The 144,179-nt window shown below is 43.7% G+C and overlaps 1 protein-coding gene across 1 annotated transcript; it reads right to left on the bottom strand.

Annotated features, from left to right (window-relative positions):
• Nucleotides 1-29,557: 29,557 nt before the first annotated feature.
• On the bottom strand, nucleotides 29,558-138,452 carry bcat1 (branched chain amino-acid transaminase 1, cytosolic). The gene is made up of 11 exons (XM_073066067.1): nucleotides 138,301-138,452; nucleotides 112,309-112,365; nucleotides 103,271-103,468; nucleotides 83,828-83,938; nucleotides 79,963-80,082; nucleotides 79,693-79,856; nucleotides 72,152-72,294; nucleotides 50,248-50,333; nucleotides 49,636-49,776; nucleotides 45,450-45,524; nucleotides 29,558-32,391 (listed from the first exon to the last, which is right to left on the bottom strand). The coding sequence occupies exons 1-11, from the start codon at nucleotides 138,304-138,306 to the stop codon at nucleotides 32,350-32,352; spliced, it is 1,143 nt and encodes a 380-aa protein (XP_072922168.1). The 5' UTR covers nucleotides 138,307-138,452; the 3' UTR covers nucleotides 29,558-32,349.
• Nucleotides 138,453-144,179: the final 5,727 nt, after the last annotated feature.

Genomic DNA, 144,179 nt, shown 5'->3' with positions numbered 1-144,179 from the left:
AGGTCAGATTTGGAGTATTGTGTGCAGTTCTGGTCACTTACCTACAGAAAAGATATTATTAAGCTTGAAAGAGTTCAAAGAAAGGTTACAAGGATGTTGCCGGGCTTGAGGATCTGAGTTATAGAGAAAGGTTGAATGGGTTAGGACTTTGATCCCTGGAGCTCAGGAGAATGAGGAGAGATCTTGTAGAGGTATGCAAGACTATGAGGGGTATTGATAGGATGATACATGCAGGCTTTCCCTCCACAGGTTAGGTGAGAATAGAACCAATGATCTTAGGTTTAGTGCAAAGGTGAAATATTTAAGGGTAATCTGTGGGGGAAGTTCTTCACTCAGAGGTGGTTCAAGTGTGGAACAAGTTGCTGGATTAAGTGGTAAATGCAGGTTTAATTGTAATATTTAAGAGGTTTGGATAGGTACATGAATGGAAGGGATATGTCTGGTAGATGGAACTAGGCAAACCAGGCTGGCACAAACTAGATGGGCCAAAGGTCCTGTTACTGTGCTGTGGTGCTCTACGACTCTATGACTCTATGCACACATACTATTTCATGAAAATACGCACTGGCTTCATAAACTACATATTATGAATCTACAATTAAATGTACATCAGATTCATGAGCTATATATGCAAATGGACAGTACTTAGAATAGATATATATATGTGAATGTACATTTAGATGTACAATGGCTGGTAGTTTAGACAAGTAAATATACATCAGTTAGAATTCACTATCAAAATAGATCACAGAATCTGTCCCTCCTACTTTCATTCACTGTCTTTGAATACCATCTGTCGAATATTGAATGACCCCTAAATAACACTGGCAAGTACTTGACAGAAAGGCTGAAGATGAGATAATGATATTGCCTTTAAGAATCTAAACGGTGTTGTCAGCAACTTAATTAATTTGAGTCAGTATGTCTGACAAATACCCCTTGGGCTTTTTAGTGCCATCTCCTACTGTTAAAGTCCACTTGAGAGAGAGAGAGAGAAAAAATAAGGCTATATCACATCAGTTCATTAACTTTTAAATGTAGTCCTCTTCCCATTTCTGTGTGAGTACAATGAGAAAACACTATGTGGTGCATTTAAAAGGGCAGCTCTTTCAGCAATAAACAAAATCTGCATGTGAAGCTTTGCACCACATGGAGGCATTGAATTCTGTGGAACTTAGAAAAATATGCAAATATGGAACAACAGCAACATTATTCTGTGAAAGTGATTTTTTTTTGCGGGGAGGGGGCAGTACAATTGAACAGAAAATAATAGATCTGCCGTCCGTGGTCAGATACAGAGTGAATATAGCTGTTCAGAAGCAGCATTTTGAATGTAAATTTTGCTTCAGCGTAATTTTACTATCAAGGTTTAAAATAAATTTATTATTAAAGTATATATATATATATATATATATATATATATATATATATATATATCTCCCCATATACTACTTTAAAAAGCATTTTCTTGCAGGCATCTACCGGAAAATAAAGACATACAATAGAATTTATGGAAAACTGTCAATAACAAATGCATATAAATCACAATGACTGTGACCTATCATCAGAAGAGCAAGAATATTTCGATCTTCTATGCGGTCTCATGGTATCACTGAGACTGGTCATTGTTAGCTATCAGTGTTTTCCAAATGTTTTGATGCCTGATGTTATGTGCAAGTTGCAAAGCAAACATTTAGAGTTTCTTTCCTGCAAAGCAGTTCCCTCTTTAAAAGTCTCTGCCTGCACCTCATTGAGGGGAATGTAGGGAGAATAAAATGGAATCAGCATAGGATTAGTTGAACTCGTGTTTGAAGGTTAGTGAGGGCTTGATGGGCTGAAGGGCCTGTTTCTATGTTACTTGGTGCTTTGGTTCCATCTTCCTGAAATTTCACCTGTTTGACAAGCTTCCCGTTGTGGCTTTGTGCCAATAGTTTATTGTTAATGTTAATTCAAAGCTTCTTGAGACATTAAAAGGACCCTGGAAATGCACATCATCAATGCTGTTTGGTTGGAAATAAATGTCACTTTATGAGTTTCCTAGATGGCGATATCTCTAACACAGGTAATATGGAAATGAATGTCACAATCCACCTAATGTGAAACACTACATTTGGGGACGATTAAGATAAAATACAGTGTTATATATAATGCTTTTCCATCAGCAGTGACCTTAAATAGCCTTCCTATAAACAGTCTCCTCGGAGTAATTGGAATAATGAACCTTCACCATATTCACGTGGAATGTACAGAAAGATCTCAGCTTTAATCAAAAGGAATGGTGCCTCTTAAAGGGAAACTAGTCCCAAGTGGCAATGTCAGTACTTCCATTAAATGCTTACTGCTCATACACCACATGTGTTGTACTGTTCACTGTTGTTCTTCTTACTGTTTGGTCTTTTTCAATTATTCTTGTGACCAAATTGCACATGTCTAACTGCTTTATCCCTCCTTGGCCACCAGGACAGTTTGCAAAGTAATGCTATAACCTCCAGGACCAAGACTAGCTATGTAACGTCCAACTCAAAAGCAATTATCTAATAATGTGCATGATGTATTAAAAGCTGGATTGACACAGAATGCAGTTTAAATTGATATCATTTTAGGCTGTCTTTTTGTTTTGCAAGATAGAGATGGCATGATTATGAAATTGGCTAAAACAGTTAACCTAATCATAGCTGCAAAAGGTCATCAAGAAAGTTGGGGAAGGAAGCTAGCTTGCCATGATTAAAAGACTGACTTTACAAGTTAAATTTAATTTATCTGTAAATTGGTAACCTTCACAAGAATGTGACAAGATGATTATGTTGCAGCGATGTTTCCTCTGATTTCCTTTGAGCCTACGGTAAGCCAGGTATCTTTGCTGCATAGACAATTTACGTACTTAAAAATACTCATTTCTGCTGGAGCCTGTTTAATACTATGCATCTGAGCTGACAGCTGTTATATAGTAATTTTATTCCTCAATATTCTCAGTACAGTATGTCTGCAGGTGCAACATAAAACAAATGTTGTAACATCATGATTGCTTCGAAGACAAGTAAAGACCTGACTTTTCTATGGCACCTTTTGATAAGTCCAAAATTCCTGACAATGACAAGTACAAACTTGTAATGTTAAGAAAATCAGTAGCCAATATGGACACATGCCTCAACAATTTTACCAGATAATGTCAGTGGTAGTGGCGGGAGGTGGACATTGACCATGATCCCTACATATCAGATCTCTGTTGTTCTTCCTGCTCTACTGCCTTGAGATCTGTGAAGCCTTCTTAAGATGGCAGACAGCACCACACTGCAATGTCAGAAAAGCAGCACAACGTTCTCTCAGCTGCAGGTTCCTGGTCCAAATCCTGACTTTGAATGCTCTCTGTATGGAGTTTGCACATCTTCCCCGTGACTGCATAGGTTCCCTCAAAATCATTGCAGAAGATTAGTTGGTCATCATAAATCACCCCTTTGTGTAGGCTAAAGATAAAAAAGGAGAATCAGAGGGCAGTTGATGGGCATGGAGTGAAGGGGGATTAGATGTGACTTGATACAAGATGATAAGAGGAAAAGATTGTAGACCGAGTAGATCAGCAGAGAGCTTTTCCTTGCGTGGAAATGGCTAACACAAGGAGATATAATTTAAGGTGAAAGGAGGAAAGTATCAGGGTGATGTCAGAGGTAAGCTTTTTACACAGAGAGTGGTGACTGTGTGAAAAACCCTGCCGGGATGGTGGTAAAGGCAGATACATTAGGGTCATTTAAGAAACTCACGGATAGACAAATGGATGGCTATATAGAAGGGAACTTAGAATAGGTTAAAAGATTGGCACAACATCATGGGCTGAAGGACTTGTACCGTGCTGTAATTGTCTATGTTCTATGTGTAAGGGAGAATAAGTTGCAGAGTGCGGGGAAATAATGAGGTGGTGAGTGGAACAAATGTGAACGCCCTTCTGGCTGCTAGCACGAAGCTGATGCGCCAAATGGATGCTTTCTGGTGTTACGTATTCAGGCAACAATAAATATATATGAGTTAGGCAAGGGTTTTTATAACAAATAACACGTTTATTAAACACTGAAAACAAACCCCCCAAAAGTAAACAAACTCTAACGTAACCCGAAAACAGCTGCTGTGCGACAGCTTAAACAGTTCTTAAAGCGATGTTGAAAAAAAACAGTTCTTTAAAGCGGTATGCCAAAAGTTCAAAAGCTCACAGTCCATTTTAAAAGGAGAGACTTTTTAAGGCGATTCAAATTCTCTTCCACATCGTTGTCCTTCGATCCCCGGCGTCGAACTTTTCCCATGAATACTTTTATGAAATGTAACGGTTTAAAGGCACTGACCTTTCCTTCCACACTATTCTCAAATCCTTTCTGGTCATCCCAGGGATTAACAGCAAGAATAGTCAATGGAATCCTTCCGAATGAGGATCAAATAAGGTCGAAACCAATCCACCGTCGAAAATCGATTCTCCTCGATCTTTATCTTCCAAATTCTTATCTTCACTCTCCATCAGCAAAGAAACTGCTGGCAATGACCTTTTAAACTTTAGGCATTAGATAAAACTTCATTTTTCAACTAAACTGCGTCATCACATTAAATCACGCAGTGACATGAAGTCATCTTGGCAAATCCTGCCACGAACTGCCCCACCTGACAGGGTGGGTCTTCCTTTTATACCCTGTAAAAAAAACCTGTCACATGACCTCTACTGGCGGGAAAATGACGTCACTCCACCATCACAAGACCATTACCTCAAGTCCAGTATAACTTCAACCCCAGTCACGTGACAAGGGTACCACTGTCACGTGTCACGGGTACGTAACACTGGTCATTGTAATATAGCACCTAAAGAGTACAGAACTTCAAGGTTGTGATGTCTGTCCACCTTGTGCTAATGAACTGTTGCAGTATGAAGGAGGGTTTGTGTTCAGAATACTGGGGGTTGCTTGAACCCACAAACAATCTGACTCAGAAGTCGGTACTTGCCAGTACCGACCACCAGTCCCATCTGGGACTTCACTCACATGCTCAAATTACAGTTTTGGTGAATATGCAGGTAATCATTATTGATCACTTCTAATCAGCAGTCATAACAACATTAACTAACTACCACAATGAAACTAACAGTAGAAATGGGTGGAATTGGGTCAATAAGGAGATCACGTTGAGGATTTTGGCTTTCTGAGGCCTCCATCAGTCAGGGTCAACGATGGGCGTTGTGTCCAGGCTGTCTAGATACGTAGCCTGAGCAGTACAATGTGGAGAGCAAACTGGTGCCCATGTAGCAAGCTCCCCCTCTCTCCACAACCCAAAGGAATGTTTGAGGCCAGTGCAGTTTGGTACCAGCAGCATTGCAGAAATTGCCAGCCAGCATTGAACTCAGTGTAGGACTACCTTAGGGACTCCAGCTCTGGATTTTTCCCTCGGGGTTTACTCTTGAAGCCTTTCCCATGAGTGGGTATAGCTGCAAGGCAGCAGAAGTTTGAGATAAGAGTTTTCCTTCTCCTAGATGAGCTGCCAACCATAGCTGACGAGCCCCATCTGCCCAAAGTAACTGGTTTTAAGGCACCTGTAACCCACCTTTGCCCCTTCTCCTATCAGCAGACATGGTACCACTGGGCTTAGTAGCTAAGACGCACATGAAGGCCAGGAGCTGGACTTGGTTGTCAGAGGCTTTTTGAAGCACACGGCTTTGGGAGCACCTAACAGCGGGAGCTTGTTCCATTACCACCCCCTGGCTATAACAACCTTAAGGAACCATTTTGGCTCTACCAATAAACTAAAAAGGCACTTTCATCTCTCTTTACCAGAAATTATGAAGTATATTTTTGTCACATCTACATTGAAACATCAAATCAAACAGTGAAATATGCCATTTTGTGTCAAATCGGATCAGCAAGGATTGTGCTGGGCAGCTACCAGTGTTGTCACACTTCTGGCACCAATATTATCTGCCCACAACTCAATAACCCTAACCGTATGTCTTTGGAATATGAGAGGAAACCCGAGAACCCTGAGCAAACCCTCGCGGTCATGGGGAGAACATACAAAGCCAACAGGCAGCGGGGAAGTTGAACCCCAAACGGTGATCTCTGGTCCTATAACAGTGTCATGCTAACTGCTGCACTACCTTGCCGCCATATTGGCAATGTGGAGGCAAAAACCAGCACAATTGTGATTTTCAACAGGTTAAGAGTAAATAAATTCTATGTTAAAGATCTGAATTTACTGTTAATGCCCAGTGCCTGCACTTGCCTACCTTTGAAAGATTAATCTTAGCTTGTAAACTCAAAGGTCAGTCTTAAGAAACAGCTCAGCCTTACATGACGTAATGAGAAGGCCACACCAAGACCTATAAATATCTCCTTTGACAGACAGCAAAGGCTCACACTCAGCTCTGTCAGCTGTCAAAACAATCATGGTCTTTAATTAGAGTGATTAGTTAATTAAAATTTTGGGGATTCAGTCTGTCACCAAATACTCTTCTAAATTCCCACAAGTGAATGGGGAGAGCATTCTGACTGGTCGCATCAGCTCCATCATAAGCACAATTCTCCTCGCTATTGAGGACATCCTCAAGATGATGGAACCCATCATTAAAGACTGTCACCATCTGGGACAAGCCCTCTTTGTGTTACGACCATCAGGGAGCAGGTGCAGAAGCCTGAAGACCCATGCACAATGCGTTAAGACCAGCTTCATCCTCTCCACTGTCAGATTTCTGAATGGTCCATGAACCCATGAATACGATCTCATTATTCATCATTTGCCCTCTTTATTTTGGTAAATTATAGCACTTTTTTAATATCTTGTACTGTATAGCTGCTGTAAAACAGCAAAAACACAGCATATGGGTGTGACAAATAAATCTGATACTGATTAAATAATTAGAACACTTAAAAATAGATTTATAAACTAAATATTTACAGATCTTTTACATAATTATATTAGAAACATTAAGCAAAATGCAAAAATGTAAAAATATACAACATTCCATATTTCTCCTCTTTTATTTCCTGCAGCTCAAAAATTCCCATTCAAATGAACAACTTACAACACCTGCGCCAGTTCCAAAGTCAAAGTCAAAGTCAGGTTATATGCACAAGTGCAATGAAAAACTTACTTTCAACACCTTCACAGATGTATGGCATCAGATAAGCAGCATTCAGAAGAAAAACAAATTATACACATTTTTCACAAGAAAGAACAGAACACGGTACATTACAGAACAGCTCGTTTCCCCAGTTTAAGTACCAAAGACATCTAGGCTGTTAGATTATCTGGTCGTTTTACAGTGCCCCTGGAAGGGATAATTGATGAGAATATGAGGTGAATAATAATGGGTTAGGGTAGGATTAATATAGAAGTGGGTAGTTGCTGATCAGCACACAGTCATTGGGTCGGTAGTCTTCCTATAGAATAATGGAGTCATAAGACCATAAGATATAGGAACATAATTAGCCCATTTGGTCCATTGAGTCTGCTCCACCATTTCATTATGGCTGATCCATTTTCGCTCCAGCCCCAATCTCCTGCCTTCTCCCCGTATCTCTTCGTGTCCTGACTAATCAAAAATCTATCAATTTTGCCTTGAATATACCCAGTGATTTTGGCAAAGAACTCCACAGAGTCACCACTCACTGGCAAAAGAAATCCCTCCTCATCTCCGTTCATTGGGCACTGCACTACAGAAACAGGCCTTCGGCCCATCTAGTTTATGCCAAACTATTATTCTGCCTGGCCCCATCAATCTGCATATGGACCATAGCTCTCTATACTCCTATCCTTATGCTTTTCCAAACTTCTCTTGCAATCGAACCCACATTCACCACTTTGTTGGCAGTTTGTTCCACACTTGCAGCACCCTCTGAGTGAAGAAACTCACCCTTAGGTTCTCCTTAAAAATTTTACCTTTTACACTTAACCTGTGACTTCTAATTCTAGTCTTACCCAACCTCAGTGGAAAAAGCCTACTTGTATTTGCCCCATCTATGCCCCTCTTAATTTTGCACACCTCTACCATATCTCCCCTTTATTAAAATCATAAATACTTCTGTGCTGTATCCCTCTGTGCCTCCATTACTAAGCTCTGGAGGGCATTCAGGAGTGAAACTCAGCCAGGAATGGCTGGCACAGTTGCCACTATGACATAAGGGTCTTACAACCTGCTGGGACTGAAGCTGGAAAATGCTGTCAGTTCTGTGCAGCAGCCAATAAAATCTGAGCCAGAATAGACACCTGACCCAAATGGGAGGAAAGAGTGGGAGCCGAGGAGGCTCTGTGTACAGTCTCTCAGCCCTCTGTGAATATTGGGATGGTGACAGAGGATTGGCTGATCCTGTGTGAATGCCACAACACAGGAAAGGGAGAAGAAAATCCCCAACAACAAACTAGATTTTAGATTTAGAGCTAGATTTAGATTTATTTATCACATGTATATCAAAACATACAGTGAAATGTGTCGTTTGTTTTAACAACAAACACACCCAAGGATGTCCTGGGGGCAGCCCGCCATATATTCCAGCGCCAACAGAGCATACTCACAATATTCAGCAGAACAACACAATCAGCAAAAACAGCAACAACAAAATGAAATAAGAAAGCAACAGCAAAGTAAGCCCCTTTCCCACCCTCTCACATCCACAGCCAGGCCTCCAACCCCAGGACAGGCTGCCTCCAGGCCTCCAATCCATGGACCTGTACTCTCAGACTCACTGACATCAAGCCTCCAACTTTGGACTTCGTTGATCTCTGTTTGGGCCCAGACCTTCAGGCATACACTTCTGGACTCATACCTGGGGCAGTCACTGAGCCTCGTGACTCCTTCTCCCTCTACCTTCAGGCTCATTGTCTTCAATTTTCAACCTTCAGGCTCCTGCATCGGACTTTGACCTTTGGTTTTGCCCTCTGGACTGCCCCTAGGACTTGCCGATTATTGATTTGCCATTTGGGCCACAACCCTACTGACCTGGATCATGCCTCTCAGCCGTACAGATCTGAGACTTACCGCCTGGGGATCAATGGTTCCTCCAGCGCCTGTTGACCGAATCTCCAGGATCACTGAGCTTGGCCCATAGAGACTCCAACCCAGACTCTGAACACTGCTTCCTGCCCAGGCTTGCAAATTCATTAGCTCCCCTGACCTTTAGCTCTCCTCCAACCTTTCCCTAAACCAAAACCTGTCCTCTGACTTCCCATAATGTCCACAAAACCATTCCAACGAGCTAATAAACAACGAAGTCTGAGCCGTGACATCGATAGACGTTGCAGCTTGCTGCCATGTTGAGTGGAAATCATGTGATCTCACCCTATCAGAGATACTCCTTTCTTCTCATCGCTCTCATTTTCTCTGCTACTTTTTTTCCTTTTCTCAGTTCTGATAAAGGGTCTCAAACTTAAACATTAACTGTCCTTCTTTCCACAAATGCTGCCTGCCCCATCGAGTCCTTGCAGCATTTCCTGCTTTTATTTCAGATTCGCAGTATCTGCAGTTTTTTTGATTCTCCTGAGCCAATAACGAATTTATTTTAATGTTGAGGTAAGCCTGGCAGAAGGACACAGAGAAAGATGTTTCACCATTCAGATGGTGCCTGACTTGCTTTTCAGATTGCTGGTGCTTGTGTTTTTTTTATATTTTTGTTGCCTTTTCCAGCTTGTTTCTTATGGCTGATGATTGGAGTGGACTGTCTGGAAAAGCAGTCAGTAATATTTCACTATCGATCCATCAACATCGCATGTGTTCAGGCTGAACATCTGGAACAGGCTGATGAGATTCCCAGAAATATCACATTAACTCTCCTACTCTTTGGAATGAGGAGAAATCGATTGAAACATATAAGACCCTGAGGGTTAATGACAGGAATGATGTTGAAATGTTTCCATTAGTTGGTGAATCTTGAACAAGGGGATATGATCACAAGATTAGAAGGCCAAAACGTATTTGTTTATTATTTGTCTATTGGGATAAAACATGGTAACAGGCCCTTTCAGCACAGTGTACCTATGCCACTCAATTACACTCATGCAATTAACCTACTAACTTGTATGCAGGAGAAAGCAGAAGCACTCGGAGGAAATCCATGGCATCACATACAGTCTCCTTACAGACAGCCGTGGAATTGAAGCTCATTTGCCGGTGCTGTAATAGTGTTATGCTACTTGCTGCTCTACTGTACAACCCTTTTGAAATTTAAAACTGGGTTGTGTCAGAACTTTGCGTAGAAGGTGGTGAATCTCCAGAGCACTCTACCCTGCCAGTTTCTGTAGATGATTGTGGATATTTAAAGAGGAAGAAAATACTGTTTTTTTTTGAAGAATCAGCAAATTAACAGCAATGAGGATCTGGCACAGAAGAGTAGAGAATGCTTGGGGCAGATCAGCCATGCTCATATTGAATAGTGGGGCACGTGTGAGGGTCTAAGTGATCTATTCCTATTCCCGCTTGAATGCCCTACATGAAGATGCACTCAATGAAAGAATGTTTATGCACAATGTGAAAAACTCTAGATATTATTGGTAGATTCCACCAAAGAACATGTCCAGAAAACACAAGCTCTGTGGGCCAAGTGGCCTCCTCCTATGGATTAAGTTCCCACAGTTCCAAGGTCATTATTAAGAACATTGGTCAAGAATTGTCATGCACTTTATGACCACCTTGTTCATTAAAGAGATCACGTTATTCTAAGTTTACATGTACTAACCACAAGATCACCTTTCTCAGTTCACCCTACTTTTGAAAAGACTTGAGATGGTTCAGAGAAAATTTTATCATTCAGATCTACTAAACCTCCATTCATTGTATCAAAAAGAAATACAGGAGAAAATTGAAGTTCTTAATTAAGGCATCAGAATCAGATTTATTACCACTGGCAATGTCATGAAAATTGTTGTTTTGTAGCATCAATTAGTGAAATGCATAAAAAATCATTGTAAGTTGCAACAAAAATTTAAATTAGTTCATTAATTATAACAAAAGATAATGACATAATGTTCAAGGAGTCATGATATGTTCAGAAATCTGATGATGGAGGAGAAGAAGCTCTTCCTAAAACATTGAGTGTGGTCTTCAGGCCCCTATTTCTCCTTTGTGATGGTAATATTGAGAAGAGAACATATCCCAGATGGTGAGTGTCTTTAATGATGGATGGCACCTTCTTGAGGCACCACAGTTTGAAGATTTCCTTGATGGTGGGGAGGGTTGTGCCCGTGAGTCAATGATTCACTGCCTGCTCTATTGATGCTGTGCATTGGAGGCTCCATACCAATTTGTGGCACAACCAGTTAGAACACTCTCCATTGTACATCTGCAGAAATTTGCTAGTCTACGCTGTCATACCAAATTTCCTCAAATTCTATTTTTTTTAGCATTTCTGTAAGGTTTCCAATCTTCAGAGAGTTACATGCAGGTTACAACTCCTCCTCGCTGACAATCAACACCAGTGCCACCCAAGGATGCATGCTTAGCCTGCTGCTCTATTCCCTATACACCCATGACTGTGTGGCTAGGTACAGTGCAAATGCCATCCATAAAATCGCTGAATACAGAACTACTGTCGGCAGAATCTCATGTGGTGATGAGGATGCTGTACAAGAGTGGGATAGATCGGTTGGTTGAATGGTATCACAACAACAACCTTGCATTCAACATAAGTGAGACCAAGGAACTGATTGTGGACTTCAGGAAGGAGAGCCCAGGAGAGAAGTCAATAGTGGAAAGACTGAGTGCCTTCAAGTTCTGGGGTGTCAGCATCTCTGAAGACTTATCCTGGGAACATATTGATGTAATTATGAAGAAGGCATGCCAACAACTATATTTCATTAGGAGTTTGAGGAGGTTAGAGGATATGTCACCAAAGAGTCTATCAAATTTCTACAGATGCACAATGGAGCACATTCTGACTGAATCCATCACCGTCTGGTAGGCAACATCAATGTACAGGATCAGAAAAAGCTGCTGATTATTAGCACAGGTGATCCTCAAGGATGCATGCTTAGCCCAGTGCTCTTCTCTCTCCACATTCATGACTTTGTGGATAAGCACGGCTCGAATGCCATTTATAAATTTGCAGATGACACCACTGTTGTTGGTAAAATCTTGGATGGCAATGAGGAAGCATACAGAAGTGAGACAGATCAGGTGGTTGAATGGTGTTGCAACAAGATTCAAGATTGTTTAATGTAATTTCCAGTGCACAAGTATAAAGGAGAATGAAATACTTATGATTCTGGATCAGATGCTGCACCAAAAAAACACAATAAGATAAAGATCACAATAAAAATTTAAATAACAAAAACTACCTGCATAAATACATAAGATAGCTTATATATACAAACCCCATTTCCAGAAAAGTTGGGATATTTTCCAAAATGCAATAAAAACAAAAATCTGTGATATGTTAATTCACATGAATCTTTATTTAACTGACAAAAGTACAAAGAAAAGATTTTCAATAGTTTTACTGACCAACTTAATTGTATTTTGTAAATATACACAAATTTAGAATTTGATGGCTGCAACACACTCAACAAAAGTTGGGACAGAGTTAAAATAAGATTGAAAAGTGCACAGAATATTCAAGTAACACCAGTTTGGAAGACTCCACATTAAGCAGGCTAATTGGTAGCAGGGGAGGTATCATGACTGGGTATAAAAGTAGCGTCCATCAAAGGCTCAGTCTTTGCAAGCAAGGATGGGTCGTGGCTCACCCCTTTGTGCCAAAATTCGTAAGAGAATTGTTAGTCAGTTCAAAAGGAACATTTCCCAACGCAAGATTGCAGAGAATTTAGGTCTTTCAACATCTACAGTACATAATATTGTGAAAAGATTCAGAGAATTCAGAGACATCTCAGTGCGTAACGGGCAAGGTCAGAAACCACTGTTGAATGCGCGTGATCTTCGAGCCCTCAGGCGGCACTGCCTAAGAAACCGTCATGCTACTGTGACAATTATAGCCACCTGGGCTCGGGAGTACTTTGGAAAACCATTGTCACTTAACACAGTCCGTCGCTGCATCCAGAAATGCAACTTGAAACTGTATTATGCAAGGAGGAAGCCATACATCAACTCTATGCAGAAACGCCGACAAGTTCTCTGGGCCCGAGCTCATCTCAGATGGACCGAAAGACTGTGGAACTGTGTGCTGTGGTCAGATGAGTCCACATTTTAGCTAGTTTTCAGAAAAAACGGGTGTCGAGTTCTCCGTGCCGAAGATGAAAACGACCATCCTGATTGTTATCAGCGAAAGGTGCAAAAGCCAGCATCTGTGATGGTATGGGGGTGCGTCAGTGCCCATGGCATGGGTGAGTTGCATGTATGTGAAGGTACCGTTGACTCTGAGGCATATATTAGGATTTTAGAGAGACATATGGTGCCATCAAGGCGATGTCTCTTCCCGGGACGTCCATGCTTATTTCAGCAGGACAATGCCAGACCACATTCTGCACGGGCTACAACAGTGTGGCTTTGTAGACACAGAGTGCGTGTGCTTGACTGGCCTGCTGCCAGTCCAGATCTATCTCCTATTGAAAATGTATGGCGCATCATGAAGAGGAGAATCAGACAACGGAGACCACAGACTGTTGAGCAGCTGAAATCTTATATCAAGCAAGAATGGACAAAATTTCCAATTGCAAATCTACTACAATTAGTATCCTCAGTTCCAAAACGATTAAAAAGTGTTATTAAAAGGAAAGGTGATGTAACACAATGGTAAACATGCCTCTGTCCCAACTTTTGTTGAGTGTGTTGCAGCCATCAAATTCTAAATTTGTGTATATTTACAAAATACAATTAAGTTGGTCAGTAAAACTATTGAAAATCTTTTCTTTGTACTTTTGTCAGTTAAATAAAGGTTCACGTGAATTAACATATCACAGATTTTTGTTTTTATTGCATTTTGGAAAATATCCCAACTTTTCTGGAAATGGGGTTTGTATATAGACTGATTGTGCATCCGTAAACTGACCCTAGGGACAGGAGTGTCTGTACATAAGGTGACTGACAGGAAATGATAAAGCAGTGGTTGGGAGTGTGGAGCAGTGGGTTAGTAGGTGGAGGTGCTGATCAGCCTTACTGCTTGGAGAAAGTCACAGTTTTTGAATCTGGCAACCTCACAATCAACACCAACAAGATCAAGGAATTGATTGTGCATTTCAGAAAGGAGTCGTCTGGAGAGCACACACCATTTCTAATTGCAGGACCAGTGTTGAAAAGGGCAAGCAGCTTGAATTTCAACATCTCCAAGGATCTGTCCTGAGCCCAACAGATTGAAGCAATCATGGACTTTGAGGACAGTTGATAATGTCACTAAAGACTACAGCAGGTATCTACATATCTGGAGAGCATTCTGACTGATTCCCTTACTTCTTGGCAAGGGGTTTGACAGCGGATCTTGCACAGGATTGATAGAGACTGAAGAAGAGTATCAGCTCAGCTAGCTTCATCATAGCCACAACCCTCCAATCCTTCAAGGACATCTTCTAGAGATGGTGCCTGAAGAAGGCAGAATCCACCATCATTACCCGGGACATGCCCTCTTCTCATTTCTATCATCAGGGAAGAGATACAGGAGCTTGAAGACCCACACCCAACCATTCAGAAACAGCCATACCCCTCTATCATCAGGTTTCTGAATGTTCCATGAACCCATGAACAAACACTATCCCATTATTTAATTTGTTTGAACTATTTACCTACTTTGTAATTTGTAGTAATTTTTCAATCTTTACACTGTGCTGTGGCTGCAAAACATCTTATTTCTTGTCATTTCCAGACAGCGATACTGAACCTGATTCTGATTCTGCATTTGTTTGTATTTTAATTGGTGAACAATTGGCAATGTGGTTTAGGATTGTCGAGAGTGCCTCAGGGTAAGAATCGTTACAACTTTCATTAAGGGATTCTTACAAAGCTTACAAAGCTCTCTTGTTCTTTAACTTTCTGTTCACTGTGTTAATAGTTGGTGATAGCTATAATTCGGGGCCTACACTCTTGCCTCAATGGGATAAGGTTGAAGGTTCAAGTGCTGCTCCAGAGATTCCAGCACATAATCCACGTAGGCACTCCAGCACAACACTAAAGGGGAACTGATAGTTAGAGGTGGCATTGTACATTAAGAGGCAATAAACTGAGGCTAAATCAAATGGATGTGAAAGATTCTGTGAAAAAAAATCAAATTCATTCTGTTGAAATCAATTGACAATAACTCATGGATTTACTCCTGTCTTGATGAAGATTAGCTTCCATTTTTTTGTTTGATTCACATAACGTGCCTGTGCACGGATCAGCGAAAGGGAAGGTAAAAACAAATAGACTGCAATCAATGCCTCAAGAAAGGATAATCATGCCCGGGATGCCTTCTGACACTTGTTTCAAAAAGACAGCAAACGTGGAAAGCAATTCTAAAGAAAAGATATGCAAAGAGGACACTTGTGCGTGGGAGTCTTTGTGTGGGAAGACAATCATCTCATCAGTGTCTTGTTCAGCTGAGACACAAAGAAGCAGCTTCGAAGGAGCATTGGCTATTTGTGTGAAAAGTCCAGCTACGTGTGCTGAGGGTGAGAGAGGATGGTTCAAATAAATCCCAGGGAATGAAGTAATTATGCACTCCAAATAAAGATAACAACTTTAATACAATATGATTTATTTCACATACAAAATGCTGGGGGAGCTCAGCAGGTCAGGTAGCATCTATGGAGAGGAATACAGGGCCAACGTTCCGGGCTGAGTCCTGATGAAGGACTCTCTATAGAAGCTGCCTGACTGGCTGAGCTCCTTCAGCATTTTGTATGTGCTACTCTGGATTTCCAGGTTCTGCAGACTGGTTTGACATTAGTTTCTATATATTTTTGCGTCAAATTTGCGAAGGGCTAGGATAGTCGGGAGAGACGGTAGATTGGAAAAATCAAGGTTGGTGCTGGATCACAACAGAGGGAATTTGTAGAATGCCAACAAGATTGTTTTTCAGAGCAGCTTGTAGTTGAGCCCACCAGGGGAAAGGCAATTACGGATTGGGTGTTGCGTAATGAAGCAGATTTGATTAGGGAGCTAGGGTAAAGGAACCCTTGGGAGGCAGTGATCGTAATATAAAATTCACCCTTCAGTTTGAGCGGGAGAAGATAAAGTCAGATGTATCAGTATAACAGTCAAGTAAAAGGAATTGCAGGGGCTTGAGAGAGGAGCTGGCCAAAGTTGATTGGAAGGGGACACTAGCAGAGATGGTGACAGAACAGCAATGGCTGGAGTTTATGGAAGCAATTTAGAAGATACAGGGTAGATGCATCACAAAGATGAAGTATTCTAAAGAGAGAATGAGGCAACTATGACTGACAAGGGAAGTCAAAGACAGCAGAAAAGCAAAAGACAGGGCATGTAAAATAGTAAAAAATAGTGGGAAAGTAGAGGATTGCAAAGCTTTTAAATACCAACAGGAAACAAAAAAAAACATAAGGAGAGAAAAGATAGAATACGAAGGTAAGCTAGCCAAAATATCAAAGAGGATACCAAATGTTTTTTCAGATATATACAGTGTAAAAGAGAGGTGAGAGTGGATATCAGACCACTGGAAAATGACGCTGGAGAGGTAGTAATGAGGGACAAGGAAATGGCGGATGAACTTAATAAGTCTTTTGTGTCAGTCTTCACTGTATAGACACTAGAGTATGTTAGAAATTCAAGAGTGTCAGAGGGCAGGAATGAGTGTTGTTGCTAGCACTAAGGAGAAGCTGCTTGGCAAGTTGAAAGGGAGTTGCAGAGATACACAAGTCACCTGGACCAGATGGCCTACACTGCAGGGATCTAGAGGAGATAGCTGAAGAGATTGTTGAGGCACTAATAGTAAACTTTCAAGAATCACTAGATTCTGGAATGTTTCCAGAAGAGTGGAAAATTGCAACTCTCTTTAAGAAGGGAAATTTTAGGCTAGATAGCCCAACATTGGTGGTTGGGTAGATGTTGGAGTCATTATTAAGGACGAGGTTTTGTAGTACTTGGAGGCACATGATAAAGTAGACCAAAGTCAGCATGGTTTCCTTAAGGGGAAATATTGCTTGACAAATCTGTTAGAATTCTTTGAGGAAATAATAGGCAGGAAAGACAAAAGAGAATCGGGGAATGCTGCTTACTTCCATTTCCAGACAGGCTTTAACAATGTGCTGCACATGAGGCTGTTTATCAAGATAAGCGACCATGGTATTAGAGGGAAAATACCAGCATGAATAGAAGACTGGCTGATTGGCAGGAGATAAAGAGTCGGGATAAAGGGGGCCTATTCTGGTTGGCTGCCAGCAACGAGAGTTGTTCTGCAGGGGACAGTCTTGGAGGGAAATGAAGGCTTTGTGGCCAAGTGTGCAGATGGAGGGGCAGATAGTGTTGAGGAAGCAGGGAGTCTGCAGAAGGACTTGGACAGACTGGATGAATGTACAGTGAAGCAAAAGGTGGAATATAGTGTAGAGATGTGAATGGGTCATACACTTTTATTGAAGGAATAAAGTTATGGACTATATTCTAAAAGGAGAGGAAATTAAAAAATCAGAGGTGTAAAGAGATTTGGGATTCCCTAAAGGTTAATTTGCTGGTTAAGTCGGTTGGAAGGAAGACAAGTGCAATCTTAGCATTCATTTCAAGAACACTACAGGTTATGCTGAAACTTTAAAAGGCAATGGTGTGGCGACCCACTTCCCAGCGCACTTGAACCGGCTCACAAAGTGGCGCGCGCCGGCATTGAGGCCGATCCCAAAGAAGGTGCCAAGTCTGCTTCACCAGCAAGGGGAAAAGCCCACGCGCGGGATGGGACTGAATATGCGCCCCCTACAGCATTCCCGCCCAGGGAGGGCAGGAACAGGAAGGCTTTAAAGCGAGGCCGCGAAGTTTGAATAAATCTCTTTTGCAACTGCAACTCACCGACTATGTGTCATTATTTCAGCGCTGTGTGTAGCACACTGCTACAATTGGTGACCCCGAAGGCCCAAACGATATTTGGACTGGAGATGAACAACGCCGCATCTGTTCATGCAGTTTCATTAAAACTGCCAAGCTTCAGGACGCTGCGACCTCACCTATGGTTCCAGCAAGCAGAAGCCCAATTCCACATTCGGCAGATAACCTCGGATGCCACACGTTACTACTACGTGGTGAGCTCCCTCGACCAGGAGACAGCCGCCCAGGTTGAGGAGTTCATACAGTCGCTCCCCCGGAGGACGGCAAATACACAGAATTCAAAGCCCTGCTCATAAGGACTTTTGGACTCTCATGGCGCGAGCGAGCTGCCCGCTTACTGCACCTGGATGGTTTGGGGGACAGGCCATCATCGGCTTTGATGAATGAGATGCTGTCCCTGGCCGGAGGTCACAAGCCCTGCCTCATGTTTGAGCAGACGTTCCTGGAGCAGCTGCCCGAGGACATACGCCTGCTGCTGTCCGACGCGGATTTCAGCGACCCCCGGAAGGTGGCGGCCCGGGCGGACGTGCTGTGGAAAGCCAAGAAGGAGAGTGGGGCGTCCGTCGCACAGATCACCAGGCCACGCTCCCAGCAGCAAATCAGACCAGGCCAGGCCACAGGGCCCACTAACCCCAGAGGCAGGGGTGAGGAGTCCAACGAACAATGGTGCTTCTACCACCAGCGGTGGGGCGCAGAAGTCCGCCACTGTAGCCCGCCCTGCAAGTTCCCGGGAAATGCCAGGGCCAGCCGCCGCTGATGGCTATGGCGGTTGGCCATCGGGATAGCCTCCTGTATGTCTGGGACAAGCAGTCGGGACGCCGGTTTTTGGTTGACACCAGAGCCGAGATCAGCGTCTTACCTCCGACGAGTTACGACACCTGCAACAGCGAACTGGGTCCCACCCTGAGGGCCGCAAACGGCAGCACAGTAAGGACCTACGGCACCCGTACAGTGCGGCTACAGTTCGGCTCCAGCCGGTTCACGTGGGACTCCACACTGGCCGACGTAGCCCAACCGCTCCTGGGGTCGGATTTTTTGAGGTCTCACAGCCTACTGGTTGACCTGCCAAGGAAGAGACTGGTCCACGCCGAGACCTTTCAAACGTTCTCCCTGGGTGAAGCCCAGTTGCCGGCCCCACACCTAGACTCCATCGCGCTGTCCAACAACGACTTCACCAGAGTCCTGGCGGATTTCCCATCGGTTCTGGCACCGCAGTTCACGGCAGCCATGCCCAGACACGGCGTATAGCACCACATCCCGACACAAGGACCACCCCTCCATGCCCGTGCTCGAAGGCTTCCCCCGGACAAGCTCCAACTGGCGAAGGAGGAGGTCAAGAGGATGGAGGAATTGGGGATCATACGGCGATCCGACAGCCCATGGGCCTCCCCCCTGCACATGGTGCCCAAAGCATCAGGGGGCTGGAGACCATGCGGCGACTACTGCAGGCTGAACGAGGCCACAACATCAGACCGCGACCCTGTGCCGCACATTCAGGACTTTGCAGCAAACCTGCATGGCGCACGGATCTTCTCCAAGGTGGACCTCGTCCGGGAATACCATCAAATCCCGATGCATCCGGACGACATCCCCAAAATGGCACTCATCACCCTTTTTGAGTTCCACCGCATGCCGTTCGGCCTAAAGAATGCCGCACAGACGTTTCAGCGGTTAATGGACGCAGTGGGACACGACCTGGACTTCGCTTTCATCTATTCGGACGACATCCTCATAGCCAGCAGCAGTCGTCAGGAGCATCTGTCCCACCTCTGTCAACTCTACGCCCGACTGAGCGAATACGGTCTAACAATCAACCCGGCCAAATGCCAGTTCGGGCTCGACACCATCGACTTCCTGGGCCACAGGATTACTAAAGACGGGGCAACCCCTCTGCCCGCTAAGGTAGACGCAGTCCGCCATTTCCCCCGACCCAACACAATCAAAGGCCTTCAGGAATTCGTGGGTATGGTGAATTTCTACCACCGCTTCCTCCCTTCAGCTGCCCAAATCATGCGCCCCTGTTCGCCCTGATGTCGGGTAAGGGCAAGGACATTACCTGGGACGAGGAGTCCGCCGCCGCTTTCATTAAAACCAAAGAAGCCTTGGCAAATGCTGTGATGCTAGTGCACCCCAGAACGGACGTCCCTACCGCCCTCACAGTGGACGCATCTAACACGGCAGTCGGTGGGGTGCTGGAACAACTCATCGAGGGTCGCTGGCAACCCCTGGCATTTTTCAGCAAACACCTACGACCACCCGAGCTCAAATACAGTGCTTTCGACCGGGAGCTGTTGGCGATATACCTGGCAATCCGGCATTTCAGGTACTTCTTAGAAGGCAGGCCGTTCGCCGCGTTCACGGACCACAAACTGTTGACCTTCGCATTCACGAAAGCATCTGATCCCTGGTCGTCCCACCAGCAGTGACATCTGTCCTACATCTCCAAATACACGACGGATGTCCAGCATGTATCGGGAAAGGACAATGTCGTGGCGGACGCCCTCTCCCGCCCTAACATCCAAGCCCTGTCCCGGGGGTAGACTATGAAACACTTGCGGAGGCGCAGCAGGCAGACAATGAGATCCCTAGTTACAGGACTGCAGTCTCCAGTTTGCAGCTCCAGGACCTCTCCATAGGCCCAGGTGAGAGGACCCTACTCTGTGACGTCACCATCAGCCAACCCTGCCCCGTTGTCCCGGCAGCCTGACGGCGGCGCGTTTTCAACTCCATTCACAACTTAGCGCACCCCCCCCTCCATCAGGACAACCGTCCGGATTGTAGCCAACAGGTTCATTTGGCACGGACTCCGCAAGCAGGTCAGTGAATGGGCCAGAACGTGCATGCAGTGCCAAACAGCCAAGGTGCAGCGGCACACCAAAGCCCTGCCGCAGCAGTTCCACCCCACCCGCCGGGGTTTCGACCACATTCTTGTGGATATCGCGGGCCCCCTGCCAGTGTCGCGAGGAGCGCGGCACCTCCTCACTATCGTGGACCAGTTCACAAGATGGCCAGAGGCAGTCCCACTCACCGACACCACCTCCGAATCTTGCGCCCGAGCACTGATTGCAACCTGGGTATCTCGCTTTGGTGTACCGGCCCACATTACCTCCAACAGAGGCGCCCAGTTCACCTCCAGCCTGTGGTCAGCTATGGCCAGCCTTTTGGGGACACAGCTGCACCACACAACTGCCTAACACCCACAATCGAACGGACTAGTGGAGCGTTTCCACCGTCACCTGAAGTCGGCTCTCATGGCCCACCTCAAAGGGCCTAACTGGGTGGACGAGCTTCCCTGGGTCCTGCTTGGAATTCGTACAGTGCCCAAAGAGGATCTGCACACCTCGTCGGTCGAGTTGGTGTACGGCGCACCCCTGGTCGTCCCAGGCGAGTTCATACCAGCCCCAAGGGGGCAAGAGGAAGAACCCGCAGCAGTCCTGGGCAGACTTTGCGAGAGGCTCGGTAACCTGGCCCCCATACCCACTTCACAGCACGGACAGAGCCCGATCTGCGTACCCAAAGACCTGCAGAACTGTAAATTTGTTTTTGTACGACGGGGCAGACATCGGGCACCACTACAACGGCCCTACGAGGGGCCGTTTATGGTGATCAGAAACAACGGGTCCACATTTGTGCTGGACATTGGGGGGAGAGAGGAGGTTTTCACAGTGGACCGACTCAAACCGGCCCATGTGGACTTGGCGCAGCCGGTCGAGATTCTGGCACCGCGGCGCAGAGGCAGACCTCCCAAACAGGGTCCGGCCCAGACTGAGGACTTGGGGTGTGTATCGCCGGTTCTGGGGGGGGTGGTGTTATGTGGCGACCCACTTCCCAGCGCACTCGAACCGGCTCACAAAGTGGCACGCGCCAGCATTGAGGCCGATCCCAAAGAGGGCGCCAAGTCTGCTTCACCAGCAAGGGGAAAAGCCCGCGCGCAGGACAGGACTGTGAATATGCGCCCCCTACAGCATTCCCGCCCGGGGAGGGCGGGATCAGGAAGGCTTTAAAACGAGGCCGCGAAGTTTGAATAAATCTCTTTTGCAACTGCAGCTCACCGACTACGTGTCGTTATTTCAGTGCTGCGTGTAGCACACCGCTACAATGGTCAGACCGCACTGGGAGTATTGTGAACAGTTTTGAGCCCCTTATCTAAGAAAAGATGTGTTGGCATTGGAAAGCGTCCAGAGGAGAATCACAAGAATGATTTTTGGAATGAAAGGGTTATTATATAAGGAGCATTTGATGGCTTTTGGCCAGTACTCACTGGAGTTTAGAAGAATGAGGGGAGAATCTCATTAAAACCATTTGATACTGAAAGGCCAAGACAGGGTGGATGTGGAGAGGATGTTTCCTGTAGTGTGTGAGTCTAGGACCAGAGGGCTCAGCTTCAGAATAGATGGATGTCCATTTAGAACAGAAATGAGAAGGAATTTCTTCAGCCATTTTAAGGCTTCATGTCAAGATCTACAAGTCCATGAGATAAAGGAGCAGAATTAGCCTGTATGGCCCATCGAGATGCCCTGCCATTCCATCATGACTGAAATATTATCCCTCTCAACCACATTCTCCTGCCTTCTCACAGTAACTTTTGACACCCTGTCAAACTCAGTTTTAAATATACTCAATGATTTGGCCTCCACAGCTCTCTGTGGCAATTAATTCCACCCTCTGGGTAAAGAAATTCCTTCAAAGCGACTGCATGGGTAAGCTGTTTCATTGTTCCTTAAAGGTTGCTCTGAGGGCCTCCCCGATGGACAAGAGTTGTCACAATCGTCTCCAGGCGGCCCAGCTGGTGCTCAGAACAGCTGCAAAAGGGAACCTGTGGTCCTTTGCAGCTGAATTAGTGTGTGGGCAACCATCACGGGTGCCGGGTGATATTATTCCAGATGCTACAATCATCTGGTCAGCATCTTGGCAGCGTTCTGCCCTCTTCATTAACTCAGTTCTTTTACACCTATTCCCATGTCGCATCACAGCACTCGAGTTCCAGTTGACCTACCTCATTCATTTTTGTCCACCATGATGCACATCAACACCCCCTGATGATGACCCATTCCACATTTTCAAATGGAATGAAAAGACTTCAGTTGTAGACAGGAAGGGTAAGCCTAATGTATTTCTGTAGATCGCTACTGATACCTGGAAGGTTCTACTACCATATCCCCTACATCTCGACATGACCATGTGCATGTCAGCACACCCTTGGATGAGCCAGAGGCATCTGCTGTTACTCCAACCAAGGCACATAGGACACGAGCTGAGTGGCTTGTATGAGTTCCAGACAGATTCATAATGAATTTGGTGAATTCTTTGGGGAAGGGGTACTATGTAGGGTAATATAATGGGTGAAAGGTCTGAAGGAGGATAAGTCACCTAGATTGGAATGACTAAACACCATGCTTTTAAAAGAAGTAGCTGAACAGATAATGGAGATTCTTGGAAGAGGTATTTCAAGAATCACTAGAGTCAGGAATGGTTCCAAAGTCAGGAATTGCAAATATCACTCAACTCTTTACAAAGGAAGCCAAGGACAGATAACTTTGGACCGGTTAGTCTGACTTCAATGTTTGGTAAGTCTCTAGAGTCTATTATTAAGGATGAGGTTTTGAGGTATTTGGAAGCACATGATAAAATAGGCTGAAGTCAGCAAGGTTTCTTGATAGGCAGACCTTAACTGAGAAATCTGTAGGAATTCTTTAGGAAGTAGCAGTCAGGATAATCAAAGGAGAGTCAGTAGATATTTTTTATTTTTAGTTATTCAGAGATACAGCTTGGACCAGGCCCTTCCAGCCCACCAAGTCACCACACCCCAACCAGCAACCCACTAAATTTAACCCTAGCCTGATCATAGGCACTCTTCCCTCGGAGCTGTGCAGGTGAGCGACTGCACAGTCACTGAGATGTTCCTGTGCATACAGCCTTTGTGGCCACACAGCTGGAATTTTCTTTTATATAATGTTAATATAATTTTCAAATCTATGTTAATAGAATTGTTAAACCCCTGTAATTAATTATGTTAATGAATATAATCCATAACTTTCTAAATAATGTGTACCACAACCTTTACTTTGAAACGTTTTAGAGCTTCAACATATCCGTATTGTCAGTGTTTCAAGTTACAACACTGTTACAGATTGTAACAATAAACACAGAATGGAAGTCAGTAACTCAGTTATCTCATAAACCACCAGCCCGCTTAACGCCAGCCCCATTCATAGAGTGCATATTACAATAAAAGAATTTAAAGTGCCAGGCAGTTTACAGGCCATGCAAAAATTTCCTACCAGAGCAATGGTTGGTCTGCGGAGCTATAAAAATAATTAGGGGGAATGTTGAACACAGGACAATTTACAATGACCAATTAACCTACAAACCAGTACATCTCTGGACTGTGGGAACCAGAGCACCCAAAGGAAACTCATGTGCACACAGAAAGAATGTACAAACTTTCTTACGTAAGGTATCGGAATTGAACTACAACACCCTGAGCTGTAATGGCGTTGCGCTAACCACTACGTTATCATGGTGCCCCTATTATTTACTTGGATCTTCAGATGGCTTTTGAAAGGTGACACACACAAGGTGGATAAACAAGTGTAACACTCTGGGTCCGTCGGCTGTGCAAGTCTAGATAAGACATCGTCCGGCCTCGCCAAATGTGGGAGATTGAAGTGCAAGCCCCCCAAATCCACCTGTCTGTGTGGAAGCTGCGTGAGTTGTTACCCTGTACCATGAAATAACAGACAGTACACTGCATACAATTCAAAGATTTAGCTTTATAATTCTTAATTCGACTAAAGGGTTAGTAAAGAAAAAGCAAAAAATGAAAAGGATCCATTTTAATGAAACAATCTAATGTGCACAAGTTGGAGCTCACCGTTTCCCCTTCACCGATCCTCCTTCGATCTCCCCAGGCTTCATCGAGTCCCAGCTCCACTCCGGGTCGACTCCTCCGCCTCTTCTCCCTGGCGTCTTCTCTTTTCTCCCCTCTCAAAAGCCCCAAGCCCAACCTTAGTGTCCCTCACCGGAGAAAGCTCCCCTGAATCCGTTCATCCCCATTGGATGGCACACGTTTCTCCTATCTCTTATCTTTAACAGTAACCCAAACATGCAGCTTACACAGAGAACCGAAAAGCGTAACAGAGAAAACATATGAACCATGTGAATCAGGGCACTACACAAGATTGGAGCCATGTGTTGCAGGAAAGATACTAGCATGGCTAGAAGACTGGATGAGCTGGCTGAAAGCAAGGAGTGGGAATAAAGGGGTCGTTTTCTGGAATGTTGCCCGTAACTAGTGGCGTTCCCAGGGGCCGGTAATGGGTCCTCTACTTTTCACTTACATGTTAGTGATCTGGATGACGGAACTGATGGCTTTGTGGCCAAGTTTGCAGATGATACAAAGAAAGGTAAACGAGCAAGTAGTAATGTGGAAGCATGGATCTGCCGAGGACGTTAGATTGGGCAAAGAAGTGGCAGGTGCAATACCATGTTGGGAAGTGGAGGGTCATGCACTTAGGTGGAAGGAATGAAGCTGTAGACTATGATCTAAATGGAGGGAGAACACGGAAGCTGAAGATGCAAAGGCACTTGAGAGTCCTCATGCAGGATTCCCTAATTGTTTAACTTTCAGAAAGAGGCAGTAGTAAAAAAGGCAAATGCAATATTACCAGTAATTTCAAGAGGTCTAGGATATAAAAGCAAGGATGTAATGCCAATACTTTATAAGGCATTGGTCATACTACAGTTGGAGTATTGTGAGCAGTTTTGGTTTAATAGAATAATTCTGGGGATGAAAGAGTTAATGTATGAGGCTCTGGGCCTGAACTCACTCACTGAAGTTTAGATGGATAAGGGGATCGGATTGAAACCTACCTAATGTTCTGGGATTTTGTGAATAAAACATGTGAGGGTCATTTTATGTGCCTAACAAAAGCTGCAGCCCCTCCATTACGAACAAACCAGAAACAGACGCGTTGCACTAACGTTATTACATCAGACACCGGCGCTTAACGTGAACACAACTCCATGGCAGTGTTCGTGAACTATGTAGAAGTTTCTATTATGAACAATATTTATCATCTGTCACCCATCATATCATCCTACATAGCACCCTCCCCCAAAGAATTCAGCAAAACAGGCATTGTGAGTCTGTCTGGAATTCATACGAACCTCCTGGCTCGGGTCCCATGTGCCTTGGTTACATTCCTTTGGCTCATCCAGGGTGTGCTGACATGCACATGGTCATGTCATGACGTAGGGGGTATGGTGGTGGAACCATCCGGGTATCGGTAGTGATCTACAGAAATACATTAGGCTTACAAACAAGCTGGATGAACTCAGCAGGTCGGGCAGCATCCGTTGAAATGAGCAGTCAATGTTTCGGGCCGAGACCCTTCGTCAGGTCTGAAGAAGGAGGGGGCAGGGGCCCTATAAAGAAGGTGGGGGGAGAGTGGAAAACCAATCAGAGGAAAGAACAAGGGGTGGGGGAGGGGAAGCAGGGAGGGGATAGGCAGGAGAGTTGAAGAAGGAATCTAAGGGGACAGCACTATGGGTAGTAGAAGAGGGCAGAATCATGAGAGAGGCGATAGGCAGCTGGAGGAGGAGGCAGAGTGAAAGTGGGATGGGGAAGGGGGAGGGAGGGAATTACCGTAAGTTGGAGAATTCGATGTTCATACCAAGGGGCTGGAGACTGCCCGGACGGTATATGAGGTGTTGCTCCTCCAACCTGAGCTGCACTTGAGTCTTGCATGTCCTTCCTAAAGCCATGCCACACAAACTTTAAAGCAATCAGTTTCTGTAAAGCCTTCCCACCCAGACACGAGAGGCCATGAATGGAGTTAAAAACAGTACACCTCCAGTCTGCAGGCACCATGAGGTGATGTTGACCAGTTAAGGTATCGCACAGGAGAAAAATTCCTGAGCTCCCGCCCAAACGAGCCAACCACAAGCCCCTGACTGCTGTGCTGTGAGCTTGGACCTCCAGGTTGGTAGCTTGGTTGGCTACCATCCTGGCATAGGTAACTGCGAGCTGTATGGCATAAATGGTTGGCTGTGAGAGGCAATCAGACACAGCATTATTTTTCCCTCTGATGTGCTTTATGTCAGTCACGAATTCCAAAATGTAGGCCAGGTGGTGTAGGCAGATCCATGATCTGATGCTTTGGCCATCACTTGCACGAGGGGTTTCTGGTAAATGAATACACTGAAATGCCGGTCCTTGAATAGAAAACAAAAATGGTGGACAGCCAGATTGAGACCGAGCTCTATTTCCTCACAGGCAGGGGTGGGGGAGTGGGGGTGAAAGAGAGGAGGGGGGATGTTACCAGAAGTTTGGGAAATCGATGTTCATACCATTAGGTTGGAGGCTGCCCAGATGCAATATAAGCTATTGCTCCTCCAACCTGAATGTGGCCTCATCCTGGCAGTAGAGGAGGCCATGGACTGACATAGCAGCATGGGAATGGGAAGTGGAATTGAAATGGGTGGCCACCGGGAGGTCCTGTGTCTTCATACCTCGACTCTGTTTTATCTGCCCTGCTTCAGTTCCTTTCTACTTACATCTGTGACACTTCACAGGCTCTTGATCCTTTCAATAACTTTTAAGTTCCCTGGCCCTGCCCTCTCCTGTCACCAGCCCTTTATCTCTTTCACCAATCAACTTCCCAGCTCTTTACTTCACTCCCTCAACCCCTTTCCCAGTTTCACCACCTTGTACGTCTCCCACCCTCCCCCCACCTTCTTACTCTGACCTCTCCCCTTCCTTTCCAGTCCTGAAGAGGGGACTTGACTCAGAACATCAGCTGTTTGCTCTTTTCCACAGATGCTGAGTTACTCCAGCATTTTGCGTGTCTTACTTGAGTGAGAAGTTGGAGGGAAATTAAGAAGGGGACTGAAAGTAATTAGGACACTCTGCCAGGGACAGGCATGTGCCCAACAGGCTGAATGGCCACCTCCGACATTGCCGCAAATGATATCATACCCAGCATCACACAAGATGCTGGAAGAATTCCACAAGTCCAGCAGCTGGATATCGGCCTGAAACATTAACTGTTTATTCCATTCCATGATTGCTGCCTGACCAGCATTTAGTATGTGTTCCTCAAGATTTCCATCATCTGTAGAATCTCTTGTGTTGAGCAAGTCCGAATACCGAATTCTCCAACATTAACTAACTTCATCTTTTTTTCTGCCCGTGTAAGAACCAACAGGTTCTGCTCACATCATGTTGGTTCAGATTTTCTTATAGTACTTGTATACTGTGTTCCACTCAGCTTGTCTTACAGCATCACCCGTAATAACGTATCTTGCAGCCTAGTATGAACCGTTATCCCGAAGGGTCTCAACCCAAGACATTAGCTTGTCTGTTTCTCTCTGTAGGTGCTGCCTGACCTGCTGAGGTCAACTAGCATTTTCTTATGTTGGACGGGTGGGTGAGTGGGTGGAAAGGAAGAACAGGGCTTATTTTGCAGCTGTTGCTTGATATGTTGTTGTGCTGGGCTCTGTGTCATGCTGCCGAGCATTATGGGCATGCTATACTGGTGTTGGAGTGTGTGGTGACACTTGTGGACTGACCCTTGCACATCCCTAGGGTGTGCTGGTTGAATGCTTCGATGTCCATGAGATAAATATGTAAATCTGAATCTGGATCTGATGTTGAACTAGATTCCAGTGCCAGTGTCTCCATTGAATTCTCCATTTTCAGCTAACGCACAGCCCTGGAGCTCTCCTCACACAAGGTAAATGCGTTATAGGCATCAAATCAAACCAGTGAGGATTGTGGTGAGCAGCCTGCCTGCACGTGTGGTCACATTTCCAGCGCCAATGTAGCATGTGCACAGCTCACCAACCTTAGGAAACCGGAGCACCAGGAGGAAACCCACATTGTCACGGGGAGAATGTACAAACTCCTTACACACAGCAGAATGAACTGAATGCCGATCATACAGCCGCCACTGTAAAGTGATTGCCCTAGCCACTACACAACAGTGCCGCCTCTGGTTCCACCTATCACCTGCTACCCTGTGTCCCATCCCTCTCCTGTACCGGTACTGGAAGCCACGGAGGCGCAGTGGTTAGCAGATGCTGCTACAGCTCTCCAGAGTTTAGAGTTCAATTCCGGTGCCATTCTGTGAGGAATCTCTGCATGCCATCCCACTGGAATGTATGGGTTTTCCCTGGGTGCTCCAGTGCCCTCCCACAGTCCAAAGATGTATGGGGTGGGTTAATTAGTCATTGTAAATTGTCTAGGTTAGGGTTAATCAGGGTTGGGGGTTGCCGGGGTGGCATGGCCCAAAGGGTCAGAAGGACCTACTCCATGCTGTATCACTAAATAAAATAAATAACTACATAGTGTACCGTATGTTGGCAAAACTGTCCTCTTCCCTCTCAGTCCCGATGAAAGTTCTTGATCTTTTGCCAACACAGGTGCTACTTGACCCACTGAGTTTTTCCAGTGTTCTGGGTTTCTTTTGTTCGTTAACGGAAAAAGAGTGACCTATCTGTATATCTGACAACACACTTGTACCCTCACAGGTGATGTATCCTTTATTTATGTGAATTAGAACGGACTTTTAATGAAATGCATTTTTAAACTAAAATGCCTGCTTTGAACATTGAAGACAGTAAAACAGATTCCCCAACAAGTTTTTTTTATTGTTCTATTCTGTGGCCAGGAATATAAACAACAGTAAAATTTGCACAGAAGCACTGCACATAGTTAGCACTGCACAAAGTAATCTGTTACACAGGCATGGTGCAGAATCCTCAAGACCTCACCACGAGTACCAGGTCCTCTTCCTTGTAAACGCAGGTCTCAAACAGAAAATAGAGCCTGAATTTATTCAGTGCTTTTGTGGTTTAAATACAGGTCCCCAAACACTTCACAGCCAATGAGAGCTTTCAATGTGGTCACTGGTGTAATGCAGGGAATTACGGTTTGCCAACACGAGGAAACCTGCAGATGCTGGAAATTCAAACAACACACACAAAATGCTGGTGGAACGCAGCAGGCCAGGCAGCATCTATAGGGAGAAGTACAGTCGACATTTTGGGTCGTGACCCTTCGTCAGGACTAACTGAAAGAAGAGATAGTAAGAGATTTGGAAGTGGGAGGGAGAGGGGGAGATCCGAAATGATAGGAGAAGACAGGAGGGGGAGGGATGAAGCTAAGAGCTGGAAAGTTGATTGGCAAAAGGGATTGGAGAAGGGAGAGGATCATGGGACAGTTTGCCCATAGGTTGACAACGCAACCACTATTGAGGCAGATGCCCCCACAATTTGAGGCATCATTCAGATGCTACACATTGGCTAGGAAAGCAGGCAGGTTTCTTGCTATTGCATGGAAAGTTTTTTAATCTCATTTGACGGAACAAATACAAAACAGTCTTTCTATGGAGACAGAAATACAACTGATGAAAGTCCACCCCCATGAAAGAATTGTCAACTGGATAACTAATTTCCTCTCCACAGATGCTGCCTGACCTGCTGAGAGTTTCCAGCATTTTCTAATTTCATAGTTTCATAGAATCAAACAGCAGCCAACTGGTCCACTGATCAAAAGCCCCATCTAAGTTAATCCCATTTGCCATAGTTGGCCCACATCCCTCTAAAATTTAGAGTCAAAACCCTTTGCACTTTCAGATGTTCAATATCTGTAGTTCTATATTATTTTTTGCTTTTTGTTGCCTCAGTTTACTATCTCATTCAAAAACCATTCCTCATGTATGATTCTGGGCTATGACCACATTAATGAAGCTCTGATACTGGCCTCACTTTGGTATTTTCTATCAAAATATTGGTATTTGTATAGAATACTGTTCAAAAGTATTAGGCACCTTAACTATATACATGTGCATCATACTGTAAATATGTATGAACACTATGTATTGAGGAGTACTGTGACCTGTGTAAGGGAATAACAGTTTAGCAGTTCTACAACAGTGTGGTATGACAGTACTTCCACACAACACCCCATCCAGTGTGTACACCAGAATCATTCCCTCAAGATAAGCCGAAGTTAGAAAGAATACCGTTTAATTTATGTTGGAACAGTACAAAAGGATGGTAAATTTGCAATCCTGAAGCCATGAATTAAAATTCTATTTAACCATTTGGTGAAACTGAATTCAATTAGAAGCTGCAGGACTGACTGCTGTTTAACCCTAAATGTGTGAAATGGAACAGGTCTTGGGAGTTTGTACCAACATGACACTTTGCCCTGCAATTTGAGTCCATTGGTTCCAAATCCTTTAAAACACAACTTAAAATGAAATTGATTGACGTCTATGGAATTGAATCTACGCTATATGTTATCCCAATCATCACAATGCATTAACACTTAAACCCACATGTTCAGGAACTTGCTGCTCGTGAGGAATGGTAAATGTGCTGCTACATGATCTCCAAAGTCCATTTGACTAAAGTCAATGGAATGAACTGCAGAAAGCAGAATCTAAGGCATGTTTTTCTATTTAGCATGTTCATATCTTCCCAAACCATCATCTTTGCAAGGATCAAAAGAATTGAGAATAAATACACTGAAAGAATAAATACAGAGCATATCATTTACAGAGTGTCTTATATTTTAAAAGCCATAGTTTACTTTGCATCTATTTAATGGCATCAGAAAGTTACCAAAGGTTGTGTATAAATTATCAAATATTCACATGATGTCAGCTACATCTCAGTTTGGTGTGTAATCATTAGAAATCCATTATTTGGCACTTCAGCTATTACAATTTTACTTTTGGAACACAATATATCACTGCTATTAATGCAACGTGGCACAGCAGGGACTCTCAGCCAGAGGTGGTTGGGCCCCTCGGTTGATGGTAGGGGTCTATGGCATAAAAAAGGTTGGGAACCCCTGACTTAGAGGAATGTAGGAGTTTACAAGCCTAATCAATGCCATGTTGACCTCAATTCTTGACCTTTATTATTTGATAGGGATATTATCTCACATTTCACTAACTCCATTTATTTAAAGGATGGCACACTAATTCTTCTTGTACAGTAGAGTTGACTGATAGACAAGAGGGGCAGGTAGACACCAGGTATGAGCTACACTTAGTGTGTCAAAGCTGATGACACAGTTGTAACTTGGAGGCAACACTATACAGAGCCACTGAACTAGAGAAGTGAGAATGGGACATGATGAGGCTCATCAGCAAAGCAAAATCAGAACCAGTGAGAAGGCAGTTCTTGCCAGTGCCTCCGCCTGATATAAAACTGTTCTACTGAACACAAGTGGAAAGTGGGTATACTTTACAAACTGATTTGTGCTTAACTCTATTGAATGCTAAAGATCAGCAATCCTTCACCGTGACATTAATACCGTTTACGAGGAGTCGGAGCTATTGTGAAACTTGGCACTTGTCCAGTTACTCAAGCCTTCAGTCCGACTGCTTGTAAAAATGCTCCAAGCTTCACGCCACCACGCAGGTCCAGTCGCTCTCTTCGCGTCCACGCTGTCAAAGATATTTGCATCCTATTAGCATGATGGCATACATTAAGCAGTGCTCAAGTGTCAAGCTCATATCTCACCAATGTGGAAAAAACTATACTACTGTCAACACATTACCCTCTTATTGTGTTGCAAACATATGTTTTCCTGTCATGTACTGTACTAATAGCTTAAATTCCACTGATCGAGAGATCAAATATTGTTCTCTGAAGTATACATTACCTTATGTGTCTCGGCGTGGCTGAACGTCTACAGGGCACCAAGTTGTTATCAGTGAGGGACAGAGAAGTGGACGTCAGCAAAAATGTGGATAATGTGGAGGCTGGTTGGGGAACACTTGCATGGGGTTCTGGATAAGCCTGTCCCATTGAGGCAGGGAAAGGATGGTAGAATGAAGGAACCATGGTTGGCATGAGGTGTCAATGGGAAGAAGGACGCATACTTCAGGCTTAGGAAGGAACCATCATGCAGAGCTCTTGGAAGTTATAAGGAAGCCAGGAAGGAGCTTAAGAAGGGACTCAGAAGAGCAAGAAGACTGACTGACCCAGCTGGCAATGACCCCTCCATGAATATAACAACCTGCAGGCAAGTAAATCTCAGCTTCTAGGCTTCAGCACAGTACAGCACAGGAAAAGGCCCTTTGGCCCACAACGTCTGTGCCAAACATGATGCCAAATTAAACTAAATTTCTTCTGTCTGTACACGATCCATATCCCTCCATAACCTGCATATTCATCTGTTTAACAGATTCTTAAACACCACTATTATAGAGTTATAGAGCACTACAACACAGAAACAGGCCCTTTGGCCAGACAGTTAACCTATCTAGTCCCATCAACCTGCACCTGGACCACAGCACCTTATACCCCTCTCATCTACGTATGTATCAAAACTTCTCTTAAATGTTGAACTTGAACCCACACCCACCACTTCTGCTGACAGTTTGTTCCACACTCTCACCACCCTCTGAATAAAGAAGTTCCCCTTAAATATTTCACCTTGCACCCTAGTTCTAGTCTCACCCAGCCTCAGTGGAAAAGGCCTGCTTGCATTCTCCCTATCCGTACCCCTCATAATTTTGTATGCCTCCATCACATCTCCCTTCATTCTGCTACGCTCCAGAGAGTAACGTCCTAAACTATTCAACTTTTCCCTATAACTCCCAGTAACGTCCTTCTACTGAATCTGATTCCATCATTACCACATTCCAGGTACTCATCACATTTTGTGCAGAAAAACTTGCCCCAAACATCTTCTTTAGCCTTGAACCTCTCACTTTAAATGCATGCCCCCTAGTACTTGACATTCCTATCCTGGGATAAAAATCTTGATTGCCTGATTATCTATACCTTTCATCATTTTATAAACTTGTGTCAGGTCTTCTCTGCTCCAGAGAAAACAAACTATATTTGTTCAATTATAGCTCACACCCTCTAATCCAGGCAGCCCTTTAGTAAACTACTTCTGCACCCTCTCCAAAGAGCCCGTACCCTTCCTTAATGGTGGCAACCAGAACTTCATGCACTAGGAGATTTCTTGAGGCCCCACCCACAGGAACCCCAAAGGACCTTAAACTGTTCAAAGCTACTGAAAGCCTTTACAATAACGTGGAACATTAGAGACATTTAAAAATTCAAAATATTTCAGAATATAAAAATACACTTAATTAGAGAGTAACCAAAATTGGTATGAAAATTTTTAAGAAATTGAACCTCCTAACCTTTTGACTTGGGATCGATAACCCCATCCAGGTTAACATCCTGAGGCTCATGCTAAAACCATTACCCCCTCTGCTCAGTAAGATGTAAACTCCGTGGCAGTTCAACAACTCAGCAGAAGGTGCGACTGAGGCTGTGTGTAAACTACCAACTGTTCACCTTACGCTTTCTCTTGACTTCCTCGCGCAACAGCACAGAGCCAGCCGAAAAGAAAGTGCAACCCTGCTCGTTACAACCTTCCGCTTGAATACTAAGTTTAACAGGTTCCCGCGTTGACAGCACGTTTCCCTCTGTAATACTAATTCTCTTTCTCCCAATTACCAGAGCACTTCGCTGGTCTTCGGTTTCACTCGTCTCCTTCACCTTATTCCATCATTCATTTATCTCTTCATCTCTCCCCTCCCTCGCCCCGAGGGCAGCCATAGTGACACAGCTGGTGTAGCCGCTGCCCCACAGTAACAGAGATGCGGGTTCAATCCTCGCCTCCGGCATTGTCTGTGTGGAGCTTACAAGTTTTCCCTGTGACCATGTGGCTTTCCTCCGAGCGCTCTGGATTCTTCCCACATCCCAAATATGTGCGGCTTGCTGAATTCATTGGCAGGAGTGTGGGGGAGAACATAAAGTAAGATTGATGTAGGATTAGTGCAAATGGGTGTTGATGGCCCATGCAGATGAGATGAGCCAAAGGGACTATTTTGGTGCTGTCTTTCTCTGTGATCGACTGAGAGTCTGATGAAATCCCACTCATTTGCCTGGATGAGTTCAGCTGCAGAAACATGCAGGAATCTCAACATAACCCAGAAACTTTCAGCCTGATGGATTGAAACCATTTTCACCAGCTTTTACACACAAAATACAGGAGGAACTCAGCAACCCAGGCACTCCCTCTGCACCAATCCTAAACTGACCGTGAAACCCGCAGATAAGGGAGGTGCTGCAGTAGTCTGGTGTACTGACCGCGGCCTTGCTGAGGGCCAGCGCCAACTCTCAGACACTTCCTCTTACTTACCCCTCAAACAGTACCCCATTAAGTAACACCAGGCCATTGTCTCCCACACCACCACCAACCTTACTAACTGGGGATCTCCCATCCACCGCCACCAGCCTCATAGTTCCAGCAATCTACACCTTCCATTTCTATCCCCTTTCCAAGATCCACAAACCCACTTGTCCAGGTTGACCCATTGTTTCAGCTTGTTCCTGCCCCTCTGAACTCTTACCTACAGACCTCAACTCTGTTTTACCCCCCCCCCACCCAGTTCAGTACCTTCCTACCTACATCCACGACACTTCACACACTCTTGATCTTTTCAATGATTTCAGGTTCCCTGGCCCTCATCATCTTATTTTTACTATGGAAGCCCTGACCCTACATACCTCCATCCTCCACCAGAATGGCCTCAAAGCATTCCGTTTATTTCTGAACACCAGGCCTAACCAGTTCCCCTCCACTACCACTCTCCACTGCCTAGCGAAACTTGTCCTCACTCTAAATAATTTCTATTTTGGCCTGTCCCATTTCCTTCAAACAAAAGGAGTAACCATGGGAACTCACATGGGTCCCAACTATGCCTGCCTGTCTGTCTGCTACGTGGAACAGTCTATGTTCCATGCCTACACTGGTGGCCATCCCACACTTTTCCTATGGTACATTGATGACTGCATTGGTGCTGCTTCCCACATCCATGCTGAATTCATCGAGTTTATCCACTTGGCCTCCAACTTTCACCCTGCCTTCAAATTCACCTGGTCCATTTCTGACACCTCCCTCCCCTTTCTCGATCTCACTGTCTCTTTCTCTGGAGACAGCTTATCCAGTGATGTCTATTATAAACCCACGGACTCTCACAGCTACCTGGACTATACCTCTTCCCACCCTGTTACTTGTAAAAATGCCACCCCCTTCTCTCAATTCCTCCATCTCCGCCACATTTGCTCTCAAGATGAGGCTTTTCTTTCTGTAACGAAGCAGATCTCCTCCGTTTTCAAAGAAAGGGGCTTCCCTTCCTCCACCATCAACGCTGCCCTCAACTGCATCTCTTCCATTTCACACATGTCTGCTCTTACCCCATCCTCCCACCACACTACCAGGGATAGGGTTCCTCTTGTGCTCACCCACCACCCCACCAGACTCCACGTCCAGCACATAATTCTCCGAAACTTCTGCCATCTCCAACGGGATCCCACCACCAAGTACATCTTTTCCTCCCCACACTTTCTGCTTTCCGCAGGGATCACTCCCAATTCGGCTCTCCTGTCCATTCGTCCCTCCCCACTGATCTCCCTCCCGGCACTTATCCTTACAAGCGTAACAACTACTACACCTCCTCCCTCACTACCATTCAGGGCCCCAAACAGTCCTTCCAGGTGAGGCGACATTTCACTTGAGAGTCTGTTGGTGTCATTTACTGTGTCCATTGCTCTTGGTGTGCCCTCTTGTACATCGGTGAGACCCAATGTAGATCGGGGGACTGCTTTGCCGAGCACCTACGCTCCATCCACCAGAACAAGTGGGATCTCCCAGTGGTCACCTATTTTAATTCCACTTCCTATTCCCATTCCGATATGTCCATCCATGGCCTCCTCCACTGCCGGGATAAGGCAACACTTACGTTAGAGTATATATTCCATTTGGGCAGCCTCCAACCTGATGGCACTATCATTGATTTCTTGAACTTCCAGTAATGTCCCTGACACTCCCCCCACCGTTTCACCTCCCCCCTTTTCCCTCTCTCACCTCATCTCCTTGCCTGCCCATCACCTCCCTCTGGTGCTCCTTGCCCCTCTTTCTTCCATGGCCTCTGTCTCTTTCACCAATCAACTTCCCAGCTCTTCATCCCTCCCCCTCCAGGTTTCACCTGTCACCAGGTGTTTCTCTCTCCCCTCCCTCAACCTTTTAAATCTATTTCTCAGGTTTTTTTCTCTCCAGTCCTGCCGAAGGGTTTTGGCCTGAAATGTTGACTGTACTCTTTTCCATAGATGCTGCCTGACCTGCTGAGTTCCTCCAGCATTTTGTGTGTTGCCTGGATTTTCAGCATCTGCAGATTTTCTATTGTTTAGCAGCTTTTACTCACTCATTTATGAGTGTGGGATGGACTTATGTAGGATCAGTGTAAATGGGGTATAGACAGTGGGCTGAAGGGCCTGTTTTGCTGCTGTATCTCTCTACCACTCGGTGCTGCTAGGCATAGCTCAAATACCATCTATAAATTTGCTGATGACACAACTATTGTTGGTAGAATCTCAGATGGAGATGAGAGGGCGTACAGGAGTGAGATATGCCAACTAGTGGAATAGTGCCGCAGCAACAACCTGGCACTCAACATCAGTAAGATGAAAGAGCTGATTGTGGACTTCAGGATGGGTAAGACATAGGACCACGTACCAATCCTGATAGAGGGATCAGAAGTGGAGAGAGTGAGCAGCTTCAAGTTCCTGGGTGTCAAGATCTCTGAGGATCTAACCTGGTCCCAACATATCGATGCAGCTATAAAGAAGGCAAAACAGCAGCTATACTTTATTAGGAGTCTGAAGAAATTTGGCATGTCAACAAATACACTCAAAAACTTCTGTAGCTGTGCTGTGGAGAGCATTCTGACAGGCTGCATCACTGTCTGGTATGGAGGGGCTACTGCACAGGACCGAAAGAAGCTGCAGAGGATTGTAAATTTAGTCAGCTCCATCTTGGGCACTAGGCTACAAAGTACCCAGGACATCTTCAAGGAGCGGTGTCTCAGAAAGGCAGTGTCCATTATTAAGGACTCTAGCACCCAGGGCATGTCCTTTTCTCACTGTTACCATCAGGTAGGAGGTACAGAAGCCTGAAGGCACACACTCAGTGATTCAGGAACAGCTTCTTCCCCTCTGCCATCTGATTCCTAAATGGACATTGAATCCTTGGACACTACCTCACTTTTTTAATATGTATTATTTCTGGGTTTTGCACGATTTTTAATTTATTCAATATACAAATACTGTAAATTATTTATTTATTTATTATTATTGTATTTTGGGTTTTTTTCATCTATATCATGTATGTATTGCATTAAACTGCTGCTGCTAAGTTAACAAGTTTCACGACAGATGCCGGTGATAATAAACCTGATTCTGATAATGATGGCCATTTGTAATCGTTCTCTTTGCCCTAGCACTTTCTCTGCCCATTATATCCAGTCCTAAAGCTTTACAATTTCTTCATTCTGCTAAACTCTAAACTTTCAGCATCTTAAATCTATAAATATCTGTCCTACTGAGCTGAAAGTTTGAGCATGTTTTTATCTCTCCACGGTTGCTGCCTGGCCTGGGGTCATATCGCGCATTTTATATCTTTATTCACAGGAAAGTAAACAGAATGGGAATAGGCCATTCAGCCCCTTTATACATCCAGATGGGGAATTAAAATTCAAGTCATTAAATAAATCCAGAAATGAGGTAAGTGTTAAAATGGATTGTTGTAAATCTGCCATTTATTCCTGATCTGGTGTATCTGGTGACGAATCAATGTAGTTGAGTCATAGACAGACAGAGAGTCATACACCATAGAAACAGGGCCTTCAGCCAAACTCAGCCATGGTGTCTGGCTTGCTCATCAATGCTAATTCTATTTTACTGCATTGGGTAAGCATACCTCTAGATCTTTCCTACCCATATACCTATCAAAATGCTTGCACCTGCTTCTACCATCTCCTTTGGCTTTGGCAGCTTGTTCCATATATCCACCACCTTCCATGTGAAAAACTGTAAATATTTCAACTCTCACCTGAAACCTATGCCTTCTAGCTTTGGGCTCCCCTACCCTTGGAAAAAGTTTCTTTAGCTATCTACCCTATCTATACTCCTCATAATGTTATGAACTTCTGTTAAGACACTGTTCAGCCTCCCATGCTGAGAACAATCCCTGCCTATTCACTGTCTCATTGTTCCCAAAGGCTTCCACTCCAGACAACGTTGTTGTGAATCTCTTCGGCACTTGCTCGAGCACAACCGCATCCTTGTAACAGTGTGGTGAGCAACAGTGCATACAATATTCCTGATGTGGTCTAACTAATGTCTTGTATAGCTGCAACATGATTCCCTAACTCTTATTCTCAAAATCCCTGCCAGTAAAGGAAAGGAATGTAAGCACCATCTTCACCACCTAGTTTCAGGGAACAATCAACTTGCCATGAACCAAGGCCGCTCTATACATTGACACTCCTTAGAACAATCTGCCAGAGAAGGTGACTGATGCAGGTATAATTAGAATGCTTATCAGACGTCTAGACAGGTACATGGATAGGAAAGGTATGGAGGGATGCAGGCAAACGGGACTGGCTTGGATAGACATCTTGGTCGGCATCGATGAGCTGTGCTGAAGGGTCTGCTAGGGTACTATGTAACGAAGACTCTATATCATTCAATTGCTTAGCTAGATGCTGTGACTGGCTCTGCTTCCACCACTCTCATTGGGAGCATGTACTCAATACTAACCAGGTCACTGGATGAGAAGAGGACCCTCTCAGACCTCTCACCCAAAATCTAATTCCTCTAATTTAATATCTGATATAGGGAAAGATTCCTATTATCTATCCTATTTACACTCCTTATAATTGTATAATTAAGTCTTCTCCACGAGGAAGAACAGCCTCTCCTCTCTCTGCTCATAACTGAAACACTCCATCTCGAGCAATTTTCTGGTGAATCCTCTCTGCAGCCTCTTCAATGCTATCATACCCTTCCTATAATGTATGGCCAGAACCAGCCCCTCCAGTTCAGTGTTTTATAAACTTGGAGCATAACTTCCCTGCCGTTCTAGTCAATGCCAAGACTACTGAAGGCTAGTATCCCATATGCCTGTGTAACCATTTGATCTTTATAACACAATAATCGATACATTATTAGCCAGACTATTGATCGCTTTCATTCTCCTGCCTTTGTGAAATCACCAGACAGCTCAGAGTGTTAGAGCATACAAAGTAGCTTATTGTTCTAACAACACACACAAAATGCTGGTGGAACACAGCAGGCCAGGCAGCATTTATAAGGAGAAGCACTGTTGACGTCTCGGCCTGAAACGTCGACAGTGCTTCTCCCTATAGATGCTGCCTGGCCTGCTGTGATCCACCAGCATTTTGTGTGTGTTGTTTGAATTTCCAGCATCTGCAGATTTCCTCGTGTTAGCTTATTGTTCTGTTGGATTGTTGGTGGTCGAGGTAAGGACTGACAGCCAGTGTCACGGATTTCTGCTCTGCTTTCTCTGGGTCCTCGCTGTCCAAGTGTTTGGACCTTTCTCCTGTATCACAGACACATGTTCCCTCAATCAGGAGTTGAGTGTTTTCCTTGCAGATACTCTCAGGCATTCAATGTGGACCTAAAGCAACACTCACAAAATGCTGGAGGAACTCAGCAGGTCAGGCGGCATCTATGGAGGGGAATAAACAGTTGACATTTCTGGTCAAGACCCCAGATGAAGGGTTGAATGTTTATTCCCCTCCGTAGATGCTGCCTGACCTGCTGGGTTCCTCCACCATTTTGTGTTTGCTTTGGAGTTCCAGTATCTGCAGAATCTCTAGTGTTAATGTATAGCTTATCTTTAACCACCCATAAAGTAGGATTTAAATAATTCTCTTTTTATGAGTATAAAAATCCAAAAATATACCTGCAGACAATCTGTCGCCCAGCAGAACCCAAAACAATAGGCACGATAACTTGACAACTACTGCATCATCTGGGCACTGTATCTTCCAACAATTGTGATGGGAGGGGGGCAGGGAACTGAGACTACACGGCTTATTTACGTATGGAGCCAATGGACAAAATAGCATTCCTCTCTCTAATTCTGCATCTGTATTCCCTCATGTCCTTTGTAACTGTACCATTTATAATTCTCCTCAAACCACCAATCAAATTGTATGCTGTTACATTCCTCCAATTTAAAATTTACATCCTCCATGAATCTGTTACCCCCCTAATCATTGTTTGCAGGATTTTCAAGGTTGGTTTCATCTACTGACACTTAAATTATGCCCTATGCTAGACACACAATATATCCCAGAAAGTGGTTCCACAGAGAATGGTGCTGGCCAGCTGAATCTCCATGAGTAGACAATGCCTCTGCGGGCTATTGGAGCAATTATCCTCACTGGATATATTCATGTTCACCAACTACTTCTTCTCATGTGCCAGTTATTGTGAACAAGAGTCATAGAGTCAAAGTGTCACAGAGTCATAGAGTAATATTGTCATAGTGCCATAATGTCATTGAGACAGACCTTTCTAGAGAAATAGAGAGAGGCAGAGATACATAGAGAGACACAGAGACACAAAACAGAGAGTCACAGAGAGAGACACAGAGACAGAGACACAGACAGAGAGACAGAGACAGTCATAGAGAAACAGAGACAGAGACAACAGACAGAGAAACAGAGACAGAGAAACACAGAGAGACACAGAGACAGAGACACAGAGAGACAGACACAGAGAGTCAGAGACAGAGACACAGACAGAGAGACAGACACAGAGACACAGACAGAGAAACACAGAGGCATAGAGATATAGAGACATAGGAACACGGAGACAGAGAGAGACACAGAGTCACAGAGACAACGACAGAGGCAGAGAGATAGAGAGAAACACAGAGACAGAGAGAGACACAGAGTCATCCAGACAGAGACATAGAAACAGAAAGACACTGAGTCACAGAGACATAGAGCGAGAAACAGAGAGATAAGAGACATAGAGACAGAGTCATGGAGGCATACAGTTTGGAATCAAGCCTTTGCACTCAGCTGGTCCATGCCAATCAAGATGCCCCATCCAGTACAGTCCCATTTGCTGACATTTGCCCCATAACCCTCTAAAAGGTAACAGCAAATGGAATGCAGTGTAGTGAAGTGTATGGTCAGGCACTTTGGTAGAAGGAATAGCCTAGCCTATTTTCTAAATGGGGAGCAAACTCAAAAATCAGAGAAATCAGGGGTGCACAGGGGCTTGGGAGTCCTAGTGAAGTATTCCTTAAACACTAACACACATGGAATATGGGGAGCAGTTTAAGCTCCTTTATTTATCTATCTGTTTGTTTATTTATTCAGCGATACCGCACTGTGTAGTCCCTTCTGCCCTTCAAGCAGTACCACACCAGCAAACCAAAAATCCGATTTAGCCCTAACCTAATCATGGGACAATTTACAATGACCAATTAACCTACCCAGTGTGTCTTTGGATTGTGGGAGGAAACCGGAGCACCCAGTCAAAGCCCACACATTCCACGGGGAGGACATATGGATTCCTTAAGGAGGACAGCGGGATTGAACTCTGAACTTCCGACGCCCCGAGCTATAATAGCGTTACATTAACCGCTGTGCTATAACAGTGGCTAACAAAGGATGTGCCGTCACTGGAGAGGGCCCAGTGAAGGTTCACAAGAATGATTCTGGGAATTAGAGGGTTAACGTGTGAGGAGTGTTTCATGGCTCTGATGGTACTTACTGGAGTAAAGAAGAATGAGATGTGATTTCATTGAAACCTACTGAATATTGAAAGGCCTAGATAGAGTTGACATGGAGAGGATGTTTCCTATAGTGAAGGAGTCTCGGACCAGAGGCAAGACCTCAGAACACGGCTCTTTAGTAGAGATGAGCCGGAATTGTTTAGCCAGAGGGTGACGAATCTGTGGATTACTTTGCCACAATTGGCTGTGGAGGCCAAGTCAATGGATATATTTCAAGTGGAAGTTGATAGGTTCTTGATTAGTAAGATGTCAAAATTTACAGGGGGAAGGCTGGAGAATGCATCAGCCCTAATAGATTGGCAGAGCAGACTCAATGGGCCAAATGGCCCAATTCTGCTCCTATGTCTTATGATAAACCTTTCCAATCCATGTAGCTGTCCAACAATCTTCTAAAAGTTGTTATTATACCTCCTGCACAACTTCCTCTGGCAGCTCTTTGTACATATTGTAGATGCATCCTTGGTGTCAAAGTTCAAGTTGATTGTCACCTGTCTGTACGTATACACAACCAAACAAAACAGTGTTCCTCAGGCCTCAGTGCACCCACACAACATACATCATACACAGCGCATAAACTATTATATTATGAATAGATTAATAAAATATAATCCAAAATGCATGTAGTAAAGTGCAGCACAGGAAACCCATGCAGTCACAGGGAGAACGTACAAACTCCCTACAGACAGCAGCAGGAACTGAACTGGGTTGCTGGTGCTGTAATTGGTTTACACTGGCCACTACACTACTGGGTTGCCCCATTTGGATCATCAGAAGTATAATTAGGTAGAGCAGCCTTGAGGTTTTGGTAAATAGGGTAGTAGCCAAAATGGTGATGAGATCAAGACCTGACAGTGCAGACCACGAAACTGAGGATAATTTAAGCTGATGTCAGAGGAATGGCCACATAAGTGATCGGATAGTTATAAAGATATGCATGGTGAGTGAGCTGCCAGGGGAAGAAGTTGACACACCTACCAGATTTTGTCTAACCCATTCCTTTCCCCAAGGCAAACAGAGCTGCCAGTCCCACCCACAAAGAGACACAAGTGGACAGATCAGCCGCTGAGGCTGGAACACCATTCAGTGACAGGTGACCTCAGTTAATCCACATGTCCTTAGGGCACAGTCTGTACATTTCAATATACCTGCCCCAAAGAAAGGCAATTCTCAGGCCTGAGAAAGTGGCAACACTGGTAAAAAGGGTGGATCTGATGTGCATTCCGACTGGTTGTATCACAGACTGGAATGGATGTGCTAATTCACAGGATCGCAACGGGCTGCAGAGAGTGAGAGATTCAGACAGTTCTATCACAGGCACAACACTCCCCACCATTGAGGACATCTTCAATAGATGTTGCCTCAAGAAGACAGCATCCATCATTAAGGACCCTCAACATTTGAGACAGGCCCTCTTTTCATTACTACCTTCAGGGAGGAGATAGAGGAGTCTTTAGACCTACACTCAATGGTTTAGGACCAGCATCTTTCCCTCTGCTATCAAATTTCTGTATGCTCCATGAACCCATGAACACCATCTCATTATTCATTTGTTTCTGTACCAGTCACTTACTTTTGACAGTTTTTAGTAATTTTATATCTGCATTTCTATCTCAAGACAAGTTTCATGTCATATTTAAGTCAGTGATAATAAAACTGATACTGAATTCTGCAGAGATCAGGGCATGGAGTAAAGAGTTAGGTTTTTATGTTTCAACTTTTCAAAATACTAGTTAAGCTGCACTTGGAAGTGTCGTGTGCAGTTGTGGTCCTCACACTATAGGATATCTGTGATAGTGCGGGAAACCATGCAGAGGAGATTGACCAGGATCTTACCTGCACATTTGCCCATTAATTCAAATATTTAATCAACCAATGACATGGCAGAAGGTCAATGCATAAAATCATGCAGACATGGTAAAGAGGTTCAGGTGTTGTTCAGACCAAACATCAGAATCAAAATCAAAAATCAGAAGAAATGTGACTTTGACCATGGGATGTGTGTTGGTGCCAGACAGGGCTGGTTTAAGTCTCTCAGAAACTGCTGATCCCCTGAGATTTTCATGTCTAGCAGTCTCTAGAGTTTACAGGAAATGGTGCGAGAAACAGAAAAACATCCAATGAATGAGCAGCCAGTCTGTTGGCAAAAACACCTTGCTAATCAGAGAGATCAGAGGAGAATGGCCAAATGGTTCAAGCTGATAGGAAGGCGGCAGTAAGTCAACTAATCACATGTTACAACAGTGGTGTGCAGAAGAACATCTCTGAATGCATTGAACCTTGAAGAGGATGGGCTACAGCAGCAGAAGACCACAAACATACATCGATGGCCACTGTATTAGGTACCTCTTATACCTAATAAGTGGCCACTCAGTGTACACAAAAACATGAGAGACATAGATGGGATAGATAGTAAAAAAAAAATTTCTCCCATGGTAGGGGCATCAAAAACAAGAGGGAACAGTATTAAGCTGTGAGGGAAAAAATAAAGGGAATTTGAAGGGTTTTTACAGAGAGTGGTTAATATCTGTAACGTGCTGCCAGAGGAAGTACTAGAATCAAATATAATCACAATGTTTAAAAGACATTTAGTCAGGCACTTAAAGAGGGAAAGCAGAGAGGGATGTTCTGAAATTTGGAAATAGGATCAGTGTAGATGGGCAGAAAGGACATGGTATTTCTGTACCCTGTGGATCTATTTCAATTCTGAACAGCCTCATGTCTCTGGGTTCTCTATTTCCCAGCAACAGAAAGAGCCTCCAAACAAAGCCATTTTTAATCACTCTAAACACCACTGGATCAACCCCTCGTAAACTTCTGTAAAAGCTCGTGGAAATCCTGTAATCACTTCATACTCACTTGTATATTGGCCAGGCTGTCAGCAAGCTCCCTTATTAACTGTCTTCCACTTTCCAGGGTTGGAATGTGCAGGGTCTGGAATGACAGATAAAAGAGAATGCAGAATCACAGCACAGCTCCTGACACGTACAGCCGTTGTGTTTTTTCGCAGTAGTTACCGACGAGCAGGCAGACGGATCTCAAACCCTATCACATCAGTCACAGAGCAACAAACAATAGGTCAAGCAGCATCTGTGGGATGAAGCGAATTGTTTTGGGTTAACAACTCTGCATCGTGACTGAGAGTGGAGGGGCGATTTCCTTGGAATTCTCTGCACAAATCACTCTCTCACCTAGATGGGGTCAGTTGTGCTGTGAGGATTACATTCCTTGACTTCTCTAGTGCCTTTAACACCATCCAGCCCAAGATCTTAAGGCACAAACTAACAGAGATGGGAGTAGACTCTCACATGGTGGATTGGATAGTGGACTACTTGACAGATAGACCTCAGTATGTGCGGTTGGGAGACTGTAGGTCTGACACGGTGGTCAGCAGCACAGGAGCGCCGCAGGGAAAGAGTTTAACATCGGTAGCTGAACGAAGGGAGCTGAGTAGGCTACGGTCAATTATGGAAAACTCTGAACATCCTCTACATAGCACCATCCAGAGACAGAGAAGCAGTTTCAGCGACAGGTTACTATCGATGCAATGCTCCTCAGACAGGATGAAGAGGTCAATACTCCCCAATGCCATTAGGCTTTACAATTCAACCGCCAGGACTTAAGAACTTTTTAAAAGCTATTATTAATGCTTTTTGAGATAGTGATTTAGATGCATATCATATTTTTACTGAGTTAAGTATTGTATGTAATTAGTTTTGCTACAACAAGTGTATGGGACATTGGAAAAAATGCTGAATTTCCCCATGGGGATGAATAAAGTATCTATCTATCTATCTATCATTCCACTTCTCCTCTTTACACTGGCCAGCATGGGTAACTGGTGGGCTGAGGAGGGATGTAAGATGACAGTCAGATTGCCTCCCCTATCTGACACAGTCAGCACTTTCCAAACCTATGAACTTTACCTGGTAGAACAAGAGCATGAAGTTGCCCTCCAAGCTACAAACCACCCTGACTTGGAAATATATGACTGTTCTGTCACTATTGCTGGCTCTAATCCCTGGAACATTGTGAATAGACTTGCCCTGCACCTCATGGACTGCAGTGATTCAAAAAGGCAGCATATCATTTTATTAAGGGCAATTAAAGACAGGCAAGTAAATGGCTGGCTCAGCCTACGGGGCTCACACCCCTTGAATGTATAGAAAAAAACTTGAAACTTCGAGTTGGAGAAACTATTGTCAGTTGGGCAAACACTGCTGCCATTTTATGGCAAGCAGTGTGCCAATCTGTGGGTTGTTTTGTTGGTGAGAAATACCACTATTTGCATATAGGTGAACAATACCACCATGTTATTTTGTGCCACACTAGTCTTTACCAAAGGGTCAGCAGTGGAAGTGGTGAACAGTCTCAATTTCCTGGTGTCACCATTCTGAGGATCTATCCTGGGCCCAGCATATTGAAGCAATGACAAAGAAGGCATGTCAGCAGCTATATTTCATTAGGAGTTTGAGGAGATTGTTATGTCTCCAAAAACTAGTGAATTTTTACTAATGTACAGCGGTCATCATTCTAACTGATTGCGTCACTGTCTAGTGTGGTGGGGCCACCACACAGGTTTAGAAAAAGCCACAGAGGGTTGTAAACTCAGCAGCTCTATCGTAAGTCTTTCCGATATCAGGAAATCTTCAAAAAGCTGAATCCTCAGAAAGGCAATCTCTATCATTAAGGAGTCCCCTCCTGCACCACCACCCAGGACATGCTCTCTTCTCTGTGCTACCATCAGTGAGGAGGTACAGGAGTCTGAAGACACACATTCAATGTTTTAAGAACAGCTTCTTCTCTCTGCCACCTTATTTCTAAATGCTCCATGAACCCATGGACACTACCTCACTACTTTGCTCTCTTTTTGCACTGCTTAGTTATTTTATATATTCCTTATTGTATTTGTTTATGACTTACACTGTTCTACTGACACAAAACAACAAATTTCATGACCTATGTCAGAGATAATAAATTCATTTTTGATTCTGAATCAGCACTTTTTGAGGATGACATCAACTTTCATCTCTTCTGCAGCGCTGTGTGAGGGATCTCAGGAAAAGGAAGTTCTTCACCACCCAGTGTATGAACACAAGAACTACCAACAATTGATCACCGACCCTGAACGCTGACTCCATTTCACCCCCCACAGTAGCTGCCAGACCTCCTGAGTGTCACCAACACCTTCTATTTTTATCTTCTATTATAAAAGGATCCAATAACTTTGTCCCATATCTCAGCAGCATTGTGCTTAGTCAGACAGCCTAAATCTTTCCTTATAAAATTAGTGCAAAAACACAGGCTGTTTATAGCTTGTGTGTATTGACATATATCTGCCATGCTAACTGCCTCTCCCTCCAAGTACCTCTTCCCACTTTTCTACCATTACCTTTTCTTTTTGTAATTCCAAGCCATTAAATGCATCAGCATGATCTGCTCCACGTGACCCGTAGGTACCTTCTTCAGGAATTAACCTAACCTTATCAAGTTGATTTCACCGTATTTATCCAGGTCTCCATTTCCTTTTTCACACCATCACTTATTTGACTTGACTTCTTTGCCTCCTTTTGTGCAAGATGAGGCCACCCTCAGTGTGGAGGAGCAACACCTTATATTCCATCTGGGTACCCTCCAACCTAATAGCATGAATATCAATTTCTCCTTCTGGCAAAAAATATCCCTCCCCCTCCCCTCTCCTATTCCCCACTCTGGCCTCTTACTCTTCTCACTTGCCTGTCACCTTCCCCTGGGTCCCCTCCTCCTGCCTTTTCACCTATGATCCACTCCCTTATCAGATTCCTTCCTCTCCAGCCCTTTATCTTTCCTACCCACCTGGTTTCACCTCTTACCTTCTAGCTACCCTCCTTGCCCTCCCTTTACCTTTATTATTCTGACTTCTTCCCCCTTCCTTTCCAGTCCTGCAGAAGAGTTTTGGCCTGAAGTGTTGATTGCTAATTTATTTCCATAGCTACTATCTGACCTGCTGAGTTTCTCCAACATTTTGTGTGTGTTGCTTTGAATCTCCAGCATCTGCAGACTTTCTCATGTCTCTGCAGAGTTATCTCCTACCTGGATCAGAAAGAACCTCTTTAACAGTGTGTCCCTTTCCCCCTTTCACTCACTCTTCCTGGAAGCATGTCTATCAAGAGATGAAATCAACCCAAACCATGAAAATCAAAAACAAATCTGCATTTGCTAGCAATCTGAAACAAAAGCAGAAAAGACCAGAAATACTCAGCAGGTCAGGCAGCATCTGTGCAAAGAGACACTAAGTCAATGTTCCAAGTGAAAGACCCTTCATTAGGACTGAAGAAGAGAAGGAAACAAGTTATTTTTAAGTTCCAGAGAAGATGAAAAAAAAAGGATGAATAGGACAAGTGCACAAGAAAACCTACTGGGTACTGAAAGGCTTGGATAAAGTGGACATGGAGAAGGAGTTTCCATTAATAGTAGAGTCCAGAATCTGAGGGCACAGCCTCTGAGTAAAGGGTGGTCCCTTTAAGATTGAGGAGGAGTTTCTTCAACCAGAGGGTGGCAGAACTGTGGGATTTGTTGCCACATTAAGCTGTGGAGGCCAAGTCATCCAGTGAATTTAATGCAAAGATTGATCAGTTCTTAATTGGTACCAGGTTTAAGTGTTGTGGGGAGAAGGTGATCGGTGTTGAAAATGGCAAAGCAGACTCAGTGAGCCAAATGGCCTAATTCTGCTCTTATAACTGACAACTTTACAGTCTAAAATAGGAGCAGGAGTAGGCCATTCTGCACTTCAAGCCTGCCCCACCATTCAATTATGTCTCATTTATCTCAGGCATCAACTCCTTCTCTGTGCCAGATCCCCACAGCATTCAATTCCCTAATCTTTCAAAAATGTACCCACCTCCACCTTACATAGAGAACACCACAATGATCTAGCCACCTCCCAAAGGCAACAGCTGTAATTGGGAGACCCTGTTTCTCTGTCCATAGATGCAGCTTTCATATGGTGTGTAAAATCCATCAGTAAATGGTAGTTCTCCCTATATATAATATTCAGTGTCCTCACCTCTTCTTTGTAAAGGATCTGGTGCACTGGGCACAAAGTGCAAGCTGTTCCTGTTCCAAACATTTCCTTGACTCGGCCTTCATTCACACCTTTGATAAGCTGCTCCATCGTTACCGAACGCTCCGCAACTTTGAACTTATTCTTCACATGGGCATAAGAGAAGACACACACATGAAAACATCAGCTCCCATCCACCTTACTAAGCTTTATTTATAAAAGATAAAATTGGTATCCTCTTTATCACTGTTGTACATCTAACAACGTTGCCCACATTTAACCAGACATCCACAACTCATTTTAAAAGTATTTGATTCAGTATTAGGTCTCATCAAATATTTGACCCCAAATTTATTAATAGGTACTTCAAGCAAAGTCGACAGTGCAGTCACAAGTAATAGATATTGATTCTAATAAATGAATAAATATAACAAGGTTTGGACTGAGATGCAGATATGAATTACATTAATAGTTAATGTTCAAATCAAAATTAAACAGATTAGCAGACTACAAATTTAGTGTTGTATTTAGAGCAGCTAATTAGCTGTTAGCATGATGCCAATCAGCCAGGGGAATGCAAGGTTAATGCTGTACTGTTAAGCAACGCTTACTCACCCACTTGCGAGTTAAATCCAGAATGCTTTGCCTTATGACTCCAGGCAATATGATGCCATCCAGTGGATGTGTTGCAAGCTCTTCCTCTAGGGAAACAGAACAGATTCTACTCCGAATATGTACAGCAGGAAGACTGATTTACTAATTAGAATTTAGCTGTAAAATTTGGTGTCCTGCTCTCACTAATATTAAAGCCCATCTTTCATCTCCCTACGGCAGTGATGGATCCATGCGGCCCACCTTAACAGTACTGCCCCTCTGACATGTGGCTCAGTGAGCTCCACTCCTGCAATATTTCCCAGCAGAAGGGCAGAATCGTCCTACCACAGGCCTGACCAGATTTGGACATGGGGTGCAGGTGGACTTGCTGACACACCATGCCTAAAAGTCACCCCACAATGCAGAAACTGGGCCTCAGAATGGTGTATGTCTAATGATTATTGGAGGAGTTTACAAACAATCTTAAATAATTGTAAAAAATTATAAATTTATTTGAAGCTGTAAAATTTAATTAAAATAGAGTTAAATACAGATAATTAATTAAACTACTTGCCTTCACTTAACCCTAAGTTATCAGTGCCACTATAACGACACCATCCAGCCCTGGTGTAGAGACACCTGAGGCCTTGAATTAGTATTAGTAGAAGATAGATACTTGATGGTCAGTATGGATAGAGTGGGATGAAGGGCCTGTTCCAGTGCTGTATAACTACATGAGACTGGCAGTGCTTCCTATCCCTGTGCTCCATATGCTACTGCTAGGACCACAGTGCAACAGAGGATTCAAAGCATTGGACCTTGTACTGTGATCCATCCAATACATCTACATTTTAGAGTTCAGGATGGGCAATCAAAGTTGCCCAGGAAGGGGCTATGACCAGATGTCCTCTTCAAAACCGTGGGTAAGTGGTGAGCATAATTCAGCTTAGAGCCCCTCCTCCCCTTTATCCAAAGTTACAATCAAGTCTGTTTCCCCTACCATTCATATAGTGTGCACTTCTTCACCACTACTCTCTGGCCCATCCCACCACTACCTTTTTCACCAGTCAGCGAGTTTGAAAGAAGATTAGGACAGGGACCCCAGTGAGCTTAACGAGAGTTTGGGAAATGCTCCCCAGTGAGTTTACCTCTTGAGCCAGATGCTGAATATTGTACCCTTTGGACAATCAGAGAGCAGATTATTGGAGCTTTAACTGGATGCAAAAACTGCTTCAATTTATACAAACGTTGTACATCACATTAATGGAAAGTCTGAAGTAATTGATTGCGAAGTGCTTTGAGGCTGTGTATATGTATTTCCTGTATACTTGCTCACTCCAAAACCGAGTGTGGTAGGCAATTGAGCACTCTGTTAGTCACGTCTGGTCCTGAAGACAGGCAGGAGTGAGTGGTTGGTCTCTAATGGAAAGTATCAGGAATGATGGATAATGAGGAAAACTGCAGTGCTATCTCCCTGCACACTTCTCCAGTGGGGCCAGGAAGCTGTCAGTGCTGAAGGCAGCTTGGCATGGGTAGCCCCTTCACTCGCTCGAGGGAATGAGGGGGCAGGGGGACACAGAGGGAGCAAGGGTGCTGGGACTTCCACACAGCTCATCCAGGGAGCCAACAAAGGCACAACCACAGTGCTGTGTGGTTTAGGTCTGTCAGAGAGGATCTGTAGTTCCGGTTAAACCTGAGGATTGGAACTGAAGCTTTGCCCCGTTACACTGAACACGAAGAGGCCTAGTGTTCAGGGTGGCATCAGAGATGATTCTGGAGTTTGAGGCCTAGTGTTCCGTGAATGGTGGGTCCTGGAGTTGATGCCAAGGATCGAATCCCGTTGTCCAGAGCCCCGAGTCTGTGAACCTCTGTGAGTCCGCTGGGGAAGCAGAAGCCCAATGTCTGCCAGCCCTTTCCAAGCCCGAGACCACTGGAGGATAGAAGCTGAAGAAGGCATCTTGTCCTGGCGTTAGATGTGTGTGGGTGGGAGGGAAGACCAGAGCTTGTTCTGTTGTTGTTCTTTTGTTGCTTGTTTCGTTCTGTGATGTTCTGACAAGCAGTGTGCGGCTGCTGTGTTGGCACTGGAATGTGTGGTGACAATCGTGGGCCAACCGCAGCACACCCCTGTTAACGCAAATGAAACATTTCTCTGTATCTTTCAATGTACACGTGACAAATAAACTTGAATTGTAGAACAACAGAATGAGGACTTAGGATTAGGAGGTACATAAGTTGAATCAAAACACACTGCAGCGCACCAGGTTGGTCTTCCCCATTGTGTGGCAATGCCATGGACGAAAGCAGAGAGAGGTATGTCCCCAATGGAGCAAAAACAAAGCAGCACCAACCTTCCCCAGCAGCTCCCTAGGGTGCCATGGGTCTTAGTAAAACTAGCCAGCATTCCTTTTTGTGCTGGGCTTGTTCCTATGTTGAACTGAAGCCATCTCATACTGGGTCAACCTGATGGATCAAGTGGGTGACAGAATGCAGAAACGGAAGGATGAGATCACTTTCTATGCAGCCTCAGAATATAAGGATTTCCTTTAAAAATGAATTTCTTTAGTCTGAGGGTGGTGAATCTATGTAATTCATCGCCACAGACTGCAGTGGAGGTCATTGGGTATACTTAAAGAGGAGGTTGATAGATTCTTGATTAGTAAAGGCATCAAAGATTACAGGGAGAAGGCAGGAAAATGAGGTTGAGAGGGATAGTAAATCAGTAATGATCAAATGTGTGGAGCAGACTTGATGGGCTGAATGGCCTAATTCTACTCCTACATCTTATGGTCTTACGGTCATTTGAACTGCCTTGCCCTCCAGACAGATTTCCTTGCTCGCCCTCTATTTGCACAAACTGCTCACAAGAAGAACAAGTGAAACAGATGCTGCAGGCCATTCAGCCCCTCAATGAGGTCATAGCTGATCTGTCATCTAATCACCACTTTCCCACACTAACCCCATATCTCTCAAATCCCTTAATAACCAAAAACAAATCCTCTGATATTTTCTATACAAAAACACTCATTCAACAGACACAACATAGATCAACAGCAAGAAGATTTTTCAAAGGCTAGAGGATCTTCAGGATATCCACAGGGCAACAGGGTCTTTGTACATAGCTACAGTCTTCATAACCCAACAGAGAGGATATTTACACACTTCAACCCAACACACTCTGTCCTTCTGCAATTAGTGGAGAACATACATTGTTCTTCATTGAGGGACCAGTGGTGGAAAAAGTGAGCGACTTCAAGTTCCTGGGCATCAATATCTCCAAGGATCTGTCCTGGGTCCAACACATTGATGTAATCATGAAGAAGGCATGCCAGCAGCTGTACTTTGTTAGAAGTTTGAGGAGATTTGATATGTCATCAAAGACTATAGCAAATTGCTACAGATATACATATGGTGGAGAACATTCTGACTGGTTGCATTACCATCTGATATGGAGATTGCATCGCACAGGATCAACAGAGGTTGCTGAGAGTTGTAAACTTAGCCAGCTCCATCACAGGCACAGACCTCCCCACCATCTAGGTCATCTTCAAAGGATTGTGCATCAAGAAGGCAGCATCCCTCATTAAGGACCCTTACCCTGGGACATACCCTCTTCTCATGGCTACCATTAGGGAGGAAGTACAGGAGCCTGAAGACCCACACTCAATGTTTTAGGAATAGCTTCTTCTCCTCCGCCATCAGATTTCTGAACGATCCATGAACCGTAAACACTGCCTCACTATTCCTCTTTTGCACTATTTATTTTACTTACTTTTTGCAAGTCAGAATATTTTTTGTCTTGCACTGCACTGCTGCCACAAAACAACATATTTCATGACATATGTCCATGATAATTAACCTAATTCTGATTCACTTACTCAAATCACAGTAACCTTGACATGAAAGTTCTCTCAACCCAAATAACTTACTTGCTGCCTATTATGCCGCTGGTGGTTAGGGCAGCAATGAAGGTCCTCCATCTTCTTGAGGGTGATGTTCAGGGCTTCCTTCTTCATGTCGGTAGCTTCCTATCGGTTTTCATTACTGTCAGTCACGCAAGTTCCAGGTGGAGACTCAGGAATACTGTCGCACTCAGATATAGAATTCTTCATTGCTGTTTCCATGACAGTTTTGTTTTACCAGTCAGGGTTGTTAGCCCTGAGCTGAACCCTGAACCAAGGACTGGTGGACAACTCATAGTTTGGCCTCTACCCTTTGACCTGTTTGGCATGGCTCCAGCCAACATAGCTCTCTGGATCACTGAGGCATGCAAGGCTCCAAACCACAAGTTGTGGTCCCCTTAGGTGAACCCAAACTAAGATGCAACACAATTCAGACCCACTGGTTTATATTCCCAAGGAGACTCACAAGTTAGAATATGAAGCAACAAACAATGTGCTGGGGTAACTCACTGGGCCCATGCAGCATCTGTGCTGGGTGGGGGGGCATTGGAAAGGGAGTGGAATTATATTTTCAAGTCAACATGGCTTATGATCTAGAAAAGTACTGTCTTCCTGTACTTTCGTTTCCTTCCGGTTGGAAATATGTGGGAAGAGCAGCCTTGGAGGGATGACATGCATTTCTGTGCCAGAGGAAGAGGCACTGAAGATGTTCAAGCAGTAGGTGAGATGCCAGTCAAGTGTGAAGTAAGGTTTCAACTCTATAAAATCTTGGTTAGATCACACGGAGTACTGTGTTCAATTCTGGTCACTTCATTATAGGAGGATGTGGAAGCTTTAGAGAGGATGCAGAGGAGATTTACCAGAATGCTACCTGGATTAGAGGGCATGTCTTATGAGGATAGGTAGAGTGAGTTAGGGCTTTTCTCTTTGGAGTGAAGGAGGATGAGAAGTGACTGAACAGAGATGCACAAGATAATAAGAGGCATAGATTGAGTGGATAGCCAGGGACTTTTTCCCAGATGTGGCTAATACGAGGTGGCATAATTTTAAGCTGATTCGAGGAAAGTACAGGGGGGATATCAGAGGAAATATTTTTTACACCGTAAGTGGTGTGTGTGTGGAATGCTGAACCAGTGGTGGTAGTAGATGCAGATACATTAGGGACATTTAAGAAACTTTTTGATAGGCACATGGATGATGGGCTACGTAGGAGGGAAGGGTTAGATTGGTCTTAGGCTAGGTTGCAATGTTGGCATAAGGGTGTAGGCTGAAGAATCTGTAGTGTTCTATATTCTATGTTCAGACTGTCTTGGCCTGGGTGCTGTCAAGCTTCTCAAGTGTCACTGGAATTTTATTCATCCAGTGGAGTGGAAAATATTCCATCACTCTCTGGGCTTGGATGCTGTAGGTGGGTGAAGTCAAATCACCACAGGATACACATCCTCTGGTAAGCTCACAAAAACAATACTGATGCTAGAGTGATCCTGTTTATGATTTCAGTAGTTCCATTTAATATCAAAGAAATATGTGCAATATACATCCTGAAATTCTTGTTCTTTGTAGACATCCTAAAAACAGAAGAGTGCCCCAAAGAATGAGTGACAGTAAAAAAGGTACAACCCCAAGTCCCCCTACTTGGAGCCCCCCCATTTGTTGAAAGCAATGTCAATCAGTGCCAGGGGAAAAGGCCCCTCCTCTTGTAGACGTGACACTTTGTAACACAGGTGCTAGATATTGAGAAATTAGAGGAATCATGGAACATGGGGTTAGAGCAGGAACACAACACTAAGACAGAAGATGATATCAAATGTTAAGCAGTCATGTACGGTCTCCTGCTTCCATACCTTTTGTTTCTAATATAGATCACGATTTATCAGCTCATGTTGTCCAGGTCTTGCTGCTTACAAATTTACAAAATACAAAATAAACTGGGGCTTTGAGTATTACATGCAATTTAATTCACCACATCACCAGAATTGCGCTGGAGAGAGTGCTGAGGAGATTGACCAGGATGTTGTCTGGATTAGATGGTTTTGGTTATGGGGAGAAACTGGAGCGAAAGAGATCGAGGGGTAACCTGATAGAAGTATATCAAATTGTGAGAGGCACAGATAAAGTAGATAGTAAAATAGTTCCTCCCTGTGGTTGGGGGATCAAAAACAAGAGGACATTGAAAGCATGGAGTTTGAAAGGGGATCTGAAGTGTTATGTAATGAACAGGATTTGACAAGTGATCTTGCAGTAAAGGAGCCATTAGGAGGTAGTGATCATAATATGATAAGTTTTTATCTGCAATTTGAGAAGGATAAGGGCAGCTCGGAGGTGTCAGTGTTGCAGTTGAACAGGGGAAACTATGGAGCCATGAGGGAGGAGCTGGTCAAAGTTGACTGGACGGATAGCCTAGCAGAAAAGACAGTGGAACAGCAATGGCAGGTATTCTTGGGAATAATGCACAAGGTGCAAAATCAGTTCATCCCCCAGAGAAGGAAGGATTCAAAAGGGGGAAAGGGGCCACAGTGGTTGACAAAGGAAGTCAGAGATTGCATAGCATTAAAAAAAAGGAAGTATGACAGAGCTAAGGTGAGTGGGAGGACAGATGATTGGGAAGTTTTTAAGGAACAACAGAACTTAACTAAAAAGACATTACGGGGAGAAAAAATGAGGTACGAACGCAAGCTAGCCAGGAATATAAAGGAAGATAGCAAAAGCTTTGTTAGGTATGTGAAGAGAAAGAAGATAGTTAAGAACAATGTTGGGCCCTTGAAAATGAATTGGGTGAAATTGTTATGGGAAACAAAGAAATGGCAGAAGAATTTAATGAGTACTTTAGATCTGTTTTCACTAAGGAAGACACAAGCAATCTCCCAGATGTATGGATGGGCCAAGGACATAGGGTAACAAAGGAAATGAAACAGATTGACATTAGGAAGGAAACAGTGATGAGAAGACTGATGGGACTGAAGGCTGACAAATCCCCAGGTCCAGATGGTCTGCATCCTAGGGTACTAAAGGAGGTGGCCCTGGAAATTGCGGATGCATTGGTAATCATTTTCCAATGTTCCTTAGATTCAGGATCAGTTCCTGAGGATTGGAGAATGGCTAATGTTATCCCACTTTTTAAGAAAGGAAGGAGGGAGAAAACAGAGAACTATCGACCTGTCAGCCTGACATCGGTGGTGGGGAAGATGCTAGAGTCCATTATTAAGGATGAAATAGTGGCATATCTAGATAGCAGTGATAGGATTGGGCCGAGCCAGCATGGATTTACCAAGGGTAAATCATGCTTGACTAATCTGTAGGAGTTTTTCGAGGATGTAACCAGGAAGTTAGATGGGGGAGATCCAGTGGATGTAGTGTACCTCGATTTTCAGAAGGCATTTGATAAGGTCCCACATAGGAGATTGGTGGGTAAAATCAAAGCTCAGGGCATCAGGGGGAAGACATTGACATGGATAGAAAACTGGTTGGCAGATAGAAAGCAAAGGATAGCGGTGAATGGGTGTTTCTCGGAATGGCTCGGTATTGGGACCACAGCTGTTTACAATTTACGTCAACGATTTGGATGAAGGCATTGAAAATAACATACTAAGCTGGGTGGCAGTGTGACATGTGATGAGGATGTTAGGAGAATTCAGGGTGACTTGGATAGGTTGGGTGAGTGGACAGATACTTGGCAGATGACGTTTAATGTGAATAAGTGTGAGGTTATCCATTTTGGGAGTAAGAACAGGAAAGCAGATTATTATCTGAACAGTGTAGAGTTAGGTAAAGGAGAAATACAAAGAGATCTAGGAGTCCTTGTTCATCAGTCACTGAAGGTGAATGTGCAAGTGCAGCAGGCAGTGAAGAAGGCTAATGGAATGTTGGCCTTTATTACAAAGGGAATTGAGTACAAGAGCAAGGAAATCCTCTTGCATTTGTACAGAGCCCTGGTGAGACCACACCTGGAGTATTGTGTACAGTTTTGGATCCAGGGTTAAGGAAGGACATCCTGGCTGTAGAGGAAGTGCAGTGTAGATTCACGAGGTTAATTCCTGGGATGTCTGGACTGTCTTACGCAGACAGGTTAGAGAGACTGGGCTTGTACACGCTGGAATTAAGGAGATTGAGAGGGGATCTGATTGAAACATATAAGATTATTAAGGGATTGGACAAGATAGAGGCAGGAAATATGTTCCAGATGCTGGGAGAGTCCAGTACCAGAGGGCATGGTTTTAGAATAAGGGGTAGGTCATTTAGGACAGAGTTAAGGAAAAACTTCTTCTCCCAAAGAGTTGTGGGGGTCTGGAATGCACTGCCTCAGAAGGTAGTGGAGGCCAATTCTCTGGATGCTTTCAAGAAGGAGCTAGATAGGTATCTCATGGATAGGGGAATCAAGGGATATGGGGACAAGGCAGGAACCGGGTATTGATAGTAGTAGATCAGCCATGATCTCAAAATGGTGGTGCAGGCTTGAAGGGCCAAATGGTCTACTTCTGCACCTATTGTCTATTGTCTATTGAAGTATAGATTTTTTTTTACACAGAGAATTCGTTGACATCTGAAGATGGTCGTGGAATCAGATATAATCAATATAGTTAGAAGACATTTTGACAGACTCCTAAAAAGTCAAGACATAGAAGTATATTCTACCACACTCTTAGCTTGATGTTGTCTTAATGCAAGTGAGCGTAGCTGGAAAAAAATGTTGGCATGAGCATGGCGGGCCGAGGGGCCTGTTTCTGTGCTTATGACTCACAACTATTTTCTGAGGAGTTAGAGAAAGGGTCCCCGAATGGCTTCTCTTTCCACAGATGCTGCTTGACTGACGGCATTCTCCCTACAGTTTCTGTTTTTGTTTCATTTTCCAAGGGAATAGGGATGGAGCTGTGCATTGTGCCTTCATCCATAAACATCTCCACTCTGACCTCACAATGAAGGGGAAACCACTGGCTTCAACTGTAGCAGAGAATTATGGCATCCCACTAGACTAGACAGGGAGAACTGATCGCAGTTACTGAGGCCAGACTGTTACCAAATGAGCAGCACCAATACCTTTAGCACATCTCCAGCCAAGTTTCCTCTGTTGAAACAAGCTGCCTTGTTCCAGCTTTTCAAATTCAAGTTTATTATCATCTGTACATTTATGCAACCAAATGAAACACTGTTCCTCTGGACCACAATGCATCTACCAATCATATATCACGCAACCCACATAAAGAAAAATACTACCATAAATGAGCTAATAAAATATGAATCAAAATGCATTTAGTGTGCAGCAAAGGTAAACAGTGAACAGCTTGCTGTCCAAGTGACTAGCCCTTGGTGGTGGCAGGGTATTCATCAGTCTCACAGCCTGAGGAAAGAAGCTGTTAGCCAGTCTGGGAGTCCCCGGACTGATGCTCTGTACCTCCTTCCTGATGGCAGTGGATTGTGGGACAGGTAGCAGTGATCCTCAACAATGCTTAAAGCCCTTCATCTGTAACACTCCCAGTAAACATCACAAATGGGGTTCGGAGGGAGAACCCAATGAACCTCTCTGGAGGGTCTTGCAGTCCAATGCCTGCAGCTTCCCTACCATACAGTGATGCAGCCAGACAGGACACTCTCAGTGGTACTCCTTGCATAAGTCCTGCATGTCTCAATCACCTCAGACACCTACTGTGTCTTCCTGAATACTGAGGAGGTGTTGTGGGTCCAGGTTATTATGTGCACACCAAGGAACTTGGTGCTCCTCAGTTTCTCCACAGCACAGCCATCAATGTGCAGTGGAGAGTGGTGGATCTTGTCCATCATCCACAATCATCTTGTCCACTTGGAAACTCAGGTTGTCGTTCTCACATCATCTGACAAGCCTTTGTACCTCCACTCTGAGTGCCGACTCTTCATTGTTGCTGATGAGGCCACCACTGTTGTATTATCAGCAGTTTGAGCTGGATCTGGCAGTCCAGTCATGATCAGCAGCAGTCTGAGCTGGATCTGGCAGTCCAGTCATGATCAGCAGCAGTCTGAGCTGGATCTGGCAGTCCAGTCATGATCAGCAGCAGTCTGAGCTGGATCTGGCAGTCCAGTCATGATCAGCAGCAGTCTGAGCTGGATCTGGCAGTCCAGTCATGATCAGCAGCAGTCTGAGCTGGATCTGGCAGTCCAGTCATGATCAGCAGCAGTCTGAGCTGGATCTGGCAGTCCAGTCATGATCAGCAGCAGTCTGAGCTGGATCTGGCAGTCCAGTCATGATCAGCAGCAGTCTGAGCTGGATCTGGCAGTCCAGTCATGATCAGCAGCAGTCTGAGCTGGATCTGGCAGTCCAGTCATGATCAGCAGCAGTCTGAGCTGGATCTGGCAGTCCAATCATGATCAGCAGCAGTCTGAGCTGGATCTGGCAGTCCAGTCATGATCAGCAGCAGTCTGAGCTGGATCTGGCAGTCCAATCATGATCAGCAGCAGTCTGAGCTGGATCTGGCAGTCCAGTCATGATCAGCAGCAGTCTGAGCTGGATCTGGCAGTCCAATCATGATCAGCAGCAGTCTGAGCTGGATCTGGCAGTCCAGTCATGATCAGCAGCAGTCTGAGCTGGATCTGGCAGTCCAGTCATGATCAGCAGCAGTCTGAGCACACAGGCATGGCAGGCACCACTGCTCAGCATGATGGAGCTTGAGATGCTGCTGCCAACTTAGGGTGACTGGGCTCTTTCTCTAAGAAGTCCAAAATCCATTTACAGAGAGGGGTATCGAGTTGCAACAAGGGCAATTTACCCACCAACCTCTGAGGGGTAATCACATTAAAACACCAAGCTGAAGTCACTGAACACATCCTGGCAGATGGGGCATCATTTTCCAGGTAGGACAGGACAAACGAGTGGTGAGTCTATGGGATCTTTAGTGGACCAGTCTGAGCAGTAGGCAAACAGGTCCAATGTAGCTGGAAGATGGGAGTTTGCTAGGTCCTGTGATTTTGTGTTCAGAAGAAGGGGAATACACAGAAAATTATGCAAACAAGCCAACTCCAGAGTCTGGCTAAATCCCACTGCAACCATTAAGGAGCTTATACATTCTCCCCGTGACCACATTGGCTTCCCCCGTGTACCGATTGGTAGGCTAATTGGTCATCATAAGTTGTCCCATGATTTGGCTAGGGTTATATCAAGGAATTATTGGGCAATGCAGCTCTAAGGCCCAGAAGGGCCTACTTCACATTGTAGGAATGGAACTCTGGAATTATTGGATTTTGAGATTTCAATCGAGGAAGCAGAAGTCACAAATCCCTTCAGGAAAGGAAATGGATGAATACTGCAAATGAGAAGTTGCACAGGAATAGCAGAGGTAGAGGGTTCTTTTGGAGGGCAGTGGAAGAGGGAACAGGGTAAACACCCTGTCTTAAGAGCAGGCTATTTAGCCTACGATTCTGTGCTGATTTAAACAAATCCCAGCTAATCTAACATGGTCTACATCCCTCCATTCCCTGCCTATTCATGTTCTTTTAGACAGCACTGGCATTTGTTTCCACCACCACCCCTGGTGACACCACCACTCTCTGTTTAAGAGACTTGTCTCACACATCTCCTTTAAACTTTTCCCTCTCTCACCTTAAACCCATGCGTTCCAGACTGTTCCACCTTGAGGAAAAAGCTACAGAGTTGGCCCTCCTTATCCGCGAGTTCCGCATGCGCGAATTCAACCAACCGCGAATTGAGAAAACCCGGAAGTGCTCTTCCTGCATTTGTTGTTTGAGCATGTACAGATTTTTTTTCTTGTCATTATTCCCTAAACAATGCAGTATAACACTAGTTTACATAGCATTTACATTGTATTAGGTATTATAAGTAATCTAGAGATGATTTAAAGTATACGGGAGGATGTGCGTAGGTTATCGTGGATTGGGATCAAGAAAAAAACGTAAGTTCTCTTACTAAGTAAGTTGGAACAGGTACATCCGGTATTATTTAGCATCAGTTAGTCAAACGTTTGTCTTTGTATATAGTATATATTTTACCTTTCTATGCATATAAAACACTTAAGAAACATATGTATTTCAATAATTAAACCACTGCATTGCTTAGTAATAATTGTAGCTTCCATCGGGGCAGGGCCTTTCTTACTTTATCCTTTAAAATTGTTCCGATCGTTGACCGACATAGCCTAACGCTTTTACAATGACCGAGCTGCGCCGGGTCCACTGCACTGAGACAGGTTAAATAAGGGACTTGAGCATCCACATTTTTTGGTATCCGCGAGGGGTCCGGGAACCAAACCCTCCTGGATAAGGAGGGCCGACTGTATATCCTGTTAATACTTTCATAACTTTATATTCAGTACTTCTATCGGGTCACCCTTCAGCCTCTGATGCTCTAGAGAAAATAATCCAAGTTTGTTCAGCCTCTCCTTATAGCTAATATTCTCTAATCCATGCAGCATCCTGGTAAGCCTCTCCTGTACCCACTCCACATTCTTCCTTTGTGCAGCATAATTCTATAACCCCATAAATGGACCACGCACCAACATGAAGCCATCTTCAACGCAATCGATGGTTGTAGTTACTCAGGTGTTTTCTTCTGGCAATGATTTCTCTCATTGTAGCACACAACAAAAAATATAGCATTAGGATTTGAAAGTGATACATTTCCTTTTAATTCTTTGCAACTATTTTCCCCCTGTGTGTATCTAAGAGAAGTTACCTATGCCATCAGTTTTGGAACAATCATAACAACTTTGATCAGTGAGACAGCTTTCCTGTGAGGAACTTGTATCCAACTGTCCCGCAGTTAGAAAATGTTTAATGAGGTGACATTTCCAACATAGCATTTTCCAGGAATTTTCTCACAATCAAAGCTGGTATGGACATCTGGGAGAAGACGATAGTCAATAGTTTGAATGAAAGGAGGGGTGGTGAAGTTTCACGAGACAAATCCAAAGAGGCTGGGCTTCAATGATGAAACAAATAATGGACATTTAGAAGGAAAAAATATGAGGGGCTTAGAAATCTCAGAGCATTGTAGAAGAAGCAGAAATGCAGATCTGCACTCTTTATTCTACTCTCACTTATCTCCTTCCAGTTGTATCTCCTCTCACTTTGAATAACAATCCACAAGACCATAAGTCATAGGAGCAGAATTAGGCCATTCTGGTCCACCAGTTCACCATTCCAACATGATTTATTTTCCTGCCCAACCCCATTCTCCTGCCTCTCCCTGTAACCTTTGATCCCCTTACTAATCACAAACCATCAACTTTCTATTTAAATATACTCAATGATTTGGCCTCCACAGCAATCTTTTACAATGTATTCCACAGATTCATCATCCTCTGGCTGAATGAATACTTCAGGATCTCTGTTCTAAAGGAACGTCCTTCTACTCTGAGGCTGTGCCCTCTAGTCCTAGACTGAAAACACCCCCTGCATGCCCACTCCATCTAAGCCTTTTTCAATATTCATTAGGTTTCAATAAAATCCCCCATCATTCTTCTAAACTCTAGTACAGGATCACAGACATCAAATGCTCTTCATTGATTAACCCTTACATTCATGGAATTATTCCCTTCCCCAGTTTGTATCAGTGTCACCCTTTCCACTGGGTTCCACCTTATCACATACATTCCCATTCCTCTCTACACCACTCCCACTCCTCTGTAATGTAAAGCACGCCTGGTATCGAACCTTTCTTAGCCCCGGTGGAAGGTCATCAAGCTGAACCACTGACTCTGTTTCATTCTCCACAGATTCTGCCTGGCCTGCTGAGTATTTCTAGCATTTCCAATTTTTTTTCAAACAGGTCTGTACATTTCAAACGTTTGAAAGCAGTGACAAGAATTTTAAGCAAAGTTACTAGCAGGATTCAATGGGTTGAACAGCATCTGTGATGGGAGAGAAACTATTGATGCTTCGGGTGGCATGACATGATTGCCTGTGCCATCAGTTTTGGAACAATGCATAGTAAAAGAGGACACTGTGTGAGTTCAGATGCAGCTAGCAGAATTTTGGATGTTCAAAGCTTTACGGAGGTGGGAGGGCAGCCCGCACACAGGAATACAGACAAGAGACTGCAGATGCTGGAATTTGCAGCAACATGCAGGATGCTGGAGGAACTCAGAGGGTTAGTTATTGCCATTGGAGGGTAATGGACAGTCAATGCTTTGCGTTGAGACTCTTCATCTGGACTGCACGAGGGGAAGATAGCTAGTATAAAGAGGCACAGGAAAGGGGTGCGACAAGAGCCAACAAGTGATAGGTGGACCCAGGTAAGGACAGATTAGGAGAGAGTGGGAATGGTAACAGAGGTTGGGAGGTGATAGGTGAGGAGGGCTCCAGATGATGGAATCTGATGGGAAAAGAAGGTCGATCATGGAGTCAAATGAAGGAGGTGGTAGGGCTGGAAAGAACAGTGGGGGGAGACTACCCAATGGGAGGAGTGTGTGGGTGGAGGAGGAAAAAGAAACAGGGTGATGAGGGGTTGGGGTGAGCATAGGAAGATCTGGGTAGATCAGGAGGAGAGAGGAAAGGGGATAGTAGGGGAGCAGTTTTCTTGAAACAGGAAAATTCAATATTCACAGGAATAGTCCAGTCTATATGCAAAGAAACCATGAAGAGGGGGTTTAGCAGCATATTAGCTGGAGTAGTGATGATAAAGGCCAGAGTTACACAATCTTTGGCCTTGAAGATGGAGTGAAAGATTAGAATACAAGCCTCAATTCACTGTGCATATGTTCATCATTTACCTTTTCTTAAATATTTGGAGGTCGACCATAATTCTTCCTTCTAATGGCTCATCTGAGGATATACGTGGTTGAAGAATTGTCCCAGAGTGTGCTTCATGAATGAGTTTGCTGGGTTAGACATCTTCAGGATGGCTGCTTAAAATATGCAGATGCTTCAAGGATTATTTCATAGAAAACTTTCATGGCAGAAAGGGACATTAGATAGTGTAAAGTGCTGTACTAAGCGATGGGTTATATAACGTGTTCCTCTGTGAAACAAAATAACACTCCAAGTCCACTCAGGCTTCAATTAAAATGCATTGAACTTCAACTGGGCAATGGGCAGGGAACAGTGTGTGTGTGTGTGTGTGTGTGTGTGTGTGTGTGTGTGTGTGTGTGTGTGTGTGTGTGTGTGTGTGTGTGTGTGTGTGTGTGTGTGTGTGTGTGTGTGTGTGTGTGTGTGTGTGTGTGTGTGTGTGTGTGTGTGTGTGTGTGTGTGTGTGTGTACACACCAATTGACGAGCTGACTGCCCTTTTAATGGACAATACCAAGCAGATCCAAACAGCTACACATTAGCAACAACTTGTCTTTAAGTAGTGTTTTTAATGTAATAAAGCATCCCAAAGTCCTTTACAGGAAGCTTACAGACACTAACAAAGACTTAATCAGAGAAGTTCCTTTCATCATCTTAAAAGGGGGCATTTTAAATGATTTAATGAGGGGTTTCTGAGAATGGAACGGCGAAGGTTCCATTCGGAATAATCGGCAGAGAGCTTGGTCAGAGCTTGGATGGAGAGCGGGAGCTCGGTGAGCAACAGTGAATACTTGGCTAAGAACTTTAATTACACAGAACGTACAACAGTACAGCACAGGAACAGGCCCTTCACCACACAATAGTGTTCTGAACTAATTAAGCTAATGATGCCTAATTAAATTAATCTGCCTGCACAATGGTCGTTATCCTTTCATTTTCTGCATATTCATGTCCCTGTCAAAGAGCCTCTAAAGCACCTCGACCATATCTGCCCCCACCATCCTGGCAGCATGCGTCAGCCACCGGGCACATGTTCTTTGAACTTTCCTCCTCTTGCCTTAAAGGCTCGACCTTCAATATTAGACCTTTCCCCCGGGGAAAAAATGTCAGCTATCTACTCTACCTATGCCTCTCAGAATGTTACGAGCTTCTCTCAGTCTCCCCTCAGCCTCCGCTGCTCCGGAGTAAACAACCCAAGTTGTCCAACCTCTCCTTATTGCACATGTCCTCTGCACTAAACAGCAGCTTCTGCACCCTCTGCAAAGTCTCCACGTCCTTCCTATAATGAGGTAACCAGAAATGAATGCAATACTCCAGATGTGGCCTAACTAGAGCGTTATAAAGCTTAAAGGTAACTTCCTTAGTCTTGAGTTTCGTCCTCGAGGAATAAAAGCAAGTACAGTCAGCCCTCCTTATCTGCGAGGGATTGGTTCCGGTACCCCTCGCCGATACCAAAAAACGCGGATGCTCAAGTCCCTTATCCAACCTGTCTCAATGCGGTGGACCTTAGCACCCAGCGGAACCCCAGACCTTATTTAACCTGTCTCAGTGCGGTGGACATTAGGACCCGGCGGCAGAGGTCTGAATCCGCTGTGTTTCTGTTCACAAAAATAATCACGATCACGATTGAAAGTAAAGTGGAAATAATAAAGCAATCAGAAAGAGGTGAAACTCCATTGGTCATTGGAAAAGCGTTAGGCTACGTCGGTCAACGATCAGAACAATTTCAAAGGATAAAGTGAGAAAGGCCGTGCCCCAATGAAAGCTACAATTATTACTAAGCAACACAGTGGTTTAATTTTTGGGTTTTGGGTTTTTGATCCTCCACATCAACCTGGCACGGCGGAGAGTGCCCTCGGGAGCGGTCTGTCACTGGATCGAACTCGGGAACTTCCCAATCCCGGCACTGAAACATATGTTCTCAAGTGTTTTATATGCATAGAAAGGTAAAATATATACTATTTACTAAGACAAACATTTGACTAACTGACGCTAAATGATACCGGATGTACCTGTTCCGACTTACTTAGTAAAAGAACTTCCGATTTTTTTTCGATCCCAATCCACGATAACCCACGCACATCCTCCCGTATACTTTAAATCATCTCTAGATTACTTATAATTCCTAGTACAATGTAAATGCTATGTAAAATAGTTGTTATACTGCATTGTTTAGGGAATAATGATAAGAAAAAACAGAATCTGTACATGCTCGAACAACAAGTGCTGGAAGAACACTTCCGGGTTTTTGTGATTCGCGGTTGGTTGAATTCGCGCATGTGGAACTCGCAGATAAGGAGGTCTGACTGTATACCATAAAAAGCCTTTCTCCCACCCTGATCAACTTGTGCGGCCACTGTCAGGGAGTTATGAACATGGACCATCAAGGTCCCTCAGTACATCAATTCTGATGCCTTCAGAGATAATGGACTGATGTCAAGAGGACTACAACAATGTGGAATGCGTCTTGGTATCAAAAATGATAGGCAGAAGAAATGTAGTGAACAGCAATTACTGATGGCTGAAGATGGGAGTCAGCCCAGGGCAGCATGGAATGGTCAAGGTAAATGTGAATCCGTGTCTACTCATCCCCATGTACTCTAATCCTGTGCTTCTTAAAAGTCCACCAATCCACACAATGCCCTTTATCTATTCTGTTGTTTGCAAACTCAATAAATTCTAACATACTCTCCGGGTTATGGCTGGGTTCTGTTTCTCTGAACTGCTCATGACCTAGACAGTTTGCACATCAGAAGTACAGTCCAAGTTCCAGTCAGCAGAAGATGTCTGAAGTACAGCTGCAGTGAAGTTATCCCCTCTGGTTCAAGAGCCTAATGGTTGAGGGGTAATAACTGTTCCTGAACCTGGTGGGGTGGGTCCTAAAGCTCCTGCGCTTTCCTCCTGATTGCAGTAGTGAGAAGAGAGCATGGCATGGATGGTGAGGGTCATTGATGCTGATGCTGCTTTCCTACAACTGTGTTAGGTGTATTTGTGCTCAGTGGTGGACAGGGCTGGGCTGTATCCACTACATTTTTTAGGATTTTCCATTCAAGGACATTGGTGCTGCCATACCAGGTCATGATGCAACCAGTCAATATACTCTCCACCATACATCTATAGAAGTTTGTCATTCACAGTAGAAACAAAGAAACACAATAGAATCAATGGAAGACTACACACGAAGATGGACAAACAACCATCGTACATGTTATCCATGCTGGTTCAGGAGTCTGATGGTTGAGGGGTAATAACTGGTCCTGAACCTGGTGGTGTGGGACTTAAGGCTCCTGTACCTCCTTCCTGATGGTAGCAGTGAGAAGATGCACCAAACTGTTTCACCTCCCCCTTACAACACACCTCAACTCACAGTTAGCAGCACCACTTACTCATCTTAAGGCACACCCAATTTCTTCCTCTGTTTCATTGCTATTTGTGGAGAGTTAATGGACAATGATCACCGGCCATTCTTATCACATTACAACATAGGCTGTTCCTCAAAATAAGTAGCTCATTGGCTGCGAAGTGCTTTGGGACAGTATAACAGGTGCTATAGGAATGCATGCTGTTATGGTGATAAGAGTAATAAGTGACTTCAGGCATGCTACAGGAGAAATGTAGAGTAAGCTGTCACATGCTACCCTTGAATGATTCCTACCAGCTAATTTCTAAGAGTTCTTTCTTTCCTGCATTGATGAAACAATTCTCACACATTGTTAATTAAGCTGTAGTAAGTAGTCTGCTAACAGACAGAGCGTAGCATTAAACTCTGCATTACTGTAACTAGTACAGTTTTCCACTGTGAGGTAATTACACATGTATCTTGCGTCCCTTATCAATTCCAACTTTCTGTAAAACCTTTGCCGCCAGATTAGGGAATATGTTACTGTGTCCAGCTGGGGAAGATCAAGCAGGTTTTATTAAAGGCACCACCACAAGGGAAAGATTAAAAGAGAACAGTTAATTTTATAATGAAATGGAGAGAAACAATGCAGCCAGCCCCCTTTACACTTCATGGGATTAAATTGGCTTTTATTTACCTTCTGATACTTTAGCTTTGGGAACTGAATTCATGAATATACTGCTTCTCAGGAAATGGACTCACCACAACCAAAAAATGGCAAAGGAATGGGGATATTAAGTGAACAACCTCTTTATGAGGAAATCAGGCAAACCTCCCTTTCACTACTTAAAACTCTGCTTTATATCTTAAATGCCCTCTAGCTTCTCTTACTTATCAACATTTTTCTTCACAGCATTCTGTTGTTTTGTGCTCATCATTGTATTTATTGTTTTTATTTATAATTTACTGGTTACACAGTGAGCTTCATGTGATCAAGTACCTTCATTGCACCCTAGTGTACGTGCCCTATCACAGCAGGGTATGAGGACCACCTGCTACCAGTGTGATGGGTTCTAGCGTACAAAGTCAACTTAGACAAACTGGTCAGCTCAGATCTTCAGTGAGATCTAAGGGCCCCAAAAGCAGTTCTGCAAAGCTTTGTGGAGAACAAGGAGCATGACAAGGGACAAAAGAAGTCATGGTCATCTACTTCAACCAAGGAAGACCCCAGCTACGAAGATTACTTGTACCACTATACCTGGGCTTCTGAGGTCGACAAGTGGAACTGCCCCAGTGCAACAGCTGTCCCACCTTACAGACGTTCCCTCGCAGATTTCTTGGTGCAGCTCACATATCTAACTGCATAAATCTAACTGTCATCATCAAGTGCAATGGACAACCAACCAACGACAATAAGTTAATTTGCTTTGATCTGAGCTTACGGTTACATTACCACAGGACATTGAGTGATACTGGGTGGATGAAGCTGAGGCTCACATAAGCCATGCAGTAACTTAATAGGAAGACACATCCTTTCATCTATTTATTGATTCTTGGAATCTGGTGCTGCTGGAAAAGGGCATCAATTTTTGCCCATCCCTACTTATACAATCATCCATGAACATCCCCATATCTGATATCACAGAAGTAGGTCATTGATAAAGTGGTTGAATAAGGTTGTGACTCGGACACTTCTCCAAGGAACTCTTGCAGAAATGCCCACAAACTGGGAAGATTGACTTTGGAGATGACAACCCATTCCCTCTGTGTAAGGTATGACACCAATGACCCTATCTTTGCTTTGATGCCACACTAGGTCAAATGCTGCCCTAATGTCAAAGGCAGCCGCTCCTGTCTCATCTCCAGGATTGGGCTCTCTAATCCATGTTTGGACCATGGCCATGATGAGATCTGGAGCCAAGTGGTTCCAGTGAATGTAAACTGGGCATTGGTGAACCGGCTATTGCTATGTACCATATCTTCTCCGAGGATTGTCACCTCGTCGTGGTGGAGAGGCTTGAGATCTCCTGAGATCCCGAGAGTGATGCCACCTGGAGCTTAGCTCCCGGTAGGGTCAACCGTGTCGGTAAGGTCAAGGGGTAACGCAGACAAAGAACTATCTAACCAAGTCCTCAGCAGCGGATCTGGCAGAAGATGGTGGCACACCACTACGGCAGTGAAGGCTGCAGCAGTGAAGGGTCCCCAGTCTTCTTGCCATTGGACCTTGACCCTGATCTGCCTGCCTGTCCATGTTAAACAAAGTCATGCACAGGTGTTCTCCACTAAGGGGTAATAACCCCTTAGGTGAGCAACATACTCAAATTATCACACTAGTACTAGGCACCACATGGTAGCATTCATAACGACAGTGTCCAGCAGTGCTGTTGGTAAGGAGTAGACTGATTGGGCAATAATTACCCTGAATTAATTTCTTCTGTTGGGATGTGCACTGATTATCAATGGGGGGAGCTTTCCACATTGTCAGGCGGATGCCAGTATTACAACGGTACGAGAACAGCTTGGCCAGAGTTCCAGATAGTTCACTTTACAGCTGGGATGTTGCCTGTTTTCATAAGCCTTTGTTGTACGGAGTTAGAGTAGCTAGAGTGAAAGCAGCAATGACCTTACTGAGCAGCACAGCAAATGATGGAGGCGTCTGTCAGCATCTATGGAGGGAACTGGACAGCCAATGTTTCAGGTCGAGGCCCCTCCTCTGGACTACTGGGTTGGAGATAGAAACAGGCAGTGCTGGATTGAAAGACAGAGATCTCCAGGAGGAGATGAGATCAGTGATGATATGATGGTCTGATGATTACTGACAACAGCCTGATTATTACTAGAAGGACCCTAGTCCAGCGATCACTAAGAAGAGATGCCCAAGGTACATTTTCCACTTTAATATATGTACAATACCAACATATTTATAAAGTTTATTTAGTAAATAAGAAAAACTGACAATCCCCTTATTTTCCTATTATACCAGAGACCCTACAGCCCATTAAGTCTGTGCTGGATCGCAGAAAAATCCTATTCCCTACTTATCTTCCTGTAACCTATGTTCTTTCATATATCCATTTACATTCTCTTGATTCTCCTAACACCCACCCACTGATTAACCCACCAGTGGAATTTAGAGATGTGGAGGAAACCAGAATGCTCAGGAGAAACTCACAGGGTCACAGGGAGAGCGTACATACTCTACCCAGATGTTAATATGAAACACCGCTCTGCTATGCAATGAAACCACAAAATACACCATCCAGTGAAAAGCAGGGCAATTCTCCTGTGCCTAATGAATTGTATTTACTCAAGAACATTCACCAACATTTACTTTCTGGTTATTGTTGTTTTCTGGATCTTGCTTTGTGCAAATATGTTCCTGCATTTCCCACATTACAATAGGGATCTCACATCAAAATGATCTTATTGGTGATGGAACACATTATGACACAACAGTGACACACAAAATGGTGGAGGAACTCAATAGGTGAGACAGCATCCATTGAAATGATTCAGGCCAAGACCCTTCATCAGGACTGAAGAGGGGTCTCTTCTCCAAATGACGACTGTCTATTGATTTCCATTGATGCTGCCTGACATGCCGAGCTCCTCCAGCATTTTGTCTGTGTTGCTCTTGATTTCCAGCATCTGCAGAACCACTAGAGCTTATGACACAATAGACAGACTTTTGCACTAAGATGCAGTTAGATAGATTTTTGCACAGAAGGAGAATTAAGAGTTATAGGGGCAAAGAAAGTAGCTGGAACAGAGTCCACAATCTTACTGAATCAGCCATGGTCTTACCGAATGGCGGAGCAGTTTCAAAGGGCCAGATGGCTCCTGCTCCCATTTCTGATGTTCTGTGGATATCCTGATCCTCTGAAAGGTGCTATAAAAATGGAATTCTTACCATGGACACTCAGCCGCTTAATTAAAAAACACAAAGATAAAGAGTGAAGCACAGTTTTTGCATCACCATACCTCCATGCTCGTTTATCCAATACAGAAAGAGATTCATCGTTCCTGCTTCAGTTATCCTCTCATCATTTTCATACAGCCACAACACCTGGTGACATCCCACTTTCACGGCTTCTGACTGTGCGTAAAATGAACCTCCATAATTTCTAAAACAAAGAACAAGGAGTTACAACCAGGCTTTGTTTTCTAAAGTTGCTGTCTAATTACTGGGCGGCACAGTGGATACAGCCTCTATCGCACAGCACCAGGGACAAGGGTTCAATTCTGTGTGCAATCTGTAATGTTCTCCCTGTGGGTTCTCCAGTTTCCTCCCACATCCCAAAGTCTCGCAGGTTGGCAGGTTAGTTGGTCACTGTAAATTGCCGCTAGTGTGATGGTGAGTGGTAGAAAGTGAGAAGAGCAGATGGGAGAGTGGTGTGAATAAAATGGGATTAGTGAAAGTGGATGATGGATGAAACAAAGGGCCTATTTCTCCAATGTCTAGATCAAATGTTGTGTTCCAATAAGATGACCGCAGGTTGAAGCAGCTGCTACTTATGGGGGAAGCTAGGGATATCAGGGTCCAAAGTCTGTGAATTCACGAGACCGCTGGAGGATGGAGATGGAAAATAGCCTGTTCTGCGGTTACAGGACTGTATATGTTCGTGGGTGGGAGGGAGGAATGGAGTTTGGTTTGCTTGGTTTGGTCTGCTTTGTTGTTTCATTGTTGTTCTCCTAAACATTGTGGGTATACTATGTTGGCACCACAAAGTGGGGGCTGCCCCAACACACCGTTGGATATGTTGGTTGTTAACGCAAATGGCACCTTACACTGTGTGTGTACTATACATGTGATAAATAAATCTGAAAAGGAATATGAATCAGATTCCTCTTGCTAAGTTCAGGCGCAGTGTGTGGGAAACGGTTAGGTAAAGCAACCGTGAAAGGACAATGGTGGTCGCCTATTTAGCAGACCTAGTGCAGAGAGGACCACACGTCCACCTGGATATCACCCTCGTCTGTCAGTCTTTCAAGCAGGACACAGTCCATCCAGCCCTCTTATCCCCTCAACATTACACTGAGTTTGGTCACTGTCTGTGTTTGTACCAGAGCCGCGTTCTCCGTTTTTGCATTCTGGCCTCGCATCAACCATTCTCTCCCCCTCCATCTCTGTAGTACTGCTTGTTGACTATCACACATCTACTTCCTCCCTGACTGTGCCAGTAATCTCTCCTGCCTACTTAGAATCTACATTTAAATAGCTGCTATTGCAATGACTGTTTTACATTTAGATTCTGCTGCAGTAAGAAAACCTAACTTGGATTCGGTACCACATGTACCTAATTTAGTGGCCACCAAGTGTATGTCAGGTTTAATATCACTGGCATATGTCATGAAATTTTTTTGGATGCAGAAATACATTTTGGTTTATTGAGATTTTCTCTTTCAAGTCCCATTTTTTCTAACTTTTTTTTAAACCTTCTATGACTGATGTAATTTTTAAAGACTGGGATAGACTGGGTATTAAATGCTTCCAGGATTTATTTGTTGTAGGAAGTCTCTTTTCATTTGAGCAGTTGTCAGTTAAATATAGCTTACCAAAAACCCACTTTTTACAATATTTACAAATTAGAGACTTTCTGCAATCTCAATTACAGTACATACATTTCCTAAAAGTCCTGTTAAGAATTTATTAGATGTAATTTTTAATTTGAAACCTTTTCATAATGGATCAATATCTAATATTTACGGTATGTTTTTGGGAATGAGAAATGTTCCTTTAGACAAAATTAAAATCTCTGGAAACAAACTTCAATTTCTGAGTAAATTTGGAATGAAATTTTTAAATTGGTTGATACCTCATCGTTGTGTGCCCATCACTCCCTCCTGCAATTTAAAGTGGTCCATAGGGCCCATATGACTAAAGATAAGCTGTCTTGTTTTTATTCAGATATATCTCCCTATTGTGACAGATGTAACAATGGAGAGGCTTCATTAATTCATATGTTCTGGACATGCCCAAGTCTTGAAAAATACTGGAAGGAAGTATTTCAAACTTTTTCTGTACTTTTTAAAGTAAATTTTAAACCAAACCCTTTGACTGCCTTATTCGGTATTGTTGGAGGAAAAGATACTACCTTGGAGACACCTGATCTGCACATTTTGGCTTTTATTTCTTTTATAGCTGGGAGGGCATTGTTGCTTAGGTGGAAGGGTGTTGCTCCGCCTACTCATGCTCAATGGCTAAGCGATGTTATGTCATGCTTAAGTTTAGAGAAGATTTGTTGTTCAATTTCTGAATCAAGACAAGACTTTCTAACATTGTGGGGACCTTTTTTGAATTATTTTCAAAAATTTTGATTTGTTATTAAGTACAGATGTTTTACTACATGATAAGGATTTTTTTCCTTTTTTCTTTTTTTACCAAACAGCTTGGTAGTGGAATTAGATTTTTTTTGTATAATAGAATTATTACTTTTCAATATTATGATTCAATTTAATTTACATGATATGGGGTAATGAGACTATAAGTGTGATTCAAATATATTGTAATTGATATGATATATATCCTCCTGTACTGGGTATTCTTTAAATCAATAAAATCAATAAATCAATAAAAATATTGAAAAAGAAAGAAAAGAAATACATAATAATAAAAAACATACAAATAAATTCTAAAAAAAAGTAATTAAATTAAATAAGTAGTGCAAAAAGAGTAAAATTGTTCAGGATGTGTACATGGTGTTTATTGTCCATTCAGAAATCTGATGCCAGAGGGGTGGGGTAGGTTAGAAGCTGTTCCTAAAACATCAAGTCTTCTGCTGCTGTAGCCCATCCACTTCAAGGCTCAAAATGTTGTGTGTTCAGAGATGCTCTTCTGCACACTACTGTTGTAATGTGTGGTTATTGAAGTTACTGTCACCTTCCTGTCAGCTTGAACCAGTCTGGCCATTTTCCTCTGAACTTTCATTAACAAGGCATTCTCCACCCAGGGAGCTGCCGCTCACTGGATTTTTTTTTTTGTTGCTTTTTGCACTGTTCTCTGTAAACTCTAGAGACTATTGTGCATGAAAATTTCAGAGCTCAGCAGTTTCTGAGATATTCATACCACCCTATCTGGCACCAACGAATGGCCAAAGTCATGTAGATCACATTTCTTCCCCATCCTGATATTTGATCCCATAACAACTGAACCTCTAGACCGTGTCTGCATGCTTTTATGCATTGAGTTGCAGCCACATGATTACTGATTAGATACTTGCATGAATGAGCTGGTGTATGGTATACCTAATAAAGTGGCCACCTCACTCTGTCATTAACATGTCAAGCCTTTTACTAGTACCTCTCCAAAAACTGAATATTACTTTGAAATGGCAAAATAAAAAGAGTCTACTTTACCCCAGTTATGATCTCCACAGGGTTAATGTAGCTTTAGTGTCTTCAATGGAATTATATAAAGAGCTCAGTTTAAATCTTATTTAAGTTCATCAGTCCATTCTGTTATTCCTAGTAAATCACAAGGGAGTGATTGCAATTTGCCAGCACTTCTTTTGAGAAAATACATTGAGATTTTATTTCTTTGTTGTGACTATTAATAAAGTTTCCAGTCCATTAACTGAAGAATTGCAAGGAAGTTGTTCTTGTATCCTGCATCCTTTCATCCCATTCAAAAATCTGCGCTCTCTATCTCTCTCCCTCTCTAACTCACTCTCTATTTCCTTCCCTCCCTCCCCGTCTCTCTCACTCTCTTTGACCCCTCCTCACTAACTCCCTGCCCAGGTGGCACATTGTCATAGCACAGTAGGAAGAGCAGCTGCTTCACAGTACCGGGATCCAGCTTCAATCCTGCACTTGGATACAACATTCTCCCCGTGGGCTTTCTCTGACAGCTCCAGTTTCCTCCTATATCCCAACATTGTGCAGGCTAGTATTTTAAATAGTCATTGCATATTGCCACTAGTGTGTAGGTTTGCATGATTTCCTTAGGTCCAGATTCTTCCAACATGCAAGACGTGTTGTTTGACAAGTTAACTGACCTTTGTAAGTTGATGAGTGCTTGAATTGGGGGGGGTGGGGGTGGGAATGTATAGCGAATAAAATGGGATTAATGTAATGATTACTGTACAGGTCCAATGAGTGGTTGATGGTTGGTGTGAGTTCAATGGGCTGAAGAGCCTGTCTATATCTACGATCTCATAGAGAGCAAAAAAAAGACCCTTCAGCCTATCTAGACCATGCCAAACTATTATTCTGCCTAATCCCATCAACCTGCCCTCCCATCCATGTACTTAACCAAACTTCTCTTAAATGTTGAAATCAAACCTGCATCCACCACTTCCACTGACAATTTGTTCCACACTTGCCCTACCCTCTAAGTAAAGAAGATCCTGCTCATGTTTCCCTTAAACATTCCACTTTCACCCTTAAAATATGACCTCTAGTTCTAGTCTCATCCAACCTCAGTGGAAAAAACCAGCTTGCATTTATCCTATCTATACCCCTCATAATTTTGTATACCTCTATCAAATCTCCCCTCATTCTCCTACAATCCTGGGAATGAAATTCTAACCCGATCAATTTTCCTTATAACTAGGTCCTCAAGTCATGGTGACATCCTTGTAAATTTTCTCTGTACTCTTTAAATCTTGCTTCCTTAATATCTCACTCAGCATCAGTTCTTTGGAGACATGAGTGAGCGACGAAATGAGGCGGAATCAAAGTTTATCTAAACTGCTCAAAGAAATATCATTCTTTCTTAAAGGCAAGGCACTCCTTTCCAGAAGAAGGTAATTAATTGGGCAGAAGATGTCTAATAAAAGCTATTGGGGCTTGCAATTAACTTCTGAAATTTGGCAAGTCTCACAGTAATTAAGGCAATCTTCGTACTTCCAAAGGTGTTGAAACTTTTGCTGATCATATCAAATAATTTATTATCTTGATTCAAAGTTGTCAACTTCTCTAATGTAAATCTCCCTCCACACCCCAGTAACAATGGTGGCACACTCTGGCTCCACACTACACCTCATAATCATTATCTCATCAGGAATACCACACACAAAGACACACTGCTCATCAAGTAGTGTTTGCATACATCACTTCACATTATCAGCAACAGACACAAATTGCTCGTGGAACTCAGTAGGCCAGGCGGCATCTGTGGAAATGAATGAACAGTCCGCTTTTGGGCCATCAGGACTCTCACATTATTAGTCTTCTCACATTCTAATATATCCACATTCAAAGGAAAAGCACCTCCTAGCTTTATAAAATGTCTGCCCTACCAGGGCTGAGAAGCACGTAATAGATCTTTGAGCATGGTAAGAGGGTTTAATTACTTAGCACTTGTCCAGCGGAGCTTAGTCTAGCTCACCACAGGGGGACAGGTGAAAGATTTTTTTCCAGTTTTCTGCTCTCTCTCTCTCTCTCTGTGCCCCCCACACGCTCTCTCACACACTTTCACTGTCACATATGCACACCCTCTCACTCTCTCACACATATACACTGTTTCTCACACACATATGCACACCCTCTCACTCTCTCACATATACACACTATTTCTTACACACATACACACCCTCTCACTCACTCACATATATACACTGTTTCTCACACACATACGCACACCCTCTCACTCTCTCACACATGTACACTGTTTCTTACACACATACACACCCTCTCACTCTCACAGTTTCTCACACACATACGCACACTCTCACTCACACACTTCTCTGTTTCTCACACACACATGCACACACATTCCCTTTGTACTCACACTCTGTTTCACATCTCTACTTCTCTCTCACAGACTGTTTCTCACACACTCACTTTGTCTTACACACACACACACACACACACACATCCTTTCTCTCTGTTTCTCTCTCAGTTTCACATACATGGACACTCTGTGTCTGCCACACACACACTTTATTTCTCCCACTCACACACACATGCAAATCCTACACACAAAACATGCACATCATACACACATTCACACACACACTATACTTATATTCTCTCTCTTTCTCATATACATACACCCATAAAAATGAGCACAATGCAATCCAAGTTCTGTGCAAAATATTGTTCATAAAGCATCTTTTTCAACTCCAAAGCATTCCACATGCTAGACACTGAATCAAGTCTTTCTCTGAGGTAGCCACTGTGATTCGGGAAAGCAAGTCTTCGCAGTCATTCCTGCTCTGGGGAGAGGAATATCTTTATGTGCAGTAGATGTTGAACACCAGCTGTCGCTGGGGCTTCAGAGAGTGAGGTGTTAGTCCAGTGGAATGGAGGTCCAAGACTACTGGAGACCAGGCAGTCAATGTGGAATTAGTACCCATATGTCTGTTTACACACACACGCACCCGCGTTCTCTTTTGTCTTCATAATTCTCGCTCTTGCTCTCCTTGATGGTCTCTTATTCTTTCTGTCTCCACCTCAGTGAAAACGGACCCAAATTGACCTGTTTCATATCTCTTTATCCTTCCAAGTAGTTTTCCCTTATATGGTAACACTGATGTTATGCTGGAAATCTTTAGGCAGCAGCAAGGTTGGAACAATGTCAGACTCTTCAGACAGATAGTTTTTGACCAGAACTTAACACTGCTTCTGCCTTGGTTCCATTATTTTAGTCATCTCGATCTCACCAAAAATAATCCATCTCATTTCCCACAAATTTCCACTAGTTTTCAATTCCAAGGGATTTCACTGCCCCTTGTGTGAGTAAGCCCTTCCTTACACCACCCAAGAAGCCAAGCTCTCCTTTCAAAACTTTGGCCTTCCTCAATAGTTTGCCACTACCTACCCTAAAGCAAAATACCTAAAGCACTCAGCAGGCCAGGCAGCATCCACAGAGAGAACACCACAGTTCAGACTGACTTCGTTTCACAATCCATAGATGCTGCCTGACCTTCTGAGTACTTTGTTTCCATTTCTGGCTTCCAGCATCTGCACTTCTTTTAAGTTTCAAATATCAAATTTTAAAATTGTTATATACTTCCCAGTTACATCAATGCCTAACCTACATCAAAGGGCTTCAGAAAAGAAAGCCAGTCTGAATGATTTAATCTTTACAACACTGGATGCATCCATCCCAAAGATACTGCTTCCCTTCTAAACACTGCCCATTTCCACTCTCTCGATGAGTGGCAACTAAGCACTTCAAGACCCTAGGAGAATTCAACCTGGCCTATTTCCTGAAAAAGTACGTCACAAAGCAGAAAGTACAAACGCAGCCAAATAACACGAGTTGCTCAGATGGGCTGTACACCTGAACGCTGTACCTTCCAGTTTGGTCTCAACAGCACTGTCTGATATGATATCCACATTAAACCAAGATCTCACTCCATCTGCTTTCCCTATGAAGGACCCATGAGGAGTGCTAGGGCAGTTCTGATATGTTTCCAGTCAATGATCATTCCCAAGCAGAGGCCAATCCTCATTGCCATGATGGGAGCTTGCAATGTGCCCATTAGGCTCCCATGACTTCCACACCACAGCACGGGGCCTGGCACCGGGTCAAAGCAGACCTTATGTTCTGAATTGTCTTGGGTTGTCTTACGCACCCGCCGAGTTTGCAGTCGCCCGTCCCTCCTTTCCAGGCTCGAACATACTTGGGGTTCGCCCACAGGGACACAGCGTCTGACGTTCCTGTGCTGAAGTACAAGCCAACCGGACACAGGATCACGTAGAGCATCGCTTTCGTCGGCATCTTCACGCCAAGGGATTCCTTTAGATAGAATCAGAAGGCAAATCAGCAGCAAAGCTGGACAAACATCAGGTTCACTATCCCACCCTTCCTCAACACACACAAATGCAAGACCAGAAATTCTCACCTCGGTCCCGATAAAAACTGGGCGAATATAGAGACTTCCATCCTTGGAGTACGGTACCCAGTCTTTCTCCAGCTGCACCAGCTTTTTGATGCATTCCAACAGCTCAGTCTGATCAAAAGTCTAGGGAAAGAGAGATTTGCTCATTCACAACTATGCCCTGCGTAAACAAGGTGAACAGCAAAAGAGCCAAATAAACTGCTGCAGAAAATACCAACACTCATAAACATCATTTACAGAAGCAGAGGCAATTTTGCTAAAGATTGCTTCAAAGAAAGAGTGCTCTGAATGAGGCTCTTATAAACTGCAGGAGTACACTTGATAAATGAGTCTTCCAAATAATGACCCATGATTTCAGAATCTCTTGCCCTTTCGTGCTCATAAAGGGAGCATTCAGGAATTTGAACTTTAGACAAGCTGGCAATTTCTGTGTTGTAACTTCTAAACTCATAGCTCAAGTGTGGAGGTCGAGATAATCCAGGTGCACAAAATAACAAGTTGATAGAATAGAGAAAATTATTTACTTTGCTGGTGAATCGCGAACAGAACCTCAAGTTAATAGCAGGTCTCTTAGGAGTGAAATCGTATGTATCACATAGGGCTGATGTCTGGGACTTCCTTCAGAAAGAATGTGGAAGTTGGGGAATCATTAGAAAAAGCGAGGATCAAGCGACAGTATCAAAGGATGTATAACAAAGGCATGCAAATTGAGCTTTTCTTAATGGGCAGCATGGTGGCACAGCTGGTGGAGCTGCTGCCTCGGCACCAGAGACCTGGGTTCAATCCCAACCTCTGGTGCTCTGTGTGGAGGCGTGAGCGGCTGTAGATGCTGGAATCTGGAGGAACAGACAATCTAGCAAAGGTGCTCAGTGGTCAGTCAGCGTCTGTGGGACTGCATCTGAGTCTTCATGCAAGGTACCAGCTTAAAACTGCAACAGACCTCTTCCTCCCACAGATGCTTCAGACTCAGATTTATTTATCACCCTGAACATCAAAGCACACAGTGAAAGGTGTTGTTTACCTTAACAACCAACACGCACAAGGTAGCCTGCAAGTGTTGCCACATTTTCTAGCACCAACAGAGAATTTAGCTACTCCCCCTTTTGAGATCCTCCCGCAAGTGTTTTATTGCTGGTGTTTAATATTCTCCTTGTCCATGGGCCTCCTTCTGGGTGCTCTGGTTTCTGTCCACATCTCAAAGATGAGCAGGTTGGTAGATTAACTGACCACTATAAAATGCTGTGGTGTGTACATCAGTTGTAGAATCTGGGAGAGGCACTGAGAATGCAGGCAGAATGAATTTTTGCCGGGATGCCACCTGGATTAGAGGATATGAGCTGATTGGAAAGATTGGCCAAAGTTGTGTTGTTTGCTCTGGAGTGGCGAAGGTTCTGTGGGGACTTTTTACATAGAAGGCCTTTGACAAGGTTCTGCACGTGAGGCTGCTAAATGAGGTAAGAGCCCATGGTACTACAAGAAAGATATAAGCGTGGATAGAAGGCTGGCTGAATGGCAAGAGACAAAGAGTGTGAATAAAGGGGGTCCTTTCTGGTTGGCTGCCAGTGACTAGTGCTATTTCACAGGAGATGGTGCTGGGGACCGCTTCTTAGACTATGTTTCAATGATTCGGATCTCAGAATTGATTGCTTTGTGGCCAAATTTGCAGACGATACACAGATAGGTGGAGGGGCAGGTAGTGTTGAGGAAGCAGGGAGTCTGCAGAAGGAGTTAGGCAGATTGGGGGAAGGGCACAGGATTGGCAGATGGAATACAGTGTAGGAAAGTGGATCGTCGTGGACTTCAGCACTAGGAATAAAGGCATGGACTATTTTTAAATGGGGAGAAAATTCAAGAATCAGAGGTGTAAAGGGACTTGGGAGTCCTCCTATTGGATTCCCTAGAGATTAGCTTGCAGGCTGAGTCGGTGGTAAGGAAGGCAAATGCAATGATAGCAATAATTCTGAGAGGACTAGAATACAAAAGCAAGGATCTATTGCTGAAGTGTTATAAAGCATTCTCTGTAGTCACACTGTATTTGGAGTATTGTGAGCAGTGTTGGGTCCCTTATCTAAGAAAAGGTGTGGTGGCATTGGAAAGGGTCCAGAGGAGATTCACAAGAATGATCTCAGGTATAAAAGGGTTAATGTATGAAGTGCCCTTGATGGCTCTGATCTTGTATTCGCTGGAGTTGAAAAGAATGAAGGTGGATCTTATTGAAATCTATCAAATATTGAAAGGCCTAGATAGAGTGGATATTCCTTATAGTGGGCAGTCTGGAACTAGAGGGCACAGCCTCAAAATAGAGGGACGTCTATTTAGAAAAGATGCGAGGAGGAATTTCTTTAGCCAGAGAGTGGTAAATCTGTGGAATTCATTGCCACAGACAGCTGTGGAGGCCAGGTCATTGGGTATATTTAAAGCAGAGATTGATGGGTTCTTGATTAGTATGGGTGTCAAAGGTTATGGGGAGAAGGCAGTAGAATAGGGTTGAGAGGGATAATAAATCAGCTATGGTGGAACAGCGGAACAGAGTTGATGGGCAAAATGGCCTAATTTTGCTCCTTTTACTTATGGTCTTATGGAGATCTGATAGTGATTGTAAAATTAGGAGAGGCATAGATAGAGCAGACAGCCAGAATATTTTTCCCAGGGTCAAAACATCTAATGTTACAGGGCATACTTAAGATGAGAGGGATTAGGTTCCACGGATTTGTTACAGGGCAAGCTTTTTAACACAGAGAGTAGTGGGGTGCCTGGAATGCACTACCAGGGTTGTGGAGAAAGCAAATGTGAGGGGCATTAAGAAGCTCTTAGATAGGTGCCTGAACATGCAAAGAATGTGGGGGCATGGACCGTGTGCAGGCAGAAGGTATTAGGTGTCAATACCTTTAGTTCAGCACAACATCGTGGGCTAAGAGGTGGCAAATGGATTTCAATACGAGGCAAGTGTGAAGTGATGCATTTTGGGAAGTAAAACTCGTGTGGGACTTGCACTATGAATGGTAGGGCATTAGGGAGTGAAATGGAACAGCTGGACTGAGGAATTCATTGAAAGCGGCATCACTGGGTGGTGAAGCCATTCAGCATGTTAGCCTTCATCATTGAGTACGGGGGTCGGGACATTAGCATGTTAGCCTTCATCATTCAGGGCACTGAGTACGGGGGTCGGGACGTTATGTTGCAGTTAAACACAGACATTGATGAAACCCCACTTGGACTATTACGTACAGCTTTGGTAACCCTGATATAAGAAAGATATGGTTAAACTGGAAAGTTCAGAAAAGACTTACAGGGATGTTGCCAGGACTTGAGAGTTGTCAGGGATAGGTGTTTATTCCTTGGAGCGTCGGAGGATGAGAGGCAATCTTATAGAAATGTTTATAATTATCAGAGACACAGATAAGATGGATGTTAACAGTCTTTCCCCAGAGTAGGAGAGTCCAAACTAGGGGGAGTAGACTTAGGGTTAGAGGGGATTTAAAAGGGATCTGAGAGGCAGGTGCTGAGTATGGAATGAGTTGCCAGAGGAAGTAGTTGAGGCAGGTACAATAGTATCATTTAAGAAGCACTCAGATTGGTAATTGCACAGGTGTGGCTTGGTAAGATATGGGCCAAATGTTACAAACTGGGACTAGTTGGATGGGCACCAATGTCAACATGAGCTGATCGGGCTGAATGGCCTGTAATCCTGCTGCATTGGTCTATAACTCTGTGATGGACCAACTTGCACCAATCAGCAAATTTGCTCAATCTCTGGAACAGGCATTGCGGAACCAGAGAAATTCCACAGAATTATTAGGAGTTGTGACAATCTGAAAGAATCATCTGGTAGAGGTAAATAGCAACACACCCATTTCACAGTACTCACAGGAAGAGCAGCCCTAATGGTTGATTTCAGCATCCGGTCCATGTTCATCATGGGTCGGAATAGCCGAATCTTGTTGTCCACCCCTCGGAATGCCTTCAGACCTTCAAACACCTGCGGGGAAGACACCCAATCAAATAAGAATCAGATCAGTGGAAAATTTTCAGAATCAGAATCAGGTTTATTATCACTGGCATGTGTCATGAAATTTGTTAACTTAGCAGCAGCAGTTCAGTGCAATGCATAATAATAAAATAATAAGAAAAATAAATAAATAAATCAATAAATCGATTGCAGTATACAGTCGGCCCTCCTTATCTGCGAATTCAGCCAACCGTGAATCGCGAAAACTCAGAAGTGCTCTTCCAGCACTTGTTGTTCAAGCATGTACAGACTTTTTTTCTTGTCATTATTCCCTAAACAATGAAGTATAACAACTATTTTACATAGCATTTACATTGTATTAGCTGTTATAAGTAATCTAGAAATGATTTAAAGTATACGGGAGGATGTGCGTGGGTTATCGTGGATCGGGATTGAAAAAAATCGGAAGTTCTCTTACTAAGTAAGTGGGAACAGGTACATCCGGTATTATTTAGCGTCAGTTAGTCAAACGTTTGCATTCGTATATAGTATATATTTTACCTTTCTATGCATATAAAACACTTGAGAACATATGTTTCAGCGCCAGGCTTGGGAACAGAAGTTCCCGAGTTCGATCCAGTGACCCCCAAACCCAATAATTAAACCACTGTGTTGCTTAGTAATAATTGTAGCTTTCATTGGGGCACAGCCTTTCTCACTTTATCCTTTAAAACTGTTCCGATCATTGACCGACGAAGCCTAACACTTTTCCAATGACTGATGGCTTTTCACCTCTTTCCGATCGCTTTATTATTTCCACTTTATTTTAATCGCTATCGTGATTATTTTCATGAACAGAACACTGCGGATTCAGATCTCTGCTGCTGGGTCCTAATATCCACCGCACTGAGACAGGTTAAATAAGGGACTTGAGCATCCGCGGATTTTGGTATTCGCGAGGGGTCCCGGAACCAATCCCTTGTGGATAAGTTGGGCCGGCTGTACATATATTGAATAGATTAAAACTCATGCAATAAAACAGAAATAATATATATTAAGAAAGTGAGGTAGTGTTCATGGGTTCAATGTCCACTTAGGAATCAGCTGGCAGAGGGTAAGAAGCTGTTCGTGAATCGCTGAGTGTGTGTCTTCAGGCTTCTGTACCTCCTACCTGATGATAACAGTGAGAAAAGGACATGCCCTGAGTGCTGGAAACCCTTAATAATGGGCGCTGCCTTTTTGAGACACCGCTCCTTGAAGATGTCCTGGGTACTTTGTAGGCTCATACCCAAGATGGAGCCGACCAAACTTACAATCCACTGCAGCTTCTCTCAGTCTTGTGAAGTAGCCTTCCCCCACTCCCCCATACCAGACAGCGATGCAGCCTGTCAGAATACTCTTCACAGTACATCTATAGATGCTTTTGAGTGTATTTGTTGACATACCAAATCTTTTCAAACTCCTAATGAAGTATAGTCGCTGTCTTGCCTTCTTTAAAACTGCATCAATATGTTGGGACCAGGTTAGATCCTCAGAGATCTTGACACCCAGGAACTTGAAACTGCTCACTCTCTCCAATTCTGATCCCTCTATTCAGATTGGTATGTGTTCCTTCGTCTTACACTTCCTGAAGTCCACAATCAGCTCTTTCATCTTACTGACGTTGAATGCAAGGTTGTTGCTGTGAAACCACTTCACTAGTTGGCATATCTCGCTCCTGTACGCCCTTTTGTCTCCATCTGAGATTCTACCAACAATGGTTGTCTCATCAGCAAATTTATAGGTGGTATTTGAGCTATGCCTAGCCACACAGTCATGGGTATAAGAACATAACATAAGAACATAAGAAATAGGAGCAGGAATAGGCCATCTGGCCCATCGAGCCTGCCCCACTGTTCAATAAGATCATGGCTGATCTGTCCGTAAACTCAACTCCATCTACCTGGCCTTTTCTCCATAACCCTTAATTCCCTTACAATGTAAAAACCTATCTAACTGTTTCTTAAATATATTTAGTGAAGAAGCCTCAACTGCTTCCCTGGGCAGAGAATTCCACAGATTCACCACTCTCTGGGAAAAACAGTTTCTCCTCATCTCCATCCTAAATCTTCTCCCCTGAATCTTGAGGTAATGTCCCCTAGTTCTAGTATAGAGAGAGTAGAGCAGTGGGCTAAGCACACACCCCTGAGGTGCACCAGTGTTGATCGTCAGCTGCACAATTATGGGCATAATTGTTTAAGGAAAGCAGTTTTTACATCTGTTCACATAATTCACATTCTCTTACAATGTTGAAGGAGGTCATTTGTCCCATCAAATATTAACTCGTCCTCGGAGGAATCCTAATTGTATTTCCCCACATTTCCCTATAACCTATTCTCATTGTAAGTTAATTAGTTAACAGTAACCAATCCATTTACCAATTTAAAGCAGCATATCTGGGCCACTTGAGCTAGTGTTCATAAAGGTCCCAGAGATGGAGAGGGTCAGTAACTTTAAATTCCTTGGGGTTATCATTTCAGAGGATCTGTCCTGGGACTAGCATGTAAGTACTATTACAAAGAAGGCATAGCAGCACCTCTATTTTCTTATAAGTTTGTACAGATTTGGCATGTCATCTAAAACGATAACAAAGTTCAATAGGTGCACAGTGCAGAATGTCCTGGTATGGATCATGGCGTGGTATGGAAACATCAATGTTAAGGAATGGAAAAGCCTACAAAAAGTAGTGGATACAGCCCAGTCCATCACAGGAAAAGCTCTCCCCACCATTAAGCACATCTACAAGGAGAACTGCCACAAGACAGCAGCATCCATTATCAAGGACCCCCGAGATCCATGCCATGCTCTCTTGTTGCTGCTGCCATCAGAACCCACACAACCAAGTTCAGGGACAGTAATTACCCTTCCAACATCAGGCTACTGACCCAGTGTGGACAACTTCAGTCACTTCAACACTGAACCGTTTCTACAATCTATGCACTCACATTTAAGGACTCTACAACTCATGTTCTCAGTATTATCTATCTATCTATCTATTTATTTATTTATTTATTATTATCATTATCATCATTTGTTCTTTTGTATTTGCAGTTTGAATTTTGCTGATTAGTTGTTTGTTAGTCTTTGTATTTCATTTGCAATGGCCACAAGATTGATCTCGACAGCATAAACCTATTGTGCCATGCCAATGGCTTTAGGACTGCATGGTGAAGGAAGCCATTGAAATAAAAGTCGAGGAAAATCATTTCAACAAAGAAGAAGGTCTCGCTCCAAGTAAGAACTGGAATGTGATTGTGAACAAGGTAGGACAGCAGAAAGTGATTGGATGACGACTAACCGATCAGGAGGAACAGACTACAGGGATATAAATATCACCCTGGACAAGACACGCCCAGGCATCATCCCTAATGAAGATGGCAGAGTTTGTCATCGAAATATCAGTTAAAATCGACATTTGTATCCGGCTGGAAGCTCAGGAAAAGTTCATTCATCATATATGCCAGGAAAGCACTAGATAGAGAGGCTGTAGGGATACCTAGAATGGTTGAACAGATTAACCACCTGGGGATGGAACTTTTAAGATAGTGTGAGGTTCTTGTTTTAATAGCCCTGTAACACTTTCCAAAAGGGAACTTCTAAAAAAAGTCTGCTGGGTGAGTGGCGTCAGCAATGATTTTCCTGCCAGCTTCTTTGTCCTGGGCACATACAGTGATCGTAGACTGCAGCCAATGAACTTTTCTGCTGGCCTGATTTTTTGCTGTAATTTTCAAATAATGTGAGAAAACGCAGCACTAAACCAGACAGTAATGGCTGATGTGAGGAAGCTCTCTATGATAGCAGTGTAGAATTGAACCATGATGTTCTGGGAAAGATGGAATTTTACCAAATGCCACAAGAAGTGCATCCTCTGCTGAGCCTTTGTGTTAATGAAGGTGATACGGTTCTCCTGTGTAATAAACATGCCCAGGAGCCTGCATGTGGAAACGGTGTTGACGTTGAGTGGATGAGGAGGAGATACATTTCTCCTTAAGTCGATATGCACCTCCACAATTTTGAGAGCATTCAACCCCAAGTTGTTGTGGTTGCACCAGGACACCAGCTTGCATACTTCCTAGTCATACTTGGATTCGTCACCTCTGCTGATTGGTCCAATGGTCATCCGCAAACTTCATCGGTTTATCTGATGAGTCACTGGAAACACAATCATTGGTATGGAGAAAATAGGAGAGGGGAGAGAACACACCCCTGTGGCGCACCCCTGAGCAGGATGTGGAGATGTGCTTGCCTAGTCTCACACACTGCCTCCTGTCAGAGAGGAAGTTACTTATCCACCTGCTGATGGGACCTGGTACGTTAGCTTTGGAGGTTCTGGTGCAGAAGCTCAGGAATGATGGAACCAAGATCAACCATATAACCATACAATAATTACAGCACGGAAACATCTCGGCCCTTCTAGTTCTTGCCGACGCTTACTCTCACCTAGTCCCACTGGCCCGCACTCAGCCCATAACCCTCCTTTCCTTTCCTGTCCATATTCCAATCCAATTTTACTTTAAATGACAATACCGAACCTGCCACTACCACTTCTGGAAGCTCATTCCACACAGCTACCACTCTCTGAGTACAGAAATTCCCCCTCGTGTTACCCTTAAACTTTTGCCCTCTAACTCTCAAATCATGTCCTCTTGTTTGAATCTCCCCTACTCTCAATGGAAAAAGCCTATCCACGTCAATTCTATCTATCCCCCTCATTATTTTAAATACCTCTATCAAGTCCCCCCTCAACCTTCTACACTCCAAAGAATAAAGACATAACTTGTTCAACCTTTCCCTGTAACTTAGGTGCTGAAGCCAAGGTAACATTCTAGTAAATCTTCTCTGTGCTCTCTCTATTTTGTTGATATCTTTTCCTATAATTCGGTGACCAGAACTGTACACAATACTCCAAATTCAGCCTTACCAATGCCTTGTACAATTTTAACGTTACATCCCAACTCCTATGCTCAATGCTCTGATTTATAAAGGGCAGCATACCAAAAGCTTTCTTCACCACCCTATCCACATGAGATTCCACCTTCAGGGAACTATGCACCATTATTCCTAGATCACTCTGTTCTACTGCATTCTTCAATGCCCTACCATTTACAATGTATGTCCTACTTGGTTTACTCCTACCAAAATATAGCACCTCACACTTATCAGCATTAAACTCCATCTGCCATCATTCAGCCCACTCTTCTAACTGGCCTAAATCTCTCTGCAAGCTTTGAAAACCTACTTCATTATCCACAACACCATCTACCTTAGTATCATCTGCATACTTACTAATCCAATTTACCACCCCATCATCTAAATCATTAATGTATATGACAAGCAACATTGGACCCAGTACAGATCCCTGAGGCACACCACTAGTCACCGGCCTCCAACCTGACAAACAGTTATCCACCACTACTCTCTGGCACCTCCCATCTAGCCACTGTTGAATCCATTTTACTACTTCAATATTAATACCTAACGATTGAACCTTCCTAACTAACCTTCCATGCGGAACCTTGTCAAAGGTCTTACTGAAGTCCATTTAGACAACATTCACTACTTTACCCTCGTCAACTTTCCTCGTAACCTCTTCAAAAAGTTCAATAAGATTTGTCAAACATGACATTCCACGCACAAATCTATGCTGACTATTCCTAATCAGACCCTGTCTATCCAGATAATTATATATACCATCTTTAAGAATACTTTCCATTAATTTACCCACCACTGACGTCAAACTGACAGGCCTATAATTGCTAGATTTACTCTTAGAACCCTTTTTAAACAATGGAACTACATGAGCAATATGCCAATCCTCCGGCACCATCCCCATTTCTAATGACATTTGAAATATTTCTGTCAGAACCCCTGCTATTTCTGCACTAACTTCCCTCAAGGTCCTAGGGAATATCCTGTCAGGACCCGGAGATTTATCCACTTTTATAGTCCTTAAAAGCGCCAGTACTTCCTCCTCTTTAATCGTCATAGTTTCCATAACTTCCCGACTTGTTTCCCTTACCTTACACAATTCAATGTCCTTCTCCTCAGTGAATACCGAAGAAAATAAATTGTTCAAAATCTCCCCCATCTCTTTCGGCTCCACACATAGCTGTCCACTCTGATACTCTAAGGGACCAATTTTATCCCTCACTATCCTTTTGCTATTAATATAACTGTAGAAACCCTTTGGATTTATTTTCACCTTACTTGCCAAAGCAACCTCATATCTTCTTTTAGCTTTTCTAATTTCTTTCTTAAGATTCTTTTTACATTCTTTATATTCCTCGAGCACCTCATTTACTCCTTGCTGCCTATATTTATTGTAGATCTCCCTCTTTTTCTGAACCGAGTTTCCAATATCCCTTGAAAACCATGGCACTCTCAAACTTTTAACCTTTCCTTTCAAACTAACAGGAACATAAAGATTCTGTACCCTCAAAATTTCTCCTTTAAATGACCTCCATTTCTCTATTACATCCTTCCCATAAAACAAATTGTCCCAATCCACTCTTTCTAAATCCTTTCGCATCTCCTCAAAGTTAGCCTTCCTCCAATCAAAAATCTCAACCCTGGGTCCAGTCCTATCTTTCTCCATAATTATATTGAAACTAATGGTATTGTGATCACTGGACCCGAAGTATTCCCCAACACATACGTCCATCACCTGACCTATCTCATTCCCTAACAGGAGAACCAACACTGCCCCTTCTCTAGTCGGTACCTCTATGTATTGCTGCAAAAAGCTATCCTGCACACATTTTACAAACTCCAAACCATCCAGCCCTTTTACAGAATGGGCTTCCCAGTCTATGTGTGGAAAATTAAAATCTCCCACAATCAGAACCTTGTGCTTACTACAAATATCTGCTATCTCCTTACAAATTTGCTCCTCCAATTCTCGCTCCCCATTAGGTGGTCTATAATACACCCCTATAAGTGTTACTACACCTTTCCTATTCCTCAATTCCACCCAAATAGTCTCCCTAGATGAGCCCTGTAATCTATCCTGCCAAAGCACTGCTGTAATATTTTCTCGGACAAGCAATGCAACACCTCCTCCTCTTGCCCCTCTGATTCTATCACACCTGAAGCAATGAAATCCAGGAATATTTAGCTGCCAATCACATCACTCCTGCAACCATGTTTCACTAATAGCTACAACATCATATTTCCAGGTATCAATCCATGCTCTAAGCTCATCCACCTTTCTTACAATGCTCCTAGCATTAAAATAGATGCATTTAAGAAACTCTCCACCTCTTCCTCTCAGTTTATCCCTAACGATGTGATCAACTTTATTATCTTTTTCTTCCTTCTCCCCTACATCTTCAGTCTGAGCGCTCCCCTTCTCTATCACCTGCCTATCTTCCCTCACACAAGTTCAAGTCTAATTGTCATTCAACCATACATAAACACCTGCGAATACAGACAAATGAAACACTGTTACGCCGGGGCCAAGGTGCAAAACACAGTACCATCTGTCACACACAGCACAAGGCACATAGAAACATAAAAACATAGAAAATAGGTGCAGGAGTAGGCCATTCGGCCCTTCGAGACTGCACCACCATTCATTATGATCATGGCTGATCATCCAACTCAGAACCCTGTACCTGCTTTCTCTCCATACCCCCTGATCCCTTTAGCCACAAGGGCCATATCTAACTTACTCTTAAATATAGCCAATGAACCAGCCTCAACTGTTTCCTGTGGCAGAGAATTCCACAGATTCACCACTCTCTGTGTGAAGAAGTTTTTCCTCATCTCGGTCCTAAAAGGCTTCCCCTTTATCCTTAAACTGTGACCCCTCGTTCTGGACTTCCCCAACATCGGAAACAATCTTCCTGCATCTAGCCTGTCCAATCCCTTTAGAATTTTATACATTTCAATAAGATCCCCCCTCAATCTTCTAAATTCCAGTGAGTATAAGCCTAGTCGATCCAGTCTTTCTTCTTATGAAAGTCCTACCATCCCGGGAATCAATCTGGTTAACCTTCTCTGTACTCCCTCTATGGCAAGAATGTCTTTCCTCAGATTAGGGGACCAAAACTGCACACAATATTCTAGGTGCGGTCTCACCAAGGCCTTGTACAACTGCAGCAGAACCTCCCTGCTCCTGTACTCAAATCCTTTTGCTATGAATGCCAACATACCATTTGCCTTTTTCACCGCCTGCTGTACCTGCATGCCCACCTTCAATGACTGGTGTACAATGATACCCAGGTCTCGTTGCACCTCCCCTTTTCCTAATCGGCCACCGTTCAGATGATAATCTGTTTTCCTGTTCTTGCAACCAAAGTGGATAACCTCACATTTATCCACATTAAACTGCATCTGCCATGAATTTGCCCACTCACCTAACCTATCCAAGTCACCCTGCATCCTCTTAGCATCCTCCTCACAGACCGCCGCCCAGCTTCGTGTCATCTGCAAACTTGGAGATGCTGCATTTAATTCCCTTGTCTAAATCATTAATATATATTGTAAACAACTGGGGTCCCAGCACTGAGCCTTGTGGTACCCCACTAGTCACTGCCTGCCATTCTGAAAAGGTCCCGTTTACTCCCACTCTTTGCTTCCTGTCTGCCAACCAATTCTCTATCCACATCAATACCATACCCCCAATACCGTGTGCTTTAAGTTTGCACACTAATCTCCTGTGTGGGACCTTGTCAAAAGCCTTTTGAAAATCTAAATATACCACATCCACTGGCTCTCCCCTATCCACTCTACTAGTTACATCTTCAAAAAATTCTATAAGATTCGTCAGACATGATTTTCCTTTCACAAATCCATGCTGACTTTGTCGGATCATTTCACCTCTTTCCAAATGTGCTGTTATCACATCTTTGATAACCGACTCTAGCATTCTCCCCACCACCAATGTCAGACTAACCGGTTTATAATTCCCGGGTTTCTCTCTCCCTCCTTTTTTAAAAAGTGGGGTTACATTAGCCACCCTCCAATCCTCAGGAACTAATCCAGAATCTAAAGAGTTTTGAAAAATTATCTCTAATGCATCCACTATTTCTTGGGCCCTTAAGCACTCTGGGATGCAGACCATCTGGCTCTGGGGATTTATCTGCCTTTAATCCCTTCAATTTACCTAACACCACTTCCCTACTAACATGTATTTCCCTCAGTTCCTCCATCTCACTAGACCCTCGGTCCCTTACTATTTCCAGAAGATTATTTATGTCCTCCTTAGTGAAGCCAGAACCAAAGTAGTTATTCAATTGGTCTGCCATGTCTTTGTTCCCTATGATCAATTCACCTGTTTCTGACTGTAAAGGACCTACATTTGACTTGACCAATCTTTTTCTTTTCACGTATCTATAAAAGCTTTTACAGTCAGTTTTTATGTTCCCTGCCAGCTTTCTCTCATAATCTTTTTTCCCTTTCCTAATTAAGCCCTTTGTCCTCCTCTGCTGGTCTCTGAATTTCTCCCAGTCCTCAGGTGTGCTGCTTTTTTTTGCTAATTTGTATGTTTCTTCTTTGGACTTGATACTATCCCTAATTTCCCTTGTCAGCCATGGGTGCACTACCTTCCCTGGTTTATTCTTTTGCCAGACTGGGATGAACAATTGTTGTAGTTCATCGATGCGATTTTTAAATGCTTGCCATTGCATATCCACTGTCAACCCTTTAAGTATCATTTTGCCAGTCTATCTTAGCTAATTCACGTCTCATACCTTCAAAGTTACCCTTCTTTAAGTTCAGAACCTTTGTTTCTGAATTAACTATGTCACTCTCCATCTTAATGAAGAATTCCACCATATTATGGTCACTCTTACCCAAGGGGCCTCGCATGACAAGATTACTAACTAACCCTTCCTCATTGCTCAATACCCAATCTAGAATGGCCTGCTCTCTAGTTGGTTCCTCGACATGTTGGTTCAGAAAACCATCCCGCATACATTCCAAGAAATCCTCTTCCTCAGCACCCTTACCAATTTGGTTCACCTAATCTATATGTAGATTGAAGTCACCCATTATAACTACTGTTCCTTTATTGCACGCATTCCTAATTTCCTGTTTAATGCCATCCCCAACCTCACTACTACTGTTAGGTGGCCTGTACACAACTCCCACCAGAGTTTTCTGCCCCTTAGTGTTATGCAGCTCTACCCATATCAATTCCACATCCTCCAGGCTAATGTCCTTCCTTTCTATTGTGTTAATCTCCTCTCTAACCAGCAATGCTACCCCACCTCCTTTTCTTTCCTGTCTATCCCTCCTGAATATTGAATATCCCTGGATGTTGAGCTCCCATCCTTGGTCACCCTGGAGCCATGTCTCTGTGATCCCAACTATATCATATTCATTAATAACTACCTGCACATTCAATTCATCCACCTTGTTACGAATGCTCCTCGCATTGACACACAAAGCCTTCAGGCTTGTTTTTACAACACTCTTAGCCCTTATACAATTATGTTGAAAAGTGGCTCTTTTTGCTTTTTGCCCTGGATTTGCCTGTCTGCCACTTTTACTTTTCACCTTACTACCTTTTGCTTCTATCCTCATTTTACACCCCTCTGTCTCTCTGCACTTGTTCCCACCCCCCTGCCACATTAGTTTAAATCCTCCTGAACAGCAGTAGCAAACGCTCCCCCTAGGACATTGGTTTCAGTCCAGCCCAGGTGCAGAACGTCCTGTTTATACCGGTCCCACCTCCCCCAGAACTGGTTCCAATGCCCCAGAAATTTGAATCCCTCCCCCTTGCACCATTTTTCAAGCCACGTATTCATCTGAAATATCCTCCTATTTCTACTCTGACTAGCACGTGGCACTGGTAGTAATCGAGAGATTATTACCTTTGTGGTCCTACTTTTTAGTTTATCTCCTAACTCCCTGAATTCACCTTGTAGGACCTCATCCTGTTTTTTACCTATATCGTTGGTACCTATGGCTGTTCACCCTCCCATTCCAGAATGTCCTGCAGCCGCTCAGAGACATCCTTGACCCTTGCACCAGGGAGGCAACATACCATCCTGGAGTCTCGTTTGCAGCTGCAGAAACGCCTATCTATTCCCCTTACAATCGAATCCCCTATCACTATAGCTCTCCCACTCCTTTTCCTTCCCTCCTGTGCCGCAGAGCCACCCATGGTGCAATGAACTCGGCTGCTGCTGCCTTCCCCTGATGAGACATCTCCCCCCAACAGTATATCTGTTTAGGAGGGAGATGACCTCAGGGGACTCCTGCACTACCTGCCTACTGCTACGCTGTCTAGTGGCCACCCTTTCCCTTTCTGCCTGTGTAGCCTTTACCTGCGGTGTGGCCAACTCACTGAACGTGCTATTCACGTCTTTCTCAGCATCGTGGATGCTCCAGTATAAATCCAATTGCAGCTCCAGACGGTCAATGCGGTCTGCCAGAAGCTGCAGTTGGACACACTTCCTGCACACATAGTCGTCAGGGACACTGGAAGTATCCCTGATTTCCCACATGCTGCAGGAAACCACGGGGCCGATCTCAGCTGCCATGACCTACCCAATGCTTAACTCAACTTTTGAAACTTCCTCCTTTGAAAGGAACTTACCCAGCCTTACCTCACTTGGAGTGAAGCTTGTCCTCCGCCTCTTCTCATCGTAGCCTCTCGAGTCAAAGCCTCAAATCTCCACTCCTTCACTGGCCCACTCACTCACTGGCCGCTTTCCACCATATATACAGTATCAGTAAAATACTGTCACACAAAATATATATATAGTCCAAGACCCTGAGTCCACGAGTGTTGCAGTAGTCTGCAGTCAAACACAAAATGGCATGTCTTCTGCTCATCAAACACTGGGGTCAGCACCAACTCCAGCTTGAGTGCCCCACCACACCACCTCCGACTTTAGCACATCTCTCATGGGTGGCTGTAAACAGGTGGCACTGCGGCTCGAGTCATTCCACATTAACACTGTCCAAAAGGGTGTTGCAATCACAAGAAAAGCGGCTAAGACCATCACTGGCTGTTGAGATTGCACACCATCTTCACGCACCACAATCCACATCCAGTCCAGCTCCGTCTGGAGCAACTCGCTGACGGGGTAGACCTGCAGTACTTTAAGCTCTTAATATCCAGCAGTGTCTTGGAATCGTAACAAATACATTTAAAAGAGACCATAACATCTTCAGTTGTCCCTATAGAAGCCACTGCGATCAAATATGCCACCATCTTACCGGAAGTGCCCGGAAGTTGAAGGATGAACTGAGATCGATGAAGAGAATCCTGACATATATTCCAGGGGAGTTGACGTGCTGTAATATGAAGTCCAGATCTATGGTTTGAACAGATCGACGTGTGTTCATGTGATATGAAGAGCCACAATTCACATTTTAGCTGCAGCTTCTTCCCCTTGGCCGTCAGATTTCTGACCGGTTCATTAACACCACCACACTATTCCAATTTTGCACAACTTACTTGTTGACTTTTGTAACTTGCAGTAATTTTACGTCTTGTACTTTACTGCTGTCACAAATCATGGCTTGTGTCAGCGAGAATTCATCTGATTTTGATTTCTGATTTTTCCCTGATTTGCCTGGCCCTGATTGCTGGAAGCAAGTTAACCATCAGCTCGGATATGCTGTGGTATCTTGCTGTGCAAGGTCTGGCTGCCGCCTATCAACAGCACAACACGCCTACATTTTACAGGCTGATTTGGGAGATCACAAGGTTGTGAAAAGCCCTGCCTTAATACCAGTCCTTTCTTTCAGGAGAGCATCACCCTTGTTCTACCAGCTAACAACCACTAGAGGATGCAACAAGCACAGGATATCAAGTCCTTTGTGTGTGAGTGGAGAGAGCAGGAATTTGCCTGCACAACTGCCCAGTAATCCATTTAGAATAGTGGTCACCAACCTTTTTAAGCCCAAGATCCCCCACCTCGGCCTAAGTAAAAGGCAAAATCGACCACACATCAATTAGTTACACGCATGCACACTGGGGCAGAAAAGACCGGAAGTAAAATCTCGCAACCCGAAAGTAGAAATAACAGACAGACAGACATACTTTATTGATCCCGAGGGAAATTGGGTTTCGTTACAGCCACACCAACCAAGAATAGTGAAGAAATATAGCAATGTAAAACCATAAATAATTAAATAATAATGTTAATCATGCCAAGTGGAAATAAGTCCAGGACCAGCCTATTGCCTCAGGGTGTGTGACACTCCAAGGGAGGAGTTGTAAAGTTTGATGGCCACAGGTAGGAATGACTTCCTATGACGCTCAGTGTTACATCTCGGTGGAATGAGTCTCTGGCTGAATGTACTCCTGTGCCTAACCAGTACATTATGGAGTGGATGGGAGTCATTGTCCAAGATGGCATGCAACTTGGACAGCATCCTCTTTTCAGACACCACCGTCAGAGAGTCCAGTTCCACCCCCACAACATCACTGGCTTTACGAATGAGTTTGTTGATTCTGTTGGTGTCTGCTACCCTCAGCCTGCTGCCCCAGCACACAACAGCAAACATGATAGCACTGGCCACCACAGCCTCATAGAACATCCTCATCATCGTCCGGCAGATGTTAGAGGACCTCAATCTCCTCAGGAAATAGAGACGGCTCTGACTCTTCTTGTAGACAGCCTCAGTGTTCTTTGACCAGTCCGGTTTATTGTCCATTCGTATCCCCAGGTATCTGTAATCCTCCACCATGTCCACACTGACCCCTTGGATGGAAACAGGGGTCACCGGTGCCTTGGCCCTCCTCAGGTCCACCACCAGCTCCTTAGTCTTTTTCACATTAAGCTGCAGATGATTCTGCTCGCACCATGTGACAAAGTTTCCCACCGTAGCCCTGTACTCTGCCTCATCTCCCTTGCTGATGCATCCAACTATGGCAGAGTCATCAGAAAACTTCTGAAGATGGCAAGACTCTGTGCGGTAGTTGAAGCCTGAGGTGTAGATGGTGAAGAGAAAGAGAGACAGGACAGTCCCCTGTGGAGCCCCAGTGCTGCTGACCACTCTGTCTGACACACAGTGTTGCAAGCGCACGTACTGTGGTCTGCCAGTTAGGTAATCAATAATCCATGACACCAGGGAAGCATCCACCTGCATCACTGTCAGCTTCTCACCCAGCAGAGCAGGGCGAATGGTGTTGAATGCACTGGAGAAGTCAAAAAACATGACCCTCACAGTGCTCACCGGCTTGTCCAGGTGGGCGTAGACACGGTTCAGCAGATAGACGATGGCATCCTCAACTCCTAGTCGGGGCTGATAGGCAAACTGGAGGGGGTTTAAGTGTGGCCTAACCATAGGCCGGAGCTCTAGAACAAGTCTCTCCAGGGTCTTCATGATGTGGGTGGTCAATGCCACCGGTCTGTAGTCATTGGAGCCACTGGGGCGCGGTGTCTTCGGTACAGGAACGAGGCAGGACGTCTTCCACAGCAAAGGAACCCTGTGGAGACTCCGGCTCAGGTTGAAGACATGGTGAAGTACTCCACATAGCTGGGGGGCACAGGCTCTGAGCACCCTGGGGCTGACACCATCCGGGCCTGCAGCCTTGCTTGGGTGGAGACGTTCTCACCTGTTCAGCTGTGAAGCCCACCGTGGTGGTTTCAGGTGGGGGATGGGTGTAGTCATGAGAGCAGGGTGGGGGGCTGTGAGGAGGGGTAGGAGAGGAGAGTGGATTATGTGTTGGTTGGGGGCCGACAACAGATGAATCATGTGGGGGATGGGCAGGGGCCGCAGTGTCAAATCTGTTGAAGAACAGGTTAAGTTCGTTAGACCTGTCCACACTGCCTTCAGCTCCTCGGTTGCTAGTTTGCCGGAACCCAGTGATGGTCCTCATCCCACTCCAGACCTCTCTCATGTTGTTCTGCTGGAGTTTCCACTCAAGCTTCCTCCTATACCTACCTTCAGCCTCCCTGAACTTGGCTTTCAGGTCCCTCTGTATTGTCCTCAGCTCCTCCCTATTTTCATCTCTAAACGCCCTCTTTTTAGCGTTCAGGATGTCCTTAATGTCCTTTGTTACCCATGGTTTGTTATTTGAATAACAAAGGACAGTTCTTGCCGGAACATTGCAGTCCACACAGAAGTTGATGTAACCAGTGATGCACTCTGTCAGCCCATCAATGTCCTCTCCATGTGGCTCACAGAGGGCCTGCCAGTCTGTCACCTCAAAACAACCCTGGAGTGCCTCATAAGCCTCCCCCAACCATTTCCTCACTGTCCTCGAGGTTGCAGGTTTACTCTTCACCAGAGGCACGTTGCAGGGTTTGAGATGCACCAGGTTGTGATCTGACCTTCCCAGTGGGGAGAGGGGAGAGGAGCTGTAAGCATCCTTAACGTTAGCATACATCAAGTCATAAACACCAGGGGTACCCACCCTTTTTTGCACCGCGGACCGGTTTAATATTGACAATATTCTTGCAGACCAGTCGATCGGTGGGGGGTGGTATTAAACATGGTGGGAGTACAGCAATACCCAAAGCAGGTTCCATATATCCAGTCTATTCCACTTTCGCGGCTCTCGGCTTCTGTCCCACACTGCTCATGTTTTTTCCGCTGAAAAAACTCAGTGGGTTTGTCTTTAAGTGCAGGGTGCTTGGACTCAAGGTACTGAAGCAGTTTTGAGTGCTTCATTGCCTCATTAGACAGCCTCCAGCCCGCCCGCCACCAGACGCCTTGGCCGGGTGCGGCTGGTCATGGGTGGGGTGACAGGACAAGGTCAGGACCAGAGGTTCCCTCACTGGGGCCGCAGTGGTCGCAGTCCGGAGCGAGCGGCCAACCAAGCGGGGAGTGCGACAGAGCACCCGCCCCCCGTAGGATCTATCGGCCGACAAAAGTTTGTCTCAGTAGATCGCAGCACAGAATTTGCTCTGATACTTATGAAACGCTGAGCCTGAATTAGGTCATCTATGAATATTTTAGCACCGGGTTGCCCACGAACATTCGGTGTGCTAAACAGGTTTAGAGGCAGCGCTCCAGCCCAGTAGCAATGGCACTTCCCGCCAGCCGCCCGAGGCCAACCCGTGATCCCTGGCGCGAGGGTATCACTGCGTTTAGTCGCCTGATGACCTCGCGTGGGTTCAAGTTCAACAGTGGGCGTGACAGGGAATGAGGAAAGGTGCAGCTGACTCATATCGTTTCCTCACAGCCCGGTGGTTGGGGACCACTGAAGTACACTGTGTAGTGCGGGGGAGCTACACGCATGCGCACTGGGCAGAAAGAACGGAACTAAAACCCCGCAACCCGGAAACAATCTCTCAACAGTATTTGTCTATTTCTTTTTCTTTTTTTTGGGATCTACTGGGAAAGTCTCAAAGATCGACGGGTTGGTGACCACTAATTTAGAGCCATAGAGCCTTATAGTGAAACAGCAGAGATACAGGCCCTTCAGTCCAACTGGTTCATGCCGACCACACCCAGCTAATTCAAGTTCCTGCATTTGGCTCCTATCCTTTCAAGCCCTGCCCTTCCATGTGCCTATCCAAGTGCTTTTTAAATGATACTGAGGTACTACTTCAACCACTTACTCCAGCAGCTCACCCAAATCCGCGTGAAACTGTTACTCCGCAGTCCCCTTCTAAACCTCTGCTCCCTGCCCTTTTATCATCCACTTTATCTGTGCCTCTCATAATTGTAAACAGTTTCCCCTCATCCTGCTATGTTTCAAGGAATAAAGACAACACCTGGCCAACCCCTCCCTATAACTCACTGCCCCTAGTCTTGGCGACATCCTTGTAACTCTCTGCACACTCTCCAGTCTGACCACCTCTTTTCTATAATTGGGTGACCAAAACTGTACGCAGTTCTCCAAGTGCAGTCTTATCATAATAACATAGTGTCCTAGCTCCTAGATTCAAAGCCCTAAATGATACCCAGAATGCAAAATGCTTTTTAAACCATCTGCTGAGTGGCTCAGGATGAATTAAACTTGGAGGAGAGTAGCTGAGGGATCTGAAATCCCATCGCTTATAATCACCCTGCACCAATGCAAAGTACCCATCCATCTGATTGTTACCCTGGCAGTGGGTGAAGAGGAGCACCAGTGCCTGACAGTTCCCCTCCAGGTCACAGACACACTGACCTGCAAGTCTCTCACCAGTCCTTCGCTGTCACTGGGTCTAACTGCTGGAACTCGATGACCGAGATCACCATGGGAGCTCGTTCACCAGGAATGCAGTGGATCAAGAAGGCTGCTTAGCAGCACCGTTCCAGGGCTGGTTACAGTGGCAAAGGTTGCGGGGAGAAGGCAGGAGAATGGGAAAATAAATCAATCACGATGGAAGGGTGGCGCAGGCTTGACCTAATTCTGCTCCTCTGTCTTATGCCTGTGATGGTGTAAACACCCGTAATGCCCCAATCCAAAATATTAATGGAATCTGCATGTGCCACTTGCCTTGAAGAGAATCGGTTTCTCTCCAAATAATAAGTACCTTATTGATCCCGAGTGGGAAATTATTTCGTTACAACAGCCACATTTAAATACACACTTACCAATAATAACATATTAAAATAATAAATACAATAATAATATTAACTAATAATGAAGTACAGAATAATAATATAAACAATAATTTTCTAATGTGCAATAATAATGTACGCAATAATGAAACAGAGACTATTGTACTATGATGTGTTCTCCTGTCGCACAGAGATGAACTGTTGTATATGCTTATTGTATTTTGTAGGGAAGATTTTCTGTAACGATTCATGTGACAGCGGAGCTGAACAAGTCTGTTTGAAAGGGCACTCTGCTGCATTTTCAGTAGGTCATGGAGAGGATGTGCCACATTGTCCATAATGGATAAGTTTGTTCTGTGACCTCCTCTCCATCACTAACTCAAAAGCGTCGGGGTTGTAGCCACGGATGGATCCAGCCTTTTTGATGGGTTTATTTAGTCTTTTTGCTCTCATCTGTATGATGCTGACAAGCTGGCTGTTTCATGGGGCTAGTTACTAAGTTCAAAGGAACTGCTACCCAAGAGAAAACATTTGTGGGGGGGAGGGGATGGGGAAAACCGGAGCAGCTAGCAACTGCTTCTTGAAGCCAGAAACCAGGTTAGATCCTGACCTCTGGTGCTCTCTATGTGGAGTCTGCATGCTCTCCCCACGACTACGTGGGCTTCCGAGAATACTCCAGATATCTCCCACGTTCCATAGACGTGCAACCACACACCAAAAATTGTCACTAGTGTACAGGAGAGGGGTAGAATGTAGCGGGCAGTTGACTGGAGTCTGGGAAGAATAATGCAGAATTGGTATAAGTGTGAGATTAATAGTCAGAGATGGTCACTTGTCTCCAAGCATATCTACAATCCTCAATGATTCACTTTATACATAGCAAGATCCCACTAGCAGCAGTAATAATGACTAAGCAATCTGCTCAGTTATCTAATCTGCCAAGGGATCATTTTCAAACACCTCAGTGGGTCCAATGATGCCTCAGTTTAATGTTTCACCTGAATGACAGCATTGCTGGCTCTCTCAGTATTACCTTGTATTGCTAGACTGGATAATGTCCCCACAGTGATGCAAACCTACCACCTTCCCATTCGGGACAAAATGTGCTTTCAACTAAACAGTGAAGTCCCACATCCTCTAACAAACTTCGACAGATGCACTGTTGAAACTATCCCAACTGGTTGTACCATTGCCTAGTACGGCAATTCCAACACACAGGAACAGAAGAGACTGCAGAGATTAGTGTGCAACACACACAAAGCCCGGTCCATCACAGGCAACACCCACCCTACCACTGACAGCAGCTACAGGAGATGCTGCAAAAAAGGTGGCATCAATCATCAAGGAAGCTCACTATTTGGGTCATGTTGCTGCTGCCATTGGGCAGGAGGTACAGAAGCCTGAGGTCTCACACCTCCAGGTTCAGGAACAGCTGCTTCCCTGCAAACAACAGGTTCTAGTACCGACCTGCTTAACTCTATCCTACAGTACTTCAGCAACAGAAGAATTTACCTCCGATTTTGGCTTTTGCATTAATAACAACACACACAAAATGCTGGTGGAACACAGCAGGCTAGGCAGCATCTATAGGGAGAAGCGCTGTCGATGTCTCGGCCCGAAACGTCGACAGCGCTTCTCCCTATAGATGCTGCCTGGCCTGCTGTGTCCCACCAGCATTTTGTGTGTGTTGTTGTTTGAATTTCCAGCATCTGCAGATTTCCTCGTGTTTGCTCTTTTGCATTAATAACTTGTTTTGCACAGTCCCTTTCCTCATTGTCTTGGATAATTTATGTTTTCTGTGTGTCTGTATCTACCTGCCCGTGGTGATGCTTCAAGCCAGTTTTTCATTGTAACTGTACCTCACCATACTTGTGCGCTCCATTTGAACCAACAAAGCCAAGTTCCTGTCCGCCAGCTTACCTGCATGGAATAGTGGAGGGCCGATACCGCAGGGTGCAGCGAGAGGTTCTGCATAGGTTGAATCCGTGGTCTCTCCCAGCCTCCAGATAATGTCCAGTGAATCACGAGCATGTGATCAGTGAACACCGTGCCAAAAGCATGGTTAACGTCTGGCTTCTCTGCTAAAGTTTTAACCATTTCGATGTCAAGGTCTTTCGCCTGAAAAGCACAAAGTCGGGAAAGAGGTAAATTCAGCTCCAATTTTTCTGAAAGTTTGGATGTGAGATGTTGCATTGAATTTATAATATAGAAACAGACATTTCCTGTACTCCTCAAGTCCCTTATTTGTTCCAACTTGCCCAGATTTGCTATGCACTTCTTTGTCTTGCAAATTAAACAACCTGTCCCAATCTACATTTGCCAGATCCCCTCTGGTACCATCAGAATTGACCTTTCTCCAATTTAGAATCTTAACCACAGCAACCAGACCTATCCTTTTTTTCATAATTACCTTGAAACTAATTGTTATGAAAACGAGATACAAAGTGTTCCCTTTCATAAACCCCTGTAACCTGCCCTATCTCATTCCCTAAAAGGAGATCTAGTATCACACTCTCTCTAGTTGGGACTTCTACGTACTGAATAAGGAAACGTTTCTGATCATATTTGACAAACTCTTTCCTATCCAGCCCTTTTACAGAATGGGATTTCCAGTCAATATGTGGAAGATCAAATTCACCTCCTATCACAACCCTATGTTTCTTGCAACAGTCTGTGAAGTCTCTACAAATTTGCTCTTCTAAATCCCACAGACTGTTGGGTGGTCTATAATATAATACCAGTAATGTGATCTTAGTCCTCAGTTCTACCCATAAAACCTCACTAAATGAGCTCTCCAGTCTGTCCTGTCTGAGCACTGCCATGACATTTTCCCTAGCTAGTAATGTCACCAGTTCTCCTTTAATCCCTCCCACTCTATCATGTTTAAAACAACAGAACCCTGGAACATTGAGCTGCCAGTCCTGCCCCTCCTGCAACCAAGTCTCACTAATGGCTATAATGTCATAATTCAACGTGCCGATCCATGCCCTGAGCTCATCCTCCTTTCCTAAAATACTCCTTGCACTGAAATATATACAATTCTGAACAATAGCCCACCATGCTCAACTTTTTGATTCCTGACTTTGTAGGTAGGCTTAACAACATTCTTCTCTGCAACCACTCCCTATCTGTTCAGGTGCTCTGGTTCCCATACCCCTGCAACTCTAGTTTAAACCACTCCGTGCAGCACTAGCAAACCTTTCCACTGCTCACCCTCCTACTTAAGAATGCTGTGGACACGATCTGAGATGTCCCTGACCCTCACATCCGGAAAGGAACATGCCATCAAGAAAATTTGTTCTCATCCACAGAACCTCCTTTCTGTTCCCCTAACCAACAAATTCCCTTCACCACAGCTTGCCTCTTCTCCACCCTTCATTTCTGAGCCACAGAGCCAGATTCAGTGCCAGAGATCTTGCTGCTGTGATTTTCCTCTGCGAGGTCATCCTCCCTCAATAGTATCCAAAGTGTTGAGGGGAATGGACACGGGGTACCCTGTAGTAGTCACCTATCCCTTCTCCCCCTACCTGACAGTCACCTGCATCTGCACCTTGGGTGTAAGTGCCTCCCTGTATGTCCTGTCAATCAACCCCTCAGCCTCCCAAATGATCCGGAGTTCATCCAGTTCTAGCTCCAACTCTTAAACACAGTCTATTAGAAGCTGCAGCTGGATGCACTTATTGCAGTGCAGTCATCAGGGACATTGGAGATCTCCCTGCCTTCCTACATCTCACAAAAGGTACATTCCACGATCCTGTCTGGCATCCCCACTACTCTAAATATGAAATAACAAAGAAAGAATAAAGAACAAACTAAAATCTAACTATGGCCTATGCCCCTCCTTGCCAAAGCCTCAGCTCCCACTCTTACACTGGCCCACTCACACAATGGCTGCTCCCAAAATGTCAGTTCTGCTTAAACCTAACTTCTTTTTATTGGCTTTTGCCAACTGCCTAATCATGCACAATTCAATGTCTTCTCAGGAACTGTGGTACACAAAATGTGTCAACTGCCCACACAAGCTTTTGAACTCTCTCCCAACGCTATCCAATGTGTCCTTGGCAACAGCGACACACAAAATGTGAGAACTCATGTTTTCAGTATCACTTATTGATTTATTATATTTTTTGTATTTGCACAGTTTATCTTCTTTTACAGAGTGGTTGTTTGTCAGTCTTGTTTGTGTGTATTTTTTCATTGATTCTATTTTATGTCTTTGTTCTACATGAATGCCTGCAAGAAAATGAATCTCAGGGTTGTGTAAGATGATATATATGTCATTTGATAATACATAAATTTATTTACTCCACTAATAACCTTTAGAGCATGAAACATTACAGCACAGTAGACTCTTCGGCCCTTTGGGGCGGCACAGTAGTGTTGTGGTTTATTTAATTGTTTGTTTATTTATTGAGATACAGCACGGAATAGGCCCTTCCCGTCCTTCGAGGCACACTGCTCAACAACCCCCGATTTAACCCTAGCCTAATCACGGGACGATTCATAATGACCAGTTAACCTGCTAACTGGTACGTCTGCCTCTTTGGACGTGGGAGGAAACCAGAACACCCGGAGGAAACCCATGCATTCCGAGCAGAGGGCGTACAGACTCCTTACAGATGACATTGGGATTGAATTCTGAACTCTGACGTCCCAAGCCGTAATAGCTTCACACTAAATGCTGTGCTACTGTGGTTTCCACATTGAGTTAATGCCACGCTGTCAGCTGAGAAGTGAGTCAGAACTAAAGAGCTCTAGCTCCATTGTACAGAAGCACACAAAACTCCCATGGATGCAAGGGGGAATGTAGGGAGGGGGTCTGGTCTCCTCCTTTGTGTTTGGACTCTCCCCTCTTGTGAGGAATAGGCTTAATGGGTTCATTCCTGTCCCCAATAACCATGGAAACTAGATAGACCGGGTTTGTTTCCCATGAAGCAGAAGGGGCTGAGGGTGTTCTGACAGAGCTGTACAAAGTGATGGGGAATATAGATCTTTTTCCCCTTGGTGGAAGTCGCTCAGACAAGAGGACATAAGGAAATAGGAGATTTAGAGGGGATCGGAGGCGGAATTGGATCCTGGAATAGGTAGTGGACACAGGCACTCTCAAGATTTTTAAGAAGCATCTGAACAATCATTTCAGAATCCGAATCAGTTTTATTGCTACTGACATACAATACGTCATGAAATACATTGTTGTATGGCAGCAGCATAGTGCAATACATAAATATGCTATAAATTACAGTAAGAAATATATATAAGTAAGTAGAACAAAAAGAGAGCTAAGATAGTGAGGTAGTTTATGGACATTCATATAACCATATAACAATTACAGCACGGAAACAGGCCATCTCGGCCCTTCTAGTCCATGCTGCACGCTTACTCTCACCTAATCCCACCGACCTGCACTCAGCCCATAACCCTCCTTTCCTTTCCTGTCCATATACCTATCCAATTTTACTTTAAATGACAATACCGAACCTGCCTCTACCACTTCTACTGGAAGCTCATTCCACACAGCTACCACTCTCTGAGTAAAGGAGTTCCCCCTCGTGTTACCCCTAAACTTTTGCCCCTTAACTCTCAACTCATATCCTCTTGTTTGAATCTCCCTACTCTCAATGGAAAAAGCCTATCCATGTCAACTCTATCTATCCCCCTCATAATTTTAAATACCTCTATCAAGTCCCCCCTCAACCTTCTACACTCCAAAGAATAAAGACCTAACTTCTTCAACCTTTCTCTGTAACTTAGGTGCTGAAACCCAGGTAACATTCTAGTAAATCTCCTCTGTACTCTCTCTATTTTGTTGACATCTTTCCTATAATTCGGCAACCAGAACTGTACACAGTACTCCAAATTTGGCCTCACCAATGCCTTGTACAATTTTAACATTACATCCCAACTCCTATACTCAATGCTCTGATTTATAAAGGCCAGCATACCAAAAGCTTTCTTCACCACCCTATCCACATGAGATTCCACCTTCAGGGAACAATGCACCATTATTCCTAGATCACTCTGTTCTACTGCATTTCTCAATGCCCTACCATTTACCATGTATGTCCTATTTTGATTAGTCCTACCAAAATGTATCACCTCACACTTATCAGTATTAAACTCCATCTGCCATCACTCAGCCCACTCTTCAAACTGGCCTAAATCTCTCTGATTTGAAAACCTACTTCATTATCCACAACACCATCTACCTTAGTATCATCTGCATACTTACTAATCCAATTTACCACCCCATCATCCAGATCATTAACGTATATGACAAGCAACATTGGACCCAGTACAGATCCCTGAGGCACACCACTAGTCACCAGCCTCCAACCTGACAAACAGTTATCCACCACTACTCTCTGGCATCTCCCATCCAGCCACTGTTGAATCCATTTTACTACTTCAATATTAATACCTAACAATTGAACCTTCCTAACTAACCTTCCATGTGGAACCTTGTCAAAGGCCTTACTGAAGTCCATATAGACAACATTCACTGCTTTACCCTCGTCAACTTTCCTAGTAACCTCTTCAAAAAATTCAATAAGTTTTGTCAAATATGACCTTCCACGCACAAATCCATGTTGACTGTTCCTAATCAGACCCTGTCTATCCAGTTAATTATATATACCATCTCTAAGAATACTTTCCATTAATTTGCCCACCACTGACGTCAAACTTACAGGCCAATAATTGCTAGGTTTACTCTTAGAACCCTTTTTAAACAATGGAACCACATGAGCAATACGCCAATCCTCCGGCACCATCCCCATTTCTAATGACATTTGAAATACAGCCCCTGCTAAGACATCAGTTTTACAAATCTGACGGCTGAGAGAAACAAGCTGTTCCTAAATCAGCCTGAATCACAAGTCTAGGGATCTGATACAGGTAAATAGGATTCATGTAGGGTCAGTATGGACATGGCGAGCCAAAGAACCCGTTTCTATGCAGTACGACTCCATGTCTTTATAAAGCCATGGCTCATCCCCTGGTTGGTGACTGATGATGGAGCTCACAGTAAGGATAAGCCGAGCTGTGATCAGTGAATGGAACTCATGATACTGGAAGTGGCCAAGACACTGCAGAGACAAAAGAGATTCTGCTGATGTTGGAAATCTTGAGCAATACACACAGAATGCTGGAGGAATTCCACAGGTCAAGCAGCATCTATGGAGGGGAATAAATGGCCAATGTTCTGAGCGTTGCATTCATTTTTAAAATTGACATCTCCTTACCCAACCTTGTGCTTTGAATTAACAACAAAAGATCTAACACCCCCCAACCCTCCCAGAAGCTCCATATTTCCCTGGCCATTCACAAAACTACACAACCCCTGTGTCATTAACTGTGTGTCTGATGCCAGGCAAAAATCAGTGTACACTAAGGGCATGTAAGTGCCTGAGGCAATTTGCACAGTAGGGGAAAAGCAAGGGCTTTTCTCTTTTGAGCAGAGGAGAATCAAAGATGACTTGATAGAGGAGTATAAGAGTTTAAGGGGCATGGATAGAGTGGAGAGCCAGTGACTTTTTCCCAGGGTTACAATGGCCAATACCAGAGGACATCCTTTTAAGGTGAGTGGAGGAAAGCTTAGGGCAGATGTCAGAGTTGGGTTTTTTACACGGAAAGTGGTAAGTGCCTAGACCAATGTTGTGGGTAGAGGTAGAAGTTGATACAAAAGGGACATTTAAGAGATTCTTAGACAGGCACATGGATGAAAGAAAAATGGAGGATTATGAGCTGTGTAGGAGCGAATGGTTAGATTTATGATGGAGTCAGTTAAAGGGTTGTCAAAACATCATAGGCTGAAGGACCTATTGTGTTGTATTGTCTGTGTTCTAAGTTCTATATTGTTACAGCACAGAAAAAGGCCCTTCAGCCTACCAAGTCCACACATGCCCTATCCACTTGGACAAATCCATTTTTTGTTTTCCCCACATTCTAGTCTCCCAAGTGTCTACCACTCACCTACAGTCAGGTAATTCCCAGTGGCCAAATGGCCTACAAAATGCAGATCTCTTGGATGAAACTGGAACACCTGGGAGAGACTCAGGTGGTCACAGGGAGAGCATGCAAACTCCACAATAGACAGCACCTGAAACCAGGACTGAACCTGGGTCACGAGAGCTGGGAGGCAGCTCTACCAGCAGTGACACTGTGGCAACCATGTGTTATCACTTCCCCAGTATATATATATATAAGTGCATTCTCCTGGGAGGAAATCATTCATTACTTTCTATGAACAATTTTTGGAGGACAGATTTCATTATAGATGTGAAACATATCTGGATTCCTTTTAGAAACCTCATGTTTGAGCTTACCCTCAGTGGCCACTGTACGCCTGCTCATCAGTGCAGCCAGTCATGTGGCAGCAACTCAATGCATAAAAGACGTTCAGTTGTTGCTCCGACCAAATATCAGAATTGGGGAAGAAATGTCATCTAAGTGACTTTGACTGTTGGTACTAGACAGAGTGATCTGAGTATTTCAGAAACTGGTGATCCTCTGGGATTTTCATGCACAACAGTCTCAAGAGTTTACAGAGACTGGTGCAAAAAACCCCCCAAAAAAATCCAATGAGGAGCAGTTCTGTGGGCAAAGATGCCTTGTTAATAAGAGAGGTCACAGGAGAGTGGCCAGACTGGTTCAAGCTGAGAGGAAGCTGACAGTAACTCGAATAACCAAGCATTACAACAGTGGTGTGTAGAAGAACATCTCTGAACACACTATATATTGAACGTTGGAGTGGACAAGATGCAACAGATACCTAATAAAGTAGCCACTAAGTGTATATGTGCATGTGAAGAATCCTATTGATTACACAATCCTGATCACTTTTGTGTTCTGCAAACTTCATAAAGCACACCTAGCTCTAGGCACCTATTTCTTTCCTGCGACTGGAGTTCATATTTTCAAACTAGATTAGTTCACCATTGAAGCAAATAGCTTCTTGTTAATCAGTTTGGTCAACACTCATAAAGCAGGTTGACAACTTGACAACAGTTCTATAACACAGGGGCATCAGCAGATTTCAAGTTGGGTAAGGAGTGATCAGCTATCAATCACACGCCTGCCTGCTCTTTATTTCATTTTGATCTCCAATATTATCACAATAGGAGGCCATGCTCCAAATCATAACTAATGGTTTCTGTTGTTCAGTGGTCTGTATAAATGGCTTCCAGTGTAAGTGTGGTCATGGCTATAGATCATAGAATCTAAAAATAGGGATTTCCAATAGGAATTAATGTCTGCTGATCAAAAATCTACGATACTGGAAATCTAAAATAGAAACAGAAAATGCTGGTTAGGCCACATGCATGGACAATCTTTGACGAGAAGAATTAACTATTTCTACTTCCACAGATGCTACCTGACTTGCTAAGTTTTTCCACCATTTTCTACTTACATTCTCATCCATTGACTAATCTTGACACAGAAGTCAAACGAGCTCTTGACTACAATGGAAGATCAGTTCATGTTGGAAGCTTATTAAAATGGAACAGTTCCAGGAAACTCCAAATTAAATGCCACAGTTATATCCTGGCTCATAGCAATCACTAAATAGGATTGGAGACAATCCATATGGCTTTTCATTCCTATTCATCTATTGACATGTATGCCAAGAAATTAATATGTCACTTCATCATGAAAATCACTAATTTACAGTCAACTGCAAATTATTACAATGTAAATTCCATGGTGCTACTGTTATCATAGAGCAATTGAACTCTGAAAAATCACATTTGTTCCTCAACCATACGTTATTTACTTGTGCACAAGGAGAGCAGTGTGGACCCTTCACCAAACTACTCTGAAGTCTGAACAAAGAAATCCCATTTTTATACCAAATTGATTAGTTAGATACAGATACTGACCAATTAGTAACCTTCTGTATGTTCGAATTCCTTATTTGCATGATCAAATCACCAATCACACTATGATAATACGGTACTAATAGCCAATAGAATCTACATTAAAAGGCCAAAAGTACTTCAGATTTAGTCAAGTAACTGGCCAATAGTAAATATCATCCTAGAATTCTTTGTTTTCTTCCTTACCTTAACTGCTTATACTAATTGGCTCCAGTCCCCTATTGTTAAAAAGGAAGCTATGCTCATCAAAGACCATTTTAAAAAGACCTTTCTTACTTAGGCTGACTGATTACTATCCATAAACTACCCTTGCCTGAACATTACTTAACCCCTTGTCCTTCTGAAACTTACACACTATAACCATTAACCTATCCCAGTTATTAGAGACCAGTTTCCAAAATCAGTCTAAATAGTGAAATTAATTGAACCATAATTCCTAAACTTCATCCCCAAAAGCCCAGGAATGAGTGACCAAATAACTAATCAAAATCACTGATACGCTCATGTCTCATTGATCAAATCTTCATGAGGTTTCCCAGTCTGAAAGAAATGAAGACACAGACTTGCAAGCTAATCTTCTTCTTGGAATGGTCTTTTATAGCCAATTAAATAGATCAGTAGTGTTGCCACTGCTATGAGGCATACAACAGCCATGTTAAATGCCACAAGAAGCCACATACAGTTGATAAATAATGCCCAAGCAGTCACATTAAGACATTTTGTTTAGGGATAAATATTGGTCAAGACTTGAAGAGAGAGCACATCCACTTGCTTCTGACCTATCTGTATACTTTACTTCCAATCACCTTTAAATTATTGCCCCTTGTATTAGCCATTTCTACCACAGGAATTAGTCTCTGGCTATCCACTTCATCTATGCATCTTATCATATTCTACACCTCTATCAAGTTTTATTTAATCTTTGGTTCTTTAAATCATTACTTTTTGAACATGGCATTCCCATTACATCCCCTTCTCCCTGCTCAGCAGGGTTTGAGATGCATTTTTTAAAAAACTTGACATGTCTTCCTTCTAAAACATGCCCACATACTCCTAACACACTAATCAAGATTCAGGTCATACCTTAAATGTGTCAGCAGCAGGCTGCAGGGAAATCCCAGCAATCCCACAAGTGGCGCTCTACAGGAAGAAGAGAAAATAGTACATGATTAGAAAATGCACTGTGTCACACTTCAACAATTCTACTTTTACTTTGAAAAGAAAGTAGTTGTGAGGCTATTGCAAAAAGACTTGTTAAATCACTTTAAAAATCTCCAGGATCTTCCTCACACTCCCCTCTCTTCATCGCTTAAGATCCATGAGCCAGTCTTCATTGAAGAATCAGAGATGGAGAGTGTCAGCAAATTTAAATCCTTCAGTGTTATCATTTCAGATGATCTCTCCTCAGTCCAGCACATAAGTACCATTACAAAGAAAGCACACAGCACTTCTACTTTCTGAAAAGTTTGTGAAGGTTTGGCACGTCATTTAAAACTCTGACAAACTTCTATAGATGTGCCTACAAAAAGCAATAGATGCAGCCCAGTTCATCACAGGTAAAGCCCTCCCCACCACTGAGCACATCTACATGGAGTGCTGTCACAGGAAGGTAGCATCCATCATTAAGAACCCCCAAACTCCAAGCCATGCTCTCTTGTCACTGCTACAATCAGGAGCCTCTGGACCAACAACCCCCGCCATGTTCAGAAACAGTTATTACTACTCAACCATCAGGCTCTTGAATCAGATGGGCTAACTTCACTTGCCCCATTATTGAATGGTGTAGACTCACTTTCAAGGACTCCATCTCATATTTATTACTTATTTATTATTATTATGACTTTTTTTTCTTCTTTCTTTTTGTACTTGCATAGTTTGTTGTCTTTTGCACATTGATTGTTGGTCAGTTCTGTTGGGGGCAGTCTTCTATTGATTCTATTGTGTTTCTTATATTTACTGTGCATGCCCACAAGTAAAGTGAATCTCAGGGTTGTATATGGTGGCGTAAATGTAATTTGATAAGAAATGTATTTTGAACTTGAAACGTCGGAATTATTCTTTGAAATCATCCACCTTAGGCAGTGTAAATGTCATTTAACAAGAGCATTCACAATAACTAGCATATGCACACAAACTGCATCAGCCTCTGAATGGGATTGAGATACGCAATACCAACTGGCAGGGGACTGTACTTGTCAGTGTATGTTACACTAGACAGTTTGCAATGACAAGCACAAACAAATATATGCTCTGTACTGGCAGATATACTAATCAACTGTTAACAGATGTGCTGTATACAAAAATAAATTAAGTTACTAAAAATTGATTATGTGAATTGAAGGCATAAGTACTCAAGAGGACATGAAACTTTTGAATCTGTCAGTCATTTTGCCACCTGCTGTTTTACAGCCACTCCCTCAGTCCAACACACTTACAAAGGGCACAGGAGGGCAGTGAGGCATAGAGATAGACCATAAGGCCATAAGATATGGGGACAGAATTAGACCACTTGGCCCATTGACTCTGTTCCCCCTTCAAACATGGCTGATCTCTATCAAACCCATTCTCCTGCCTTCCGCCTGTAATGCTTAAACCGCTTACCAATCATTTCTGAGTTCCATTATGGGAAAGGAGACACTAAACAATGTTCTAAAAGCCTTTTTGATAAAAATCAGAATCAAGTTTATTATCACTAACTTACAGGACGTCATTTGTTCCGTGGCGGCAGTACAGTGCACACATAAAAATTAATATAAATTACAAAATAAATAAATAGAGCAAAAGACAAGGCATAACAAGGTAGTGTTCATGGGTTCATGAACTGTGCAACAATCTGATGGGGAGGCAAAGTAATAGCTGAATCACTGATTGTGGGTCTTCAGGCTTCTGTGCTTCCTTCCTGGTGGTATAATGAGAAGAGGGCATATCCCTCATGTCCCTGGAGCTTTCTCTCGGCACATTGGCTGTTTGATGGCCTTCTTTTGTTTTAATGGATTCTATTGGGTTTCTTTATTTTGTGGCTTTCTGTATTGAGGCAAGTCTCAAGGTTATATAAAGTGAAAATACTTCGACGATAAATGTATTTTGAACTTTGAAAGCCGAGAGACTGAAGGCTGGACTTGGAAGACCATTCGTGTGTTGGTGATGCAAGGGTGTAAAAGAGCTTGTTTTTCTGTTGTAGATTTGTTATATTCTGCTTTGTTTTGTATTCTGTGTTGTTCTGCTGAGCATTTGGTGTCAGTATGTGTGGCAACATTTGTGGGCTGCTTCCAGCACATCCCTAGGTCGCATTGGTTGTTAATGCAAACAACACATTTCACTGTATGTTTCCATGTACAGGTGATAAATAGATCTAAAAATAAATCTAAATCTGAATAATATCTGGAAATCCCTCACCTATGATCACTGAAATGCAGAAATAGCTTTTGGCATGGTATCGTGATTCTCCGGGCCAGGCATCAGTTGCTTAAGAGGTGGGAAAAATGCACCATCTCACAAACTGTTGACTATCCCTCCTGCTCCATCTGTCAAAGAGTCAACATTACCCTCATCAAACACATTAACCTCAGTTGGGCACAGAACCAGAGAAGGGCATCTTCCTCCTTTCCTTAAGCAGCCCCTCAGTCCCAATGAAATGCTTCAGAGAGGAAATTAAGCTGCTTTATTTGGGCTTTGCCAAAGTCAAACATAACCTGACATTCCTAAGTATCTGTCAGATCACCCACTTGCTCTTACTTCAGTCATCTTACGCTGTGCGTCTGGAATCCTGGACACCACAACTACACAGGGATATTTCATGACAAAAGACACAGCTTCCGCTGCCTTTCAGAAAAACTGATCTGATCCATTGTGGCACATCCAACCGCAAATTGAAAAGTACTGGCTATCTAATCAGTGGCTGAGTGCAGTCAGAGACAAGATGGGAAAGCAAATGACTTGAGAAGGATAGATATTGATTGTATTTGCTTCAGCCATAAATTACAGAAGAGCTGAAGTGATCTCTGGGGTGTCATAATGAGCAGCTGAATCTTTCAGCTGCAGCCGTAATAAAAAGCTCACTCTCGATCAGACAGACCTATTGCATTATACCCTACAAATAGATTGTAGCTGTGGGACCCACACACCAGTCGAGGACAATTTCCATTTCTGTTGATTGATCCTGAGATGTATACACTTAAATTGACTGGCGCTCTGAGATTGCTTTGGTTGTTTCATGAAAAATGCAAATCTTTCACAAGAAGGGTGAAGCAGTGAATATTGAGTGGAGTGCAAGATGGATACTTTCCCATCCTCTCCCCACCCCCCGGCACACACCAGAGTCCAATGGCCTGAGGCAGGAGTTTGATAAAAACTAGTCGTGAGAGCGATCCCCTGCGTAGTTGGGCTTTTGCTTTCCTGTTCTACTAGGCCCTGTGGGTATCATGATCACCTCGTGTACCTTTCAGGGACAGAACGCTGAAGGCAAGACGCATTCTGAAATCTGTGGCAGAGTATGAGATCAGAGAAGTGGGCCTTTCAGCCCATCGAGTCTGCACGGGGAAAATAGTGGAGGAAAGGAAATGATGCACCATTGAAGAGCACTGCCACACGAAAGCAGCATCCATCATCAAGGACCCCCATCATCCAGACCATGCCCTCTTCTCACAACTACTACTGTGCAGGAGGTCCAGGGCCAGTCATCGGGCTCCTGAAATCGCCTGGACAGCTCCACTCACCTCAACGCCGAACACAACTTACAGACTCACTTTCAACGACTTTACAACTCATGTTCTCAGTGTTATTGTTTTCTTTTGCACATCGGCTGTTATTCGGTCTTTGTTTATTTATATTTTTTTCATAGATTTTATTGGATTTCCTGTAAATGCCAGCAAGAAAATGAATCTCAAGGTAGAATATGTTGACATATATATACTGTGCTTTGATACTACATTTACTTTGACCTTGATTGATCCCCATTCCCTCAGTATATTTCCCTGTAACCTAGTCTCTCCCTCGTGTCCATTTGCACCTCTCAACACTCTAACCACCCAGCTACACCCGGGCTGATAGAAAGCAGTCAGCTAAGCCAGCAAGCAGCACGTCTTTAGGATGTGAGTGAATCTAGAGCACCCAGGGAAAACCTATGCGGTCACAGGGAGAACGTGCAAGCTTCGTCCAGACAGGACCCAAATTCAGGAGCTGTGAGACATCAGCAAAACCCGCCGAGTCATTACGCTGCAGGCTCTACCTCCTAGCCTCTCCTCTGCCTTATTTATTCTCGCATGATTTCACTGCCAAGCTGCATGTGCTCAAATTAAAAAGAATTCTGCTGACTGCATAAACCACATACCATACTCCGCTGGCAGCTGAAATCAATAGGAATCATCATTGTGCATTGGAAGGCATGGAAGTGACATAAATGGTTCAGTAATCCTGGATTATTCATTGATTCAAATTGAAGAATAAACATTGGCCAGGACTAGGAAGATCCCTTCTTCAGAACAGTGGCATCCCTGAGATGAGAGATGCCACAGAGGCTCAGTTTACTAACGTGACAATGTAAAAAGTCAAACAGTAATTCACTAGAGAGGGAACAGGGATTTCTATAAAAGCAACAGCGACGTGTCTTACAATCAAATTTAACAGATCTTTGATCATGTCAAAGTCAAGAGTGGCACAGTGGTGCAGCTAATGGGGCCTCTGTCTCACTGATCCAACAATCTGAGATTTGACTGTAACACCATAAGATGTAGGAGCAGGAATCAGCCCTGATGAAGGGTCTCAGCCCAAAATGTTGTCTGTAAATTTCCTTCCATAGATGCTGCCTGACCTGCTGAGTTCCTCCAGCATTTTGTGTGTGTGTATTACTCTGGATTTCCAACATTTGTAGAATCTCTGTATTTATGAAACAGAATTAGGCCATTTGGCCCATTGGGTCTACTTCACCTTTCAATCATGGCTGATTTATTTTTCCTTCTCAACTCCATTCTCTCGCCTTCTCCCCATAACCTTCAACTTTGCAGGTTTCTCTAAGGTGCTGAGTTTCCTCGCACGGTATTTATTCTTCAGTTTGAACTAGTAAACTGTCCTCAGTGTGTAGGTGGGTGGAAGGACCTGGGAGGAGCTGAGGAGAATGGGGGGCGGGGGGAGAATAAAAGAGGATGTGTTGGATTGGTCTAAAAGGATAGTTTGTGGTTGGCATAGACTCAATGGGCCAAAGGACCTGTTGCCATGTTGCACCTCTCTGTAAGTACAACTCCAACAAGTGAACCCAGAACCAGTTTCAAAGTATTAAAAATGTGGGTAAAATCCAGAACCCCAACAATCCCTACATGGTTCAGTGCATTTGTAGTGGGATAGTTGTGCAGGTTACTATCGATGCAATGCTCCTCAGACAGGATGAAGAGGTCAATACTCCCCAATGCCATTAGGCTTTACAATTCAACCGCCAGGACTTAAGAACTTTTTAAAAGCTATTATTAATGCTTTTTGAGATAGTGATTTAGATGCATATCATTTTTTTTTTTACTGAGTTAAGTATTGTATGTAATTAGTTTTGCTACAACAAGTGTATGGGACATTGGAAAAAAAAAGTTGAATTTCCCCATGGGGATGAATAAAGTATCTATCTATCTATCTATCTATCTATCTATCACTTGAACCTGGCGTCAATGAGTAGGAAACACCAGCCACATAGCCTGCAGAGTCAACTGCACCCCTGCTTGAGGACAGCATGATCAAGCATTATTTAGCTTTGAGGTATCCTCCTGGGATCTTAAAGATGGTCTTCATTTCAGCTTTGGAGAATATACAGTCACATTCAGCACTGGCTGCTTCACATAACGAGCAGAGTGCTCACCATTAAAGGCTGCACAGTAGCATAGTGATAGCACAACGCTTTACAGTACCAGCGACCTGGGTTCAATTCCCACAGCTGCCTGTCAGGAGTTTGTTCAATCTCCCAAAGGCTGCATGGGTTTCCTCCGGATGCTCTGGTTTCCTCCCACAGTCCAAAGACATACCGGTTGATAGGTTAATTGTAAATTGGTTATTGTAGATTATCCTGTGATTAGACTAGGATTAAATCAGTGATTGCTGAGTGGGAGGCTTGAAAGGTTGGAAGGGTTTGTTCCACACTGCATCTCAATCAAGCAATCAATAAATAAATAAATAAATCCCAAATGTCAGTTTCTATTTGTACTCACTTTGAATAGGAGGAACATGGGGGAGGTTAGTAACAGAGCATGGGAACCAGGCCATTCATCCCTTGGAGACCATGCTCCGACAATCACTTCCATCGCAACTGCATTCATATCCACTCCACCTCACTTGACACCTTGGTTCCATTACCATGGCAACCACACCAAATCACAGAGATGTGAATCCAGCCCCCCTGTCTACACTTCCTGCTGCTTATAGGAAAGCAGCCACCTTAATCAAAAATCCCTGACACCCCATTCATTCTCTCTTCATTGCCCCCCCCCCCATTGAACAAAAGATAGAAAACTTGAAAGCACACACCAGCAGCTCAAGGACCCATTGTTATCAGACAGTTGAACGGATCTCTTGTACGATATCAATGAACTCTAGTTTTTCAGTCTACCTCATCATGGCTCTGGCAGCTTTTCTGTCTACACGTTCCAGTAATTCTAACACTAGCTTCTGCTTTCTGTTATTGCTCTTCCCTTCCCTGTACTATCCCTTTCTCTTCCCTTTTACGCTTACATGTAACATGTTCTGTATGGATGTTCTTCATTCCATCTCAGTGCACGTGGCATAAATAAAATCAATTTTCCTCAAGAACTAATGACACACCCTATATTAAAACTGATTCACCTGACTTCACTTCATTGGATTGTCAGAGAACAGAGTCTCAGATATGTGATGCTTATACTGAGAAATACATCCTGAACAGATAACACATTCAGAAATTTCCCTTAGCCTGTTCTACCTGGCAAACAAGTCTAAGAAACCTAAGTCTTCCTGGTAATCTATCAAACTGCGCGAAACATGATGCCCACTGAACTTAACTTGGGAGTTCCCCGTTCTGCCGATTAAGCATACAGTCACTGAAGATTGAAACTACCACACTCCCAACCGTTCCTCCGCAGCCCATCTCAGAATAGGTAACCCGTTAATGCCCCTCCTCCCCTTCTTACCCTATCCCTTATGTATTTAGCTTTTCCCCCCTCTTTTTTTTCTCTCTTTCTGCCCATCACTCTGCCTGTTCTCCATCTCCCTCTGGTGCTCCCCTCCCCCTTTCTCCCTAGGCCTCCCGTCCCATGATCCTTTCCCTTCTCCAGCTCTGTATCCCTTTTGCCAATCACCTTTCCAGCTCTTAGCTTCATCCCACCCCCTCCGGTCTTCTCCTATCATTTTGCATTTTCCCCTCCCCCTCCTACTTTCAAATCTCTTACAATCTTTCCTTTCAGTTAGTCCTGACGAAGGGTCTCGGTCCGAAACGTCAACAGTGCTTCTCCCTATAGATGCTGCCTGGCCTGCTGCGTTCCACCAGCATTTTGTGTGTGTTGCTTGAATTTCCAGCATCTGCAGATTTCCTCGTGCCCGCTTTATATGTGTGTTTACCCCGAGACAGACTACCATAACTGTGAAGCCTTGTATGGGCAGTTGTGTGCACATGCGTGTACGTGCGCATGCATGTATGTGCCGAATTTTTTTCTCCAAATCGATTTCACCTCGCTGTCTTCCCGATTTTGATAAGTGAAACTACACCATACATACAATATTTCTACTTTATATACACTGTGTATTTATCATATCACTCCTGCTTTTACTATATGTCTGTGTTATTTTAGGTTTTATGTGTTATTTGGTTTGATTTGGTAGGTTATTTTTTGGGTCTGGGAACACTCAGAAATTTTTCCCATATAAATTAATGGTAATTGCTTCTTCACTTTAAGACATTTCGGCTTACAGACAGTTTCATAGGAACGCTCTATCTTCGGATAGCGGGGGAAACCTGTATTATTCCAAGGGAACATGGAAGTATCAATGAATAGTAATACTGAACATAACGAACCAGAGGCTGAGCCTCAGAATACAAGAACATTGCTTGAGAACAGAGATGAGGAGGAATTTCTTTAGCTAGACAGTGGTGAATCTGTGGAATTCATTGCCACAGATTACTATGAAGGCCAGGTCATTGGGTATATTTAAAGTGGAGGTTGATAGGTTCTGGATTTACAGGAAGAGAGCAGGAGAATGGGGTTGAGAGGGATAATACATCAGCCTCGTTCAAATGGTAAGGTGGACATTGGGTTGAATGGTCTAATTCTGCAACTATGCTTTATGGTCTTATGGTCATATAATGACCATGAATGGAAAACATTGAACTGCTTCTTCTTTTGCATTTTTGCATTATTTTGAATTAAGTTTATTTTTGAAATATATAATAAAAATTGGGGAAAGATTTCTACAAAGTTGTATGATGTTTTGCTATGATAGGGGGGTTATTGGAGAGGGGTTTTGAATTGTTGTCACAAACATTGTTTGTTACTATGGCCATAAAAGCTAAAGTACTGTCTGTAAACCAGAGATGCCTGAACTTTTGGGTTTGAAGGACTATATTCAGGTCAAAACAGACGGCAATGAGCCAAAACTGTTGCCACCACTTCTGACACATTGCCCCACTGCACCTAAAGGATGCAGGATGTGTAGAAGTGCTGGCTTGAGGTCGCAGGGTAGAATATTGCCAGGGCTTCAAATACAAATGTAGATCTTGACCAGCTGTTTGCACAAAGTTCTTCGCCCCATCTCGGTCATTGCATGAGAGTCTTAGTCCAACTTTGTCAAAGGCACCTGTGTGTAGGCCTCCATTAGTCTCGATAGACCATGGATTTGCACTTTGGAAAGTTTCCAGGGCTCAAGCCTGGGCAAGGATTTTTTTTATGGAAGACCGGCAGTTGCCCAAGCTGCAAGTCTCCCCCCCCCCCCCCCCCCACATCACCGATGTTGTCCAAGGAAAGGGCATTAAAGGCACCTACACAATAATGTCAGAAAGTCATTGCATCATACAGCCAAGGCTCTTCAGCCATCATGTCCAAGATGACCACCGCACTCAGCTCCATTTACCCACATCGGATCTATAGCCTTCTATTCTTAGTGATTAAGCTGCTTGTGTGGTTTAATTCTGACTGCCTTCACTTGCACCTCTCTTCACTGTTGCTGTCCTCCCATGTTGTCACTGACCTTTCGATTATCTGCCTAATCCACTCACAGACCTTCCCCCAACAGCCCTCTCTCCAACTGACTTCCTCTGCAATCTCCACAGGACAAAGGGATCAGAAGGAAGTGTCTGTCATTATCCACAGTCTTGCATTATCAGTTTATCAGAAGCTCGTCAAAGGACCAGCTCAAGAATCACAGTCAACCTAATCTGTCCGAGGGTCTGCAGTCTATCTATTCACCCACTAAATTTACCAAAAAGAGTTATTTTGCATGTTCTAAACAGGAATGCACCAAGTGTCAAAACTTTTCTCCCTGTATCCTTCCTTTATTGTTCCTTGACATGATACGTAGACTCGTGTGATCAGAGTGACAATTCTCTCTGAGGAATGATTCCATCACTTACTTATCTCCTTCTTTATGCATCATTAAGTCATTTTATTATGATTTGGTATTATAATTAGTGTTGAGGATGGTTACAGCTATATGGTAATAGTCAGACACCACAGCCTAAGCAAGATTCCAATCTAAACTAGACCTATTTGTGTATGTTTGACCAATATAATTTTTCCTATTCAGGTATCTGTCCAAGTTCCTTTTAAATGTTACTGATCAGCCTCAACTACTTCCTCACGCAGCTCATTCCATATACTGACCAAGTTCTGTGCAAAAAATAGGTTCCTCAGGGTCCTATCAAATCCCTCCCCTAACACCCTAATTCTATGTCCTTGATTCCCTAAACCTAGGTATTCACCCTGTCTATGGCCCTCATGATTTTATACCCCTCTACAAGATCACCCCTTACTCCCCTGCACTCTAATGAACAAAGTCCCAGGCTGCTTAACCTCTCTTCATAACTCAGTCTTTTAAGTAAACCTCCTCTGAACACTTTCCTGCTCAGAGGCACATTTTCTACAGCAGGGTGACCAAAACTGAGCATAATAATCCAAGCGCTGGATCACCAACATCTTGTACAGCTGCAACATCCCACATTCTGCACTCAAAATGCCCTGACTGATGAAAGCCAGCGTGCTAACAATTTTCTTCACCGCCCTGTCTCTATGTGATGCCACTTTCAGGGAACTATTGACTTGTACTTCAAGGTCCCCCTGTTCTACCACAGACCCCAGGGGCCTACTGTTCAGTGTAAAAGTCCTGCCCTGATTAGTCAACACCTCCATTTTTTAATCCTCAGTCCATTTACCTGGCTGATCAAAATCCCTTCATAGTTCCTAACAACTTTCTTCACTGTCTGTCACACCATCTACTTTAGAGTCATTAAATACCTACTGACCTTGCTTTGTCCATTCCCATCCAAATCATTGATATAGATAGCAAATAGCAATAGGCCTAGCTCATTTGGCACAGGTTTCCAGACCAAATAAACAACCTTCCACCATCATTCTCTGCTCACTACCATCAAGCCAAGTGTGGGACCAATTAGCTAACTCTCCTTGGATTCCATGTGCTCTTTCTAAAGCAGCCCACCATGCAGAATCGTATCAAAGGATTTCCTGATATCCATATAGAATACATCTGATGTCCTGCCCTCATAAACCTTCTTGGTTATTTAGTCAAAAAACTCGATCAAATCCATGAGGCTTGATCATCTACACATCATGATGCGCTAGCTATCCAAAATCGACCCATCTTTAATGTATGTATACTTTCTCCTCAGGATCCCCTCCAGTAACTTATCTACCACAGAAGTCAGGCTTACTGGCTTATAGCTCCCAGGTATTTATGTGCAGTCATTCTTATAAAAAGCCACAATATTAGCCACCCTCTGTTCTTCTAACACTGCACACGTCACTAAGTGATAATCTCAGCCATGACTCCCACAATGTCTCCGCTAGCTTCCCAGTGTTTGTGTTGATTATGATTGCAATCAGTACAGAGGGTGGTTATGATCAGTACTGAGTTAAATATTAAGGATAGTTACCATATTGATAGCAGCTACAGTTGGTGGGGGAATAGTTACAGTCAACGTAGAGGGGTGTCCTTTTAAAATGGCGATGAAGAGGAATTTCTTTAGCCTGAGGGTGATGAATCTGTGGAATTCTTTGCCACAGATAGCTGCCAATACTGTGTATATGCCAAATCTTTATGTATATTTAAGGCGAATGGCCTAATTCTGCTCCAATGTCTTTTGGTCATATGATTGAACTCCTGAAATATTACTCAATTCAAAAGCTGGATGGATATACATACTGCATATTCAGTCCTTTGAACTAACTTGTTTCCTCTCTCTCTCTCTCTCCAGTTTTAGAATCATTCTTTTGTATATGCTTTTGATGCCATTCATGACAATACTGTGGTGGTGTCATTACCATATGGTCAAGATGGTGTGGAAATGCAAAATCCGTTAATGTTGGGCTCAGACCGAGTCACTTTTTTAGGTCCATAGGGATGGATTTGGAAAAAGAACAGGGAGTTAGAAGTCAGGTTAGAGTTTAGGGACAAAGATGGGTGGAGACAGAGCTCTGGGTGGTAACTGTAGTGGCTGGGCTGGAGTTTAACTCCAGATCGAAGCAGTCTGGAAGTCATGTCGTTGTGCTGAGGAGACCAGCCATCCCCAGGTTGGAGAACAGTCTCAGGTTGAAAGATGATATGGGCAACGAGTCCCAAGGAAGGGTGGGAGTCACAAGTGTTTGGTGACCTCCAAGGTCACAGGGGTCATTGATCCGTGCCAGTCTGGAGGTCGAGGTCTACTGTGAGTCCAGAAGTATTAGCCAGAAGGACAAATCCAGCAAAGTACAAAGGGCAAAGTAGAAGGTCAAAGGCTGAAGGAAGAGACCCAAAGGAGGCACAAGGGCCCAAGTCACCTGGATCAGAGGTACATGCAAATCTGGAAGTTGAGGCCCAAGGGTGAAACCCATAATCGAAGTCCTGTGGTGAAATCCAATGTCTGTGAGTCTGAGGATGGGAGGCCTGTAGCCTCCTGTTCCTGGGGTTGGAGGGTGTGCGTGTGTGTGTGCACGCGCACGGGATACAGTAGGAAAGGAGCTTGTTTTGTTATTATAGTTTTTGTTGTTGTTGTTTCTTATGTTGTTCTGTGGAACTCTGTGGGCAGACTATGTTGGTGTTGGAATGTGTGGTAATACTTGCAGGCTGTCCCCAGCAAATCTTTCAGGGTCACCGGGGTCGGAGGTCCATGCAAATCCTTGGGTGTTTTGGTTGTTAGTGCAAATGACACATTCCACTGTATGTTTTGATGTATATGTAATACATAAATCTGAATCATATTAAATGATTATTTATAAATTTTCCAACTTACAAACAAAATTGTCTGTAAAAACAAAACCTGTTTGTTAGCTGGAATTACTGTAAATATATAGTGCAGAGTTCAGCCTAAACGCACCTCCTAAGGTTACAACAGGGACTGTACTTGAACCCAGGAGATCCTGAAAGATGAAGGGAAAAGATTTCTCTCCGTCACTCTACTCCACTGTGCAAATTGGCTTCCACAAAAAGAGATCAGAAATTCAACCTTGAGAGAAGATAACAGCAGGAAACGGTTGGCTTTTGTGTATCCCACTTTGGAGTCTGGCAGCTGATGCTCACTACAAGTTATACGTAGACAGTTGCAGCCACACGGAACTATCATGTGGCAGCACATGATGAACGGAGCAACTGTAGGAGCAGCTATCTGCTGCCGGAAAGCAGTATGGGCTTGGCACCAATGCAGGGTGGGACTGACTCCAAGCTCCCATGCCAATCCTAAAATATATCGGTGACCTCTCTTCACAGTCATCATTCTTACAAAGGACTTCTAAATACTAATAATATATTCACAAGTGAGCTATATTCTATGGAAACACCGGGACTTGGGATCTAATCGTGCCTTGGAACAATACCTTAGACTCCACTTGGACAGTTTCCAACCTGATAGTATGAACAGTAAATCCTCCAAATTCTGTCAACTATTCCCCCTCTCTTACTCTTCCCTTTTCTCTCTCCCTGATCCAACTGGCCCCCACCCCATCACCTACACGCAACACACACAAAATGCTGGTGGAACGCAGCAGGCCAGACAGCATCTATAAGGAGAAGCTCTGTCAACATTTCGGGCTGAGACCCCTCATCAGGACTAACTGAAAGGAAAGATAGTAAGAGATTTGAAAGTAAGAGGGGGAAGGGGAAAATGCGAAATGATAGGAGAAGACCGGAGGGGGTGGGATGAAGCTGAGAGCCAGAAAGGTGATTGGCAAAAGGGATACACAGCTAGAAAAGGGAAAAGATCATGGGACAGGAGGCCTAGAGAGAAAGAAAGGGGGAGGGGAGCACCAGAGGGAGATGGAGAACAGGCAGAGTGATGGGTAGAGAGAGAAAGAAAAAAGAGGGGGGGAAAAACTAAATATATCTGGGATGGGGTAAGAAGGGGAGGAGGGGCATTAACGGAAGTTAGAGAAGTTAACGTTCATGCCATCAGGTTGGAGGTTACCCAGCTGGTATATAAGGTGTTGTTCCTCCAACCTGAGTGTAGCTTCATTTTGACAGTAGAGGAGGCCATGGATAGACATATCAAAATGGGAATGGGACATGGAATTAAAATGTGTAGCCACTGGGAGATCCTGCTTTCTCTGGCGGACAGAGCGTAGGTGTTCAGCGAAACGGTCTCCTGGTGTGATATAGTCAGCTGGTGTGGTATACTGCATCCGGAGCTCCCGGTATGGCATTTTATATATTGGTGGATCGCTCTCTATGCAACTCCCTTGTCCATTCATCCCCCCCATCCCTTCCCACCGATCTCCCTCCTGGCACTTATCCTTGCAAGTGGAACAAGTGCTACACCTGCCCTTACACTTCCTCCCTCACCACCATTCAGGGCCCCAGACAGTTGTTTCAGGTGAGGTGACACTTCACCTGTGAGTCGGCTGGTGTAGTATACTGCATCCGGTGCTCCCGGTGTGGCCTTTTATATATTGGTGAGACCCGACGCAGACTGGGAGACCGTTTCGCTGAACACCTACACTCGGTTTGTGTGTGTTGCTTGAATTTCCAGCATCTGCAGATTTCCTCGTGTTCGCCCATCACCTACACACTGTTGCCAGTGGGTCCCCTCCCTGTCTTCCTCTCTTTATTCCATTCTCCATCTTCCTCTCCTATCAGCCCTTTGCCACTTCCACCTATCACCTTCTCACATTCCACTCTCCCCCCCCCCCCCACACACACACACACATCTCCCATCAGCTCCCCATCCCTTCCCTCCACCTCTTTATGCCGACTGTCTTTCTCTCGCTTCAGATGAAGGATCATGGCCTGATATGTCCACTGCCCATTTACAGAAGCTGCCTGACCTGCTGAGTTTCTCCAGTACTTTGTGTGTTGCTGTTGTTCAATGATACCCGACCAGGCACTTTGCAGTCAGTAACAAAATTCTCAAATTTTCAGTAACTCACTCTTTCTGTCTGGACCTGAATTGACCATTTCTATTCAGTTGCTCCTACTTTATTTGTACTGTATAGTCTGGTCTGCTGAACATGGTTATTAAAGACACAATACTGACTATAATGCAGGCAAAAATAGCATTATATTCAGTCCTTATCCTCCTCTATTGCCATTCTGAGGTTGGAGGAGCAATATTTCATATTCCGTCTGGGCAGCCTCCAACCTGATGGCATGAACATTTATTTCTCTAACTTTAAGTAATTTCTTGACCCCCCCTTTTCCATTTCCCATTTTGCTCCCTTCTAATCCCTTCCTTTCTCCCTTTCAAAGACTGTACAACACATGTTCCCAATATTATTTATTGCTTATTTATCTATTATCATTATTTTGCTTTTCTTTTTGTATTTGAATAATTTGTTGTCTTTTGCACATTTGGTTGTCTGTCTTTGTGTGTAGTTTTTCATTGATTGCACTGATTTCTTTGTATTCATTTTGAATGCCTGCAAGAAAATGAACCTCAGGGTAGTATGTCATGATATACATGTATGTTGATTGAAAATTTATTTTGAAGTTTCAACTTTTGATTTGGCTGTAAATTCTCAGAGAGCAGGGTGAAGAAGTAATGTACTAGTAAACCCATTTCAATCCTGACCTCTGATTGCCGGTCTAAAGTTCGTATGTTCTCCCAGTGACTGCCAGTGCACCCACTGCCCCCTCAATCCTCCCCGCCCCCCCCCCCCCCCCCCCCCCCACAGGTGCTCTAGTTTGCTCCCACTGTGAAGAACATTATCACAAACTATAGGGGTATCTTGATCAACTGGGTGGGTGAGCCAAGGATGCCAAATAGAAGTATGAAGTGTTGCATCTCAGGAAGTCAAACCAGGATAGGGATTTCATGGTGAATTGTAGGACATTGGGCAGTGTTGTAGAACAGAGGCACGTTGGAGTTTAAGTACATACTTCACTGAAAGCGACATCATAGTTAGACAGGGTAGGGAGAAGACTCACAGTATCGTATGTTCCCCTTCTTCAGTCAGGGCACTGAGTTTAGAAGTTGAAAGGTCATATTGCAGCTGTACAAGATTTTGGCAATGCCACACATTGAGGATGTGTACAGTTTTGATCACTTTCCTATAAGATGGACATTATTAAACCAGTGAATTACAAATTGTAACTACAGGTTATTCCCAGATTACACAGGTTCTGATCCTGTGAATGGTTTGTAACCCCGATAATTCACAAGTCAGAAGTGCAGCCACAAACCAAGTTCCTACGCAGCTGAAGATGCCCGAGGCCCTGCATCAGCTGGAAAATCCATCTCGCTAATATCCCAAATGCACGTTTATCTGTTACAGTGGTGTGTTGTAATGGCTGTATGACCCAGAGGTCTCCTTTAATAGAGCTCTTGGCACCTGACTTTCAAATGTTTTTTCAGGCTGTGGGAGCTTGATCGAACCTGCTTCCCCGTTACACAGCTAAGGTGTGTGATGCATCTCCATAGCTACCTGCTCTGCAAAATGATCTGTTCCTCAGGTTTGACCTCCCACTTGCTGCTCTGCATTGCTTATATATTATTATATACACATTTTTGGGAAAATACAAGAGATTCTGCCAATCACAAACACGAGAAAAGCAAATGCTGGCAATCCAGAGCTACACACATAAAATGCTGTAGGAACTCAGGAGGTCAGGTAGCATCTATGGAGGGGAATAAACAGTCAAAGTTAGGACTAAGGCCCTTCCTCAGGACTGGAAAGGAAGGGGGAGAAGTCAAAATAAGAAGGTGGGAGGAGCGGGAGTATTAAAATCTGGCAAGTGATAGGTGAGACCAGCTGAGGGGTGGAGGAAGAAATTTGCCGTAAACTAAAGAAATCAATGTTCATGCTGTCAGGACAGAGGCTACAATTTTTGAGATATTCTTAATATTCAGATTATTTCAGGTGTTGATGCTGAAGTAATTTATCAGTCTGTTCGAGGAACTATCCAACTGGTTCCACCATCTGCTTTGGCCGCAGGCCCTCAAGGACAATCAGAGTAGACCATTGTCTGATTGAAGTGGTCAAGGATATCTGCACAAATGTTTCTGTGGGGATCAGGGGGTGCAGCATCATCCAGTGCTCCTTGGTAACATAGCCAGGCCTGGGGACACACAAGAGGCTGGAATCAAAAGCAACAAATCATTTCCTGGAGGAACTCAATGGGTTCAAAAACATCTGTGGGAGAAAAGAAATGTTGACATTTCAAGTTGAAGCCCTGGATCAGACTGTCCCATCTTTTTAAAAACTGGGAACTCTAAAAGTCAAAGTCAATTTAGTATCAAAGTATGCATATGTCACCATATAATACCATGAGGTTCCTTTCCCCACTGGTATTTACAGGAAAGTAAGTTGTAGTGACCTTGAAAGAGAGTCTGGAGGTTGTAGAATGAGATCAGTGTTGTGGTGAGTGAAATTATCCATGATGGTTCAGGAGCCTGATGGTTGTAGGGTAATAACTGTTCCTGAACTTGTTAGTGTGGGATCCAAGATTGCTGGACACCCTATCCAACTGTAGTAGTGAGACAACAGCATGGCCTGGATGGTGGGAGCCCTTGATAATGGATCTGCTTTCTTGTGGCAGCGCTCCTTGTAACCGTGCTCAATGGTGAGAGGGCTTTGCCTGTGATGGGATGTCTGCACCACTATCCATTCCTAGGTATTAGTGAGCACTGGTAGACGCTGAATGTTTACATACCCAGATGTAAAGGAGCTAACTAGTGCTTTCAGTATAGCCTTGTATTAGATATGAGCATATAAACCAAAAGCTGTTGAAAGGGTCTGTGATTCAGCCACACACAAAGAACAGGGGTAAGGAGTCAATTTCTCTCTTTCCTCTGGAAATATGTGCACTGTATTGCTACGTACAAGATCTCAGCATGAAATTTGAGACAGCTCAAGCAACACAAAAGTAGGTTATGGGCCACACCTATGCTACACATGGGTGAACAGTATGCACCCAAGATAGCAAGGTCAGCAGTCTGCAGGCCAGCTGGCTTAGAACTCCTGTAACCCAGGTTCAATTCTGACCTCGGGAGTTAACTATGCCATATGTACATTCCCCTTGTTACCATGTACTTTCCTCCTGGTGTTCTAGTTTGCTCCACATTCCAGGTTAATTAACAACTGTAAAATTGCCCTTGCTGTAGATAGATAGTAAAATTTGAGGGGAATTGATGTTGAAAGCAGGCATATTAAAATCTGATTATTGTAGTATTAGTGTAAATGGCAACATATTTGGGGACAATCCCTCCCCACCATCAGAAGTATCTACAGGAGCTGCTGCCTCAGGAAAACGTCATCCATCAGCTAAGATCCCCACTGTCCAGGCTACGATATCTTCCCGTATCTACTGTCATGCAGCAGGTTGGCTTGAAGGTCAACACCACCAGGTCCAGAAACCTTTAGTCTACTGAACCTGAAGATGTCGAGGATATCTTCATAGGGTGATGGAGTTCTGACACCATCTGTAAGAAGTTTCTATGTTCTCCCTGTGACTGCTCCACTTTCCTCCCACAGTCCAAAGATGTACCAGTTAATAGGTTAATTGTTCATTGTAAATTGTCCTGTGATTAGGTTGCAGGCTGGTACAGCTCATTGGGCCAGAAGGGCCTGTTCTACACTGTATCTCTAAATTTTAAAGGATAATTAATTAATAGGTAGCATTCATCATTAAAGACACGCACTTCATTAAAGACAGAACAGCTTCTTCCCCTCCGCCATCACATTTCTGAATGGTCCATGAATCCATGAACACACTGCCTCTATATTTTTGCTCTCTTTTAACACTACTTATTTTTTATTTTATATTTATTATTAGAACTTATATGATATTTTATGTATGGCACTGTACTGTTATCACAAAGCCTAATAACTACCTCAGTGTAGCAACACTACAGCCACTTTGACAACTGCAAGAAAATGGATTTTTTTGTTCTAGTTGTGTTATTTCATGCATAGTTTTGTATAATATATACTTAATTTGTGGTTTTTCTTGTGCATGTTCTATCTCCAGTGCCATGTATCTATGATGCTACAAAGCAAGTTTTTCGTTGTTCCTGTGCATACATTTACATTATACTTTACATTAAACTGGGTGGTTACTGGCAGAAACAAGCTAGGTCACGTTTCCATGGTGTATCTCTCCAAGACCTTTCCCAGGATTAAAAGGGAACATCACTCCCATTTTCATTACTCCTGACCATATTTTTCACTCAAAATTCAATTCATATTCCAGTTTCTCTGAACTATATCCCCAGCAGCTTAGAACACAGAGCAGTATACACAGGAACAGGCCCTTCAGCCCTCCATGCCTACACCGACCAGGATGCCAATCTAAATTCATCTCATTGCCAATCATCAGGTCCCCCCTCTGCTTCCAACACCAATCAAAGTTTGCCCAATCTCTTCTTATTGCAAATATCCTCTAATTCATGTAATGTCCTGTTGAACTTCCTTTGCATCATCTACAAAGATTCCACATCCTTCCTTTAATGCAGCAACCAGAACTGCTCACAAAACTCCAAATGTGGTCTGACCGAAGTTTTATATTGTGTGCAACATAACTTCCTGACTTTCATATTCAAGGTCCTGACTGATGAAGGCAGACACGCCATACACCTTCCTCACCGTCAGTGCTTGTTTCATTATTGTGTCCCTTCTTGTGAAAATTGTGATAATTTATTCTTTCTTGTGAATGCCACTGAAATGATACTGTGTGTCTTTGATGCTGCTGCAATGAGTTTTTCATTGCACCTGTATGTACATGTACTTGTGCACATGACAATGAACTTGACTCAAACTTTCAAGTATCCCATATCACTTCTATGGCCACATCCAGGAGCCAAGGATGTATACCCCAAGGTCCCTCTGTACATCAGTACTCCTAAGGCTCCTACTTTTGTCTTGCATTTGACCACCCAAATTGCACCACTTCACACTTGTCTGGATTATACCCCATCTGATATTTCCTCTACCCAGATTCTCAATATTTGACAACCTTCCTCACTGTCCATAACTCCACCAACATTCTTGTCATCTACACACTTGCTAATCAGACCACCTACATTTTTATCCAAATTATTAACAAGGGCTACAAAAAACAGAGGTCCCAGTGACAATCCTTGTGAACCACTGCTTAGGATCTCACAGTCTCACAAGTCATTGGACTGAAGATGAAAGGGGCAAAGGACTGTCACAACTGCTACTAAAGAATATGAGCTCACAACTGATACGATTGCCTCTAGCCCCCAAGTCTAGTCCGGAGCTGGTGGGAGACGCTGATCGATCTGCACCACGACAGTGAATCCACAGAGAAGATTAAGATGGTGATCAAGAGAAAAACTACAGATCTGGAAATCCAATCAACACACACATACTGCTGGAGGAACTCAGCAAGCCAGGCAGTATCTATGGAAAAGAGTACAGTCAACATTTCGGGCTGAGACTCTGACTCCAGTACCCCATCTGTCTGGGATTGCCACCCCCAGTCATGAGCCCTGCTGGCCTGTGTACTTGTATCTGTTAGTTGTTGTCTTATCTAGCGTCATTAAACCCTTGTGTAACATAGCACTGCACTAGATGCTAGTAGGCCATCAAAAGATTCTAGGTATCTGAAGAAGGCAGTGAATAGAAACCATACACTTCTGGAGATAAGTTTTGTGCTTATAAGAAAAAAAATGTACAAAATAGTTACATGAGCAAGAACAATTTAAAATTCCAACACTCTGTTTAGGTTCCAAATCTTAGATATCAAACCACAACAAATTTCCTTTTAATTAGAATCAATGCGATTCCTTTATTACTCTAATCTCTCTAACTAATTAGATCTAGTGTTATTCCCTAATTAAAAGTTTATGACTAAACTTTCCTTTTTACTTATCCCTAGTTAGTTAGAAAACCAAATATAATTCCTATTCTCAAGTATTATAGTTAACTTCAGTTTCAGTTCCAGGCAGTATATCTACAAGTTTAAATTCAAATTCAAAAATTATATATACATAGTTTAACTCCTTTCATGACGATACTCCAACAACACAACTTTTAAACAAAGTAAATCTCATTCAGTATCTTATCAAAGTCTTTGCAAAAATAATCAAATTAAGATTCTTCAAATGAAAATAAACTTATACATCCAACCATATTAAATCCTCTGTGTCATTACACATTTCGCTCCTGCGCTGGTACATCAACTCTTGGGTAGTTCACCATCTTCTTTCTTGGTTCATTGAAATGAAGTAGTTTATCATCCGCAGCAAGTCAGTTCACAAACTTGACCAAATACTTTGGAATGATTTTACAAAACTAATTCCCGACTACACAGTAGAGATTTTAGACATTCATCTCTGTTGATACTGTCTCATTATAGCTGCTGTGTGTTATAGCCATAGCTTCGATAAATCTTTTATCACTATTCTCTCTCCTCCAGGGGTTTCACCCTGAGATTTTCAAGTTAGTAGGGCAATGATACTCACCATTAATCCCAGTCTAAACAGTTCATGTCTTCAGCTTCTAATCATTGCTGCGTTTCTCTCCTTGTCCATCCTGTGTCAGCCATGCCTCTACTCACATAGCATTTTTTTTACAAATACTTCTTTTAAAAATTGGTAAATCTTGTTTTCATCCTTCCGCAGGTGGAACTTTCTAACGTTACATCTTTGGGTTTAATTAACTGTGTTACACTTGTGCTTTCTGTTTAATCTTGTCGAATTCATTTTGATTGGCATGGGTTTTCCACATATTGTGGTTATTTAAAGTGGAGTCCCAATTAGCGCTCATCATGGTGTCCTTATGTTTCAAGGATAATTCATCTCGCTGTGGATACGCTGCAGACTGTGGTAGACCAAGGGACCCTATGGAAAATCCTGGCAATTCCAGACAATGTTTCCCATTCTCTGCATTCCATCTTGGCTGAACAGAGGAGCACTTTTAGTAATAGACTAAGACAACTGCACTACTCCAAAGAGCGCTATACAAGGTCATTCTTACCCTCGGCCATTAATCTATAACCATGGGGGTGATGAATCCAGTCCTGTTCGACTGTTTGGGGTAACTTACCTTATTCTTTTTTACTTCTCTTCTAATATTTGTACATTTGTAATGCTACTGTGATTTCCTTTGGAATCAATAATGTATCTATCTATCTATTACACAGTGTATGGAGGTAGAACAAGGTAAAACAATAACAATGCAGAATAAACAAGAATGGCACAGAGAAAGTGCAGTGCAATTAAGTTCAAGATCATAACAAGGTAGATTGTAAGGTCAAGAGTTCATCTTATTGTTGAAGTGGTCAGCTGAAGAGTCCAAAAGCAGCAGGGTAGAAGTTGTCATTGATCTGAATGAACCGATCTCCAAGCAAGCATGACTCAGCAGACCCCTGAGCAATGCGGTTGGTTGCCAATATCTCTGCGTCTCCCCATTTCACATGAAAATGAGACGAATGAATGCTGACAAGCTGCCAACTGGAAGCATAGTTCTTACAGCCCAGCAGAACTCAGCAGGCAACCCTTTGTTTCCAGCAGTTTCACTTGCCACAAACAAATGGATAGATCTTGCCAGGTAACACAGTGAGAGGGCTGGGCCTCTCCCAGCTCCTACACTTAACCATCATCCAGCTATTTCTGTGGGTCATCAGGTAGGTCTGGAAGAAGACACCATGGCCTTTGTACAGATTCTTTGCCAGACATGGGAATCTCGTTCACTTTCCCAGGGCAGCTCAACTGCTACTGTAACGCTGTGAAAGAGGCAGAGTGGTCCATGGAGATCAGCACATTGGACCCGGGTTCAATCCCGACAAGCACCACTGTCCACGTGGAGCTTCCCTCTCCGTCACCTTGTGGGCTTCCTCCCACATTTCAAAGTGCAGTTTGGTAGGTGAATAGGCCACTCGAAGTTGCCAATAATAAACACAAGAGATTCTACAGATGCTGGAAATCTAGAGTATTGCACACAAAATGCTAGAGGAGCTCAGCATGTCAGGGTGCATCTACAGAGAGGAATAAGCAATAGACGTTTTGGGTCAAAACCTTTCATCAGGACCACACTGTAAGTTGCTCGTAGTGTGTGGATGAGTGGTGAAATCAGGGAGGAATTGATCACAATGATGAGAGAGTAAAGGTGGGACTAATGCAGGATTAGTATAAATGGGTGGCTGGTGGGATGATGTTTCCATGTTGTATGTCTCTATGGGTCCATAACTTGCCTGTGTGGAGCTGTCCACGACAGACTGTTGCAGCCTGGCACACCACGAGGAAGAAGGGACACTCACAGTTCAGAATCATGAGTCATAAAGCTGTACAGTACAGCCTCAGGTCTTTAGCCCACCTCCGCACTGCTGATCACTCATCCCACTGCACCAATTCCACATCATTCAGCACCCTGCTTATTAAAGTACCTGACAAGGTGCTTCGTACATAATGTTACTGTTCCATATCGGATAGCCTATCCAATCTCTCCTGATAACTCAAGCTTTCCAGTCCAGGCAACAGCCTTGTCAATCTTTTCTGCACCCTCTCAAATTTAATCAAATGCTTTGTGCATGCTGACCAGAAATGCAAACAATATGCCAACTATAGGATAACTAGTATCTTGTATGATTGTAACATAACAGCCCAGCTCTTGTACTCAATGCTCCACCGATGAAGGACAGTGTGCCGTTCACCTTCCTCACCACTCTGCCTAAAATCCATTTGGAATTGGTATATTATTGTCACATGTACCGAGGAACAGTGAAAAGCCTGTCTTGAATACTGTTCATGCAGATTATACATGTATCGAGGTACAACATAGTGAAACAATAACAATGCACAATAAACTGTAACAACTACAGAGGAAGTGCAGTAGGGCACATGATCATAACAAGGTAGACTGTGAGATCAAGAGTCCATCCTATTGTACTGAGGAATTGTCTGATAACAGGTAGAATCTGTCCTTGAGCCTTGTGGTGGGTGCTTTCAGGCTTTTGTATTTCCTAATGCAAGGTTAGAGAATGTCTGGTGTGAGTGGGCTAGCTGAGGCAGCAAGAAGTATAGACAGTGTCAATGGTTTCTGTGATGTGTTGAGCTGTGCCCACTACTTTTTGCAGTATTTTTCAGTCACGTGCAGACCACTGGCATACCAAGTTGTGATGCACCCAGACAGGATGCTTTCTATGGTGAATCCTTTTCAGGGAGCTATGTACTTCTACCCTGAGGGCTCTCTCTTCTACAACATATCCTTTGGCCATGTCATTCATTCTGTAGGCCCTCCCCGGTATAACCTCCCAAAATGCATGACGTTCCACTTGTCCAAGTTAAATTCCTTCTGCCATTTCCCTTGCACACTTTCCCCAGTTGATCAATATCCTGCAGTAACTTTTGTTCCTCCCAAAGAGTGCAGAATCTACCTACACTTGTCACTGCCTTAGTAAAGCTGCCAACATCATGAAAAAACCCCACGGACCCCAAACGTTACCTCTCCTCCTCCCTCCCATCAGGCAGAAAATACAAAAGCCTGAAAACACATTCCTCCAGGCTCAAGTCTCCTTCCATCCGGCTGTTATAAGACTACTGAAAGGTCCCATTATATAACCTTACAATCTATCTTATCATGACCTTGCCCCTTAATGTCTGCCTGCACTGTACTTTCTCTGTAGCTGCAATACGATATGCTGCCTCATGTTATTGTTTTTTCCCCTTGCACTACCTCAATGTACTGATAAGGTGAAATGATCTGTATGAATGGCATGTAAAACAAAAATTTTCACTCTACCTCAGTACATTCGATAATTACTAAGCAACTATCTATTATCAACCTTCTTCACTGTGCACTAGCTGACGGAGCATACCATCCGCATTCCCATCCAACTCAGAATGAATATCGGCAGCAGTTCAGTTGGGCCACATTTGGAGTATTGTGTGTAGTTCTGATCGCCACTGTGCAGACTTCTGGTGAGGAGGCTGTCTGGATGAGAATGTATTACAGGTGTCCCCCGCTTTACAAGTGTTCGCTTTACACCGCTTCACTTTTACAAAAGACCTACATTAGTAACCTGTTTTTGCATTACAAAGAGGATTTTCACTTTTTACTTTCTTTGCATTACAAAGAGGATTTTTGCTTTTTACTTTCACTTTTAAAAATTTTCCCATATAAATTAATGATACTTCGCTTCACGCCATTTCGGCTTAAGAAAGGTTTCATAGGAACCCTCTAGCTTTGTAAAGGGGGGGGGGGGGGGGGAGTCACCTGTAACTCTAAGAAGTTGAGCAAACTTGGATTGTTGTCCCTAGAGTACCAGAGGCTAAGCGGTGAATGAACTGAAGTGCATAAAATTCTAGGTAGACACTCAAAGGTTTTTCCAGGGAGTGGAAATGTCTATACCAGACAGCACAGGTTTAACATGAGAGGGGGAAAGTTTGAAGAAGATTTCCTAGGGAAGTTTTTTTTTAAATAGAGAGTGGTTAGATGTCTCCAAAGTGCTGTCAGAAGAAGAGGTGGAAAAGATACCATAGGACAGCTCTAAGACTCATTTAGACAGACAAGTGAAAGGCAGGGAGAGGAGGGATACAGAGCTTGTGCAGGCCGATGGGACTAGCAGACTGACATCATAGTCAGCACAGACAAGATGGTTGAAGGGGCTGTTCCTGGGCTGTGTGGTTCTCTATTCCATGGAACTGATGCAACGGAAGAAACTCTCGGCTAACTTTCAAAGCCGAACGAACATCTACGTGTTCAGCCCCACTGCCCTCCGTGGGAGCCCGCTATATCAATATGCCTCTTAGTATTCGAAAGAAATGTTCGATTTTCGGATGTTAAGAGGGGATCTGGGCTTTCCCCGGAGGAGGGTACCGCGGCTGTAAGTCAGTCATGTGGGAACAGGTTAGAGTGACCAAGCGGTCTCTTTCCTCTCTAGCTCGTGAATTATAAGTTGTCTGTCCCAAGGTCCTGAAAGTGGCGATGCAATCAAGATCCAAGATTGTGATTCGCGGAAACCATATTTATCACTCCAGTAATACAAAAAGTTCTGCTAATTTTACATTGGGGAACGTTCCACCTACTGGGAGAATACGTTTCCCATCCCCAGCACGATACAAGGGAGCCGAGAGGGATCACGCACAGCGGCTCCCATCTGTCAAAGCGGGAGCTGTCGGTTCCTTCCCGGTACACCTAGTCAAAGCAAGGGAAAGCAGGGCTGGCGAGGCATATGCTCAGCAAGGGTGCGGGGTGGGGGGGAGAGCGTCCTCAATTACAGCGTAAAATTGGATCCATCTCCGACGTTCACCTTCTAAGCGAGAACTGGGATAATTTTGGAGATTTAAACTGATCTTCCTTTATGCTATATTTTACACGTCTATGCAGGTTACCCTCCCCCCACCCCTTCCAATTACGTATAGTTTGCCCTTTGCCTCTTTTACAGAGTTCAATACGGTTTTGATATTCCGGGAAAAGGCATGTTAAATTGACCCGTGCAGGAAATGCTTTGCTGAAATCGCACGGTTGTGGTTACCTCCATGAAGCTGAATTCTGGAAACAGTCGACTGTAGAAATATACCCGTGAGCTCGGACAGACGGAGTCGAGATCCCGCGAAACTCTCCGGCGATGTTTGCAGTCTCCTTTTGGTGATGAACGACACGTTTGCTGCGGCCGCGCTACGTTTGGCTCCTATTTAAAGGTGGATATAGCCTGCCCCTGATTGCATCATCCATGGGGCGCCTCCACTCCCCTCAATCCCACAGCCTTGTTTTTATTAGAATGATTATACTGACACCTCGCAGACGCTCCCTATTGCAAAATGTAACATAATCATTAAGTTATTTTGCTTAAATATTTTAGTTTTTTTAAAAAAACATTAAATGGGCTACCATCCAACAAATTACCAAATCTCCTTGACACAACTTCCTCACACATTATTCTTCACTTTATTGGTACATTATCTAATTCATATGTTCATTTCTGCCCTCTTTTCCTCATCTAGAATTTCATCAATGTTCTCTTTTCTGCCACCCACAACCCTGGACCCAAAACTTCATCCTTTTAGAACAACCAACTACTCCAAACCAAGCTATTGATATCCTTGTGTCTATGATGCACCATCAATGAGACGTGGGTTAAGGTAGGCTTTTATTGGCTGGAAGAAAGCACAAGCAGCAAGTGACCATCACACAACATCCTAGAGACTGAGGAAGGGTCTCTCTCTCCGTCTTGTTTTACAGCGGTTGGCACCCAGCTTAAAGGTGCATTACCACCACCTTCTGCTCCAGAGTATGCGATGGACTCACATTCTAAATCCCTTCACCCAATCGCACACATACCCTAACCTACACTTTATCCTCCCCATCCTAGTACCCTATTTCTGTTTATCCATCATATCCTATATAAAAAAAAACCCTGTACCCCTTTGAGGAAGGGTCTGTGGCTCCAATTGCCTTTATACCCGGGTCTGTGGGAGGAGCCACAGGAGCAGTCAGCGGGGGGATGTGTCCAGACAGGTATATGTAGTTCACCACAGTCTAATTTTTGTATTCCCAGCAAGCCCATTATTCCTGGCTGAGGTTATCTCATTTGGACAAATAAATTAAGGTTATGATGCTTTTATCTTCAAATGAATCCATGGTTTCTCACGCCCACCCCCCCACCCACCCCTTCTCCTCATCAAAATCATTTCTGTATTGAGGATTCTGAGATTGCTAGTGTGGGACACTTCCACAGATGGCGCAAGAGATGCCAGACAGATGACAGATTGGGAGCTGTTCCACGCTTTCTGTCACTTGCACAGACAGGGCTTCTAGATGGTCCTATAGACACAGAACAAAGACAGCACCTCACAGGAAAAGGCCCAAAATTAAATATTTTCTGCCTGCACATGATCCCTATTACTCTGCTCCCTGGATAGGAATGAGGCTTTTTAAAGCCTCTTAGATGGCACTGCTGCAGCTTAGTAATATTCAATTCATTTTCATTTATTTATATATTTGTAGAGAAAGAAACATCTAAAGGAAATTTTAGCTCTATAAGTGTCTTTGTCCTTCCATCTTACACTCTCTGCACTCCTTATTTCTCAAACACAGAATATTGAACATAAACAGTATTGCACAGTACGGGCCCTTCAGCCCAAGATGTGCCAACCTTTTAACCTACATTACGATCAATCCAGCCCTTCCCTCCCACATAGCCCTCCAATTTTCTTTCATCCATATGCCTGTCTAAGAATCACTGAAATGTCCCAAATGTATCTGCCTGCACCATCACCCTATGACTGCAAATTCTGCACACCCACCACTCTGTGTAAAAAAATCTACCTCTGGCATCTTCCTATCCAATCACCTTAAATTCCGCTCCCTTGCATTAATCATTTCTACCCTAGAAAAAGTCTCTGGCTACTTATTCAATATATGCCTCTTATCATCTTATAAACCTCTCATCCTCCTTTGCTCTAAGGAGAAAAAGCCCTAGTTTGTTCAACCAATACTCATGCATCATGCTCTCTAATTCAAGCAGCATCCTGGTAAATCTCTTCCGCCTTCTCTTTAAAGCATCCACATCCTACCTATATCGAAGTGACCAAACCTGAATGCAATAATGAGAGTGTGGTCTGACCGGCTTTATAGAGCAGCAACATTACCTCAGAGCTCTTGAGCACAGTTATTCTGACTACAGAAGGGCAACACACCATGCACTTTCTTATCAACCTATCAACTTCAGTGGCAACAGTGAGAGGATCTATGGAAAGGATCCCTCTGTTCCTTCACGTTGCTAAGAATCCTGCCATTAACCCTGGGCCCTGCCTTCAGGTTTGACTTTGCAAAGTTTATCAGTTTTCCAGATTAAATACCATCTGCCAATTCTCAGCCCAGCTCTGTGTCTAATCAATGTTCTACTGTAACCTAGAGCAACATACTACACCATCCACAACACCACCATCATTTGTGTCATCTGCAAACTTACTATCTCATTCTTCCACTTCCTTATCCAAATCACCTCTAAAAATCATGAAGAGCAGAGGATCAACAGATCCTCGCTGAGTACCACTGGTCACGATCACCAGGCAGAATACCTCCATCTGCAATCACACTCTGCTTTCTGTGGCAAACTAATTCTGAAACCAGACAGTCAGTTTCCTTGGATTCCATGCTTGGAGACTTTCTGAATGAACTTACCATGGGGAACTTTTTCAAACACCTTACTAAAATCTATATGTGCCACTTCCAGAGCTCTACTTTCATCAAGGTGTTTTGTCACCTCCTTAAAGAATTCAGTCAAGCTCATGAGGCACAACTGGCCCCTCACAAAGCCAGGTTGACCAAATGAATCAAACTATTCTTCTCCAAATGCTCACAAACTCTGTTTCAAAGAATCCTCTCCAAACACTCTCAAACATCCAGCATTATTTTATAATTAAGTTTTTTGTCAGCTTTCAAAATCCCTCACATGCTCAACACCTGATGTTTAAACAGCTTGCATCTTGTTTGAATGAAGGTAGTGAGCCAGTATTACTCTGTCAGATTTCACAACAGATTTGGCTTCCACTGCCTTGCTTGGCACCACATGCTGGACACCGACAACTCTCTGTACAACCACACTCTCTCTTTCCCTGCACATTTTGTTTAAATTTACCTAAATGCATCTCCTCTAGTGTTTTATCATGGGCATGGACTCAAGTTTCCCAATACCAACTCGCATGCTCCTTTTCCACTCTGAGCTGACATAAACCAGGCGTTCCAAAGAGTCAATAGTGAAGTTGTGTTTATTCAAGATGACATTCAACATGACCATGAATCAATAGCTCTCTCTGCCTACTGTACTGGTGTGCATCAGGCACGGGAACAACATGAATTGGCCAACTACCCAGGTATTACTAGGAATGAAAATTCAAAAAAGAACTGTAAGTATAGGAAACCTGAAATAAAACAGAAAATGCTGGAAACACATCAACAAATACGGCCATATCTGCAGAAAAAGAAACAATTATATTCCTTTTGGTTTGGAGTCATTTTATCAGAGAAAAAGAGAAAAGAAGTTAGTCTAAGTAGCAGAAAAGGTGATAGGTATCTCTAGTCCTGCATCCTTTCCCCTTTACCTCTTTGAATTACCTTTGAGGGGTATACTCTTTCATGAACTGATTCCATCATCTACAGACTCACTTTCAAGGACTCTTTACAATTCATGTTCTCTGTCTTATTGTTTGTTTGCACAGATGTCTTCCTTTGCATTTTGGTTGTCTGTCTGTCTATGTAAAGTTTTTCATAAATTGTATTCTATTTCTTTTTTCCCTGTGGATACCTGAAGGACAATGAATCCAGGATAGTATACGGTGACATATACATACTTTGATAATAAATATAGTTTGAAATCCTTGCATATTGGGAGACCTAACATATTAACTTTGCATTTATTCTTGGTAAGTGGGGAACACTATTAGGGCAGCCAATTTTGCCCATTCCTGCAGCCTGTGCCTAGAATTATTCATGGGTAGTCTCAGTTACTGTGGCAGGTTCTTTTCTATGGGGATTGGCAACAAACAAATTCAGGAAGAGTGATAGGTGTGAAGGAACTTTATACAGAGGGTGGTGTTTTTTTCTGTAAGTCTCTCTGGCAAATCAAGGAGGCCAAATCATTGGAGGGAATTAAAGAGAAGATATATTTTTGAAAGATTGGAGACTTGGAAGCTATTAGAAACTGGGACAGAAGAAGAAATGAGGCATTGGGCAGACCAACCATGGTCTGGGTACATTCACCCTACCTATGCATCATGATTTTATAGACCTCCATAAAATCTCCCCCCTTTCTCCAAAACTCCAATGAATAAATCCCAACCTGCTCAATCTCTCTCTATAACTCAGTCCCTCGAGTCCCAGAAACATCCTCATAAACCTCCTCTGCACTCTTTCCAGCTTCAGGGCATCCTTTTTAGAGCAGGGAGACCAAAACTAAGTAGAATATTCCAAGGAGCACCTCACCAATGTGTTATACAACTGCAGCATAACTTCCCAAGTTTTATACTCAGTGCCTTGACTGCAAAAGGCCAGTATGCCAAGAGCCTTCCTTGCCACCCTGTCTACCTCTAATGACACTTTTGGGAACCATGTACTTATACTCCCAGATTCTTCTGCTCTGCCAACTTTCTCCAGGGCCCTGCTAGTTGCTGAAAACTCCTTCCCTGATTTATCATCTGAAAGTGCAACACCTTGAAGTTATCCAAACTAAACTCATTTACCATTCCTTGGCCCATTACCCAGCTGATCATGATTACCCTGTAAATCCTGATTACTATCTCCAACACCACCTACTTTAGTGTCATTGGCAGATTTACTAGCCATGCTATGTACTTTCTCATCCCTTGCCTGTCTGTTGCCTTGGGCTTACTTCGTGCAGTCATGAGCTGCTTTTCTTGTTGAGTTGTAAATACAATTGCACAGACATCAGCAAACATCCCACTTCTGACCACCAATGAAGCATCTGCAGATGTTTGAGCCTAGAGCTCTGCTCTGGGGTACTCCTGAAGTGATGCCCAGAGAAAGGAACAATTGACCTTCAAAAGCCATAATTATCTTCCTTTGCGCAAGATACGCCTCTGATCCTGCTGAAAGATCTTGGCTCAAAATAACATCTGTTTATTCCTCTCCATAGAAGCTGCCTGACCTGTGGAGTTCCTCCAGCATTTTATCTGCATCGTTCTGGATTTCCAGCATCTGCATAATCTCTTGTGTTTACTCCTTTGATCTTTGACGCCTATGCACTTCAACTCCACCACAACTTGTTAAAGCCATGGCGTTAAGTCAAGTGGTACCATAACTTTAAAGACAGTCAATCTCACTTTTTCCTCACCTCTGGAACTAAGCTCTCTGGTCCATGTTTGAACAAACCTTGTAATGATGTCTGATGCAGAACCCAAACTGTGCATCAGTGAGCACCATTGGCGATCAAGTGCCACTTAGCAGCAGCGATAATGACAGTCCTCTCAGCAAGCTCTTGATATCGTGTATTGAATTGAATAGACTGAAGACTGGCTTCTGTGATGGTGGTGATCTCAGGAGTAACAGAAATGGATCATCAACATGACACAGCAGGCTAAATGCAGTTTCTGCTTCAGCCCTGTATTCTGAGCCCAGAATCAATGAGAATAGGAATTGCAACCTTCTCTTATGACTAAATGAGATGGGACTCGATCCCGAGATTCCTGGGTTGTGAAAGAACTTTGGCCTGTCTATTGCACACTGTGGTTTTTTTGTGGTGCAGCTTTGTTAGGATGGATTTCCCCTGCTGCCTTTCTTCAAAAGGTCAAACATGGGAGACTTGATCAAAAGGTTGTGGCCCTGTTTTTCTCTCTATTTTAGCACAGCCTGACCTGTGGGCACATTCTGCAGCCCTGCCTTTCACAACTTTTA

Source organism: Hemitrygon akajei, chromosome 14, assembly GCF_048418815.1.
Source record: "Hemitrygon akajei chromosome 14, sHemAka1.3, whole genome shotgun sequence".
NCBI classification, from domain to species: Eukaryota; Metazoa; Chordata; class Chondrichthyes; order Myliobatiformes; family Dasyatidae; genus Hemitrygon; species Hemitrygon akajei.
This window is presented reverse-complemented; position numbering and strand designations above follow the sequence as displayed.

Excerpts from the sequence above, each read along its gene's own strand:
- bcat1 (XM_073066067.1), bottom strand. Across the intron at positions 103,469-112,308 it reads CTGCTGCTGACACATTTAAG|GCGAAAGACCTTGACATCGA; the intron begins GTATGACCTGAA and ends TGTGCTTTTCAG. Across the intron at positions 32,392-45,449 it reads ACAGCCTGGCCAATATACAA|CGTGGACGCGAAGAGAGCGA; the intron begins GTGAGTATGAAG and ends TATCTTTGACAG.